Raw genomic sequence first — 144,179 nt, forward strand, 5'->3', positions numbered from 1 at the left:
CTGTTCCTGCTGCTGAAGGCAATTTAACAACCCAGTGGGCTGTCACAGTCATATAATCTTTAGTTTTCCCAGTTCCGCTTGTCCCCATATCTGTGGTTAAGTGTACAGTGGGTAGAATGACATTTTGTAGCCTAATAATTTTCTTTTTTGTAACCTCCTGGTACAGGTGAGGAATTGCTTGTCTAGTAAAATGGTGTTGAGATGGAATTTGGTAACAGGGACACAGGACCTCAATTAACTGTCTTATTCCTGCTGCATTAATGGTGGATATTGGAAACAGATCTAATACTAGTATAGTCGCCATGGCACCTGTGATCCGCTATGTGACTGGTTGACATTTGCCATACTTGCTTCCTCTTGCAAAGAATTGTTTAACAGTCAATTGTTGTAAACTACTAGTAGTATTCTTGTTCGTCTGCTTCTGGGTTGAAGATCCACCCCCAGCAGCAGGAGCAGCAGCAGTGGGCCAGATGCTCAAGGATTCTTCTGAGGAGTCCTGGATAGGTGAGGAGTCATCTTGCCTTTGCAGCTTGGATGCAGGACTAACTTCGACCACTTGTGAGGATATTGATGATAAAGGTGTTGAGGATGTAGATTGCAGGTGCTGGGATCTTGCTGAGAGAAGGGAGGACTGCTGGACTACTTGTTGTTAGTTTTTAGCATAAGTTTCTGATTTTCACAAAAGCTTTTCATGAACTCACTTTAAATGGCGTAACATGGATGAGGTTCCTAGATGGTTAAGGTCCCTACCACTACTGACTGTGACTTTACAATGCTACAAATAGCTAGACAACTGTTGTCAGGATTTGGGTAAAAATAATTCCACACATAAGAGGTGGATTTTTTGGTCTTATGCCCAGTCATGACATTGGCCTTCCTCTTATCACTGGCAAGAACTGCTTCTACTGGTGCATGACTTGCCACAGTAAAGTTCATTAACAGTACTTTTTGCTTGTTTTGGGGGCCCTAACAAACCAAGCACTACAGCCATAAAAGTTGCACTCCTTGTCGCACTTGCTTTGTTAAAATGTACATGTCCTTTTCAATATCTTACATAAGGGTGTGTGGGAGGGCCCAAGGACAATTCCATCTTGCTCCACTTTTCTTTTCTGGCACTGCAGTGTGGCAATGTTTCCTAGATGTGCTATGAACTGCCATGTGTTTGTGTCGTTGCTCTTTCGCTTAGCATCCAGCCAGCTCGCTGCAGTCTTTATCTGAAAGTTTATGAAAATAAAATTGTGACCTGTGAGGTGGTCAAAATTGACTGGAAATTAGTGTTATTGAGGTTAATAATAATGTAGGAACAACAAAAGAGCAATATTATGTGATTTTAGCATATTTTAGATATTTAATCTTAAAAATACAAATCCAAAACCAAAACAAGCAAGGGCGGTTTTGCCAAAACCAAAACAAAAAGTTAATCCAGATCCAAAACCAAAACACGGGGGTTCGGGAACACCTCTAATCTAAATGAAGACCCAACAGGAGCAAGAAACACAGTGTTAGAAGCAATAGCGGAACTCTCATTGTCTAGGAACCCTTTTCCCCACCTGCATAATATGTAATTATATGTAATTGTGCAGGTCTCCTGACTCGCACATGCTGCAGGGACTGTCCAGTACTATAATGTCATGTGTATTATATATAAATGAAATGCTTAGTGGAGTGCACCTATGTATAATGTATTAAACACATTTTAATCATGTTTTAAATTAAAAATCACTTATCAGTACCAGGGTGGAGAGAAGGCTAAGCCATTCCTCATCAGATAGTGTTAGCATTACTTGAATTATGTCTCCAACCTGGCAGCACCCAGCATAAAATGAGCTCTGCCCTCCCTGCAGGAATGTAGGGCCTGATTCATTAAGGATCTTAACTTGAGAAACTTCTTATTTCAGTCTCCTAGACAAAACCATGTTACAATGCAAGGGGTGCAAATTAGCATTCTGTTTTGCACATAATTATTAATATTATTATTATTATCATCATTTATTTGTTAGGCGCCACAAGATTTCCGCAGCGCCGTACACAGTACAAACAGTAGACTATACAGGGTGAAACAGTATACCAATACTTCAGAAACTCCAGGCAGGTTGCTGCAATAAGCACAGAGCAGAAGAACAGGTGAGGAGACAGGAGGGTAGAGGGCCCTGCTCATGTGAGCTTACATCCTAAAGGAGGGTAGACATAATAAGGCACAAGGGGAGCCAGAAGAGAGAGGGGAGAGCGAGTGGCGGAGGTGAGGGGTTAAGTAGATGGTTGGTAGGCTATGCGGAAGAAGTGAGTTTTTAGTGCATGTTTGAAGCATCACAAAGTAGGAGAGAGACGGATGGAACGAGGAAGGTCATTCCAGTGAAGGGGGGCTGCACGGGAAAAGTCTTGGATTCTGGAGTGGGAAGAAGTGATAAGAGAGGAGGAGAGGCGGCGGTCATTGGCTGAGCGCAGGGAGCGGGACGGAGTGTGTATGGAGAGGAGGTTAGAGATGTAGGAGGCAGTAGAGTGGGAGAGCGCCTTGTAAGTGGTGGTGAGGAGCTTGAAGAGGATTCTGTAGGGGAAGGGAAGCCAGTGTAGGGCGAGGCAGAGAGGGGAGGCAGAGGAGAAGCGGCGTGAGAGGAAGAGGAGTCTTGCAGCCGCGTTGAGTATAGAGCGGAGGGGAGAGAGGTGGGAGTGGGGGAGGCCAGTGAGGAGAAGGTTGCAATAATCCAGGCGGGAGATGATGAGTGCGTGGATGATAGTTTTGGTGGCATCCTGAGAGAGGAAGGGACGGATGCGGGTGATGTTGCGTAGTTGGAAGCGACAGGACTGGGCAAGGGAATGAATGTGGGGGGCAAAAGAGAGAGAGGAGTCAAGGGTGACACCTAGGCAGCGGAGTTGGGTGACAGAGGAGATGGCGGTGTTGTTGACGACAATAGAGAGGTCATGGTGGGATGGGAGTCTGGGTGGAGGAAAGACAATGAGTTCCGTCTTGGAGATATTGATTTTAAGAAAACGCTCGGACATCCAGGAGGTGATGGCGGAGAGGCAGTTAGATACCCGAGAGAGGAGGGTGGAGGAAATGTCAGGAGAAGAGATGTAGAGTTGAATGTCGTCAGCATAGAGGTGATACTGAAGACCAAAGGAGGAGATGAGAGCGCCAAGTGAGGAAGTATAGAGCGAGAAGAGTAAAGGACCGAGAACAGAGCCCTGCGGGACTCCAACAGGGAGAGGGTGGGGGGAGGAGGAGGAGCCAGACGTTGATACAGAGAAGGAGCGGTTAGCAAGGTATGAGGTGAACCAGGCAAAGACAGATCCAGAGAGGCCAAGAGAGAGAAGGGTTTGCAGCAGGAGGGGGTGGTCCACGGTGTCAAAGGCTGCGGAGAGGTCGAGGAGAATAAGTATAGAGAAGTGACCCTTGGACTTGGCCGTTAGGAGATCATTAGTAACCTTGGCCAGGGCAGTTTCGGTGGAGTGGAGGGGACGGTAGCCGGATTGGAGAGGGTCAAGGAGGGAATAGTCAGATAGATGTTTGGCAAGGCGGCTGCAGACAATCCGCTCGAGAAGTTTGGAGCCGTAGGGGAGTAGTGAGATAGGGCGATAGTTAGCAAGAGAGGTGGGGTCGAGATTAGGTTTTTTGAGGATAGGGGAGATAAGAGCGTGTTTAAAAGAGGAGGGGACTATACCAGAGGAGAGTGATAAGTTGAAGTGGTGAGCGAGGTAAGAACAGGCAGTGGGAGAGAGAGAGCGAAGGAGGTGAGAGGGGATGGGGTCGAGAGGACAGGTAGAGGGTGGGGAGGAGAGAATAAGGGAGCGGACATCTTCACCTGTAGTGGGGCAAAAGGAGCACCAGAGTTGGTTGTTGGGGGGAGGTGAAGCAATGAGGGTGGCGGGGGAAGAGGAAGAGGAGGTGTTCAGTCTGATGGCCTCTATTTTGGACGAGAAAAAGGTGGCGAAGTCAGAAGTGGAGAGGGAAGGCGGGACAGAGGGGGGGGGGGAGAGAGTAGGGAGTTGAAGGTGGCAAAGAGGCGGCGGGGATGGGAGGACTGAGAAGAAATGAGTGACTTGAAGAAGGTTTGTTTAGCGAGGGAGAGGGCAGAGCAGAAAGAGGAGAGGATGAATTTGAAGTGAAGGAAGTCAGCCAGTTAAGTTAAATAAGTTAAATACTGACTGTTTTTCCATGTAGCACACAAATACTTGATAGCTTATTTGTACACTGAAATTTAAAGTTGATATTTGTGTGCTACATGAAAAAACAGTCAGTATTTAACTTATGTGCAAAACAGAATGCTAATTTGCACCCCTTGCATTGTGACATGGTTTTGTCCAGGAGACTGAAATAAGAAGTTTCTCAAGTTAAGATCCTTAATGAATCAGGCCCGTAATGTTTACCAGGGAGGTGCATGGGCAACTCCACTGTTTGTCTGAAACAGGAAATTATTGTTTGGAGCTATTTAGAAAGAAGGCAGGATTAGACCCCAGTTGCTGAAAACCTCTACCTCTAGTACCAAGTAGCACAATATGACACAGGTTTAAAAATGATAAAAGTTCAGTCTTTTATTTGAATAGCAAATCATCTACAATATTCCTTTCCTAAGATGAAATAGACTGCAACCAGGCCTGAAGTATACTTGAATCACAAAGCATAGACAATACCTTGACCTTTCCCAAGAAGTAGAAAAATAGATAAATATATGCACATTTCACATTTTTGATAAGCAGCGCATAATTCAAAGAACTTAAGTATTGTGATTTCATGTAACTAGCATTACATAAGTAAAACAAGTTCATGCTGGTCTCTGCATAATTGCAGGTTAGTGCTGAATACATGGAATGTATTCAGTAACCCTGTATGGGAATTATAGATATCAATACATATGGAAAATGAAAGGCTGCAGGAAGATACAGCACCGTTACTTACAATAGAATATGTCCATCAATCTAATCAGCAATTACCGGCAATGAAATGGACAGGTTGGAAGAAGTTCAGCATTGAAACTCATAGGTAACCGAAATGGAAAAGACGAGGGAGAAGCTGATGAGCTGTAAAATAATACAGGGCCAATACTGTAGTAGGATGCAGAGCAACAACCACAAAGTGAAGACAAGTCAGGCATTCTCATCTCATTAATCCTCAAAGTTTAGAAGGTGTAACAACAATACAAGATGCAGGAATGAAGTACACAGAGTATTAGAGCACTAGATAGCAACCAGTGAAACTGGACACTGTAAATACACTAAAAGGGCACAGCAATAGTTCAATTTTTGATAGCAGTAGGTGATACTGGACGTGGCTAATGCATGAACAGAGCACAGCAATAGTTAATTGTTTGATAGCAGCAGGTAACAATGGAACAAAGCAAAGTTTAACAAATATATGCCCCAGTCTCAAATAGTATACAGGTACAGTACTATACCAGCACAGCAGCATGCAGTAGCAAGAAGTCCAAATGTACACAAACTTCTGGCAAATAAATAGTAGTCAAAAAATGCAGGGTTAAAATGACATCCTGTGAGCAGCAGTGGTCAATACAAACCACAAACTAAAGTTAACAGAAATGCTGGATACTGTTCTGAAAGACTGAATCATCTGGCAGGGAAACTTTGGAATGACTAAATCTTATAAATACTAGAGAGGTCCACTGATCACCGTGTTTTGATTTTGGTTTTACATCTGTATTTTTTTTTTTAAATTGCTAAAAAAATGCTAAAATCACATAATTTGGCTCACTTTTTTAATCCAAAAGATTCACTTTTTTCATCAGGTTATCATAACAAGATGAGTAATGGGACAAGACAAAATGATTTGAAATAATTATGAGGAAAATCGTAATTCAGTATTTGTCTTGCCCATTAATGGTTAATGCAGTGGTTCCCAAACTTTTGCAGTTCGCGGCACCCTTAGAGTCTCCAAATTTTTTCAAGGGACCCCTCCAAAATAATTATTGAGCAGTCCTGTTTTAGAAGTAGTTGGGTCAAAAAATTGTAATAAGTATTTAGGTCAGGACAGAAATACTTATTTAGTTGTATGCAAAAATGCCCCCTCTGCATCCAGACACTCTGCCCTCAGGCACTCTGCCCCCTCTGCATCCAGACACACTGCCCCCTCTGCATCCAGATACACTGCCCTCTCTCACACTGCCCCCTCTGTCCTCTCATGCTGTGTCCCCCTCCACTGCCCCTCTCACGCTGTGTCCCCCTCCTCTGCCCCGCTGTGCCCCTCCTCTGCCCCACTGTGCCCCTCCTCTGCTCTCTGTCCCCCTTCTCTGCCCCGCTGTCCCCATCCTCTGCTCTCTGTCCCCATCCTCTGCTCTCTGTCCCCATCCTCTGCCCCTCTGTCCCCCTCCTCTGCTCTCTGTCCCCCTCCTCTGCCCTGCTGTCACCATCCTCTGCTGTCTGTCCCCCTCCTCTGCCCCACTGTCACCATCCTCTGCTCTCCTCCTCTGTCCCACTGTCACCATCCTCTGTCCCCCTCCTCTGTCCCGCTGTCACCATCCTGTCCCCCTCCTCTGTCCCACTGTCACCATCCTCTGCTCTCCTCCTCTGTCCCGCTGTCACCATCCTCTGTCCCGCTGTCACCATCCTCTGTCCCGCTGTCACCATCCTCTGCTCTCCTCCTCTGCCACCATCCTCTGTCACCAACCTCTGTCCCACTGTCACCATCCTCTGCTCTCCTCCTCTGTCCCGCTGTCACCATCCTCTGTCACCAACCACTGTCCCACTGTCACCATCCTCTGCTCTCCTCCTCTGTCCCGCTGTCACCAACCTCTGTCCCACTGTCACCATCCTCTGCTCTCCTCCTCTGTCCCGCTGTCACCATCCTCTGCTCTATCCTCTGCTCTCCTCCTCTGTCCCGCTGTCACCATCCTCTGTACCCCTCTCACCATCCTCTGTGCCCCTCCTCTGTCCCGCTGTCACCATCCTCTGTCCCCCTCTCACCATCCTCTGTCACCATCCTCTGTCCCCCTCCTCTGCCACGATCCCTCTTACTCTGCCCCACGCCAGGTGCCAGCCATAAAAAAAAAAACACAGAAACTTACCAATCCGTCGGGCGCCGGGACCCAGCAGCCTCCTCTCTCCTGCAGCTTGTTACTGACGTCGATATTCAGTGACAGCTGTGGGAGAGAGGAGGCTGCTGGGTCCCGGCGCCCGACGGATTGGTAAGTTTCTGTGTTTTTTTTTTTTTTATGTCTGGCCCGCGGCACCCCAGTGACAGCGCCGCGGCTCCCAGGGGTTTGGGAACCGCCGGGTTAATGCATAGACAACCAATTGACAGTTTAGGATGTATATGAATGGTACTACGCTTCTAGTTGTCTAGGTTTCTCTGTAAGGTTTTCCTCTCATGCTTCCAGACTTTATGAAATAGAATTCACCTTTTTCTTACTCAACATGCTACCACTGGGCCGTCTTAAAAATCTACAATCGTAATAAGAATAAGAATAAAATTGCATCTTTTGTAACTCAGATTACTTAAATATCTTATCAGTAAATATCTTATGCTTTTTTAAGTACAACATTCAGCCTTGTGAAATGGACAATTAGAATTATTTTGTTTGCTAACCCTGTATTTGAACTAGACGTATGTAGCAACTTGTTAGCCAATGAAATAAACCTTCTGGATCAACTATAATATACACAATCCAAACAAATTTCACAGATGAGAATTTGGGATCCATGTATTAGTTTAAGACCTTGTCACACCCACTCATGATGATTGGAGTTCATCACACAGTGAACTCTGACTACCTGCGTAATTCTGGGACTGACCAGCCGATTAGCTATGTGCCACAACATCACATGCTGTTTGCTTTTAAATATATTTAAGTGATAATATAGGTCTGCAGGGACGAAGGATATTATTAGAGCATCACTGGTCCCAAACGACCAGGACATTTCCAAATTTCTAATGAGGGTGCATACCTGGAGACATAGGGTCTGAGTCATTAAGGAGAGCAAAGCATAAAAGAGGAGTAACTTTGCACCTGGGCAAATCCATGTTGCTTTGGAGGGGAGGTAAATTTAAAATGTGGGGATATATTTATAGTTGGTATAGGGCATGTCCTAGAGCAACTTTAAATTTTAGTGTACAAATAAAGCTATGAATTAATTGTGTGCTACATGAAAAAAGTCAGTATTTAACTTATGTGCAAAATAATAAACTAATTTGCACCCCTTGCATTGTGACATGGTTTGTCCCAGAGAACATTTACTTCTTTTTTTGCCTTACTTTCCTTATTAACTTATGCCCATAATGTTTAATATCCTACTTTACTATACTTAAAATGCATAGCGTGTATGTTTCCTAACAGTCCCTACATCAAACCAGATTAGGTTCTTCAACAACTTAGCATTAATCAATAAACAACACTGACAACATGAGGAGAACATAGGAAGAAGAACACAGTTTTATTTTATCCCACCCACCTCTAACATACTCATGGCCCGCCACTGACTGACCTAACAACATCCCTTAATTTCCACAATATCTGGTCAATGAAAAACCTTAAACCTTCCCTACTTAGATGAACACCGTCTGGTCTAAACAAGTGTGCTGCGTCTACTTTTAGCAAAGGACGACCTATGAGTATCCCTCCTAATGACCTCATAACTTTGCCCGCTGACTGGTTAATTTTTCGCACGAGGGAAACCATAGTGGACGTGGAAAATTTGGTCTTCCATACCAAACGGGGAACAACATTGGACCAACATAATTTCACTGACTCCCACCTTTGCAGAATACTGCTCAAGTCCGTACTTTTCCAAATAATCAAATACAGTGATTTGCCAACCCATACATCATTACCACCTAGGTGTATGACTAATATATCCGGGACGCCATGAGCCTTTATCTCCTGTGTCAGCATTGGTAAATGGGAGGGCCATTGAAAAACCCCGTCTTAATAGCCACTGAATGTGCACAGGATGTGAAAAGTAAGACAAGTTACAGGACAGTTTGTGTTTGCTCGGCCAAAAAATGTAGGAATGTTCCACTACCCATACTTGAGTCTCCTTGCTGTGTACACCTAAAAATAAAAACATATGAGAGGCCTTGTCACATGGCAAATAAAATTGAACAAAACAGGACTAGGCTCTATCAATCGTTGCGTCTCACTGTACTGTATGCATTAGCAATACCTAGGGCCCTAGCGCTAGAACAACTCACCTACGCTATGTACTGAGGCCGACACAGAATAAATCAAGTACTACCACATGCATGCATAATAAGACATACAAGTAGATAAGTGTAACAACATAAGAACCACAGGAAGGGAAAGAGAGAGACTGCAGCTGTAGGTAAAAAACCCATAGAACCCCGGAGGCACACCACTAATCAGACCTTGATCTGTGGAGAAAACAGGAAACAATCACTTTGCGCCCCCTCTAAAAGCGGCAAGCAGCAAAACCCTGTGTCCACCATCTCAAAATGAGATGAGAAGAAAAAGAGAACAGGGACAAAGGAGATGAAACAAAGAGTACTTAAGTATCAGGTCTAATATCAGGTCTTGTAAGTCCATGACTTCCACCTACCAAAGGCTTGAATTTCCAAACCAGAGGTACCTCAGGCCACTGCAGCAGTAGCTGCCCCAATTCGGAAAGAATGTGTACCATATAATGAAGGGTCTAAACCGACTTGAACTAGTGAACGTGTTAGCAGCGCTTGAAATTGGAATTTGGTTACCGGGGAACTATCCAGGTGTACTAGCCACATGTCAGCATTGCTGGGACATATGCTAGCTAATCTATGACACAGGCACACAGGGCAAATGGACTTATCAGCTTCATGGGGTAAGGGAACCCAATGACCTTTACCTGCCTGACCTGTTTTAGACTTGATAATTTTGCACTGTATGGACTCGGAATGTAGCACAATATGTTAAGCTAGGAGAGGGGAACCCATGCAAACTCTGGACTGGGCGACCAACTCACGAACCTTGAAAGCCCCATGGTATACCAGTGAAAAAGCGGTAATAAAGAGGGATGTCTCGTATTGATCCGTGGTCACCTCACACAATATTGTGATGATTCTAGTAAATATATTAAGGTCTATCAGTCTTCTACTATCTGCTACCGTGAGCCTCAACTGCGCCCAACCTCTAAGCGCTTTTGCTGTGATGAAGGACTTGATAGGATCTTGAACTCTCTGCAATTTTGCCATGACCGAGATGCCAGCGAGCATGGAGGCCATAGCTTTTTTGGAAACTCCGTCTACGTACCGCCTCCACAAGAACTCCATCATCACGGAAGATTGTTCGTCTGTGCTGTTGCCTTGATATGTTATGAAAAAGGGTCCATCGCTGCCATGCCAAGCGGTAAGTTTTCCTAGTGTATGGGGCCATGGATGTTTCCGCAAGGATCATTATGCCGGCTCAACCATCTGCCAAATGTAAAATGGACATGTTATATCGTTGGGCTGTGGGGACAGGGCTCTAAACTACTCCAGTTGAAACGAGATAACGCATCTGCAATACTGTTGTCCACTCCAGGAACGTGACAAGCATGATAGTTTATGTTGTATTCCAGGCAACGCAGGACTAATACATAGAGCAAGTTAACCGCCGGTGGTGATGAGGTGCTTTGTTTGTTTATTGCCTGTACTACACCAAGATTGTCGCACCAGAACACTACATTATGCCCATTGAGTCTGGGAGCCCATAATTCCAATGCCAAAATGATGGGGAATAACTCCAGCGTTAAGAGATTGCGCATCAAGCCGCTAACCCTCACTCACCCTGAATGAAAGCCCTGAAACCCTTCGCTATTGATGTATCTGTATGCAAGTCCATCTCTTTGGTAGATATTTGGGGGGAGGGCCAGATCCTACTACCATTAAAATCCCAAAGAAAACTTAGCCAAACCTTTAAGCCCCCTCTTATTTCTTTGTTTAGTCGTACGTGGGCGTGTGGGCAATTCAAATCAGCTGTGGCTAATTACACCTTCCTGCAGAATATCCTGCCCATGGGTCATAGCCGGATTAAGGGGGGGGGACAGGGGGCACATGCCCCGGGCCCCCCTCTCCCCGAGGGCCCCCCGCATGACCTCACCTGTCAGTTGCTGTCAGATGCGGCGGCGGCCCTACTGTTGAATGTGATCCCCCCTGCCACTCAGTGATAGGCCAAACATTCGACCTATCACTGAGAGCTCTTGTGAGAGCTCTTGTGTCACATGGGACGTGCACCACATGACAGGTGCCGTCCCATGTGTGAAGTCCTGCAGAGAGCGCACGGCGCAGATGGAAGAAGGTAAGTGTTATTAGTGTGTGTTATGTTATGTTTGTTTTATGTTATGTTATGTCATGTCTTGTCAATGCAGAGTGTGTGTGATCAGCATTTATGTGTGCGTGTGTTTGTCAGCATTTGAATGCAGTGTGTGTGGGAGCCAGTGATTTAATGCAGTGTGTGTGTGGGGGCCAGTGATTTGATGCAATGTGTGTGTGGGGGGGGCAGTGATTTAATGCATTGTGTGTGTGGGGGGGCAGTGATTTAATGCAGTGTGTGTGTGTGGGGGGGGGGCAGTGATTTAATGCAGTGTGTGTGTGTGGGCCAGTGATTTAATGCAGTGTGTGTGGGGGCCAGTGATTTAATGTAGTGTGTGGGGGGGCCAGTGATTTAATGCAGTGTGTGTGGGGGCAGTGATTTAATGCAGTGTGTGGGGGGGCAAGTGATTTAATGCAGTGTGTGTGGGGGGGCCAGTGATTTAATGCTGTGTGTGGGGGGGCCAGTGATTTAATGCTGTGTGTGGGGGGGCAGTGATTTAATGCAGTGTGTGTGTGTGGGGGGGCCAGTTATTTAATTCAGTGTGTGTGGGGGGGCCAGTGATTTAATGCAGTGTGTGTGTGGGGGGCAAGTGATTTAATGCAGTGTGTGTGTGGGGGGGGCAAGTGATTTAATGCAGTGTGTGTGTGGGGGCCAGTGATTTAATGCTGTGTGGGGGGGCAGTGATTTAATGCAGTGCGTGTGGGGGGGCAGTGATTTAATTCAGTGTGTGTGGGGGGGCAGTGATTTAATGCAGGGTGTGTGGGGGCCAGTGATTTAATGCAGTGTGTGTGTGGGGGGCAATGATTTAATGCAGTGTCTGTGTGGGGGCCAGTGAATTAATGCACTGTGTGTGTGTATGTGTGGGGGCTAATGAATGAATGTAGTGTGTGTGTGTGTGTGTGTGTGTGTGTGTGTGTGTGTGTGTGTAGGGGCCAGTAAATGACTGTAGTGTGGGAGGGAGGGGGGGTTGTCTTAATATAATATAGGTAGGCTATTTAATTTAATTGTGGAATGCACGTGGGGGCTAATTATTGGGTGCTATTTTATTTGTGGGGTGATGGTGGGGCTATTTAATTTAATAGTGGGTCCTATGAATTTAAGATGGAGTAATTGGACCTTTAATTTAATGCTGGAGTGGTGAGCTATTAATTGATTGTGGGCTGTTTGGGGAGAATGAGGTCTATTTATTAAATGTGATTATGAATTATTTAATGCCTGGAATTGTAGTGGGAAATGGTAATATTTGTTAAATGTAAATGCTATTTAAATTATTGTTGGGGCTGTTTGGAGGGAGGGAAATAGGTTTATATATTAAATGCTATCTAATGTCAGGGTTGGTTGGAGGAAAAGAGATCTATTTAGCAAATGTGAATATTATTATTTTAATGTTGGGGGCTGGAGGAAGGCCTAATTATAAAACGTGAGTGCTATTAATTTAACACTGGGACTGTTTGCAGTTTTCTAAATTTTATGCACCTATTTTTTTTTTCCCAAATAGGGCCTCCAATATTCCAGGATCCAGACAACCAGCAAATGAGCTAAAGCAACCAGCAGCCACAAGTGGTGACAGTGAGAACAGGTAGGAGAGAGCAGGACAGTCTACCAACTGCCTTAATCCAGCTCTGCCATGGGTATTTCCCTACAGGCATAGTTAAAAGAACCCAGTAGTGACTGAACCTGCTGCAACTTGCTGGATGGGGAGGACAGTACTTCTGTAATTAAGGATTCTAATTTCTTAATTTTAGCCCTTGGCAAGCGACAACAACACTCAGCCATATCAATCTCCATCCCGAGAAGAGATAGCTGCGTTACAGGACCTTCCGTTTTCTCCTGAGCTATCGGAACACCCATTGTGTAAAAAAGAGCTTTAGCAGCGAACAATGTATCTGAGCAGATGTCTGAATTCGGAGTGCCCACGAACAAAAAATCGTAAAGATAGTGTGCTACACTTCACTGACCAGTCCCTGCCTGTACACACCAGTGCAGGAATGAGCTGAAAGCCTCGAAAAAAGCGCAAGAGACTGAACTTCCGATGGGCAGACATCTATCAATATAGTATCCATTTTGTATTTTGAAACCCGTGAATCGGAACGATTCTGGGTGTAGCGGAAGGAGTTTAAAAGCCGATTCTATATCTAATTTTGCCATTAAAGCTCCTGTACCTAAATTTCTAATTAGTGATAGGGTGTCCTCAAACAATTGGTATACTATTGAACTAAAGGCTTAACTGATGGCAGCATTAACTGAGCTACACAAAGGGTGTGATAGGTGTGGTATAAGCCGAACTTTACCTGGCACTTTCTTCGGAACTACCCCTAAATTGTTAATAGGAGGAGAAGGGTAAGGCCCTATCATGTGTCCCAGGCTGACTTCCTTATGAATTTTCCATAGCAGTATATCAGGGTGAATAAGAACTGAACGAAGATTCTTCATAGCGCTAGCTATGACCTCAGACTGTATGAGGCGAAAGCCTGCCTGAAAACCTTCGTGGAGGAAGGCAGCTTGAGAAGTGTCAGGGTAAAATTTGAGCCATTTTTCCAGCACAGACAGGTTGATAGGGAAGTGAGCCTTAAGCATTGTTGCTGCGACCTCTGCTGACACCAGGTGCATTTTTGGGGCATTCTTTCACTGGGTGTGGTCCCCGACAACTGGAGCAGGCATGACGATACCAAGAGGATTTCCCCCTGCCGCAAGATGCATTGTTGAACACAAAACATCTGTTCTTTGTGTACTGAGGTACTCCTCGTCTCCCCGGTTGCTGAAACCTGGATGTGTAACTAACCTGTGAAGTGGACAAGGATGCCCTATTAAGTGCCATCCAAATTTCAACATCTCTGAACCCAAATGGTAAGGACTTATAACCGCTGACTTTTTCCCTGAATTTTGCATCATATGTGTGCCAGGTACCGGGGTGATCGTAAACGTGCATTTCGTTAATACGGTGAAGATATTTCCACACATCTAGAGATTCTTCCGACCTAGTTTCAATATAGCATGATGCAAAGACGCAAAAACTGTTAAGCCAGTTCGCAAAGGTTTTGTGCGCTTCCTCCCCGACCCCACATTTGGAGCATGTTGCTTCTAACTCTTTCTTCCCTGAGACCATGAGCTCAAACATGTCTACAGACAACCCCCTGTTGATTTTATCTCTTGCACTGGCTCTAATGCCGGACACAAGGGCCGGGTTCTCTTAACGAACCAAGGGAGCCGAGAAGGAGTCTGCATGACGTTTGCCCCCTAATCGCATGGATCTCTGACTCTTCCTGTGGCCAAAGTGTGAATTGAGAAGTTTTATGACCAGAGGAAGATGAGGAATCGTCGCTAGAGGAGTATACCGGGGAAGAAGGAATGGGTGTGTGTGTAATGTTAGCAACAACATACTCACCAGCACCATCTGCGGAGGTTTGAGCGTCCTGCATGGGCTCCGAAACTGCCACTGTTGGCCGAGACAACTCCTGTTTCAATCTATCTAACATCAGGATGGCACCCACATTTTGACCAACACAATCCCCGCATTTGGAAGCCAGCACCTGAGGTACTGAAGACAAGGACATGTTAGTCAAAAATGATGGATTGAGACGCGAGCGCGAAGTAGGGGAATTAAAATATGGTGCAGGACCCCCTATCAGAACTAATGTATGGGGTAAAAACCCTGAGGCGGGAGGTCTGCCCCTAATGAGGGGCGTCACTATGTGCTGGGGTTGGCTGGCAGGCTCCCTAACTACCCCTGGCCACTGATCCAGGTGATGGACCGGGGAGTAGGAATGTGGTAACTGGACCGGAGTGGTCTGGTATGTGGAACAAACAGACGAAAAGCCACTGCGATTGACAGGTGCCTCCAGGGGGTAGGGAAGTTTCCAGGACTGCACCGGTACCGACCCGCTTGCCATTGGGAACCTGACAGGAGGAAAAGGCAAAGATATGGGAGGGATGGCGGGGGAGCTGTACCAGAAGCCGACTCACCGGATGTATAAGTGCGGTCATACGGAGGTGCAGGCATAGAAATATGCTATTAGGCTCAGGGAAAGCCACACGGCTTGGTAGGGGGGGTGTATTGAGCCAAGAAAAGGAGCTGCAAGTGATTCCTGTGAAAACAGCAGAGGAGAAGACTCAGGAGTGGGGTGGACAGAAAGTGTGGGTACCCTGGGAGGTCGCACATCATCCAAGAGTGGACCACAAAGAAAGGAAAGCATGGGAGCGATGCCTAGACTGCCGGTGATAGAATGGACAGGAGGAGGGGGCTGTGAGAAGATCATCCACTGCTCAGGAATAGGGGTACTCTCATGCCCGCCCTGTGGAGCGGAGGCCAGCTTGGAGGGAGGTAAAATGGGATCCCGAATAATGGGGCCTTAACCTCTATAAGGTGAAGAGGAAGCTCCTTGGAGGGAGGAGGATGAGGCTGCTACGTTGTGGGATGTAGACTACCAGCTTCTGAAAATGGCAGGGCCGGGGGAATGGTTGGCAGGGTTCCTACCTGCGAGGTTGTGGGATGGGGCTCTAATGTTGCTGGTACCTGCCTGGAGGAGGACACTGCTCCTACCTGGAATAGTGGAGCACTACCCGTCTGAGGAGGAAGCTGGGGCAGGGTGACGTGACCGTCGCCCGGCACTGGAAGACGGAGCTGCAGCCGAACGCCGTGAAAAAGCCGGCTCCCCAGCTGCAGAAGAAGCTGATCACCGCGCTGAAGGTAAAGGTTAGCTGGGCCGGGGGGTTGCAGCAAAGAAGGGGTGTGAGACTCAGCAACAGCGGAAGATGAGGGGGTTTCTAAATATCGGGCAGGGATGGCCCTGACTCTCCTGGGGTGGGGCATGAGTACGTTGGGAGAGACGAAATTGTGGGGTGGAAGATGAATGGGAATGACAGAAAGTACAAAATGAGGGTGGTCAAACAGCTGGAAATGATAACTGGGTAGAGGAAAGGGGAAAGGGAGGTGAAGAGGGATAAGGAGAGGACGTAAACAAAGAAGAGAGCAAAGGCAAAAGGAAAAGTAGAGGAGGTAGGAAAGAAACAAATGAATGAGAGATGACAAAGAAAAAGAGGTAAAAGACTGGTTAGAAAAACCACATATACTGAGCCCGCACGAGGAGACCAGCTTCAAACCGGATCCAGGACATCAGAGAATCCACTTCTGGTGCAGAGGAGTTATAAAGCTGCAGCATAGTAACACCTCCCTTGCTCCCTATTGGCTGCTGTGATTGAAGACCTACCACTATTGGGTGAGTGCTTCCATCACTCACTAGCATGCTTTAAACTGCGTTCGTCCTATATAGCCTCACTTTAACTATTGTTGCACATGAGATATAGGGGTGATATTGGCTAAATAATGGCATGTGAAGCTGTGTGGAGGTATATGAGGTGATAGTAGGGTCTGATGTACACAGTATTTCAGTTACTACAATGTGCACATTAAGGAACTCATTTAGAGATGGACGTACCTCAGTTTTGTGTTGCATAAGATATGCATGCAACCAAACACATGCACACTTATGTCAATTTATAGATTTTAGCATTAACTTTCCCTTGCGCTTGTAGACGTAGAACGGAGGAAGACAGTAAGGATGTGTTCACAAAATCTGGACACAACTAGGCATGGATGCATCTCGAGACATGTCTTCTAGGAGGCGTAACTCTAGCAGGTATCTGACGGTTATTCCAATGATACACAATTCTGATAACTATCTCCAACTATCTGTCTATTCGCTCCTGATTGACTGATTTAGCCTATTGTCGAAGTCGTATAATTGGATGAACGAAAGTATATGGGTTAATATTGTTTTATCGTGCCATTGCGATCAGTATGCCACGTAACACGTCGCGTAGCGCGATCGCAGGGTAAAATACGCACGCACACAATCGCACTACAACATTTAGTTATTTATATAATTCATATTCATATTGGTTCCATTATACAGTGATTTATGAGCAGATAGTATTTAGTTTATTATTAGTTTAAATATTATGATTACATGTACACTTTAGTGTTATTTAAGGTTCAGGTTATAGGAAATGTGTCATGTCTGGTATCATTTTAATCCCCTATTCATCAGCAGTTGTCCGGTTCATTTGCCGAAGAGATCGCACATTGCATACTCTAGTTAGTGATGTTAGGGAATAAATACTTAAAGTGATACTGACAATAAAATGCTAATAGACTAGTTGTAACTTGATTCTTGGCGGGAAAGTCAGAACACAACCCCTGGAGAGATGACCCCCACCTTTGGATATTTTGGTTTGAACTGGCCTATGACCTGCAGCACTCTGGACCTTACTGATACCTGGACCAATAGAAGCAAGCCACGCCATCTGCATTGTTCTCACTGTAACACTGAGTGCATATAATAACAGCTCTCACTGGCACTGGCCTCAGTCTCTTCTGACCACAATATTCTGGAGTGAAATACTGTCCGCTGGTGCCAGTGGGAGCGCAGCGAGCGCGGTATGTATGTATCTTTTGGTATTGGCTGTATTGTATTATAATCATGTATTGAATTGTTAAATTTTGCATCTGCTAAAATAAATTACTTTGTGCCTTGGAAACACAACACAATCGCTTGGGCAATGCTTATTTGAAAACGATAGAATTACTTTAATACTATTCACATTACTTAATTGATATTTACGTTTGGAGTGCTGCAGGAATAACGCATTTGATTTTTTAAAGGGGAAAAAGTAAGTACACCTTTTTTAATGTGCATCTTTTCTGCCATACGTTCAGAGTGCAAATGCATCCACTTCTAAATGTTTACATTTTCACTGTACTGTAGAGTACATGCCATGCATATATATTTATACTGTAATAAGTACATTTTTTTTTCTACCAAACACTCATAATGAATAACATATTTAATTACTGCTGTACTGTTATAGCAATTTAATTTTTTAGATATATTTTTAAAACTGCATGCACAAAACATAAAGGGCCTAATTGAAATTGGAACGCAATTTGCACGCAACCCAAACATATTCAAATGCAAGCGGATCTCAAGATGTGTTTTGATTTGAATCGGGGCATAAGTACTCTCTGCCTAAATATACTTGCCGTACGTAAACAGACAGAAAAGAGTGCAATATACGCACAAGCATATGTGCAATATAATTACATCAGAACACATACAAAATAAACTTTTAATTATTAAACTAAATCTGAATCTAACTTCACTTATTACAAGAGAGACCCTATAGACGAACGCCATTAAATAATGACCGTGCTTACACTTACCTTGAAGGGGCTAACTGTGGTTTCAGGCCCGACCAATGAATGTCTCATGGAATGGTTTTGGGTTTCTTTATAGGTCCTCTCATTTCCTGGTTGCTTCCTTCTGCTTTGCAAGATCCCACCCACCCATGCCTGGTGCCGGTTTGATAGTTAGTGCCTGTTTTAATCTATTTTTTCCTCTCGCCACAAAGCAGGCACAGTTGGTAGGAAGGCACTGCGTACAGTGGTTGATACATACGGCACTATCGTGATTGGCTGCAGGTCTCTGTCCCCTTTAAGGCAACGGTAACTGGCCCTTCAGTGAGGGTATCAGTCTGCTGGCTGTCCTGCAGTGCTTTTTCTCCACCACCAAAATTAATTAATCAAACTGTGACCTTCTTTAGTCACTTTATATATATGTCCGTGTCTTTTTTCAGATAAGATAGTTAAATATGTAAAAAGTCTTGTGAAGGTGAAGAAGGGCATACACAGTCAGGGGCGGACCTAGACTTTATGTTTAGGGTGGGGCGATTTTTGCATAATCACGCCCCTCCTTTACTCTGATTGGCTGGCCCGCGTTAAACTCCGCCTTTCGCCCGCGATTAGCCCCGCCCCCTCCTGTTTTTATTGCCAACTGGGGCCACTCTGATTGGCCGACCCACATTTAGCCACGCCCCGCGATCGCGCTTAGCCCCGCCCCTCCCGTTTTGCTCGGCGGCTGGGACCTAGCTTTTTGCTGTTAGGGGGGGCGGATGCCCCGATCGCCCCACCCCTGGATCCGCCACTGTACACAGCGAACTATTTATATAGTTTCTAAGGATGCAGCTTGTGCCAGGCAGCAGAATAATCAGTAGCAACACAGCCTCAATGCCGCTGGAACAGGTTTTATCCCAAGATAAGTTTTTAGATGCCTCAGCTTCTCTAAGGACAGGTACCCATTGGCGTTTTTTTGTGTTTAAAACGATAGTAAAAACAATTTTGAAATTGTATCTTAAAACGCTTATGAGTTTGATATTTTTTTGTTACTGGTAATTGGAGAAACTAGTGGCCAGTGTAGGCCCCACATGTGCTTAACTGCAGTTAATGCATATGGATAGAACAAGATGCATTCAGAAAACCAAACATAAACACTAATGGTTATGTTGATATTATAAGCAATGGCTTCTATTCTTACACCTATTACCATGCATGTGACTAGAGTTAAAAACAGTATTAAAACACATTTAAAAACTGCCAGTGGGTATGGGCCTTAATTAAAATATTGTTTCTCCTGTATCTCTTCTTTACTAGGGCTATTTATTTCACTACTTTTCTTTTTTCAACTCTCAGAGCAGCCACTTGCCACTCACAAGGTGGTGGACCAGGCAAACACAGCTCTCATTGGAGCCTCTGGCAAAACAGGAAAGGTCAGGATGACAGACCTCAAAAGGCCTGAAGGTGGCCTCCCCTGCTTGTTCCAACTCAGGCAGCTTGCCTAAGTAGTACATTTTAGGGATTACAAATTACAAATTGGATTTACTCATACTTGCCAACTCTCCCAGAATGTACGGGAGACTCACGAAATTCGGGTCAGTCTCCCGGACTTCTAGGAGAGTAGGCAAGTCTCCCGCATCCCGCAATTCCTGGGCCAAAATAACGCGATTCGCAGTGAATCGCGTCATTTTGGCACCGCGACAAAAAGACGTATTCGTCACGGGAGCGGGGCCAAAATGACGCGATTCTCCCGCTCCCTCCCGCCCTCCGGTCATGCCCCTCTCCCGGACTGCACTGTGTGAACGTACACAAGTATGGATTTACTAATACATATTTATATTTGGACTTATTATTTTTTTTAAAGCAGAGAGAATATGTCAGAAAATACCGTAGTCAATTGTCATGAACATGTGTGTTCATAAATTAATAGCTGCCACTATGTCAGTTTATTAGATCAATATGCTATTATGGTCAAATAAATGTGAGAAGTCTGCTTGATATAAAGGTATCATTAAAATAATAAACCAGTAATTTGAAAAGTCAATAAATATAAACCTTATGACCACAAACCTGTCAGCATTAATATCAAAAGCATGACAAAATGAATAATCCACAGTTTAATACATATTTACAAGTGTACCTCACTGTACAGTAATTACATTTTTATACATATGTTTTTACAGCCCATTATCACAACTATAATTACATTATGAGATTTTGTATGTTTTCAGATCTAAATTACAACAATTTACAAAATAGGTGTTTGTGTTTGTTAAAGACATCAATATTGCAGATAATCCACCATGGCAATAGTTGAGATGTTATCTCAAATACAGGCCATAGATTGAATCAGAGGTAGAAGTTTAAATAACATGCTACAGATATGCTGAAAACAACTTCCACTTACTTATTACAACATTGAAACAATGCTAAAAATTATTTCTCATCACAATCAATTGTTCCAGGTTATAATGACTAAACCATGTAAGAAACAGACTCATGTTGACAGATCAGCGTCAATTCTTTCTCCCCAGCACTGCTGCTAATAAATATACTTACAGTTTAAATGCAAGTTGGTGCTTTATATTTACCACTTAACAAGAAATGTAATGTAATGTCTGTGTCCTTTTTGCAACAGCGGCAATAGTGTTTAGTCTATTGTAGATTACATTATAAGAATATTCAAGTAGTAGTGATATAGGTTACAATAGATAATCAATGTTGTTATCAGTATTTGAAACACTGTTACAACTCAATGAACATACAGCATGTATTATAAATGACAATACACCACTTTTTTTTACAGAAAACTATATAAAAAAATATGGCAACTTCAGCAGTAAATTATATGGTTATATATATGGTTATTGGAAAATGTTTTGTAATAGAAAGTATATTTTAATATTCTTATTATCTGTGTTGTTTGCTACAATATGCAAGTTCAGTATAATGGCATCACTAAGCACCTTTTATAAGAATAAATCTAGAACAAAGTGAGTATTACGGGGGTATAAGAAATCATGCAGTAATCCTGTACACCCTCTGTACATCCTTTGTCTGTGCTGACACATTTACTACTGAATTACATAAACATTTATCATGATTTTAAGGGTTCATACCCAGTTTTAAAACATACAAGTAGTTATTACTTGTGGTGCATGAAGCTTTCTTCCACGTAAACTCATTCTCAGTTTATTTTGAAGGTCTCAACTCACTACTAGGCAAAAGAAAACTATGAAGCAGGGAGCGGTAACCCAGCAAACTGGTGATAAACGGGACAAGCTTATTGGACAAATATTTACATGTTTAGCATTTGCTTTTACCATGATGTCACTAATGACATACTAGATTATATTATACTTATACTGGTTGGGCACGTATTGGAAGTTTAATACAGCGTGAAAAAATAATATTGTGCTACTGTAGATTTCCCCACATATAAACATATCTCTCTCATCTCCATTTGTTTATTAATCACAGACCTGGATTGTATACATTAAACACATAGGGCCTGAGACATTATGGAAACTAAGGCAAAAAAAGGAGTAAATATTCTCCTGAAAAAAACCATGTTACAATGCAAGGGCTGCAAATCTGTTTATTATTTTGCACATAAGTTAAATACTGGCTGTTTTTTCATCTAGCACACAAATACTTGATAGCTTTATTTTTATTCTGAAATTTGAAGTTGATCTAGGACTTGTCCTACCCCAACTATAAATCTGTCCCCACATTATAAATTTACCTCCCCCTCCAATACAACATGGTTTTGCCCAGGTGCAAAGTGATTCCTTTTTTATGCTTTACTCTCTTTAATGACTCAGGCCCATAAGCTCTAGAAAGACATACCATTCTGATAGATGCCATATTCTGTTACATATTCTATAATACATTATATTAATAGTATCCTTCTTGAAATAGTCCACTCATATCAATAAACATTTAGTTCTGTGTAGCTAAAAATAATTTAACAAAATGCTTATTGCAGAAGGTCACAAGTCTTATTTACACCTTAGTACAATTCTCAATTTAAAGTTTCAATTATTTAAACCATCATCCTTCATGTTGATCCAAAATGAGCAGCTAATGAATTTGACACATAGAATGCCACAATTGTATTAATCAGCTTTCTTCGCAATCCTCAACACTGTTTGGACATGGCTCCATGGTCACTGCTACACCCATGCCACTGCAACCTGCTGGCATCTCCGTCACTTCTATCCACTCATTACTTTCTGGACAGTAACATTCCACAGAGGAGAGAAAGCCGTCTGCATTAAAACCACCTGTGAGGACAAGCACATGCACATGAATTTACGTGGCAACCTTCAATAGCTGTTTATTAAATACAACATTAACTGGCAATGACAACATACTTTTATAGGGCTACTTATAAAGGACAGTTGTTTTTCTTATATGTCCTCATTAATGTAATTATCCGGAAATATGAAATGATAGCAACAGTGCATGCCACTATTATAAATGCATTACAGTTAACAGAGAATTCAAGAAAACAAAAAGAACCCCCTCCCCACATACACACACATATACATACACAAAAACACCTTACTGGTAGTGGTAAAACAGTAGGGTTACTTGTGAGTTCCCGAGTACAATAGTTACTAACACCTGTACCTAATGCTTCTCCGAGGAGAATTATAGCAGAAGATTGTTGCTGCAGTTTACTGGGCAAGCTGTCCATTTAGCTGCATAGACAACCTTCCACTGCACTAAGCTTTACATTCCAATTTGCCCTGACTGGTTAGATAGCTGTTGGAAAGTCTGCAACAGAAATTCATCACTGAAATTTTCTACTTCCAGAATGGAGATGAATGAAATATGCACCCCAAGAATATGTATGGACATTTCATATATATCCATCTACTGTAGAAAGTATTTCATCAGACAGTTTCCTTCTGTCGATTATGTTATCTATTTTTTAACTGGGCATAGAGGAAGTCAAATGTCAAAGTCTAGGATCTGAAAACTTACCAAGTGCATAAATTTTTCCTTGGTGGTGAGCTAGCCCATGTGCACTCCTTTTGTGTTTCATTGGTGCAAGAGGCTCCCAGTAATCTCCATCTGTATTGTATCGTTCTACAGAGCTTAGCTGATTTGTGCCATCATACCCTCCTACAGCATATATATAATTGTCAAGAGATACAACTCCTGTGATGGGAAATAACATTATTATTTTTGTATTTTTATAAAGTGTTCACATAAACATAATTATAGTACATAATTATAGTACAAAAACATTTATTTCCATAAGTCCAGGCATAATTTTACACAGACAAACCATGATATTGACATTATTATTATATTAGATATACCAGTTTATTATTTCATATCATTATTTCGATGACAAATCTATGTTACACTGGTAAGCCACAAGTATGTCATACTCAATAACCAATTGCATGTTAATTCTAGATTTACAATGTCAAGGAAACTATCAATTCAAGACACAAAACATTGAAACAAATAACAATGTGACACAAAATATTGTAAGTGGAAAAAACATGAACCGAATATACTAAATGTAAGTGTACACTTAAAAGCTCAGATATTAACAACTGTACACAGATGGCAGAGACAATATGTTTTTCTAAATTTTACTATAAATTGAATTTAGATGGACATACTTAAAATTATTTTGAAGCAGCTAAATAAAACAAGTGTATAATGTCATCTGTGTTTTAGTGAAAATATTTACAGTTTGTCAAAGAAATATATCGTCTTGTAAGTTAAAAAAAAAACTTAAGATGAGCATGTCAGGTATGTACTTAGTGTGGGGGTTCCAATTAGCCAGTAATGAGTGGTTCTCAGGCAGTGCGGAACTACCAATGGTGCAGAAGGTGCGGTGCCCTGGTGCCCCTGGACATAATGGGACCACTCTACAGGGAACTAGTTCCGCCTCTGCTCTCTCAGGGCACTGCATGGTTCCTAGTCCCTGTTCCCTCCCCGGGACTAGCTACCTTACTGCATACAGCCTCTGATTCCTGATCCACTCATCACCTACCTTCCCCTATGTGTGTGCCCATCTTTCTCCTATCTACCCCACGTTGTTTGCGGCATCTGATTGGTCCTCCCGCTCACAGACCCTCTCCACAGACATTTAATAATGGTTTCCAAAATGAATGCAGCAATCCCATGAAAAAATGCATGTGGCAGGCTACAAGAAGAAACTTGATAGTCAGTGTGAATGCATACCTTGAGATGGCTGTGTAGATAGTTTATTTTATTAAGCATGTATAATATAGATAGATTAGTTTTTTAGCATTACATAGGTTAGTATTACTATAACGTTGGTTATGTTAGTTGGTTTTAACATAGGACATTATTGTTAAATTAGGTAAGGCATAAGTTAGTTATATTAGAGCATAGTTTTTATAAGAGGGGCACCAGAAAAGACTGGCAATCAGCTGGTTAATGTTCCACTATGCCAGTATTCCAAACTATTGGGGACATATAGTTAAGCTGATGTGTGTCCATTATTTCAGATAGTGAAAAAAAGATCTGGGGTCTCATGTTGTATAGTTCTCATCCATTGACCTCATAAAAATTTCATATTGTACCATAATCCTGGTGTCAGTAGAGTTATAAAAGCACTTGTATACTCACAGCTATCATTTACCATTTTTAACAATAACCAGAGTCCGTCTGTGGGGGGTGACTGGAAGCCATACTTGTCTGGTCTCCAGAGAGATTTTGAAAAGGAGATAATGATTTGCAGTTGGACAGCTCAGAAAAATTACTGTCAAATGCATGTTTATAAGATTCTTAATTTGCTATTTAAAGAAAAACACCTGTGTTGGATTACGGCTCATATTTGCTGCTTTTGTATTACAGAACAGCAGAGAGACTGAAAGGGGTCACTTTAGGAAAATTGTTTCTTAGATGGTAGTGCAGCTTTAATAGAGATGGGCGAAAAGACAGAATTGCTATTGGCAAATTTGCAAATCATTTCTGATTCTATCAAACTTCTGCGAGTAATTAACACACCCACTGGAGAATCAGGCAAATGTCATATGTTTACAGTAATATTAAAAGCACTTACAGACACTTATTCTTCCTGGATTATATTAGGTGAAAACATCTATGGATGTTCATTGTGACTATTGGTAGCCAAAATATAATTATACCCTCGAATGCTCACTGCATTTGCTAAAAAGTTGTGTAACCAGTGCTACAGCATTGCCTGCTACATTTATCTATTTCCTTTATCTCATACACATTGTACACGCTAACTATACACAGTGTCCTCCCCAAAACGCAGCTATTTTCTGCACTTGTCAGTATTGCCATTATTTATCTAGGTGTAGAAATACAAAGGAAAATGGGTGGTGAAAAGGAGTCAATGCTTGTGCACTGCCAAGAAACATTTACATAAACTCATTAGTCATTCATACAAGGAAATATGACATAGAAAAAATGCATCAGTGTGTTCACAACATAGCAGCGTTATGTGCAGTGCTTCTGGACATATGTAATCAAAGGGTACGCTCCCTTTATCTCCCACAGAACACCTGACCCATCCCCCCCAGTTAGGAGTCATGAGTCAAGAGTTTTGGTATGCTAAACTGCACAAGTATGTTTACAATGTAAAACTGTATATCTGTCATATTTCAAAAATAAATAAATATATATATATATATATATATATATATATATATATATATATATATATATATAATGTTTACAATGTACAATTGTACATCTGTCATATTTCAAAATGAATAAAAGAGAAGAGAAATTAGATATACTTATTTATACACAAAAAGAAGACAAATATATATATATATATATATATATATATATATATATATATATATATACCTATATACTGCATATATGATGGATATAATAACCAAAAAGTGTTGAAGTCAATGTTTGTCATAGCATAGGTGTGGTGATGGGGGCTTACTTATTGTCCCTGGAAAAGGGTGGGATGTTATGAATATGTAATGGGGGTAACCTAGCCTTCTTCACAAAATATTCAAAGCCCTTGGAATGGGGCTGGCTGATATATCTATTCCATATTGGGGGAATTTGGTGCCCGATACACCCCTCACTGAAGATGGTTAAGAAGAGGGGGATTTTTGAGTGTCTTGCAAAAAGGTGGGTTGGTAAGGACAGATTTGCAGGGTAACCCAAGGAAATGACATTGACTGGCTATCCTGGAAGGCTTCCTGGCCTACAGAATGGGCTATTATATTATATGTGCCCCAATGTAGAGAGCACCTCTTACCAGATTATAAAGTGGGAATGAGTAGCGCTGGCTCCGTTTATCCACAAAGAACGGAGTGTCAACCTTAAAAGTAATCACTGGTAAACTCTATTCAAGATTATAAATAGAAAGTATTTATGTATATAAAAAATGATATCTAATTACGGGTAACCATGTCCCATTTATTGAACTACAAGGGTCACATTGTAAGTCTGTCCCTTATGTGCTCCATTATTTGGTATACCATAAGGATGGTACAACTCATGTTGATACTTCATATAGATAGTCAGTAATATCCACTATCACATAAACTTAGTCTCTGCATAATAGCCTACAAACATTCCTATCCTAGTGTCAAAATTACTTTCAGACTCTTTTTACAAGAATGGAGTATGGAAAACACTATTTCCTTTGAACATGAGGACTAGGGCACAAATGTTGTTGTAAATATGGTTATAAATGTAACAAATTGTTATAACTATAACACCATTGCACATGTATTATTGCCGAATTGGAAATGTCCTAGATTCACAACCAATCAGACGCAACCTATAACCAGGAGTGAATTTGCATGAGGAGGAGAGTTGAAAAAACTCCCCTTCCCATATACATGCACTAATAATTCTTTTCCCTAAGGAAGTCCCCCTCTGGAGGGATGAAACCCATTAGAATATATACGCATACCAGTCACTGATCTTATAAAGATTATTAAGGAAGTTTGAAAAAGTAGCACTTTACAACACAAATTCTGGAGGTACATCTAAATGTTATTGAACCAGCAATCAGCATTTTCCAGAATTTCAACAAAGGCTGCAGCCCCCACATCGGACATGTGAGTGTATCATATTGTACCATTATCTTCGTTGACTTGTGTTGCTATTTTTGTAAAGAACTATCTTATATCAAAAGGATTTTTTCAACTGTACTGTTTCTTAGGGGGGGAATTAAATTGGCCGCGTTACTGTAAAAAGTAACGTGGTCTGTGCACTATTACCGATATTACGGTAATAGTGCGCATAATCACCGTTAATACGGTAATTTCAGCACTGGCTTTTTGCTTGTGGCTCCCTGAACCATGGGCAAAAATCTGAGTGAAAATTACCGTATTAACGGTAAAAGATTTAGCACTGCAGTATTATCGGGGGAAATTGAATTTCCATTTAGTGTAAGGATAAAACAAAAGATATAAAAAACACCCAACGCCAAGGCTATAGACTTTTCATACAAAATGATTGTAATAATTGTATACACAGGTTATGATTTATTACTGAGATTTAGCGCTTAAAGGAGTGCAGCTAAAGGGCTCCTAAGTGCCAGTACACAGTAATCTAAATATTTTTTATGTTTTTAACAATAAATATCAAAATGTTATGCACTAGTTTCTTCTTCTTTTATTCTCTTTTTTTTCTCCATGGGGGGTTTATTGGAGTGGTGATTCCCTTCAGCTGTAGACAGGTGGAAGAAAATATCCCATCTGATCATCAGCCTTTGGAAATGAAGATTTAATTTGGAGAAAACATGCAGAGAAAATAAAGAGTTTTACTACCTGCTGAATATCTACCATCTAACCGTAAGTGCAATTACAAATGGGACAAGTGATGCTGTAGAAGAAAAATCATCCTTATTTTCTTGATGTCTGCACAATATATGGAGATATTTTAAGAAGATTTTTAATGACTTTTATATCTAATAGATTGCATGTTATTTTGCCACATATGATATGTTATATTTAATGTCATTTAGACACACTTATGTTTAACTGGGAGAGTGCTGCATAATATTCCTCATTTTTGCAATATTGCATATATTGGGCAAAATTCGTCATGCCGGTCTTCAACAAGCGGATCTCAAGAAACAATTACATTTGTATGCGGGTATAAGTATGCTCTGGCTATGCGGTATTTGTCATATGCACACAGACAGAACTGCAGATTATGCACAATGAATATGTGCAATATCAAGTCTCATCATAGCGCACAGAAAACAGAAAAAAAAAATTAAATACAATGGGCCTGATTCATTAGGAAAAGTAAGGCAAAAAAATTAGTAAGTTTTCTTCTGGACAAAACCATGTTACAATGCAAGGGATGCAAATTAGTTTATTATTTTGCACATTTACTAATACATTAAGGGTCAATACAGAGAACTTTCATGGTAACTTTTTACCCCAAGGACTATACACAGGACATGCAGTCACCCCCTAAGGTTATAGGAAAGGAAGTTTCACAAACAGCAAAGGAAGGGGTTCTTTAAAGTAAGAGCAGTCAGGATATGAAATTCACTGCCAGGGAAGGTTGTGATGGCAGATTTAATAGATATGTTTAAGAAAGGGTTAGACAATTTTTTTGTGGAAAAGTGTATCAAGGGATACAACCGTTAATTAAAATGAAGGATAGTAATGGGTATATGGGAAAAAATTAGGGATGTGCACCGGCCACTTTTGGTGTCTCGTGTTTTGTGTTTTGGGTTCGGATTTGCTTGATGTTTTGGGTTCAGATTTGTTTCGCAAAACACCTGTCGAAAGGTTTTGGTTCGGATTTAAGGTTTTGGATTCGGATTTATTTTGAAAAAAGCATAAAAAGTTCCAAAATCAAGTTTTTGGGCTTATTTTCACTCCAACGCTATTATTAACCTCAATAACATTCAATAACAATCATTTCCACTAATTTCCAGTCTATTCTGAACACCTGAACACCTCCCAATATTGTTTCACCGAGGTAGCTTTCTGGACTGCATAGTGGAGTGGTCCCGGTACCCAATTTAGTACCGGGGCCACAATATATCACCCTCAACTGGTCTGAATTCCACCAAAAAAGTATCTGGACTGCGTAGTGGAGTGGTCCCCACAATATAAAAAAACACTCAACTGGTCTGAATTCCACCAAAAAAGTATCTGGACTGCGTAGTGGAGTGGTCCCCACAATATAAAAAAACACTCAACTGGTCTGAATTCCACCAAAAAAGTATCTGGACTGCGTAGTGGAGTGGTCTCCACAATATAATAAAAAATCCCTCAGCTGGTCTGAATTCCACCAAAAAAGTATCTGGACTGCGTAGTGGAGTGGTCCCCACAATATAATAAAAAACCCTCAACTGGTCTGAATTCCACCAAAAAAGTATGTGGACTGCGTAGTGGAGTGGTCCCCACAATATAATAAAAAAAAACAATTGTTCTGAATTCCACCAAACAAGTATCTGGACTGCGTAGTGGAGTGGTCCCCACAATATAAAAAAACACTCAACTGGTCTGAATTCCACCAAAAAAGTATCTGGACTGCGTAGTGGAGTGGTCCCCACAATATAAAAAAACACTCAACTGGTCTGAATTCCACCAAAAAAGTATCTGGACGGCGTAGTGGAGTGGTCTCCACAATATAATAAAAAATCCCTCAGCTGGTCTGAATTCCACCAAAAAAGTATCTGGACTGCGTAGTGGAGTGGTCCCCACAATATAATAAAAAACCCTCAACTGGTCTGAATTCCACCAAAAAAGTATGTGGACTGCGTAGTGGAGTGGTCCCCACAATATAATAAAAAAAAACAATTGTTCTGAATTCCACCAAACAAGTATCTGGACTGCGTAGTGGAGTGGTCCCCACAATATAATAAAAAATCCCTCAACTGGTCTGAATTCCACCAAACAAGTATCTGGACTGCGTAGTGGAGTGGGCCCGAAACCCAATTTGGTACCGGGGCCACAATATAATAATAAAACCCTCAACTGGTCTGAATTCCAGTGCACAGATGGCGGACACCGGATGGACGTCTAAAACCAACATAGCAGTTAAGGGCACAGTTCCTCTTTTTTGTGACTGCACAAACAATTAATGTAGTAATAGAAATGACAGTTATTCAAATCCCCAGGAGAGTCTAAGTGGGGTGAGCCACAGAGAGATTATTTCCCTCAGTTTCTCTAACAGGTTGTCAGTGTTGTGCCTCTTCTTAAAACCTGTGATACATAACTACACACACTCGGCAAAGCTTTTACAAATTATCTGCGGCACAGGAGAGTACCACTGGACTGGAGTTATACAGCAGTACCACTGGACTTATACTGCAGAATCAGTGAACTTTGTAATATTGCAGTACCACTGGACTTATACTGCAGAATGAGTGAACTTTGTAATATTGCAGTACCAATGGACTTATACTGCAGAATGAGGGAACTTTGTAATATAGCAGTACCAATGGACTTATACTGCAAAATCAGTGAACTTTGTAATATAGCAGTACCACTAGACTTATACTGCTGAATCAGTGAACTTTGTAATATAGCAGTACCAAAGGACTTATACTGCAGGATTGTTTTGGGATATTTTTTTTTTTTTTTTATAATTACTTTTTTTGAAATTTTTTATAACTTGGGAATAATGGGGAAATAACAATGCCCTTAGAAGGACAGAGCACAGGACACAGCACCACTGGACTGAACAGGACACAGCACAGGACCCAGCAGCACCACTGAACTCAGAAGGACAGAGCACAGGACACAGCACCACTGGACTGAACAGGACACAGCACAGGACCCAGCAGCACCACTGAACTCAGAAGAACAGAGCACAGGACACAGCACCACTGGACTGAGCAGAACACAGAGCACAGCACAGAACTGAACAGCACGAGATATAGCAGGACAGAGGACCACCTAACACACCGTCCCTCTACCCTGATCAATGCTCGAGTGAAAATGGCGGCGACTAGCGGGGAATTTATAGGATCCGGGTATCGCGAGATCTGACATCGGGATTATGACTCAGAGCCTCGCTTTCAGTTTTGCAATTGGCGGGAATACCCGGATCTGTCTCGGATCCGGCTCGGATCGGCAACGTTCGGGTGGGCTCGGATTTCAGAAATCCGAGTGCGCTCATCTCTAGAAAAAATAGGACTGCAATATTGGGTCTTGAGGGATTTTTACAGATTAGTGGTTGCTTCATCTGGATCAATTTCAAATATAAGTGAGGGATCACAGGAGATCCAAAATAAGTTGAACTTTATGTACTGATGTATTTTTTCAACTTCATCAACTACGTATGTTACTATGTTACATTAGTTAAATATTGGCTGTTTTTTCATGTAGCACACAAAGGGGGCATATTCAATTGTTGTGTTACATGTCATTATGGTAATAGTGCACGTTAATACCGTTATTACGGTACCTTTCATGCTGGATTTCAGCTTGCAGCTTCTGGAGCTGCGAGCTGAAATCCGGCTTAGTATTACCATAATAACGGAGCCTGCTGCCATCACTGGACTCCTTTATGCCGCACAGAACCACGTTCCTTCTGCGTCTAATCTGTAGGTCACAGGATTACAGCAATATTGAAGAAGTTGTCAAGCAGGATCTTGAAGCAGAGAGTGATGTTGCTCAAGGACAGTTCCACTGATTAAAGGTATCAATGATTAGGTCAGATGGAACATCAGAATGATACATTTCAGTTTACAAGGGCTCCCTTTTTATACGGTTTTCGACACAGCCTTACAGGCTATTATTAGAATCAGGATGTAACCTGTTTACCAAAACATAGATTTATATGCATTGCAAAGTTAACAATGTTTACGCTTATCTGTGATATCTTAAAACCTTGCTGTGATATCCTGCATCTTAATTTGGACACAGTGGACACCTGACAGCAAGTCTAATACATCTTCCTATGACCTTCACACAAAAAAAGTCTAAGTAGCATGAGATTCGCATCAGTGCTTTCTTCCAACACTTGCAGAATACACATTTTCTCCAAGAAGAGAATTCCCTAAGAAAAGTTGCAAACACCAAACAAGAAATTTCCTTACACCAAGATATACAAAAGGCTTTCTAAACAAAGGCTTATTGTATCAGATATATACATCAGAAATAAGGCATTTCCTCTTGAAAGGTTAAAACAGAAAAAAATGAATTTTCTCCCCCTGGTCTCAGAAATGAAAGATTTCCCTTACAAAAATATGCACAATATCAAAAATACGTGCATGTGCAATTATATAAATAAACGCCCTGCGCTATTTCCTTTAAATAAATTTATAGCAGAAGTTATTTATAAGTGATCCAGTTACAATGACTATACTAATATATTAAATTATATTAATGCCTACTGTACATAAAATGCACTTTTACAGTTGCTTTTAATTGTAAACTCAAGTTCTAGCATATATATGCAACCGTCACCACTATCAATCAGCATTTACACCTTTCCTGTAGCTAGCGCAAGTGATATAGCTAAAAATAATGTACCTCAGAGAACCCCAGTGCTTGAATTGGATGAATGTGCGCATTCTCGACTTTGGTACACCCATACTGTACATTGCCTACGTGTATAAGCCCCTTCCCAAACCTGTTCCATCCCTCAAACTTTAGGCTGGCAAAAGTTTAATTTGTGTTCACAGCTGAATTACATGCACTTCCATCTGTTCACTGGCATTTCTGAGCATGTGCAGAGCAATTTCATGCAAAATAGGGCACACAATGGGATTTATATTCCTTAATGAATCAGGCCCACTGTGTTTATTTTAACCTGCATGTAGTAAAGTTATTAATTAAAATACTGTTTACACCTTTTATTTTTACTAGCATAGACACAGAGACATGCCATCCTTGAATTACCCACTATAGAAAACTTATTCCATAGCACCAAGAAGGTATATTAGTTATACTCATGGAATATAGTTATCAGACACAGTAACTGTGGTCCTTAGGGGAAGTTGGTTGTCCATATGCCACTCCTTGGCAGTTTTTAGTGATTTATAATTCTGCAGAGTTTCCAGAGAGTCATATGACTACCATATTAACCACATTCACAATATATATGATGTAGTGAGCACAGAGGCTTTGGAATGCCCTTCTGAACTGTATCTGCAATTCAAAAAAGTGTAATACATTGCCCAAATATCAATAACCAATTAACTATGCTTATACGTCTCAAACAAAAACCAAGCAAGGCTATATCTGAGAACAAATTAAGGCTAAAACAATGTCAATAGAATTTCTGGATGCTCATACATTTCTAGTCTTTAATGCTTAGAGTGTGGCAGGCACATCTATTAAGTAAACAGGAAGCATAGATATTAAAATGTATCTGTATACCTTGTAAGCCCCAGTTTCAAGTAGTAATGTACATATAGCAGAACAATGAATCTGCACTGCACCTAATATTTGTTGTATACAAGCATGAAAACGATTTTGTCGCACAAAGCGCCCTCATCGGGGCAAAATTTATTAAACAATATTAATTTCCTTCATAAGTGCACAAATTTTACATCTGATAGCCTATATTGGCATGTGCCTACCTGCCCCACTTCGTATGGTTTGCATCGGTGCCCTGGGATGCCAGTGGTTCTCATCAGGATGATAGCATTCCACAGTGTTCAATCGGTTATCTCCATCGAATCCACCAACTGCATACAAAAGCCCACAACATGATGTTATTCCAGCCCCAATACGCGCAACATTCATGGAAGCTACAGCTGTCCACTGGTTGACTTCAGGATCGTACCTAGAGTATTGAGCAGTGTGCATCACTAAAGAGCCAGGGCAGAAATAAACCAACCAAGTCTACACACATATTGCTAATTTATGTGCCCAGGAACGGAAATATTGGATAGGAAATATTTACTTGTATCATTCTGATGGCACCTAACACTCAGTTCTTGGAGAAGAACTTCACCTCTCAAAGAAAAAAAGCCCTTCCTGAATAGCACTGGGGATAACCTCAACCCCAAGTTCAGGCCTGCCATGGCAGCCAAGGTCCACTTGTACTTGTAGTTCCACACATAAATGCTAATAGCAAATAAAGACACTGGCACTATTGAAAAGCTTGCTTATCAGAAATGAACACAACCAAATTTCTTGTTTCCATTTTTATTTTACTACTAAATCCATTGCCTTCTTCTTGTCTTTTGTATCAATGAAGTTTATTGTAGCAATGTATCAATGAATTTCACACAGTATAGTTCATAAATAACCCACACTGGTTTTATAAGTAAGTTTTCAAACAGTGCATTTTTCTCAAGCTCCTGCCAATCAAAGGCAAACTGCTCTTATTTAAGCATGTCCTCATTCAATGGTATTGAGTCCTTCATTGATTCAAGGTCTTTTTTCCCCATTTTGGATTACTCCAGGGCAGAAGACAAGAAGAAGCCAATGGATATATGATTGACATACAAATGCGATTTAGGGAGTGTTTATTTCTAATAAAGTATTTTTCAATGGTGTCTGGGATATTTATTTACTTAAAGTGTTTTTTAAAAATGACAGATTATTATAAAATCTGTGTCTATTATATTGACAAAGTAGGAATTTCTTTTCAGCTCCACTGAATTTGATCGCAATGTTTTGGTGGATGTCAATAAGTTTGTCTTTGTTTTGTGACAAACCCTTATGAGTGTCATCCTTTTAACTTCTGTACTATTTGGTATATTTATATATCAAAGAATTTTAGAGCTGAAAAGACAGTAAAATAAGTGTTCTCTATATGCATGACACACATTTTCTTCTGTTGAGTAAAAGCAGAGTGTTGACTTATTTTCTCTGAACCAAATCAACTCTGCACTGAATATTTTAAGATATAATTTTTCAAAGGCAAGAAATACCTAATGCATTCATCTGATATATGTGTCTTAATAAATGAGCCCCTCCCATGCAACTAAATATCATGTTTTAAAAGTAAATGTACAACAGAATTAGCATAGGTAAAATAATTCTAGATAACCATATGACTTGTTTGTCACAACAGTATGGGAGTCAACATGTATCATGGAATTTACCTTTCAACATTTTTGTGGTGTTCCGATCCACAGGAGCCTCCCACAGCATAAATGGCACCATCTATTACAGCTACTCCAACCCGGTTTCTAGCTACATTCATGGGTGCTCTTGAAGTCCATTGATTAGTAATTGGATTGAAGCAAGCTAAAGAGTTTGAATCTGTATTTTCCGTAGAGGAATGGTTCCTTCCACCCACAGTGTAAAACAAACCAAACACAATACAGGCTCCAAGACCACTTCTTGGTTCCAACATGTTGGCAAGTTTAATCCATTCCCCAGTCTGTGGGTTATAGGCATCCATAGAGCTCAGCGAGTTATTAAGGTAGCCACCTGCCACATAAATAAGTTGGTTGCCTCGTACCTTGGTTGGTGGGAGAGGTTTGTGTAATGACATTTCTTGGAAAATCTTAGACAGAAATATCCTACATGAGTTCTTCTTATTGAGAATGGGACACTGCTTTAGCTGAACTGCAAGAAACTTTGGTGGCAAGGCATAGAGATGAACAGCATTTAGCAAGATGGTCAAATATTGTTCTCTGTTGTTCAAGTCCCACTGCACCCACCTTAAACAGGCATTGTATACCTCTGTTTCACACAGGACATTCAGACTCTCCTGTCTGACCAAGTCCAAGATGCCACAATGAGTAAGGTTTAAAAACTCCTCCTCCTTTGTAACCTGTAATTAAAAAGGCATTGCAGAAAAAATAATATTATAAAATTGTATGCAATGCATTGTATTGTAATCCTAAAAAGCAAGATATTTTTTCCTGTGGAATAAACTGATTCTCACAATAAAGGGCATTTATAAATAAAACAGTTACTGGTGATCTGAAAGTTGAAATTCTTAGTTCCCCACAGTTACGGGAAAATATTTGCAGAAATTTGCTAGAGATTTATAGAGCGGGTCTTAATGTAAATATTACAGAATATGCAACAAAAAATGCACATTGCAGTATAACATTCAGCATCGCAAAATAAGGGAAAAAAATGTCAATGCTGCTATAAATATAGCACAGAGTGAAAAAAAGAAGATTCACTGTGGGCCTGATGCTGAGTTAGACACATGTTGGACATAGTACGAGAAGAAGAGGGGTGGGGGTCCGTGCTCCCTTAATATGTGGTTTGTAACAATTACTGCATGGGGGGACAGATAAAATTAAAGGGAAGTTCAAACCCTTAGATAAATTGGAGTGAATAAAGGAAATAGTGTGAGTGAATAAATAGTCCAAGGGGACTATTTCCTTTATTCACTCACATGTTGGGCCTAATTTCTGCTCAAAAAGCCACCCGTAAAAATTTACGCCAAAATGTTGAGCCACACAAATTGCAAGATGTGTTCAGCACTGCACCTGTAGCATATACACCAAGCGGCATATTCAACTGTCGGCGGAAACGCCGAAAATCTCGCGCTCCGCGCACTATTAATGTTGTTACGGTAGTTTTCTCGCTGGATGTCAGCTCGCAGCTCCCTGAGCCGCGAGCTGAAATCCAGCTAACTATTACCGTAATAACGGTAGTAGTTTTAACGCGGCGGGGAATCCGGACAATTGAATATGCCCCTAAGTGTCTATTATGCACATCTACACCCAGATACACACAACCATCTAGTTTCTTGTAGCACAAGAAAAAATTGTTAACATTTGTCTTGATAGCGAAAAAAAACACATCCTCTATTAGGCTTGCTATAAAATAATAGATAAACTATTCCTTCTTGCAAATGAATGAAAGTGGTAAAAAAATGTTTTTAAATACACCCACAAAATCTTATAACATATATATTCAATGAAAAAACACCTATCAGGTAAATTTGTAATCAGCCCATCAGAAGCGACAATCATCACTGTATATTTGCACCAGCTCTCAGGCACCCACACCCACCCAACAGCTTTGTTAGATGTATCTGTGTCTTTGTAGATCTGCATCTGTTTGCAATTATGCACTCTCACTGTACTTAGCCTATGTTAGACTGCCCCTTCCCTCTTCTTCCCGACTCTCAAGCCAGAAGCAAGTGTAGATGCATGCAGGGTCAGACTGGCCCGCCGGGTAGGCCCCGAACTGATCACACCCCTCTTCGCTGGTGGGGGAAGCGGGAAACTTAAAAAAAAAAAAAAGAATACTCGCGTGACCGCAGCGCTCACCGACTCCTCTGTGCTCCGTTTGCACTAAATCTCATCACGCCCGACATTCAGTGAGGAGCGCCGCAAAGAGGAGTCGGGAAGAAGACAGACGACAGAAGAGAAGAAGAGAATAAGAGACGAATAGAAGAAAGAAGCCGATAGAAAAGATAAGTAAAGGAACGGAAGCAAGTGGGGAGCACGGCAGAATGAAGGGGGAGCATGGCAGAGTGAAAGGGGAGCACGGCAGAGTGAAGGGGGTGCACAGACAGCATGGCAGAGAGTGAAAAAGGGGAGCACAGACAGCATGGTAGAGAGTGAAAAGTGGGAAGAAAAGGTAAATGAAGGAACGGAAGCAAGGGAGAAGCACAGCAGAGTGAAGGTGGAGCACGGCAGAGTGAAGGGGGAGCACAGGCAGCATGACAGAGAGTGAAAAGGGAGAGCACAAACAACATGGCAGACAGTGAAAAAGGGGAGCACAGACAGCATGGCAGAGTGTGAAAGAGGGGCCAAAGCAGCATGGCAGAGTGTGAAGGGGAGCCAAAGCAGCATGGCACAGGTGATGAAGGGGGGCCAAAACAGCATGGCACAGGGTTATGAAGGGGGGCCAGGAGAAGGGGGTTCAAAAGCAGCATGGAGGATGCAGTGTGGTCATAAGGAGGCACAGCATGGTGATGATGGGGCACAGTTATGAGTGTGTGATGGCACAGCGGGCTTGTGGCAATGTAATGTGTGTGTGGTAGGTGGTGGCTAAATAATGGGTGCTATTTTGTTTGTAGGATGAAGGTGGGGCAATTTTATAGTGGGGACTATTATTTTAAGATGGGGTGGTTTGGGGGCTATTAATTGAATGTGGGGCTGAGTTTCAGGAGCATGAGGTCTATTTATTAAATGTGAATATGAATTATTTAATGGCAGTGACGATTGCGGGAAATACGTATTTTTTTTATACGTAAATGCTATTAATTTATTGCAGGGGCTGTCTGGAGGGAGGGAAATAGGTTTATTAAATGGGAATACTATTACTTCAATGTTGGGGCTGGAGGAAGGCCAGTGTATTAATTGTGGGTCATATTGATTTAACGCCAGGGCTGGTTGGAATTTTCTAAATGCACCCATTTATTTCTAAATAGGGCCCCCAACATTCCAGGATCCAGACAAGCCGCAACTAAAGAAACCAGCAGCCACAGGTAGGACAGTCTGTCAAATGTTCTGAGTCTAGTGCAGGCTTGGCTAACCTTTAGCATTCCAGTCTAACCTCTCTCCTTCTTCCAAGATTAGAACACATGTATATGGTTCTGGTCATGTAGGTGTGTTAGACTCATATTTACTGTCCATACTCAGTAGTTACCTCACTGAAGTGCATATTGATGTATTCTCTTCCTTTTTTATGTAACTCTGTGCATCCAATCTGTTCTGCGAAGTTAGAGATTCCAATCACATTGCTGGGGTCCAGTTGTTTTGCAAGAAAGTCACTGCAAGCCTGTGCCACATCTTCCATCTGATATCTCATTGCACCCATGAGTACATGCAAGACACACTTCTCTCCAACCGTTATCCTTGATGTATAGGCAAATTCAATCAGCCTCTGCATCACTAAGGGGCACATGTCTTTGATAGTGACTTCTTTGGCATAGCATTCACGAAAGTTACTGGTAAACATAGCTCTGAAAAAGGAGCTGCAAGAAGCAAGTACAATCTTATGTGCAGGAAAGTCTTTTTCTTGGCCATTGTAAATAACTTTTATAAGGACATCGCACAGCTGATTATTCCTTCTCAGCTCATCCATTCTTTCAAAGGCTTTGGAAGAATGATTTTCAATGGTATAATCAAGGTAACCATGACCTTTCATAGACGGGACAGCAATAGTTATAGTGTGATTAAAATCGACTTTCTTCTTCCTTGAACATAACATTCTTATGCTTACAGCTTTCTTAGGAAACACTTAAAATATGGCAAGTTTCATGCAGACTGCATCTTGCAGATATCGTGCAGATGTCAAATCAGAAAGTTGGTCTACTCATTTTGCATTGTATAATAGCACGCAAAAGATATATTCTAACTATATTACTTTAAGTGTGAAAAGTGTACTGAACTTTCTGGCTTAGGAACAAAAGATTGAAATGGCACATTAAACCATGGCAGGAACTATTATGGTACTTGGCAAATCCTACAATGGAAAAAGAAAGAAAAACCTTTACTAATTCTTAAAGGAAGTCAATCAATTCGAAATAATATAATTACCACTCATTAGTTTACATTTCATTTTTATATGTGCGTAAGGCACGAGGACCACACACTTTTCAATTATCCAACAGTAGAAAAAAAGTAATTATCATAACAATAGGTTCCATTGTCATATTCTGCACAAGTAGCACCATTAACATACTCTCTAACATGACTCCTTCTATCCCCTACTAAATTTTCTCCTCTTGAATTCCCACTTATTTCGCTATTGCGATTACTTGTTTTGAATTACATAACTGATAAAAAGGGTATTTAAAAAACAAAATAACAATCAATAACAATTAAAAGAAAAATAAGAATAGGAAAATAAATTTGAGAACACAGAATTTTATATTGGGTTGAAGGTATCATGTTGAGTCTGCACTCATCGTTTACTTATTTTCATAGAAATTTTAAGCAGGATCAGTTCTGCCTATACAGGCACTAAATGATGACATGATGTATTTTATATTTTACAAATTGCAGCATTACTTTTATATGCATTATGTGGGCAGACACTGTGGACCAGATGCTGAGTTAGGAGCAAAACAAAAAAGAGCAAAACCATGTTGCATTGGAGGGGAGGTAAATTTAAAAATGTTCAGACAGATTTATCGTTGGGGTAGGGCATGTCCTAGATTAACTTTACATTTCAGTGTAAAAATAAATCTATCAAGTATTTGAGTGCTACATGAAAAATCCGTTGGTATTTACCTTGCTTACAAAAAAAATAAATTAATTTGCACCCCTTGTATTGGAACATGGCTTGCCCAGCAGCAAACTTACTCATTTTTTTTGCTTTGCTCCTAACTCAGCATCAGGCCCTCTATCCTTTTATTACAACCTCAGTACAATGGACAGGTGACAATATTTTCCAGGAATCCATCCAGGTGAAATTTTATCCTATTTTAATGTATACTGTAGACACTGCATAAAAGAAGTATAGTGAAACTCTGGACATTAGTAGCAAATCATACAAGCCTTTGTTTATTTAGTTATAAAAACTATTTAAAAAAAATTACAATGCAGTACACAAGTAACAAATGCATTCAAACAAGTATATTAAATAAATGCTAGCTGCTATTTTACCATTACCCTTTACTAATCAGCAGTAAATTGCTTGCTATATGCTTTACAAATAAACCTGTTTATCACAGAATAAAAAAATATGTAAATACTTACTGCGTGCTTTTAGCTTTTATACACATCTAGCATATTTTATATATATATATATATATATATATATATATATATATATATATATATATATATATATACATATATATATATATATATATATATATATATCTTTTTTTTTTTTTTTTTTTCCTTAGAATGGAAGATTAAATAGAGAAAAAAAGGTAGCACTAATACCTGGTGGTAAAGTTCATCACTATAGAGGCTCTCAGATTTTCTTTGGTGAGTTTTAACTCCATTTTCCACAACATGTTCTGCTTTCTCCAAGTTCAAGCCATGGCTGGATCCCATTCAAACCATGATAATACTGTAGATCTTCCCAGGTCAATATCCAGTTACTGCCTGTGGTAATATAAAAGCAAAGTTTGCTTTGTGACTGAAACTCAGGTTAAAAAACAAAACAAAAGAAAGAACCTAACGGGAGAATGTGTTTGTTGTTGAATGTCACTCATAAGGTGGCATTTTGATCGGTCTCCACCACATAAATTAATTTTTCTTCTCCTGATTTTACAAAGGCCTCACTTGTCTAACCTTCTCATACCATAGTTATCCCCTGAAAGGATTTGTGGTTATGTGGGGTCAAAATCCAACAGGTTTAATAGCTTTGGGAAAGTCCGATTGTAGCTGTCTCAATATACTCATGTAGCTTTCAAGTTCACAAGGTGCGTGTATTACTGCAGTGTCATCCATACCAGACTAAGTAACCAGTGAATCATTGCGATACTATGTTCCCATGCAAAAGAGGAGTTCCCTTGAGTTTAACCCTTCTCTTGCACGTAAGAGGCATAAGTGATACCTTTCACAACAAGCAATATGAATCTGCATTTAAAAGGCATAGGACCTTTGCATTTTTATATAATGTTCAAGTGCTGTTTAAATTGCTTTTTAGCATAACGAAAAAAGATAATGAATATAACATTAATACAGCCTATGTTTAACAATTTGTTTATACAAAAGATACATTTCCTTCTGTTTTATCAGCTCCAAAATGGTGCACGCAGTGTTTCTGTGCATCGTTGGGTTCTACCCATCCCACTTCTATTCAAAATAGTAAAAATAGCTTAAATTGTCAGGTACCTTAATAACAAGTGTCCTAAACAAAAGCTTTTTACACTTTCTTTTTCTCTCCCACTCACTTTGTGAGGTGATCTAGTTTCAAAACTTTTTACAGCACAGTTAACTACTTTCAGCCCGCTGATGACAATTTCAGCAATGACTCGACAGTTTTCAGGACGGGTGCAAATGTTTCTCAAAATAGTTAATCACCAGGCAACTGGTGAGAGGCTAGAAAATTATTTTACAGCAGATAAGAACTGACTACAGCAGTGGACCTGCTAAAGCCTAAAAGTTATACAAAATAAATTGTTTTTGATTTGTTTAGCATTGATTACAATAATATAAAAAAATAATACGTGTCAATTGATCAATTACATGATAAGTGTTTTAATGTATATTTTCATTACACAATTGTTAAAATATTGGAAAAATATATAAAAAAATATTTTTTAACCTTTTAATTACAATGTATGTTGCATATCATTAACAAATTTACTCTTTTAAGATTTTCTACCTATCACATCACAATTCTTGACACAACATACCTAGCACTGTGACACACAAACATGTCTAACATACAATATTGGTTGAGAATCACTGATATAAATAGTAGACACTTTTGTACCGTTTACTGTTGTGCAACCGGGGAAACTTAAGCGCTAGAAATTTCTAAGCGAAAATTACCCATCCGTTTTGCTGTGGTTCTCCTACCCATGGTCAACCAGGCAGTGGCGAGGAGGCCTGCATTTACATAGAACAAACTGTGCAGTGCTAAGCATAGTCTCACTATATGAGACTTTGATCATGTCTTGCTCGTGAAAGCTCGTCAGTACTGTAGGTAGGTGACAGTTGACTGTGCCTGACCAGTGTCTCCAATCCTGCAGTGAGAGACCTGGCCTGGGCATGTGTGGCTGGATCACTTATAAATAACATATTGTAATATTATATTTAAATTATTAGCACAGTGTGTCAATTTATATCACTAGAAATGTACTGACTCTTAATACTGTCTATTAGAAATGTACTTATTTTTATATTGTGTGTACCTTGGTATATATTCATTTCTGATGCCTATGCCAGGGGAGGAAATGTGTATTCTGCAACTGTCTGAAGAAAGGACCCCATGTTAATCTCACGTTAATTAGACCTTTTCATGTGTGAGTGTCCAACACATCCTAAAACCTGAAGGCACAGGAAGGTTTAATTAGACTTGCTGTTAGGTTTCCTCTGTCTCTAAAACAGGATGCAGGAAATCACAGCAAGTTTTAGGAACTCTCAGATTGACTTTTGTAAGATAAATTGTGTTAGATGCAAGATTAGATTACATCCTGAGATCTGATGGAATATTTCAGATGTGGCAGAGCAACATAGGATCAGGGGGTGGCGTTACCCCCTACTGACATGTGTGTCAGAATGTGTATAAAAAGAGCACTGGTTTGTACTGAAATGTATCACTATTGTTCCATCTGACCATCTGATCACTGGCACGTTAAGCCAGTGTGATATGTCCTTCTTAAGACTATATGAGCCAATAAACATCATTTTGCTTCAGGATCCTTGGACTACTTTCCTGTTGTAATTCCTGTGACCTGCAGATTAGACCCAAATCTAATCTGTTCACTGGCTGTTCTGACGTTTGGACCCAGCTTTCCAGTACCAACGCTTTGCCCGCTACTTGCAGCTTTGGCCAGTGTGATAGACACCCCAGGCGCGCACCCAGGGGGGGGGGGGGGGGTTCCTGGTCTCTAGAAACCCCTCTCCTGTCTGGGACACGAACCGGGATACTGGAGAAATCCACCTGAGGAGGCTGCGTGACCACGTTCTGTATTGGGCCAATCAAAGAATGAGAGTGAGAAGCCAGAGCCTGTATCCAATCAGCAGGCGAGCAGCGTGAGGCTTACAACCAATTGACGTGCGGGAGGGTTCTCTATGTAAAACCCATGTCTACTGTTATCAAGACAGAATTTTAAAGTACCGGAGAGTGGAACGTAGCTGCATAGTAGTTGTGGCTAACAGGAGGATGCTGTTGCGGGACGCGTGTGGTGGATTACAATGTGATGTTCTGCGCTGGTGGTGAAGAGAGCCGGAGGGAGTTTAGCTATTTAATGTTATGTGATTTATTGCAAAAATAAATACTTTTGCGGGTTTCTTCATTAATCTTGGATTAGGCATGGGCAAACTAGCTGTCACATTTCTACTTGCATACTGTGCCTCATGATTTTTCATTCATACTGCCTGTCACCCTTACATTTACTTGTCTTATATTTATGGAAGCATAGACTGTCTCTTACATTTCTGGATATGATTCCTCTCACATTTCCAAAATATACTGTGACTATTTTGCACTTGGCAATCATACTGTTTCTCACATTTATGGTGGAAAACTGGGCTTCTAGTGCTAAAACAAACATAGGTGTCAAGTGTAATTGTAAATGTATTTGGTGTACAATAATTTTATTAAACTAGTGTACTACATAAAAGTGCATATAACATTTAAGAAAATAAGGAGCCTATATGTTTGAGTAAGTAATTTTGAAGCCTGACCAAAAACTCTGACGGAGGTCAATTGTTCAACAGGTCAGCTGTAAAGCCCATAGAGTGACCAATGGATTGTGCTTGACATAGATAATTATAATTTTATGCGTTGCAAAGAACTTTAATAAAGCTATTTTAAAAATGTAATTTGCTGTAAAATCAGAAATGTGCCCAAAAAATAAAGCTGTATTGTGGCTGTACTAAAAAAGGTGCTGCTATAAAAAATGTACAGGTGGGGCAATTTATTTGATGGTGCAAGCTATTTAATTTAATATGGGGATCGTTGTAGTCCCTATTAATTTTAGGTGGGGTTGTGTGGTGGCTTTTATATGAATGTTGGGCTGTGAGTTTGGGAAGAAGGATTGCTATTTCTTAAAAGTCGATGCTAAATATTTAATGTTTGGGAGGAAATAGGTTTATTTATTAAATGTGAATAAAATTAATTTACAGATGGGCTGGTTGCAAGTAGGGAAGACTTATAATGAAATATGGGAGATTTTGATTTAATGTCAGACTGCATAGAGGGAGGGAGTCTTAGTGTTTACTCATTGATAGGCTTTCAATATCTCATGTACCTATCCTTTTTCCAAAAAGGGACCCAAATTACAGGATCCAGACAAGCACAACTGAGCTTAAGACACGAGCAGCAGCAACAAGTATTAAAAACAGGAAGAACAGGTAGGAGAGAGCAGGACAGTCTGCCAACTGTTCTGATTCTGGTCGGGCAGTCCTGAGTTTGGAAACGGACCCACTCAGTCAGGACTTTGACCTGACTACAGGGAGAGTTGGGAGGTATGTCGCACTTCACACTGCTCTGCTCATGAAGAGGGAGCTGATGCACCTAACAGTAGTGCAAACACCATTGCTCGTGTATTTAAAGAGGATTGAAAGAGTTGGAGAGCTACATAGCACTGTCTAAAATTATAGCCACGCCCCCATGCATGCTGGTCCCACCCACTGGTGGCGTGGAGTGGAAACCCCCCTCCTCAATTCCTGAGTTTGCCCCTGCACCCTGGTCTGAAGGCAAGAAGTCAGGGGTACCAGCCCAGTTGTACCAGCAAGGGGGTACACTAGCAGATACAGTTACCCAGAAGGCCACGGTTCTGGATGCCGTTAAGGAGTCCAGTGGTGTCAGTAGCTTAGGCCCCTCTTACTGTGGTTAGAGGGTGCCATTGGGATAAAGAAAAGGGGACGGTGGCAAGACAAGCCAAACCGGTCCCCATCAATACAACAGACAGGGTGTCATAGGCGGTCCATTCTGTCACAGCATGCAATGTCTTCAGACGGAACAGAAGATATACAGGGGGACCTGGGCAGCAGAGCGCCCCAAGGTCACTAGAGTGTATTTTCAAGTTGCCTTTTGTAGAGCCCTGACTTATTATTGGGCATATCACAAGGATTATTTAAAAGCTGCAACTGCAGGGATGCCGGAACGCCAGAATGAGTCAGCTTCCTGCAACACTCTCTGCTGCTTGGTGTCATAAGTGAAACTTGCTCTGTTTTCTCTCCCTGTATAGTGCATTTTGCTCTACCACACTGATATGTTCTCTGAACTGTGTGTAGTGCGTATAAGTTTATATATATATATATATATATATATATATATATATATATATATATATATATATATATGTCTCCTAAGTCTGGCACTAATATTCCATATTTTATATTGCTTTTGTATATACTGTACATATACACTATATGGATAAAAGTATTTGGACGCTTGACCATTACACCAACAGAGACTGTATAACATTGTATTTAATTACATATGCCCATAGATTGTAAGCTTGTGAGCAGGGCCTTCTCACCTCTTTGTCTGTTTTACCCAGTTTGTTTATAAGTTTATTATGTTTGTCCCCAATTGTAAAGCGCTACGGAATATGTTGGAGCTATATAAATAAATGATGATGATGATGATGATATACTTTAATATGCAGTTGTTCCCCCTTTTGCAGCGATAACAGCTTCCACTCTTCTTGGCAGGCTTTCCACAAGATGTTGGAGTGTTTCTGTGGGAATTTGTGCCCATTCTTTTTGTAGAGCATTTATGAGGTCAGGCACTAATGTTGGACGAGAAGGCCTGGTCGCAATCTCCATTCTAGTTCATCCCAAAGGTGTTTGATGGGGTAGAGGTGAGGGCTCTGTGCGGGCCAGTCAAATTCTTCCACACCAAAATCATCAAACGATGACTTTGCAGTCATTGCTTTGTGTACTAGGGCACAGTCATGGTGGAATAGAAAAGGGCCTTCCCCAAACTATTGCTATAAAGTAGGAAGCTGTCACGAATCTGAATAATATTTAGTGGATGCCTTGTCTCAGCCAAAAGGTAGAACTCACTCAGGGGTGCGGAGTCTAACGAGAAGGAGGTTTTCGCCAGTGAACCCCGCAAGAGGGTATGGATTTTGCTGCTCCTATCCTGCAGGTCGCGGTCTCCTGAATGAATGCTGGCAGAGTAAATAGTGGAGCTTTAAAACAATGGGTTGGTACAGGTGGTCAGAGAGACCCTGGATACACAAGCTTGATAGTCCCTGGCTCAGTGGTAATACAAGTGGCAGCAATACTGGAATATGATAACTGAGATGTAGATGACACGTCAGGACAACTGCAGATGGATACCGATACAGTACAGTTGAATGAAAGAAATAACGGTTTAGGACTGGCTGATCCATAGTAGGTAACTCAGTGCAACAGCAGATAATTACTAATAGTTCAGATAGAAGTGATGATGAGGTACAATTAGCTGATCCGCAATTGGTAACTCAAGGTGACTGCAAGGAATTACTAATACAGCAACAGTTCAACAATAGCAGTAACGGAGATAGAACTTAGCTAGTCTGAAAATGGTAACTCAAAGCATAGTAGGTGAATCACTGATACAGCGGCAGTTCAGACAAAGGTAGTGGTAAAGTAGAACTTAGCTGATCCGTAGATAATAACTCAGAGCATAGCAGGAGAATCATTGACACAGAAGCAGTTCAAACAGAGGCAGTAATGGAATAGAACTTAGCTGATCCGCAGATGATGATTCAAAGCAACAGGTGAGTTACTGGTACAGCGGCAGTTCAATATATAGAGGTAACAGAGGAATAGAACTTAGCTGATCTGCAGATGATGATTCAGAGCAACGGGTGACTTACTGGTACAGCGGCAGTCCTAATGGAGAGGCAGCGGTGGTATTGCGCTAGCATTCATGCCAGCATTCATTCAGGAGACCGCCACCTGCGGGATAGGAGCAGCGAAATCCATACCCTCTTGCGGGGGTCACTGGCAAAAACCTCCTTCTCATTAGACTCCCCACTCCTGAGTGAGCTGATCAGAAGATGATGATTCCGAGCAGCAGCGATGAGTACAGGTGCAACAGGCAGTTCATTAACAGCAGCAGCAGAGAAGAGTACAGCTGATCCAGGACGTACAAACAAACAACAGGTGAGTCAGACCAAAGGAAGCCAAATCCTACTGAGAGTGAGTAACTCAAAGAACAGGCAACTGGCAAAGGAACAATGGGAGGTTTAATAGTGCTCCAAAATGCTTAGAACCAATGGGAACAGGTAGAAGGTCATAAGCGAGGGTAATAGGTAGCACATGCGCAGAACCAAATACAGAAGATGCCTCGATAATGAAGTTAGTAACCTTGATCACCGCTTACAGGAGGAAGGTAACAACGCCGGTACCTGTTTATGGTACTGGCGTGTGACAGAAGCATAGCATTGTCCAAAATGACTTGGTATGCTGAAGCCTTAAGATTGCTCTTCAATGGACATAAGGGGCCTTGCTCAAACCCTGAAAAACAGCCCCTTACCCTTATCCCTCTCCACCAAACTTCACAGTTAACATAATGCAGTCAGGCAAGTAACGTTTTCCCGGCATTCGCCAAACTCTCCTATCTGACTGCCAAACAGAGAAGCGTGATTCGTCACTCCACAGAACACCTTTCCACTGCTCCACAGGCCAGTGTCAGTGTGCTTTAACACCACTCCATCCAACGCTTCGCATTGGTCTTGGTGATGTGAGGCTTGCATACAGCTGCTCGACCATGGAAACTCATTCATTAAGCTCCCATTGCACAGTTTTTGTGCTTACGTTTATGCCAGTGGAAGTTCGGAATTCTTCAGCTATGGAATCAGCAGAGTGTTGGCGACTTTTACGCACGATGCGACTTAGCAGTCGTTGACACTGCTCTGTGATTTTACGTGATCTTCCGCATCATGGCTGAATTGTTGTTGTTCCTAAATGCTTCCACTTTCTAATAATATCACAGTTGACCGTAGAATATTCAGCAGGGATGAAATTTCACAAATAGTCTTATTGCAAAAATGGCATCCGATCACAGTACCATGTCAGAGAGAGAGACGCTGAAGGAGGGGGACACAGAGTGAGCTGGCAAAAAGGGGGACACAGAGTGAGCTGGCAAAGAGGGGGGACACAGAGTGAGCTGCCAAAGAGGGGGGGACACAGAGTGAGCTGGCAAAGAGGGAGACACAGTGTGTGAGATGGCGAAGGGGATACAAAGTGATATGGTGAAGAGGTGCAGTAATATGATGAAGGGGCACAATATGATGGTGAAGGGGTCTAAATACATCTTATGTAATTTTGACCCAACTACTTAAAAAACGGGACTACCCGGGAATTATTTTAGCTTAGGGGTACCTTGGAAAAATTATGGTGACCCTAAGGGTGCCTCGAACTGAGAAAGTTTGGGAACCACTGCCTTAGCCAATTATTCTGGCTGCCAGGATGGGGCTCTGAGTACCTTAGCCATCCATTTTGGGTGCCGGAATGGGGATCTGAGCTAAACACAAAACATTATTCTTGCAAAGGTCCCTATTATTGGGCATTGAACTGTATATTGTGATCGCAGAGCCGTTAGTTAGGGTATTAAACTGTATATGGTGTGCATGGTGGCCATTGGGATTGCATGCGTAATATTCACAGTACTTACCTTTTCATACTATGTTCTTATAGATTTTACAAATTAATGGAGAGTATACAGAAAGTAGAAATAGTGAATCAATAAAACAAACCTTACATATAAGTCAATATATAGGTGACTCTGGTTACCAATTCTAAATATTGGACCAAAGTTATTTCCATAATACATAGGAAAACCAAGGGGGTGGACCCTGGAGAAGTAAAATGGAAGAAGGAAGGGGAAAAATAAGGTGATCCTGTTCATTAATTAAAAAGGTTAGCAGTTTACTTGACATTAAATTTACCCTATGTTCTTTTTGTTCTGGTATCTCTTAGACATGGGTGGGGCTTGCTCTCTGTGCAAGCACCATGTCCCCAAATGTTACCTATTTTGATGATTTTTCCCCTAGATGGCAAATACGCTAACCCAATATTTGGGTTATTCCAGCCCCCCTTCCCTTCCATCCGCCACTGTACTTTCTACTCTTTGCTCCTTCCCCCGCCCCTTTTCCCAGCAGACAACCTCTCTTTGCTCTGTCAGCTGCTTATCTGACCACCTTACTTAGGCCTACCATTCCCTTTATTGTTCCAACTCTCAGCCTTCCTTACCGTCCATCCTGGCTCTCATGGTTAAAATTCCCTCTTTAAATGTACAGGGTCTTAATTCCTCGAATAAAAGGTGGTTGGCCCTTAATTTTTTTTTTAAACATAGAGTGAATGTGGTGGCGCTCAAGGAGACAAATTTCTCTTCTGGGGCCCCCACTAACCTTCGAGATCATCATTACCCCATTTGGTATTCAGTCAATGGCTCCCTTAAACGTAATGTGTAGCCATCCTCTTTAGCTCCAAGACCTCATTTGTTCTTTCCCATAAATATGAAGATTAGAAGGGCAGATTTTTGCAGACCTACTTCCAGACCTACTGGACCTACTTCCAGACCTACTGGATTCTTCCAGACCTACTGGAAGATAAGATGAGGACGCTTGTTTCCCTTTATGCACCTAACTCCACACAGATCCCCTTTCTTAATGTTGTTCTGCAGGAAGTCTTGAAGGTTAGAAAAGGTAGCCTGATATTTGTGGGTGATTTTAATTTAGTTCAAGATCTCTGATTGGACAAGACCTATCCCACTGATACACCACCTTCAGACATCACTGGGACGTCTTTGACCTTCCGTAAGTTGATCGCTGAGCAGTGTTAGACTGGGGTATGAAGTGCCCACCCGGGGACTGCAACGGTAGGGGCCCACCAGAGGGGGTGTGGTCAATTACCATAGAGGCAAGACCAGACACTAGAGGGGGAGTGGTCAGCCCATGACAAAAATACCGCCATTGTATTTTATTCAACCAATTTTGAGACATTTAGAAGAATTATAGGTACAATGTTGTGGGTGTGCACACAAATCTGCTGTTACTTAAATAGTGATCCAGTGATGTGGATTGCACATGGTGAGTTCTCATAAGGAAGAGAATGTATGTCCACTTATAACAAAAGGACACAACATTTTGATACTGGTTTCAGATAGCGTTCACCATAAAAATGAACTTTAGTGCAGTAACCAACCACCACCACAAATGTACAAATGTTCCTTATTGGCTAGACTCTGATGGATGGAAAGTGTAGGCTGTACAAGGATGCTAGGTAACCCATACTCTATAAAATGTTGGACATACAGAGAATTTGATTAGTTTTGCATGTACAGTTCTTCTGCAATGCCATGCCATTATACTTTTTTCAGTAATCCATGTTGTTTTTTTCCCGTACTCAGGCTGCACTCTCCTGTCTCTGACATAAATTCGACACCACAGGCAATAAGGCGGGACCGATGCTGGCTAGGAAGCTTAGGGGCTACCAGCCTAGAAACAGGATCCGCCATCTCTCTAATCCCGAGGGTTTAATGATCTCAAATACCTGTGAAATAGCCAATCTCTTTTGCTAAGTACTATGAAGGCATCTACAACCTCAAAGACGAACCAGCCACCCAGCAACCCTCACTTACCCACATTTAGGACTTCCCACACCAATTTAATCTCCCCTCCCTAGATGCCAATGTTTTGCAATCCCTAAATAACCCCTGGACTCCTCAAGAGGTTTTTGATGTGATAAAATGTCTTCCGAAATGTAAGGCCCCTGTCCCTGATAGGTACATTAAAGACTTCTATAGTACTTTTAGGAAAGTCCCCATATTGGTTGAGATATGCAATGTGGGCACTGACTGTGGTGGGTTCCCGGAAGAGATGCTGGAGGCTCAAGTGGTGACGATCCCAAAACCAGGCAAAGATACAGCTGACTGCCGTAACTATAGGCTGATCTCACTTCTCAATACTGACCTAAATATTTATGCCAAACTGATTGCAAACAGACTTAGCCCTCTCATTCCCGATCTTGTTCACCCTGATCAGGTGGGCTTTGTCATGGGGCGACAAGCCTCCAATAATACGAGGGGGGTCTTAAATATTGTTGAGTAGGTCTCAAGATGCCAGGGTGAGTTGTTGGTGCTTTCTCTAGACTCGGAGAAGGCATTCGACGGACTTCACTGGGAATATATGCGGCAAGTCTTACTGAAATGTGGTTTTACTAGCAGTATCCTGATGGCAATCCTAGCACTTTATGGCGGTCCCAATGCCAAAGTTTTAAGCAATGGTTTTCTCTCTGACAAATTTGCTATTTCTAATGGCACCAGACAGGGATGCCCCTTGTCCGCTCTCATTTATACATTGGCCATTGAGCCATTGGCGGAATACATACACCGCTCCATTGCTTGCAAGGCCTTCAGCTTTCAGGGGACTAACCACAGTTTTTGTCTGTTTGCGGACAATTTGTTTCTCTTTGTGTCAGCCCGGAGACCTCATTACTGGAACTACATAAAATTCTGTCCGAATATAGCCAGGCATCGTACTGTAAGTTAAACACTACTAAAACTGAAGCCCTCCCCTTTAGCCTCCCACTAGACTCCTTAACCCACTTGAAGTGCTGCTTTAAATATGCCTGGGAAGAGCACTTACTTTCCTACCTGGGGAAACACATCTCTGACATGTACAATATTAATTATCCGCTGTTGATAGCCCAGCTCACTAAATTATCTTCCTCTTGGATGAACTATGAGGTGTCCTGGTTGGGTAGGGTGGCTGCTTTCAAAATAATGTTGCCTTCTAAACTTATGTATGTCTTTAGAACAATCCAATACCTGTTCCCAAAGAGGTTTATGAACACGCTCCATTCCCTTATGCTTAAATACATCTTACATCTGGAAAGGCAAACCCTCCCAATTGTGCTTTGCCTGAATGGCCCTGCCCAGGAGACAAGGTAGGCTTGCACCACCTAATCTGGTGGAATATCAAGAGGCGTGTATTATATTATATCCCAGATTCGGGACTGGGCTCTTCTGGCTCACCACAAGCCCTTGGTTGACCTAGGCAAGCCCTTCACCCTTCCTTTCCCATAGCAGTTCTGATTTGGCTCCCTGGTTCCTTGAGACCTCATTCCCCCAATCCCCTTCTCCATCTGGGATGCACTTAGGGTTTGGGATAGGATAGTGGGAACCTCCACAGATTTTGTATCATCGACCAGAAATCTCTCCCTTTCCAGTGTGTCTACGTTTGTCCCTAACCTTGAACTATTCAACTGGCTCTCCGAGAGCTTTCACTCCCTAGCATATTTATTTGGCACTGAGGTCCTTCACGCAGTTGCAGGACAGCTTTAGCCTTCCCTCTAAAGACTTTTACAAGTACTTGCGGCTGTGTCATTGGATCACTGACCTCCTTCGTCCTGCCCGCCTGTTGAACTTACCACTGCCCTTCCCCTATACCAAATTGACTAGAGGCAAAAACAAAGGAGGCATCACCTTTTGGTACCTGCAACTTACCACTTACACCTTTCAAACAAAGTCGGAATCTGATCAAGATGTATCTCAATCAGCTCAATGGGATCATTTGTCTAAAATGTCTAAATATACTAACCAATTAGAAATGTTTTGAAAGTCAAAACATAAAAAGAGTCATCTCTTTTTGTGAATCTCTTGTATAATAATTTCTGTTGAGCTCTCATTGTTAGAACAACACTGCATATTGATATTCATGCACCATCTCCAGTACGTTCATCTTGCTGGAGATGAAGTAGCGGCACAATCCTCAGGTCCATAGCTATCAATGGCAACCAGCAGTTCTAGCAATGGGGCCCGGAACTGTTTTGTTTGGTTCCTGATATGTACAAATCACAGTCAAATATGACTGTTGTTAGTCCAATTGAAGCCCCAGTGATGTCACTTTGCAACTTTCTCCTGACAGGCACACAAAAGTATTTGCATTAAATAGATGCGTTTGTCATGGATCTACTAGTAATTGCTATTTTAGTTACTACTAAATCAATTTTAAGTTGCATCTATTAGTGTTTTAAAGGAGAACAATTACTGACAAAAATGGACAAATAGAAGATCCATTTTGAGGGATCATTCATGAGAATGAAAGAATATAGCTTACTAGGAAACTGTATTTTATACATATAACTCATGATTCATGTATGTTAGTTAGGCAGTGCCTAAGTGATGTCAGTGATGGTAAATTAATAAGCTTCATATTGGTTAGCCCACAAAATGAATATCTCCACTGTGTGCGGTGTCAGGTCAACTTTAATGGCACAATAAAACATCATGGTTATGAATTATAGTAATTGTTATTTCTTCTTTAATATTTTGAAGGAGATAACAGTGTCTGAAGAGACTAGAACAGTGAAGGGCAACACTTGTGGCCCTCTGAGCCTTCACCTGTGGCTTCTTATTAGAGATGGGTGGGTTCGGTTCCCCGAGATCCGAATCCATCCGAATTTTGCCTATCCTAGTACCGAGCCGAGCTGAGCAGGCTCGGTACTCTCCCGCCCATTCGGAATCGAAATCGAGGCAAAACGTCATTGTGACGTATTCGCATTTCTGAGCTCGGTTCTCACGAGATTTGAAAAGCATAAATACGCCTCCACAGCAACCCATCGCCATTTGACAGAGGGAGAGAGCAGGGTTAGGTCACAGGCTATATCAGCGCAGGGACAGAGCAATAATTGGACACATTATTGTTTCTATTCTATACAATTCTAATATTAATACCAATTGTTAGAGCAGTAAGAGAGGAAAATAGAGGAGAGATTTTTTTTTTCAATTTCTGGCTCTAAAAGTGCTTTTGGGGTGTCCCTTATTCCCCATTGTTTTGCAGTAATTTTTCTGGGTGTCAAAATTCATATTTGTTAGCAATATCTAAAACAATATTTTGCACTACAAGTGCTTTTGGGGTCTCCCATATTCCCCAGTGTTTTACAGTAATTTTTCTGGCTGTCAAAAGTCATATTTGTCAGCAGTATCTAAAACAATATTTTGCACTACAAGTGCTTTTGGGTTCTCCCATATTCCTCAGTGTTTTAAAGTAATTTTTCTGGCTGTCAAAAGTCATATTTGTCAGCAGTATCTAAAACAATATTTGCACTATAACTGCTTTTGGGGTCTCCCATATTCCCCAGTGTGAAACACTAATTTTTCTGGCTTTCAACAGTCATATTTGTCAGCAGTTTCTAAAACAATATTTTGCACTACAAGTGCTTTTGGGATCTCCCATATTCCTCAGTGTTTTACAGTAATTTTTCTGGCTGTCAAAAGTCATATTTGTCAGCAGTATCGAAAACAATATTTGCACTATAAGTGCTTTTGGGGTCTCCCATATTCCCCAGTGTGAAACACTAATTTTTCTGGCTTTCAAAAGTCATATTTGTCAGCAGTATTTCTACAATTTTTTTCACTACAAGTGCTTTGGGCTCATTAAAATGGATTCAAAGCAGTCCACATATGAGCAGAATCAGCAAGTAGGTGCTGGCACCAGTCCTGATGGTAGTGTTCCTAGTACGTCATCTGGTAAAGCCAATGTAAAAGTACATAGTCTTTTTAAATCAGGGAAAAAACACACACCCAAAAAAATTTACCTTGTTGAAGCGAAAAAGAAGTGTAACGTTGGAAAAGTTAAGTGCCGATAAAAAAAATGGCAACATGCCATTCTACGCACGCAGTGGCAAAGAAAGAATGAGGCCTTTGCCTTCCTCTATTAGTGGCAGACCCAAAAATGTTACCGACCCTTCTTCTTGTACAGTCAGTCGTGACCAAGCAAGACCAAGTAATTTAGAGTCTAAAAGTGGTGCACAACTACTGTTACGCGTCAAAGCCAAGCTGCAAGAAAACAGTAAGGTATTAGAGGATAATGTATGCTCTGATTCAGAAATGACAACAATCCCTGTGGAGAGTCCATCCAACAGTGGTATGTCTAATCGTGAGCATTCTGTTAGTGTACCCATAAAGAAGGGCCCTTTCAGCAGTTCTGCTGATGTGTGCCTGAACAGCCCGAGTGTAGCCGGTGATACACAAATTGAGGATGCCACTTTCGAATTAGAAGAGGATGAGGGGGAGATTTGTGTAGACGATGAGGGCGCTAATGAGGATGTTGATGAGGATGAGGTTGTTTGTGTTAGTCCTGCACCAGTGGCAGCAGTTCTGGCATGTGACAAGAAAAAGGCCATTGTCATGCTTGGCCATAAAACAAAAAAATCCACTTCTTATGTGTGGAATTATTTCTACCTTAATCCAGACAACAATTGTATAGCCATTTGTAGTGTATGTCAAGCCACAGTCAGTTGAGGGAGGGACCTTAACCATCTTGGAACCTCGTCTATGTTATGCCATATGATGAGAGTTCATGGCAAAGTGTTGGGAAAAGCTGAAAGTTCTTCTGAAAAAATTACAAACACTCCATCATCAGCTAGGACCTTTCGATCACCGACATCCCGACGGCTACAAAATACACCCACCACACCATCCTCATCAATATCCTCAATAGCGCTCGGATTTAGCCCTGCATCCCACTTATTAAGGCTGGATGACTCCTGCACTATTATTGATTCTTCTGAAGAAAGCGTTAGTCCCACTGCTGCTGCTGTTGCTGCTGCTGGGGGTGAATCGTCAGCCCAGAGGTAGGCCAAGAAAAAGAACAGTCCTACATTTCAACAATTAACTGTGAAACAATCATTTTCTAGGGGAAGCAAATATGACAGCAGTCACCCAGTCGCCAAGCGAATCACAGACGCCATGGCTGCCATATTAGTGTCAGATCTGTGTCCAATATCCACAATAAACACAGCTGGTTTTTCACAGTTAATTGAGGTTTTGTGTCCGCGTTACAGAATTCCATCACGACACCATTTTTCCCGTTAAGCTATTCCACAACTATACCAAAAAGTGTGTACAAATGTAGAAATTGCGCTGAAAAATGCCATTCTGCCCACTGTCCACTTAACCACAGATATGTGGACAAGTGGAAGTGGCCAAACCAAAGACTATATGACTGTGACAGCCCACTGGGTTGGTCATTCACCTTCACCAGCAGGAACAGCAGCAGCATGTACACCACTACGTCACATTTGTCACAGGCAGGCCACTCTTTATATCACCGGCTTCACTAACAGGCCTACAGCTGACAATTTGTTACGCAAACTAAGAGATGTGATTGATACATGGCTTATACCACTTGGACTCTCCCCAGGATATGTCATTTCTGATAACGCCAACAATAGAGTGCGAGCATTACAGCTGGGTGAATTCCATCACATTCCCTGTTTTGCTCACACCATCAACTTGGTGGTGCAGAGCTTCCTACGAAATAACCGTGAGGTGCAGGAGATGCTTTCAGTGACCCGTAAGATTTTAGGCCATTTCAGGCATTCTGCCACAGCATGTAGGAGATTGCAGCAGCTCCAAGAGCAGTTTAACTTGCCCTGCCACCAACTTAAGCAAGAGGTGGTGCCCTGTACATGCTTCAGAGGATGGAGGAACAGCGCAAAGCCATCCAAGCGAATTGCACAAGCCATGACATTGGAAAAAGGAGGGGGAAAGTATTTCACTCTTGCACAGTGGGGAATCCTTTCAGTGCTGTGCAAGATGCTGAAACCATTTGAAGTTGTGACATGTGAAGTGAGTGTAGTATCTGCTAGTTTGAGCCAAGTCATTCCTTTAATTAGACTATTGGAAAAGCAGCTTGAAAAACTGAAGAAAGAGATGAAAGTAAGCAATTCTGCAAAGTATGTTGGCCTTGTCGATCAAGTACTTAATTCGCTTCACAATGATCCTCGAGTTATTAAGATCTTGAACTCGGATAGTACGTTTGCCACTGTGCTTGATCCAAGGTTTAAGACCTACATTGAGTCTTTGTTTCAAAATGAACGAGATGTAAACTTTTGCAAGGAGCTATTGCTCAGCAAGTTGGCCGCTGAACTGGGCCTTGGCTTGACGACGAGTCCTCCTTCAGTTTCTCAAGCAGCTGCTGCTCGTAAAAAATTAAATTTTCAAAAAAGAAGCAGGGAAGTCGCAAAGGGCAGACCAGAACAGTTTAACATCTGGGGGTAAATGTATGAACCTCCGGATTCTTCAACTCCGGCGAGTTCAGCATCTTCAGCGCTTAAATTTAAAGCAGCGCTGCCTTGTAAAGGGAAACTTCCCTTTACAAGGCAGCGCCGTTTTAAATTTAAGCGCTGAAGATGCTGAACTCGCCGGAGTTGAAGAATCCGGAGGTTCATACATTTACCCCCTGGGCTGGTTTGAAGGATTTTTCAAAAAAATGTGTGACCTTGCCCATAACTCCATCCAATATGAGTATTAATATGCAAAGGATGGTGGAGGATTATTTTCAAGAGGTAATTGATATGGAAATGTCAGACAGTCCCTTTCCTTACTGGGAAGAAAAGCAGGCAATTTGGAAACCCATGTACAACTTGCTTTGCAATACTTAAGCTGCCCACCCTCCAGTGTATACTCTGAACGAGTGTTCAGCACAGCAGGGAACTTAGTCAGTTATCGCCGTAGAAGGTTACTTCCCAAAAATGTTGAGAAAATGATGTTAATAAAAATGAACTACATCTTCCACGAGGAAGGCCTTCACCATCCAAGACATCCAAGCACTGACTGTTCTCTAATGACGGATTCAAGTGGCGATGAATTGATAGTCTGTGATGATGATGTACACACTGATGAGGGTGAGGATGAAGCTGAAGATGATGACGATAACATCTTTTTAAAACTTTCGATTTAAGTGTAGGGTGCAATATACCCCCAAAGAGGAAAGGGACTTGGGGCATTTCCATATCACGTACTGTCTTGAAAGCCTGCTGTTTGGGCAATTTCTCTTTAAGAGTAGGGTGTCATACACAAACTGATCCCAAACTGCCTTTATCCTTTTCTATTAATATTGTACAGTCTATAACGGCTGAATTTTTGAGTATTTTCTACAAGTGGAGGGATAGCCTATAGAGACAGAAACCAAACTGCCTTTGTCCATTTCAAATAATATTGTACAGTCTATAACGGCTGAATTTTTTGGTATTTTATAAAAGTGGAGGGGGGGCCTATAGAGACAGAAACCAAACTGCCTTTGTCCATTTCTTTACATATTTAACTATAAGTGTAGGGTGTAATATACATCCAAAGACGATGGTTGCATTGCCAATACGCATAGATGGAAAGGAAGACAATCTGGTTTGTGTGTAGAATTAATGAAGTCCTACCAGGAATTCAACTGTGTTTTTGATAATTTATTAGCTTTACAACTACATTACTTATCCAAGAAACAGGTGGAGCACTAAATTTGGTTCTTGTATGCCCAAAAACATTGATTTTTGAACAAAATAGCAAAACAAAAGCAAACAAAACCAAAACCAAAACCAAAACACGACGGTATTCCAGATCCAAAACCAAAACCAAAACCAAAACACGGGGGTCAGTGAGCATCTCTACTTCTTATTGCTTTATTGCAAGAATTCTACTAAACAGATGAATATAGGACTGGCGCTAGTAACTGATATGAATAGCCAAAGTTCTTGAAGAGAATGTCAATAAAAAAGTTCATACATATAATCCTCTCCTTCAATTGGAAGCGTCTCTCATGTATGCTTAAACAATCCCAGCAACTGGACTCATTCAGACCAATGAACTCAGATGTCACAAAGTTCTTTGTAAATCCTCAAAGTATTAAATGAAAAATTAAAAAGATAAAGAAATAATCATAGTGCAATCTTGTTGGATAAATTGCTATATTACACTTTCTTTAGCATGCCTCACCACGGTGTCTCAAGTGAAAATGCCACGGAATTTCCCCCCTTAGGCTATGCACTTACACAAGCTCAAACGTTGTTCAGTATGTAGTATTATCTTTTATTCCTCTTCTGCTTCACTCGTATCGATCATCTCCACTCATAAAAAAATGTCAGTACAACCCACTATGAGTGGCCTCTTACCCCGAACCAGATGGTATTAACACAGTAGGAGTCGGCACTCCACTGGCCCAGATCACGAAGGAAGACGCAGAGGGCAGACCAGAACAGATTCTCCGAAGCAGGTGTGATACCCCAGCCAACACGTTTCAATCCTAAGATCTTTGTCATCTTTTTTTTTCTTATTGCCATAATTGTTTGTCATAATTAAGAAACACTTGTTTAAGATGCCTGCTGATATGTTATTACAGAAAGTTGTCTCTTACTTTGATTAAATGTAATGTTTTTAACTTATTACTGAGGTTAAGGGTAATATGTGACCTTAATATGAGATTAGAGGTTAGAGGGCTTCTGATGTGGCCCCTGTAGTGCATCAGGTATTGTCTATCACTGGATTATAGAATGGCAATAGAAACATATATTTTCTTAAGAAAGAATGGCAAAAAAAAACACATTTAAGGCATTAAAAGAACAAGCTGATCTCATTGAATGCTGTAAAAACGCTGAAGCTCTGCCAGCACTTCACAAGGATTAAAATCTGAGGAAAATAAGGTAGGAAAGTTCCAATACTACTGCAACCAGAAATGCAAAATGTAATGAAACTTATTGCAGAGAATTGTGAAGAATGTGAAATGACCACTGAAAATGTCTGCTTTGATATATGAGAGACTCCGATTGCATGAGCCTGTCTTCCATGAGGCTGCAAAAGCATGTTGCTACTCTTTTAAATTAGGGATGTGCACCGGCCACTTTTGGTGTCTCGTGTTTTGTGTTTTGGATTCGGATTTGCTTGAGGTTTTGGATTCGGATTTGTTTTGCAAAACACCTGACGAAAGGTTTTGGTTCCGATTTAAGGTTTTGGATTTGGATTTATTTTGAAAAAAGCATAAAAAGTGTTAAAATCAAGTTTTTTGGTTTATTTTCACTCCTACGCTATTATTAACCTCAATAACATTCAATAACAATCATTTCCACTAATTCCCAGTCTATTCTGAACACCTCACACATCACAATATTGTTTTTAGTCCAAAACGTTTCTCCGAGGTAGCTTTCTGGACTGCATAGTGCAGTGGTCCCGGTACACAATTTGGTACCGGGGCCACAATATATCACCCTCAACTGGTCTAAATTCCACCAAAAAAGTATCTGGACTGCGTAATGAAGTGGTCCCCACAATATAATAAAAAAAACCTCAACTGGTCTGAATTCCACCAAAAAAGTATCTGGACTGCGTAGTGGAGTGGTCCCCACAATATAATAAAAAAAACCTCAACTGGTCTGAATTCCACCAAAAAAGTATCTGGACTGCGTAGTGGAGTGGTCCCCACAATATAATGAAAAAACCCTCAACTGGTCTCAATTCCACCAAAAAAGTATCTGGACTGCGTTGTGGAGTGGTCCCCACAATATAATAAAAAAAAAACTCAACTGGTCTGAATTCCAGGGAAGAGATGGCGGACACCGGATGGACGTCTAAAACCAACATAGCAGTTAAGGGCGCAGTTCCTCTTTTTTGTGACTGCACAAACAATTAACGTAGTAATAGAAATGACAGGTTTTTTTTTGTTTTAAATATGGAAAGAAAGAAGGTACTAGAAATGGCAGTTTTTTTTTTTTTTTTAAATAGAGAAAGAAAGAAGGTAGTACTAGAAATGGCAGTTATTTAGTTTCTTTTAAATAGAGAAAGAAAGAAGGTAGTACTAGAAATGGCAGTTATTTAGTTTCTTTTAAATAGAGATAGAAAGAAGGTAGTACTAGAAATGGCAGTTATTCGAATCCCCAGGAGAGTCTAAGTGGGGTGAGCCACAGAGAGATTATTTCCCTCAGTTTCTCTAACAGGTTGTCAGTGTTGTGCCTCTTCTTAAAACCTGAGATACATAACTACACACACTCGGCAAAGCTTTTACAAATTATCTGCAGCACAGGAGAGTACCACTGGACTGTACTTTAATAGCAGTACCTATTATTTTTGGGTACAGCAACAGTGAATGATCGTAGTTAGACTTTTAAATAGCAGTACAAGCTATATTTTTTAAAAAATTGTAATATTTTTTTTTTTTTTAAATGAATTTTTTATAATTTTTTTTATAAAAATAAATTTATTTATTTTTAACTTTTGGATAACTTGGAAATAACAATGCCCTTAGCAGAACAGACCACAGGACACAGGAAATACAGAAAGAAAGAAGGTAGCAATAGAAATGTCAGTTCCTCTTTTTTGGAACTGCACAAACAGTGATGAAAATGAAGGTGGAGCTGGTGGCATGTCACGGTCCTCTTCAGAGGACAATCTCCTGACCAGCAGGTCTTTGCACCGCTGTAGACTTGTGTCCGCCGGAAACAGAGACACAACATACGCTTTAAACCGAGGATCGAGAACGGTGGGCAGAATGTATTCCTCTGACTTTAAAAGACTGACCACCCTCGGATCCTGGCAAAGCGTGCGAAGGGCTTCATCCACAAGAGCTACATGCTTGGTGGAATCGCAATGGTGTACCAACTCCTCCCTCACTTTCTCCAGCTGCTTCTGCAAAAGCCTGATCAGGGGAATCACCTGACTCAAGCTGGCAGTGTCGGAACTGACTTCTCGTGTGGCAAGTTCAAATGGCTGCAGAACCTTACACAACACGGAAATTCTTCTCCAGTGCGCTTGACTCAGGCGCATCCCCACTCCTTTTCCTATGTCATAGGTGGCTGTGTAGGCTTGAATGGCCTTTTGAAAGCTCCTCCATCCTCTGCAGCATATAGAGGGTGGAGTTCTAGCACGTCACTACCTCTAGTTAATTTAGATTGCAAGGCTTGTAAATACTTTGAAGATAAAAAAAGCAGGCTGCACAGACTGTGGAGCTAGAAAGTGAAATTAAATGGACCACGTTACTTTGGTGGCTATCTATGCCCCCCCCGCCCTACACTTGTAGTTGAATAAAAAAAAAAGCAGCCTGCATAGACTGTAGAACTAGAAATTCAAATATACAAAGAAATGGACAAAGGCAGTTTGGTATCTGTCTGCATCAGATCCCCTCTCCACTAGGAGTAAAATAGAAAACTATTCAGCCGTTATATAATCTAGAATATAAATAGAAATTGAGAAAGGCAATTTGGTATCTGTCTGCATAATAATCATCAACATCCTTCTCAGCGCCAGCTACATCAATATCCTCCTCCCGGTGTACAACATTCACACCTTCATTAGCCAAATCTGTAACTGGACTGTGGGTGATCCTTCCAGCATATGCAGAGGGAGTGCTGCAAATGCTGGATGGAGTCACCTCTTCCCGTACAGTGATGGGAAGGTCAGGCTTCACAACCACCAACACCCTTGGACTCGCCTTGGGGATTTGTGATGTCATCTGTTTAGAAGACAGAGTTCTTTGCTGTTTTGTTGTTGTTGCTGACAGCATAACTCTCTTAAATTTTTTGTAGGGGGGGGAGGAGGAGGGCTTAGATCCTTGGATGAAGCTGGACCACTAGTCATGAACACGGGCCAGGGCCTAAGCCGTTCCGTGCCACTACGTGTCGAAAATGGCATATTGCCAACTTTACGTTTCCCCTCAGATGATTTTAAGTTTCTCTTTTTGCTACTTTTTGAGAACTTGGGCTTTTTGGATTTTACATGCCCTGTACTAGGAGATTGGGCATCGGGCTTGCCAGACGACGTTGATGGCATTTCATCGTCTATGTCATGACTATTGGCAGCAGCTTCAGCATTAGGAGGAAGTGGGTCTTGATCTTTCCCTACTTTATCCTCCAAATTTTGGTTTTCCATTATATGTAGCACAAGAGAGCGTACCCCTAAGCCACACACACTCGGCAAAGCCTTTAAAAATTATATGCGGCACAGGAGAGTACTACTGGACTTATACTGCTGAATCAGTGAACTTTGTAATAGCAGTACCACTGGACTTATACTGCTGAATCAGTGAACTTTGTAATATAGCAGTACCACTGGACTTATACTGCTGAATCAGTGAACTTTGTAATATATCAGTACCACTGGACTTATACTGCTGAATCAGTGAACTTTGTAATATATCAGTACCACTGGACTTATACTGCTGAATCAGCGAACTTTGTAATATATCAGTACCACTGGACTTATACTGATGAATCAGCGAACTTTGTAATATATAAGTACCACTGGACTTATACTGCTGAATCAGCGAACTTTGTAATATATCAGTACCACTGGACTTATACTGCTGAATCAGTGAACTTTGTAATATATCAGTACCACTGGACTTATACTGATGAATCAGTGAACTTTGTAATATATCAGTACCACTGGACTTATACTGCTGAGTCAGTGAACTTTGTAATAGCAGTACCACTGGACTTATACTGCTGAATCAGTGAACTTTGTAATATATCAGTACCACTAGACTTATACTGCTGAATCAGTGAACTTTGTAATATATCAGTACCACTGGACTTATACTGCTGAATCAGTGAACTTTGTAATATAGCAGTACCACTGGACTTATACTGCTGAATCAGTGAACTTTGTAATATATCAGTACCACTGGACTTACACTGCTGAATCAGTGAACTTTGTAATATAGCAGTACCACTGGACTTATACTGCTGAATCAGTGAACTTTGTAATATATCAGTACCACTGGACTTATACTGCTGAGTCAGTGAACTTTGTAATAGCAGTACCACTGGACTTATACTGCTGAATCAGTGAACTTTGTAATATATCAGTACCACTAGACTTATACTGCTGAATCAGTGAACTTTGTAATATAGCAGTACCACTGGACTTATACTGTTGAATCAGTGAACTTTGTAATATATCAGTATCACTGGACTTATACTGCTGAATCAGTGAACTTTGTAATATATCAGTACCACTGGACTTATACTGCTGAGTCAGTGAACTTTGTAATAGCAGTACCACTGGACTTATACTGCTGAATCAGTCAACTTTGTAATATATCAGTACCACTAGACTTATACTGCTGAATCAGTGAACTTTGTAATATAGCAGTACCACTGGACTTATACTGCTGAATCAGTGAACTTTGTAATATATCAGTACTACTGGACTTATACTGCTTTGTAATATAGCAGTACCACTGGACTTATACTGCTGAATCAGTGAACTTTGTAATATATCAGTACCACTGGACTTATACTGCTGAATCAGTGAACTTTGTAATATAGCAGTACCACTGGACTTATACTGCTGAATCAGTGAACTTTGTAATATATCAGTACCACTGGACTTATACTGCTGAGTCAGTGAACTTTGTAATAGCAGTACCACTGGACTTATACTGCTGAGTCAGTGAACTTTGTAATATATCAGTACCACTAGACTTATACTGCTGAATCAGTGAACTTTGTAATATAGCAGTACCACTGGACTTATACTGTTGAATCAGTGAACTTTGTAATATATCAGTATCACTGGACTTATACTGCTGAATCAGTGAACTTTGTAATATATCAGTACCACTGGACTTATACTGCTGAATCAGTGAACTTTGTAATAGCAGTACCACTGGACTTATACAGCTGAATCAGTGAACTTTGTAATATTGCAGTACCACTGGACTTATACTGCTGAATCAGTGAACTTTGTAATTTATCAGTACCACTGGACTTATACTGCTGAATCAGTGAACTTTGTAATATAGCAGTACCACTGGACTTATACTGCTGAATCAGTGAACTTTGTAATATATCAGTACCACTGGACTTATACTGCTGAATCAGTGAACTTTGTAATATTGCAGTACCACTGGACTTATACTGCTGAATCAGTGAACTTTGTAATATATCAGTACCACTGGACTTATACTGCTGAATCAGTGAACTTTGTAATATAGCAGTACCACTGGACTTATACTGCTGAATCAGTGAACTTTGTAATATAGCAGTACCACTGGACTTATACTGCTGAATCAGTGAACTTTGTAATATTGCAGTACCACTGGACTTATACTGCTGAATCAGTGAACTTTGTAATATAGCAGTACCAATGGACTTATACTGCAGAATCAGTGAACTTTGTAATATAGCAGTACCACTGGACTTATACTGTAGAATCAGTGAACTTTGTAATATAGCAGTACCACTGGACTTATACTGCTTAATCAGTGGACTTTGTAATATAGCAGTACCACTGGACTTATACTGCTGAATCAGTGAACTTTGTAATATATCAGTACCACTAGACTTATACTGCAGGATTGTTTTGGGATATTTTTTTATTTTTTTTATATAATTACTTTTTTTGTATTTTTTTTTTTAACTTTTTTTGAAATTTTTTATAATTTGGGAATAATGGGGAAATAACAATGCCCTTAGAAGGACAGAGCACAGGACACAGCACCACTGGACTGAACAGGACACAGCACAGGACCCAGCAGCACCACTGAATTCAAAAGGACAGAGCACAGGACACAGCACCACTGGCCTGAACAGGACACAGCACAGGACCCAGCAGCACCACTGAACTCAGAAGGACAGAGCACAGGACACAGCACCACTGGACTGAGCAGAACACAGAGCACAGCACAGCACAGCACAGAACTGAACAGCACGAGATATAGTAGGTACAGAGGACCACCTAACACACCCTCCCTCTACCCTGATCAATGCCCGAGTGAAGATGGCGGCGACTAGCGGGGAATTTATAGGATCTGAGTATCGCGAGATCCGACAGCGGTATTATGACTCAGAGCCTCGGTTTCAGTTTTGCAATTGGCGGGAATACCCAGATCTGTCTCGGATCCGGCTCGGATCGGCAACGTTCGGGTGGGTTCGGATTTCAGAAATCCGAGTGCGCTCATCTCTATTTTAAATGTTCTCAACCTAAACAGCACAGAATTGGATCAATTAGCAGACTTCTGGGTGCACTAATAGTATTATTGCATCCCAGATGGATCCTCCAACTCACTAAGATCAGCAAACAATTCATAAGGGGCAAACTGGCTGACTTCAAAGGTAAGAATTAGAGATAAGCATTGATCCAGACCATAAGTTTTAAATCTCATACCCAATATATGGATTAGATTTTTACCTTCTAAATCGGTCGTTTATATATCCATTTTGTTTAAAACTGCTACCAGCTACCGAGTGACGAGTCAGATGATGAGCAATCCCCTGAACCCAAGAGACAATTGGGCACAAGGTCAGTCAACACTGTCCTTTCAGAAGGGAGATGATGTAAAACAGACCAAAGCACAGCCAAAGCTTTCAAAGGTTGGTGTAGTACACTGTTTTCAAAGCATGTTGTTTTCTCTGTGTTTCACAGAATTCATCTATAATGGACAATTCTTCTTCATTTCAGTTTGTAAAGAAGTGCTGAAAAAACCATGGAACAGAGATGAGGTCAACACAGTATAGAAGCACATGGTGAAGTTTATCGAGACATGCAGAATACCCGGAAAGCATGATTGCGACACATGCATCATGACTGAGCCATCCGCAATGAGAGATCAAAACTAGTAGCTGTGAAATTCTACATAAAGAACCAGATAACAACTATAAATAGAAATTAAAATAGTTGAAAAGATACGCAGTTGTTGACCATGACTTAAACCTGTTTGACTAGCTGTGGCTAGGTGTCGGTGTATTCCTGTGTATGGATGTCCCCTGATGGCCGTAATACATGAACTGTCCCCACAAGGCAGTGGAATGTCAATATATTGGTCTAGGTCAAATTGAAAATCTAAAGTGATAACCATGATGACAAACAGATCCTAAACATACACATTTGATTGGTCTGGTGATAGGGCAATAGGAAAGGTATGAAGAATGTTCCTTACATAAATCTTAATGATGTAATAGAAATAAGTGTGTGTGTGTGTGTGTGTGTGTGTGTGTGTGTGTGTGTGTGTGTGTGTGTGTATACTTGTATTTCCATACTTGTGGGGAGAATGACCTGTTTACACATTGTGGGGACCTCATCCATAGTGGGGACACAAAATTATGTCCATATAAAACTGGCTGTTGCTAGTCAAAGCAGGAGACCTTGCTAATATACTCAGCTTCAAAATCTGGCATGTCCCAATGAGTCACTTTTGTCTGACAAAATGTGTGTGTGTGTGTGTGTGTGTGTGTGTGTGTGTGTGTGTGTGTGTTTTGTCTATTGCAGTGTAAGCGTACCTTATGATGTCAGCCTGGGTGTGATCACATGAACTCCACTCATCTGCAGTTTAATCTGACACCTGCCCTGATTGCTTACTACTGCTTTAAATACTTTTCAGGTTCACTGAACCATCTCCGGTTATAGCGTTTACACGCTTGCTTCTTAGTGCTCCTGTTCCTGTGCATATTCTGCTGTTGTCTGATACTTGGTTTTGAACTGTGCCTGTGACCTGACTAGTCCTGATTGCTGCCTGTATTGACCTTATTGCTTGTGACCCTGACTACATATGTATATTGCTGCCTGGACCGACCCTTTTTTTCTGGTGTGGCCATACTTGCCAACTCTCCCTGAATGTCAGGGGGACTCCCTGAAATAGGGGTGATCTCCCTCACTCCCTGAAGAGTCTGGCATTCTCCCTGATACTGAGCCAGTACAAGACGTGGTTGGCTTTGCCATCTGTGGCATGATGACACAGTTCAGAAATTGTGTCCTATGCCCATGTATTGATGCCTATGGAGGTGGCCATTTTCATGGAAACCAAGATTTAATCAAAGACTGACAGGTAAGACAACATGACTTCAGTAATGAAGACAGAAATGTAAAAGACACTTCAGTCTCTAGACATTCATTAGCTGCTTTCTTTAAGGCATAGTTGCCTACTCTCCCGGAATGTCTGGGAGACTCCCACATTTCTGGGAGACCTCCCGGTTCTCATTTGCGCAATAGACAAGTGGCAAGGGCAGGGCTTAATGATGCAATTATTGCATCATATTAGCCCCACCCTCTGCTGTAATTGACCAAAATTGTGACAATAGTTTAGGGGACGGGGCCAAAATGATGCTATTTGTCAAGCCCCGCCCTCGCACACCCACTTCCCCGAGGATCTCCCTGAAGCCAATTAGGAGGAAAAGTTGGCAAGTATGTGTTTGGCGCTGCCTTTTGTCTGTAATACCACTTCCCAGCCACAGGATTGTGGTGCCCGGTATCTGCTTCATTGGACTTTCCTGTGTCAGCTGTTATACTAATTCCTGATTTATAGTGCAACCTTTGCTCTGCACTTTTCCTTTCACTGTGTGTGTGGCACTCCAGCGCCATCTCCACATAGGTCACAACTGTCATCATCGTCTACACTGCTAAGCTGTTGTTATACTAGTGGAAGCTGCTATTACACTCTATTGCAACTCAGTATATCTGCTTAATCTGGTTCAGGTATATCATGCATCCTGTTGCCATTGAGATCTCTGCTCTGCATCCCACTACCAAGTCCTCTGTGGTCTCCACTTAGCTAAGTTATTACTACTTGAGACTAAGTCCTGGGGACAACCAAGTTGCTAAAGGTGAAGCACTTGTCTACAACAGTTTTTGATAACTTAACTAGAAGGGTGATTTGTGACATTATGACAAATGAGGCTGAATAGGACGAATGCACTTAAAGGGCGACAGGGTTTGTAGTAAGCTGAACACTGACCTAAAGTTGTTAAAATGGGTTGGCCCGACCAATGTGTAATCCAGTGGGAGGGAACTTGATTGTTATAGGAGGCTGCACTTCCTGTCTGGTTCATTCCACAGCACGAGATTGCAGCAGCAGGACCTGAGCCAGGAACCGGATAAGTACCCTGTTTTTTCTGTTTTCTTTGGCCTGTCCTTGTTTCCTATATATCTCTTGTTTTCTCCCACTTGGTTTTCCCTTAGTGTCCTGTCCCTAACTTTATTATTTTCTTTTCCAGCCGTTTATCCCCCTTTTGTCTTTCCCCCTTTATCTCCTTTTTCCCCTTGTTTTCACCTACTCCTTTTAGCTTCCCCCGTGCCACCCCAGCTCCACACCTTCCAGCACCCGCTGCCATGCCCCGTCCTAGACGCTCCTCCGCCCGCCCGGCACGCTACAGGTCCCCATCCCCCCCCGCATCCAGGCGCCATATTGCAGCCTCCGCCCAGCCCCCTCCTCCCGTGGGTCGGGCTCACGCTTCCCATAGTGGCTCCCCCATTACCCCTAGCCAACTCAGCGGGCGGCGGGGTCGCTCTGTCCAGGCGGCGGTATCATCTGGGTCGCGCATGCGCAGACCCAGGCCGCCATCCCGCACAATGATTTCCTCCGTTGTGGGCAGCAGCGGGGAGGGGGAGGGGGGGATGGTTCTAGCCAGCACTCCTGTGCTTCCTCCAGCTGCGGTCATGCCCTCCATTCCACAAGCCACTCAGGTGTCTCCCTCTGGGGTTAACCCCACGGGGGAGAGAGGGGTCATGAGCAGCGACCCTCAAGGGGGAGATAGGGGGACCAGCTCCGAAGTTTTTATACTATACCCCGTCACCCCGCCCATCTTGTCTCGCAGAGGGGACAGACAGACTGATAACCCCCCTGCCCCTCACCAGTTACATTTCCCGCCCAGCCCATTTTTGCCCCAAAGCGGCAGAGGTTCTTCTTGGGGTGCACACCATGGGGGAGCCCCTTTGTCTGACAGAGGCCCATTTATACCTTACACCCCCGGGGCGGACAGGGTTCAGAGCCTTAGGCAGGGGCAGAGGCACGTGGGGCCAGATAGGACCAGTAGGGGGAACATGGAAGTTTTTGGTAACAGTCCCCGGGCGCCTGTGAGGCCCTCCCTTCCTCGCCACGTTCTGCCAGCTACAGACGAGTGGACGTACAGGTCCCGGCGTGCCCCATCGCCGTCTGGAGGGTATGGCGGCACCAGTCACTTTAGGCCGGAGCCCACGCGGGATAATCTGGTATATGATTACCATCATTCCAGCGGCGGTAATACGTCCCAATGGTCTCCCCCGCGGCACACCCAGTACAGGCCAAGCGGTTTTTACGAAGAATCCTACCGGGCCCATTACGACGATGTCCCCCCTCAGCGTCGGGTCATATCTAGAGGTTCCTATAACCCGTCACCCCTTTTGCCTTCTAGATCAGATCCTTGCGGCCCAGCCTTGGGATCGGTGTGGCGACGACTGGACTACGTTCCTAGATCTCAGCTTACTGCTCCACTTTGTGTTTCAGAACCTGCGGTCGCGAACCAGGAGATGAGGGCTGTCGGGGAAGGTCGTTCCGGGTCCGAGTCTCGAGACCAGAGGTCGGCGGGGAGTCGTGTGGGACCAATCCCGGGATCAACAGATGCCCAGCCGGGGGCTGCCAGTGTCGGGGAGGCATCAGTCGCGTCCGGGAATCCTGCTCCTCATGGTGAGTCCGTTTCTGTTCCTACACACGATGTACAGTTGTTGGGGTCACCGGTTCTCTCCACGAGCAGTGGTTCTTCAGATTCGGGCGATAGGCCCAGAAAACTAATCAAGCTATTGGAAACGAAATTGCTAGGTAAACGTAGCAAGCAGGCTCCGCAGTCGGGGGGCGATGAACGGGCGGTAGCTAGGAGTGATTTAGGGCAGGTTGAAACCCTGGAAATAACACACGGTATTAGGCCGAGCGTACGGGATAGGATTAGACGCGGAAAGTACGTGGATATGTTCGCCCTGACAGGTGAGGGAAAGAAGGCACTTGCCGCGGCTTGTGAGAGGTCCGGCATGGGTGAGGATAAGTTCAGATCGTTTAATAGATGGTCTAATTCCTTCGCTATTTTTGCCACTATTTATCTGGAAACTAGGCCCGGGGAGCAGGATGAGGTGTGGAGATATATGCACCTTATTAGCGGGATGGCGCTAAAAGATGGCCCCTCAATATGGAGAGCGTATGACGAGCTCTTCCGCAAGCGGATGAGTGGTCGCGAGAAGCTCCCGCTGGGGTCGAAAGACATCGACACCTGGCTGGAACTCATGAGACCAAGCAGTCAAGGGGCCGAGGGTTACACGGGCAGGAGGTTTCAAGGGCCGGGGAGGGTACAAGCAACCCTCCCCACAAAAGGTCGATGTTTTGATTTCAACGCCGGCTCTTGCCAGCGAGGCACATCCTGCCGCTTCAAACACAATTGCACGGCATGCGGAGGTCAGCATCCAGCCACTGAATGTGCAAGGGCCCGACGGAGTGGGGGTAGCGGAAGAGGTGCAAATCCAGCTGTGCCGAGTCAAGGGTCCATCGCCAATTAATTTGGCTGAACTGGACAAATGGCTCGCTTGGTTCCCAAATAGAGACACCGCGGCCCTCATACGTGACGGCTTTCATATGGGTTTTAAGTTACCAGTACAGGGCAACGTTTCTACGGCGACGCCGATCAATTTGAAATCGGCGCTCGCTCTCCCGGAAGTATTAGACGCTAAAATCGCGAAGGAGGTGGGCCTGGGTCGCATGGTTGGCCCTTTCTCGCTTCCTCCTATTCCAAATCTTATTTTGTCCCCGGTAGGGGTAGTACCCAAAAAGGCAGCGGGTAAATTCAGGTTGATACAACACTTGTCGTACCCGGCTGGTCTGTCCGTGAACGACGCAATAGACACTACCCTTAGTTCCGTAAATTACCAATCGTTTGAATCCGCACTGGCACTGGTGCAGGAATGTGGGAAGGGTGCCCTGTTGGCTAAGATCGACATCGAGTCGGCTTTTCGGTTACTGCCCCTTCACCCGGAATCGTATCAGTTCATGGGTTTTCGGCATCGTGGTGGATACTACATCGATCGCTGTCTGCCTATGGGGTGTTCGATATCCTGTGCGCTATTTGAGAAGTTCAGTGGCTTCTTGCATTGGTGCATTCAGGCGGGAACGGGGTGTCGGTGGATCGCACACTATCTAGATGACTTCTTGGTTATCGGGCCTCCTGATTCCACTTGTTGTCGGGATACTCTGTTTTCCACTGAAGCCCTTTTTAGGGTGCTAGGCGTTCCCATTGCCGCGGACAAGACGGAGGGTCCAGCCACGTGTCTCTCGTTCCTTGGAATTGAGATCGACACGGCGGCCGGGATTTGCAGGCTCCCAACAGATAAAGTGTCCAAGATGTGCGAGGCTATTGCAGAAGCGTTGGAGTCCAGCTCCAGCCCGCTCAGGCAGGTTCAGTCCCTGTTAGGGAGGTTCAACTTTGCATGCCGCGTGATTCCCATGGGTAGAGTTTTCTGTAGAAAGCTACAGAGAGCCACTGCGGGGAGGAGTAGGCCACACGCGGCGGTGCGTCTCTCCAGGGTTATCAAGGAGGATTTGCAGATTTGGCTCACCTTCCTCAGTGATTTTAACGGGACGCGAATATGGCCTTCACCACCCGTAACAAACGTTAATATCGACCTGTTTACGGACGCTTCCGGAGCATGCGGCTTCGGTGCTTATCTGCACGGGCATTGGTGCGCGGAAAGCTGGCCGGAGGAGTGGCATAGGTTAGGGATTACCAAAAACTTGCTGGTCCTGGAACTGTTTCCTATTGTCGTGGCAATCGAATTGTGGGCGTCCACATTGCGTGGGAAGCACATAGTTTTCTGGTGCGACAATTTGGGAGTGGTCCAGTCGATCAATAAACAAAGCGCGTCCTCCCATCATGCAATATCTTTGCTGCGCCACCTAGTGTTGCGCTGCCTGCAGTACGATATTTCTTTCAGGGCTAGACATGTACCAGGGGTGCAAAATAGTTTGGCCGATGCTTTGTCCCGCGGTCAGTGGAGCAAGTTTCGGAGTATGGCTCCCCAGGCGGACAATGTTGGTATTCCGTGTCCCTCTTGTGTTTGGCAGATCATCAAGCCGGCATAAGGGGGCTCGTAGAACAGGCAGTAGCCCCTTCCACCCTGAGGACGTATCAGGCATCATGGAGACGGTGGTCACTATTCAGCGGGCAAAAAGATCAATCTGAGGCAGGTCAGCGTGATGCTATGTTAGCATTTATGTGGGAGAGCTATTCAAAGGGGGAATCCAGAGCCTCTATGGCGGCTACTTTGGCGGGGATATCTTTCATGGCCAGGCTTCAGGGTTACACGGATGTCACAAAGGGGTTCATGATCAGTAAGGCCCTGAAGGGGTGGGCTAGGGCGAGACCCTCACAGGCAGATGCGCGCTTGCCTATCACCGACATTATTCTGGACCAGTTGATAGGGACCCTGGGTGGGATAGCGGTTGATGAATATGAGAAGACCTTGTTTAGCGCCGCTTTCTCTATGGCCTTTTTCGGTGCTTTTCGGGTTTCTGAATTAGTGGCTAAATCCAGGGGGCATCAAGAGTCAGGTTTGCGAGCGGAGCATGTCAGCTTGGGCGGAGGTATTGTGTCATGTAAAATAATTAGATCTAAAACTGATCAGAGTGGCAGGGGAGCTTGGGTGCAGTTGAATAGGCAGCCTAATAGTAACATCTGCCCAGTCAATTTAGTGTCCCGATTTATGAATGTTAGACCTCAGGCTCGTTTGTTTCTATGTCACCATAACGGCATGCCCATGACGAAATATCAATTTTCGGCCATTATGAAGAAGTCCCTACGGTCATTAGATCTGGACAGTTCTATGTACGGAACGCATTCGTTCAGGATCGGGGCGGCCACATCTGCTGCTTTGGCGGGATCCTCCTCTGAGACGATAAAAGCTCTGGGCCGCTGGAAATCCACGGCTTATAAATCTTATGTCAGGATTGACAATGTTGATGTTTGAATGTTTTTGTTCCACTAATCAAAAGGTTGCCTTGCAGTTTTTCTTTTTCTTCAAATTCACTCTCTTATTGTTACCCTACCCACCCCCACTGCCCTCCCCTACCCCACCTTCTCCCTCCATTCGGTGGGCTACCCTGGGCTTTTCCGCTCGTCGCTTTGAAGCGGGGGCGCGAAGGGATTTTCACCCGGGTTTCCCTGGGCGTAAGTCCTGATTAGTGGTGTGCTGCCGGGGTTTTTCCGGGTGTTGTTTACCTTCGCCTGGGTGGCCTGCTCCCTATTTGTTTCCTCTTCCCCCTCCCCCCCCCTGTTGTCTGGTTTTCCTCTAGACTATCCTTCTCATGCTTTTATGCTATGCCTGGCCTGTCTTCCAAATTATGGTGGCATGGTTTTAACAATGTTTTTCTGCTTCCAGGTGATGGTGTTCCAACTAAGATGGTGTGGATCATTGGTCATTCCTTTGTTTTCTGGGCCGCAGGCCACCCCAGATCTAATGTTATACCGAATCACGAAGGCACCGTAATAAGATGGTTGGGTAGAAGGGGATTAGGTTGGCCTGATTTGGTTCCATGGTTGGCGAGGCTAATAAAACAGCATGGCCCGCCGAATATACTAGTAGTGCACGCAGGAGGCAATGACCTGGGAAAAGGCAAGTCTCTGGAGCTCATTATTTCGATTCGGGAAGACCTTAGGCGAATTCACGAGGCATGGCCACATATCATTATTGGTTGGTCGGCATTAATCCCCCGGCTGGCTTGGAGAACAACTATCCCCTTAAAAAAGATGACAGTTATGGTCAGGAAGTTGAATAGCACCATTAGGAAAATAGTGCGGTCCATGGGGGGTTTAGTTATCAATCACCCGGGATTAGGGGTAGAGTCACCTCATTTGTTTAGAAGTGATGGCGTACATCTAACGGAGGAAGGTATGGGGTTGTTTATTGATAGCATTTGCGGTGGAGTTTCGGCGTGTTTAGATTAGTGGTGGCGGGCTGCGGCGTCTGTGGGGCGCAGCGGGGTAGGAAGGCACTGCGTTCAGCGGCTGATTTGTGGGCGCATTGGTAGTTGTCGTAGGTCACTGCCCCCCGTTGAGGCACCAGTAACTCCCTTTTTGGCCCTTCGGTGAGGAGGGTCCCTGTTCGACTCGGTGAGGGAGGGCAGAGTGAGTTTTCAAAGGGGCAGTCACTCTGACGCCAACTCAGCGCAAAAGTGATGTTGGGATTTTGTTCCCTGTGGTGGTGGACGTACGGCGGTTTGCGCCAGTCCACTCGTGATAGTGTTTGTCAGCTTGAGAGTTGTTTCGCAGTGCCCTTTCTCAGCCACCATAGGTCTAGTTTAAATTAAAATCATAATAAATATTCTGGCAATTTTTATAACTTATTCAAGTCTCCGTGTCTTTATTTGCATGCAAAGGGTTTTTAGAATTATAAGGTTGATGTAAGGTTTACGAAACATACACGGTGAGCCCTTTATGACAAATGAGGCTGAATAGGACGAATGCACTTAAAGGGCGACAGGGTTTGTAGTAAGCTGAACACTGACCTGAAGGTGTTAAAATGGGTTGGCCCGACCAATGTGTAATCCAGTGGGAGGGAACTTGATTGTTATAGGAGGCTGCACTTCCTGTCTGGTTCATTCCACAGCACGAGATCCCACCCACCCACTCCTTTGGTAGCATATGTCCGGTGAGGTTGCGGTAGGAAGGCACTGCGTTCAGCGGCTGATTTGTGGGCGCATTGGTAGTTGACGTAGGTCACTGCCCCCCGTTGAGGCACCAGTAACTCCCTTTTTGGCCCTTCGGTGAGGAGGGTCCCTGTTCGACTCGGTGAGGGAGGGCAGAGTGAGTTTTCAAAGGGGCAGTCACTCTGACGCCAACTCAGCGCAAAAGTGATGTTGGGATTTTGTTCCCTGTGGTGGTGGACGTACGGCGGGTTGCGCCAGTCCACTCGTGATAGTGTTTGTCAGCTTGAGAGTTGTTTCGCAGTGCCCTTTCTCCGCCACCATAGGTCTAGTTTAAATTAAAATCATAATAAATATTCTGGCAATTTTTATAACTTATTCAAGTCTCCGTGTCTTTATTTGCATGCAAAGGGTTTTTAGAATTATAAGGTTGATGTAAGGTTTACGAAACATACACGGTGAGCCCTTTATAACCGTCCCACATACTTGGGATACTACACTTCAATCCCCAACACAAGTGCTGGCGAATCAACTGCAAATTCAATATCATCTTCCAGACAGATTTTCTGGCAACCGAGGAGATTTCCCCAACTTTAGAGAAAGTTGTAAATTATATTTCAAGGTACATCCACAGTCTTCTGGATCTGAACAGCAGCAAGTGAGTATTTTTATTTCCCTGTTGCAAGGAGATCCACAAACCTGTGCATTTGGCTTGTACCCCAACAATCCAATGTTGTTAACTATAGATTCCTTTTTCAGGCCTTGGGCCTCCTGTATGACGATCCTGACAAAGTCACTTCTGCAGTGTCTAAACTGAGATCTTTGAAACAGGGACATTGTTCTGCTGAGGATTACTGTACAGAATTTGGCAGATGGGCCGCAGATTGTGATTGGAATGACTGAGATCTCCACAGTCAGTTTGCTTGGACATATTGGTCCAATATCCTGCTTCTTATTCTCTGGGGTCCTTTATATGCTTTACTGTTCGCATAGACCAGCGAAAAGAAAGGAGACTGGAAAAAGAATCTCATGTGCAGAACTTTTTCTCTCTCTCAAACCCAGATAAGACAGGAGATTCTGAAAACATGCAGATAGCTATTTTTCATATTACCTTTGAGGAGAGAACTAGGTGCATTCAACAATGATTGTGTCTATACTGTGGTGGAAAAGGCTATTTTTCACACAAATGCCCAAAAAAACTTGGGAAATTCCTTCTATAGTATTCAAGGTTAGTTCATATTTTTTACAGAACAAAAATTTCCTCCAACAACCTGTCCAGATTTTCCTGCACTCTGTGAATCTTGATCTCCTAGATTTTGTGGACAGTGGAGCAGCTGCAAATTTTCTGAATATATGTGTGGCACGAAAGTTTGCTTTCTCTACTCAACCATTGGACGTTCCAGTACCTGTTTGTAGTTTTGATGGGCATCTACTTATGGGCAGAAATCTGCTAGAGAGTACCAGCTCTCTTACCCTGACAGTTGGATTACTCCATAAAGATACCCGTTCATTCTATCTTATTCATTCATCCACGTACCCTATGGTTCTAGAGTACATATGGCTTATCAAGCATAATCCTGCCCTTGATTCTTCCACAGGAGGACTTTCAGCATGAGGTAAAAACTGCCAGGGGACATGTTTAGCATTACATGTTAAGATTGCTACCACTTTGGTCAACCCAGGTCCTACACTACCACTGCAATATTAAGATTTTGCCGATGTTTTCTCCAAAAAAGCTGCAGATACACTACCACCACATCGCCTGTATGACCCTGCTATTGATCTTCAGCCCGGTTGTAAATTTCCTAAGACTCATTTATATTTTCTTTCCATTGAAGAGACATGGAGGAAAGTCACGGAGGACTATATGCTAAAAAAAACTGAAGAAGGGGTTCATTAGACCTTCCCGGTCACGACTTGGTGCCGGATTTTTCTTTGGCAAAAAAAAAGATGGAGATTTGCAACCTTGCATTTGATTACAGAGGTCTGAATTAGATCATCATAAAAACAAATAGCCTGTTCCATTGATTTCCAATTAGAGAACCAGTTAGACTCTTTCAGCCTCTATTCAACCAGTCTATGGCACCATTTGGGTGCCAGAGTATTAGGCTCACACCTTACTCCAGTGTTCCTTGTTCCTAGGATTCTCTCCTTCTCTTGTTGGTATATCCTGGTTCTGATTCGACTTACTTACTGACTACTCTCTGGATCCTGATTTGGCTATCTCACTCCCCCCTGGTATTGATCTTGGTTTCCCTAACCATGCTTCTGTTTCACGATTTGGTATTCAGCCATTTCCTGGCCGGATTGACTTTGGATTGTCTGGCTACTTGCTGTTCACCACTACTTTGCCGGTGACTGTCTTGGAGAAACGCAACCTGCACGCTCCTTGCAGCCAAGTCCATACAAACTTGTTAGACTCCACGCCTCCTAGTATAGTTGCATTAATACCGGTAATTAGCCTCTATCCCACATCTGATCGTAACAGTATACTCTGACACCATGGATGGACAAGGTGATCCCTCACCCAGTGATATACTGCTCCTTTTAGTTCAGCATGTTGATCGACAAGAGACCAATTAGGCATAGCTTTTACAATGCATCCAGGATGTTTGTCTGGCGCTGCCCCTTTTTGTCCTGCCCAGAACAGTTGCCTGCTTCCAGTTGTCCTGTCTACTTCTGGTTGCCAAGCAACCAGATGAACTGTTTCCAGCCGGGTGGCCAGCTCTAATGCATATGCGTGTCCTGTTGCCTGGCAATGGGACACTACTCTGAGCCTGGCAGTGGCTGCTCACGTTACCACCGCTGGTAATTGATTCCTCTGTTCCCTACTATATAAGAATGCTCTGGCACCATTAGTGTGCCAGAGTATTAGGTCCCCCTGTGCGCCTGTGCTCTCTCCTTGTGTCCTAACATTTGTAATGAACTCCGACTTACTCTCTTCGGATATCCCCTGGCTCTGAACCTCCCTCATGGTATTTGACCTATGGCTTGTCTCAGCCTTCCCTTTGGATTCTGATTTGGTACAAGATTTCCTGCCTGACCACTCTTTCACTTTGTACTTCGCTGGTAGTTGTTCATGACTTGCTTCTTCATTTGGCTTGATGTGTCAAACAACAAGAATCGGACCAGGCCCAGCTTCTACAGTGTGTTTAAAGTGTGGTACTCTGCCTGGATTCCTTGCAAAGTTCTCTAGCTGACTCACCACCAGCCTCCGCTTCCTCCTCTCCCTCTTCTGCCTCCTCCACTGTCTTGGCATCCGCAGGGTCTAAGAATCTTCATATCCCACTGCCTGGAGATCCTAACAAGTGTAGAGGGTTCCTAATCCAATGCGCTGTTCAGTTTGAGTGAAACCCTGAGAGTTTTTCTCTCAGGGTTTCAAGGTATCTGTCATTATTTCCTTGCTCACAGGGCAAGCATTGACTTGGGCCTCTCCACTGTGGGAGTGATCCCATTCTGCAAAACTTTGTTACTTTTATCAAAACTTTCTACAAAATCTTTATCGAGCCTGGCTGCATCCCATCTGCAGCTTCTAATCTGCTGAATCTGCGCCAAGTAATAGTATTGGTGGGGCAGTACGAAATTCAGTTTCGCACTCTGGCATCTGAATTGAAGTGTAATAATGAGGTACTGGTAGCAATGTTTTGGCAAGGTCTCTCTGATAGTATTAAGGATGAGCTATCCTCAAGGAAACTTCCTACCGATCTGTACTCTCTTATCTACCTTTGTATCAGAGAGGATTTACACTTTAGAGAACATATTCTGGAGAGAGATCAGGTACCAAAAATGTGGAAAAAAATAAACTTCTCATTGAAGCAAGCTGCTTCTCGAGCCAAGTAATTTAAGGATCATTTCAGACATCCTTGTAAGTTGAAAGAAGGGGACAGGGTATGGCTCTCCACTAAGAACACCAAACTCTGTCAGCTTTCTTTTAAGTTTGGACCTAAGTTTACCCTGTACATTCCATGCATCCTTATTGAAGCTGGCTCATGCTTACTGGAGATTTCCAAGGAAACAGCTCCAGTGATAGTAGATGGTCACACAGAAACATGAGGGAGGTTCAGAGCCAGGGGATATCCAAAGAGAGTAAGTTGGAGTTCATTACAAATGTTAGGACACAAGGAAAGAGCACAGGAGCACAGCGGGGACCTAATACTCTGGCACACTAATGGTGCCAGATTAAGAGAATTCTTCATTCCAAATGGGTACAATGCCAGTTTCACTACTTAATCCACTGAAAGGGGTTTAGCCCTGAGGAGTGATCTTGGATACCTACCAGTGTCTTGCATGCCAATGACTTAAGGAAAGCAATTCACCAGACATTTACAGATATGCCTAGATTAAAGGATCTTTAACCTCTCATCAAGGGGAAGGGGGTAATATTTGGAACAGCAGGCAATTGATGTTTTGGCTGCTTCAGTTTTGCATACCTTAGGATGTCAGCCTGGGTGTGATCACATGAATTCCATTCATTGGCAGTTTAATCTGACAACCGCCCTATTGTTACTACTGCTTTAAATACTTGTCAGGTTCACTTAACCATTGCCGGTTATATTGTGCTCCTGTTCCTGTGCATATTCTGCTTTTGATTGAAACTCGGTTTTTAACTGTGCCTGTGACCTGACTACTTCTGATTGCTGCCTGGATTGCCCTTATTGTTTGTAACACTGACTACTAATATTGCTGTCTGACTTACCATTTTGCCTGGTGTTTGACTCTGCCTATTGTTTGTGATCAGGGCCGGATTGGGAACTTAAAGTGGCCCTGGGAAAAAAGTCTGAAAGTGGCCTTATGTAGGCGGGGCCAAATAAATGGTAGGCGAGAGGCTTCCGAATTTTGGGGTCTCCTCCCGGACTCCCGGAAGAGTAGGCAAACCTCCCGGACCCTGTAAAATGCCAAAATTCATGGCATTGAACAAAGGAGGGCGGGGACCCCTCCTACCCTCTGTACTTCGGGATCTCCTGGAATATAGATTTAAATAGTAGGCAAGTATGCAGTATGTGTGTGTACCCACTGTGTCTGTTCCTGTACGTGTGTCCACTGTGTCTGTTCCTGTATGTTTGTGTGTGCCCACTTTGTCTGTTCCTGTGTGTATGTAACCACCGTGTTTGCCTCTGTGTGTGTGCCCACTGTGCCTGCCTCTGTATGTGTGTGTATGCCTACTTTATCTGCCCCTGTATGTGTGTCTACTGGGTCTGCCCCTGTATGTGTGTGCCCACTCCGTCTGCCCAGTGTGTCTATTTCTGCATGCCCAGTGTGCCTGTTTCTGCATGTGTCTGTTCCTGCATGTTGGTGTTCAGTGGGTCTGTTCCTACGTGTGTGTGTGCCCATTGTGTCTGCCCCTGCATGCGTGTGTGCTCAATGTGTCTGTCCCTGTATGTGTGTGTGCGCACTGTGTCTGTTCCTGTGTATGTGTGCCCACTGTGTCTGTAACTGTATGTGTGTTCCTAATGTCTGTACCAGTGTATCTGTGCCCATTATATGTGTGCCCAGAGTCAGTGCCAGTGTCTGCGTGCCCAATGTATGCGTGCCCAGAAAACTCCAACCAGCCCTGTCTTAAATCAATAGCACCCACATTTAATAATTAGACCTTCCTCCAGCCCCAACATTAAACTAATAATATTCATATGTGATAAATAGATCTATTTCCCTCCAGCCAGCCCTGACATTAAATCAATAGCATATACATTTAATAAATAGCCCTCCTCCCCAAACTCAGGACCACATTCAATAGCCCCCAAACCACCGCAGCATATCATGTGTGGTCCCGCCACCCCATCTTAAATTAATAGACCCCACCAAAAAATTAAATTGCCCCACCATCGCTCCACAATTAAAATAGCATTCATTTAATAATTATGCCCCCACCTAAACATCACCATTAATTTAATAGAATACCTCCCACCCACATTATACCCCAAACACTCACACACTATATTAAGACCCCCCTCTCCCCTCCATCTCTTACACATTATATTAAGAACCCCCCTAGGACACTATATTTAGTAAAATTCCCCCCAATCACACTCAAGCACTATATTTAAATAACCACCCTTCCCTCACACACTATATTAAGAACCTCCCCTCAAACATTGTATATATTAGAAGCACTCCTTCCCTCACACACTATATTGAGACCCCTGCCTCACACACTATATATATTAGAAGCCCTCCCAATCACACTCACACACTATATTAACATATCCACCACCCTTCCTGCACACACCATAGTAAGAAACCCCCTCCCTTCCATCCCAAACACTTTACAAAAACAAAATTATATTAAACAATATTATACAAAAAAATTATATTAAGAACCCACCTCACACACTATATATACAGTGGTTGGGAATTAGGAATTGTTAAACTTTTGTGTACTTTTAGGTTTGATAGGAGGAGGCAGACACAGGGATCCGCGACCAGTATATTGAAGGTTTTTTGGTCCCAGAGGAGAGGCCAGCCACCAACTATCACCTGGCTTGCTATCAACTGGTCCCGAGGGCCCACTGTGTATGTGTCACGCCCCAACCTTTATTCGGACCCAAAATAATCCAGGAGGCCCGTGACCATCCCATAGCCTCCTTATGTAAATAAATAATTTTTGTTTTCTTTAAATCCCCCCCCTCTTAAAAATGACAAAAGTCTGTCTGTGATACCACTTTCCAGCCACAGGATTGTGGTTCCCACTATCTGCTGCTTTGGAAATATAGTAGAGTAGTTTGTGTGTCATTCTCCTAATACCTTATTATTCTGGTCTCTGGTACTTAGTTGATGTTAACATAGCATTCAAAATGAACAGTATTTAATTTAATTGCCATTTTTTTCAGGACATCATCCAGGCTGGGGGCAGTCATCTCAAGGCATGTGAGAGGTGATCCAATAATAAAAAAACTTGACTAAGCCAACACTTGGAGAGCTATGAGTTAATGTGCCTACCTTTTAGGGCTTTAAAGCCCAAGGACTTAAAAAAAACTGTTTGTACATTAGCGAAAAATAAATGTATATAAGAATTAACCATAGGGTAGACGTGTTTTTTATTCTTTTTACAATGTGTAATGAAATTAGAGATGGGCGGGTCCGGTTCTCCGAGAACCGAACCCACCCGAACTTTGGGTATCCGAGTACCGAGCTGAGCAGCTCGGTACTCTCCCGCCAATTCCGAATCCAAATCGAGGCCGAACGTCATTGTGACGTCGTCGGATCTCGGGACTCGGTTCTCGCGATACTTCAACTTTATAAATACACGCCTCCACAGCAATCCATCGCCATTTGACAGAGGGAGAGAGCAGGGTGTAGTCATAGGCTAATTAGAGCAGGGACAGAGAAAGAATACAATATTGTTCTTGCAATTGCTCTAACCAAAATCGCTAGTGCAGAGAGGAGGATAGAGGTTTATTATTTTTTCTTCATATTTGGCACTCCCCAGCGCTTTTGGGTTGTCCCCCATAATTGTGCATTAATATTTCTGGCTGTCAAAAGTCATATCTGTCAGCAGTATCTACTCAATAAATGTTAGCACTCCTCAGTGTTTTTGGGGTGTCCTCTCTAATTGTGCATTAATATTTCTGGCTGTCAAAAGTCATATCTGTCAGCAGTATCTACTCAATAATTTTAAGCACTCCTCAGTGTTTTTGGGGTGTCCTCTCTAATTGTGCATTAATATTTCTGGCTGTCAAAAGTCATATCTGTCAGCAGTATCTACTCAATAATTTTAAGCACTCCTCAGTGTTTTTGGGGTGTCCTCTCTAATTGTGCATTAATATTTCTGGCTGTCAAAAGTCATATCTGTCAGCAGTATCTACTCAATAAATTTTAGCACTCCTCTGTGTTTTTGGGGTGTCCTCCCTAATTGTGCATTAATATTTCTGGCTGTCAAAAGTCATATCTGTCAGCAGTATCTACTCAATAATTTGTAGCACTCCTCAGTGTTTTTGGGGTGTCCTCCCTAATTGTGCATTAATATTTCTGGCTGTCAAAAGTCATATCTGTCAGCAGTATCTACTCAATAATTTGTAGCACTCCTCAGTGTTTTTGGGGTGTCCTCCCTAATTGTGCATTAATATTTCTGGCTGTCAAAAGTCATATCTGTCAGCAGTATCTACTCAATAATTTGTAGCACTCCTCAGTGTTTTTGGGGTGTCCTCTCTAATTGTGCATTAATATTTCTGGCTGTCAAAAGTCATATCTGTCAGCAGTATCTACTCAATAATTTTAAGCACTCCTCAGTGTTTTTGGGGTGTCCTCTCTAATTGTGCATTAATATTTCTGGCTGTCAAAAGTCATATCTGTCAGCAGTATCTACTCAATAAATTTTAGCACTCCTCTGTGTTTTTGGGGTGTCCTCCCTAATTGTGCATTAATATTTCTGGCTGTCAAAAGTCATATCTGTCAGCAGTATCTACTCAATAATTTGTAGCACTCCTCAGTGTTTTTGGGGTGTCCTCCCTAATTGTGCATTAATATTTCTGGCTGTCAAAAGTCATATCTGTCAGCAGTATCTACTCAATAATTTGTAGCACTCCTCAGTGTTTTTGGGGTGTCCTCCCTAATTGTGCATTAATATTTCTGGCTGTCAAAAGTCATATCTGTCAGCAGTATCTACTCAATAATTTTTAGCACTCCTCAGTGGTTTGCGCTCAGAATGGATTCAAAGCAGTCCACATATGATCTAAATGAGCAACCAGGTTCTGTCACCAGTCCTGATGTTAGTGTTCCCAGTACGTCATCTGGCCAAGGCGATGTCAAACAACAGAGTGTTTTCAAATTAGTGCAAAAAACAAAAACCAAAAAAAAATTTACTGTATTGAAGCGAAAAAGAAGTGTAACTGAGCAAAAGTTAAGTGACGATAAAAAAAAAATTGCAAGCATGCCATTCTACACACGCAGTGGCAAAGAGAGAATGAGGCCTTCACCTTTGGCTATTAGTGGCAGATCCCAAAAAGTTACCCAGGCTACAATTGGTGCACAACTACTGTTACGCGTCAAAGCTGAGCTGCAAGATACCAGTGAGGCATTACAGGAGAATATTTGCTCTGATTCACAAATGACAACAATCCCTGTGGAGAGTCCATCCAACAGTGGGATGTCTAATCGTGAGCATTCTGCTGATGTGTGCCTTAATAGCCCGAGTGTAGCCGGTGATACCCAAATTGAGGATGCCACTTTGGAATTAGAAGAGGATGAGGGGGAGATTTGTGTAGGCGACGAGGGCGCTAATGATGATGTTGATGATTATGATGCAGACAGATACCAAATTGCCTTTCTCAATTTCTATTTATATTCTAGATTATATAACGGCTGAATAGTTTTCTATTTTACTCCTAGTGGAGAGAGGATCTGATGCAGACAGATACCAAACTGCCTTTGTCCATTTCAATTTATATTGTACAGTCTATAATGGCTGAATTTTTTAGTATTTTATACAAGTGGAGGGGGGGCTAGAGAGACAGAAACCAAACTGGCTTTCTCCATGTCAATTAATATTGTACAGTCTATAATGGCTGAATTTTTTGGTATTTTATACAAGTGGAGGGGGGCCTAGAGAGACAGAGTGACCCCAAACTGTCTTTCTCCATGTCAATTAATATTGTACAGTCTATAATGGCTGAATTTTTTAGTATTTTATACAAGTGGAGGGGGGCCTAGAGAGACAGAAACCAAACTGGCTTTCTCCATGTCAATTAATATTGTACAGTCTATAATGGCTGAATTTTTTGCTATTTTATACAAGTGGAGGGGGGCCTTGAGAGCATACTTACCTACTTTCTTCAGCTCCCTTCCGGGAGCCAGCCAGTGGAGGGGGGCGTGAAGGGGCGGGGTGGCCGAAATCGCGTCATTTCGGCCCCGCCCCATGTGACGTCATGACGCAAATTGCGTCATTTGACAGCGGGGGCGGGGCCAAACGCCGCGATTCACCGGGAATCGCGGCGTTTGGGATCTAATTCTGCCCACTTCACTAGGAAGTGGGGCACTTCCTAGTGAAGTGGGCAGAATTCGGGAGATTGCCACACTCGCCCGGGAGTCCGGGAGACTCTCACAAAATGCGGGAGTCTCCCGGACATTCCGGGAGAGTTGGCAAGTATGCTTGAGAGACAGAAAGCAAACTGGCTTTTTCCATTTCTTTACATATTTAACTATAAGTGTAGGGTGTAATATACATTCAAAGACGATGGCTGCATTGCCAATATGCATAGATGGAGAGGAAGACAATCTGTTTTGTGTGTAGAATAGGCCTACCAACGAAGAATTAAACTGTTTTTTTGGATGATTTATTACCTCAACAATTAGATTACTTGTCTCTAAAACAGTTGGAGCACTAAATTGGGTTAATTTAGGCCCAAAAACATGGATTTTCCCAAAAAATAGCAAAACAAAACCAAACAAAACCAAAACCAAAACCAAAACACGCAATGGCGGTTTTGCAAAACCAAAACCAAAACCAAAACACGACGGTAATCCAGATCCAAAACCGAATCCAAAACCAAAACACGGGGGTCAGTGACCATCTCTAAATGAAATGCACAGTTAAACGACACAACTGCTAACCATCTTTCTTCTTTTTTATCAGGAATTTAAATGGATTTTTTTATCTATTGTTATAACATGTGTTAGTCTATTGATCAGTTAAGCACATTTTAGGACACCAATCTGGCCTGACACTCACCAAGCCTGACCGAGACCAATACGTTTTTTTTTTTCATCAGCTAACCAATTAACATAGATGTAGCTAGTTTGTATTCAACCCAAATACATCTTAGCATTCACTCTAAGGCAGTGTTTCTCAACTCCAGTCCTCAGGACCCCTAACAGTGCATGTTTTCCATATCTCCTTGCTTAAACACAGGTGTATTCATTACTGACTGACACATTCTAACAGATCCACAGGTGGTATAATTATTTCCCTTGTCACCTGGAAAGCATGCACTGTTAGGGGTGCTGAGGACTGGAGTTGAGAAACACTGCTTTAAGGGAAGATTTTTTTGGGTTTTCTGAAGACATGAGCGGGCTCGGATTATCGAAAATACCCGAACAGTGCTCGGATTGCCCTCGGATCCGCACTGTTCGGGTATTTCCGGCGGGGAGAAACACTGAAAGCGAGGCTCTGACTCCAAATCCCGCCGTCGGATCTCGCGAGACTCGGATTGTATAAATTCCCCACTTGCCGCCGCCATCTTCTGTCGGGCATTGATCAGAGAAGCGGGAGGTTGGGTTTTTTAGTGGTGCTGTGTCCTGTCACTCTGTCCTGCTGAGTCCAGTGGTGCTTTGTCCCGTGCTCTGTCCTGCTGAGTCCAGTGGTGCTTTGTCCTGTGCTCTGTCCTGCTGAGTCCAGTGGTGCTTTGTCCTGTGCTCTGTCCTGCTGAGTCCAGTGGTGCTGTGTCCTGTGCTCTGTCCTGCTGAGTCCAGTGGTGCTGTGTCCTGTGCTCTGTCCTGCTAAGTCCATTGTTATAAAAAAATTATAAAACAATTATAATTTTTTTTTTTATAAAAGAATTATAAAAAAAGTAAAAAAAAAATTCAACTGCAATATCTGACTACGTTCACTGTTCCTGCAGTAAAAAGGAATTTCTACTGCAATATTAAATTAGGTTCACTGTTCCTGCAGTCCAGAAATATTAGTACTGCAATATTAAACTACGTTCACTTTTCCTGCAGTCCAGAAATATTAGTACTGCAATATTAAACTACGTTCACTGTTCCTGCAGTCCAGAAATATTAGTACTGCAATATTAAACTACGTTCACTGTTCCTGCAGTCCAGAAATATTAGTACTGCAATATATAAATACGTTCACTGTTCCTGCAGTCCAGAAGTATTAGTACTGCAATATTAAACTACGTTCACTGTTCCTGCAGTCCAGAAATATTAGTACTGCAATATTAAATTACGTTCACTGTTCCTGCAGTACAGAAATATTATTACTTGGATATTAAACTACGTTCACTGTTCCTGCAGTCCAGAAATATTATTACTTCGATATTAAACTACGTTCACTGTTCCTGCAGTACAGAAATATTATTACTTGGATATTAAACTACGTTCACTGTTCCTGCAGTCCAGAAATATTATTACTTCGATATTAAACTACGTTCACTGTTCCTGCAGTCCAGAAAGATTATTACTGCAATATTAAACTACGTTCACTGTTCCTGCAGTACATAAATATTAGTACTGCAATATTTAACTACGTTCACTGTTCCTGCAGTACAGAAATATTATTACTTGGATATTAAACTACGTTTACTGTTCCTGCAGTCCAGAAATATTATTACTTGGATAGTAAACTACTTTCACTGTTCCTGTAGTCCAGAAATATTATTACTTCGATATTAAACTACGTTCACTGTTCCTGCAGTCCAGAGATATTATTACTTCAATATTAAACTACGTTCACTGATCCTGCAGTACAGAAATATTATTACTTCGATATTAAACTACGTTCACTGTTCCTGCAGTACAGAAATATTATTACTTGGATATTAAACTACGTTCACTGTTCCTGCAGTCCAGAAATATTATTACTTCGATATTAAACTACGTTCACTGTTCCTGCAGTCCAGAAAGATTATTACTGCAATATTAAACTACGTTCACTGTTCCTGCAGTACATAAATATTAGTACTGCAATATTTAACTACGTTCACTGTTCCTGCAGTACAGAAATATTATTACTTGGATATTAAACTACGTTTACTGTTCCTGCAGTCCAGAAATATTATTACTTGGATAGTAAACTACTTTCACTGTTCCTGTAGTCCAGAAATATTATTACTTCGATATTAAACTACGTTCACTGTTCCTGCAGTCCAGAGATATTATTACTTCAATATTAAACTACGTTCACTGATCCTGCAGTACAGAAATATTATTACTTCGATATTAAACTACGTTCACTGTTCCTGCAGTACAGAAATATTATTACTTCGATATTAAACTACGTTCACTGTTCCTGCAGTCCAGAAATATTATTACTTGGATATTAAACTACGTTCACTGTTCCTGCAGTCCAGAAATATTATTACTTCGATATTAAACTACATTCACTGTTCCTGCTGTACCAAAAAATAGGCTCTGCTGTATAACTCCAGTCCAGTGGTACTCTCCTGTGCCGCATATCATTTTTAAAGGCTTTGCCGAGTGTGTGTGGTTTAGGGGTACGCTCTCTTGTGCTGCATATAATGGAGTACCAAAATTTAGAGGATAAAGTAGGGAAAGATTAAGAACCACTTCCTCCTAATGCTGAAGCTGCTGCCACTAGTCATGACATAGACGATGAAATGACATCAACGTCGTCTGCCAAGGCCGATGCCCAATCTCATAGTAGAGGGCATGTAAAATCCAAAAACCCAAAGTTCACAAAAATTTGCGAAAAAAGAAAATTAAAATCATCTGAGGAAAAACGTGAACTTGCCAATATGCCATTTACGACACGGAGTGGCATGGAACGGCTTAGGCCCTGGCCCGTGTTCATGACTAGTGGTTCAGCTTCACCCAAGGATCTAAGCCCTCCTCCCCCCCTCTAAAAAATTTAAGAGAGTTAAGCTGTCATCAACAACACATCAAACAACTCTGCCTTCTAAAGAGATGTCATCACAAATCCCTAAGGCGAGTCCAAGGGTGTTGGTGGTTGCGAAGCCTGACCTTCCCATCACTGTATGGGAAGAGGTGGCTCCTTCCACCATTTGCAGCACGCCCTCTGCATATGCTGGAAGGATCACCCACAGTCCAGTTACAGATTTGGCTAATGAAGGTGTCAATGTTGTACACCGGGAGGAAGATATTGATGTAGCTGGCGCTGAGGAGGAACTTGACGAGGAGGATGCTGATGTGGTTATCTTAAATGGGGCACCAGGGGGGGAAACAGTTGTTGTCCATGGGAAGAAAAAGCCCATCGTCATGCCTGGCCAGAAGACCAAGAAATCCACCTCTTCGGTCTGGAATTATTTCTATCCCAATCCGGACAACAATAGTATGGCCATATGTACCTTATGTAAAGCTCAAATAAGCAGGGGTAAGGATCTTGGCCACCTAGGGACATCCTCCCTGATACGTCATCTGAATAACCTTCATAATTCAGTGTTTAGTTCAGGAACTGTGGCTAGGACCGTCAGCAGTCCAGGGACACCTAAATACCTTGGTCTGAGGACTGAGTCCTCTTCAATCCGGGTTTCTTCCGGAGGATCCTGCAGTGCTACGCCTACTACTGCCGCTGCTGCTGTTGCTGCTGGTAGTCGGTCATCTTCCCAGAGGGGAAGTCGTAAGAACGCTACGTCTTTCACTAAACAGTTGACCGTACAACAGTAGTTTGCCATGAGCACGAAGTACGACAGTAGTCATCCTATGGCACAGTGGATAACTGCGGCCGTAACAGCTATGTTGGTGTTAGACGTGCGTCCGGTGTCCGCCATCAGTGGAGTGGGATTTAGACGGTTGATGGAGGTATTGTGTCCCCGGTACCAAATCCTGTCGAAATTCTACTTCACTAGGCAGGCGATACTCGGGATGTACAGAGAAGTACGAAAAAGTGTCCTCAATGCTCTGAAAAATGCAGTTGTACCCACTGTCCACTTAACCACGGACATGTGGACAAGTGGTTCAGGGTAAACTAAGGACTATATGACTGTGACAGCCCACTGGGTAGATGCATCGCCTTCCGCAGCAACAGCAGCAGCAGCATCAATAGCATTTCCAAAACGCCTGCTCGTTCCAAGGCAGGCAACGTTGTGTATCACAGGTTTTAATAATTGGCACAACACTGACAGCCTCTTAGAGAAACTGAGGGAAATAATCTCGCAGTGACTTACCCCACTTAAACTCTCCTGGGGATTTGTGGTGTCGGACAACGCCAGTAACATTGTGCGGGCATTACATATGGGCAATTTCCAGCACGTGTCATGTTTTGCCCACACAATAAATTTGGTGGTGCAGCATTACCTGAAGAGTGACAGGGGTGTGCAGGATATGCTTGCGGTGGCCCGCAAAATTGCTGGACACTTTTGGCATTCTGCCACTGCCTACCGCAGACTCGAGCAACATCAAAAAAGCCTGAACCTGCCCTGCCATCACCTCAAACAAGAGGTTGTGACGCGCTGGAACTCCATCCTCTATATGCTGCAGAGGATGGAGGAGCAGCAAAAGGACATTCAAGCCTACACAGCCACCTACGACATAGGCAAAGGAGTGGGGATGCGCCTGAGTCAAGCGCAGTGGAGACTGATTTCCGTGTTGTGCAAGGTTCTCCAACCGTTTGAACTTGCCACACGAGAAGTCAGTTCTGACACTGCCAGCTTGAGTCAGGTGATTCCCCTGATCAGGCTGTTGCAGAAGCAGCTGGAGAAAGTGAGGGAGAAGCTGTTAAAGCATTGCGATTCCACAAAGCATGTAGCTCTTGTGGATGAAGCCCTTCGTATGCTTTGCCAGGATTGGCTGCATTGGATGCTGTCACCTTTGAAAAAATGGTGGAGGATTACTTTGCTGACACCATCCAAGTAGACATGTCAGACAGTCCTTATTCTTACTGGCAGGAAAAAAAGGCAGTTTGGAAGCCCCTGTACAAACTAGCTCTATTTTACCTGAGTTGTCCCCCCTCCAGCAGAGCCGAATTTAGACCTCATGGGGCCCTAGGCAAGATACTGGTTTGGGGCCCCCTCCCTGAAAAAATCCATAGCACTATAATTTTTTAGCATAACATATACCCCTATTCAGGGGCTGGCTGGCAGACTTTAGCCCGGGGGGGAAGCATATAGAACCAGCCCATAAGTAGCGGCCCATTTTTAAAGGGTGGTCTCACTGCCGGCCCTGGCAGGGCCCTGTGGGGACCGCTGGGCCCTAGGCAATTGCCTTGGTTGCATAGTGGTAAATCCTGCCCTGCCCTCCAGTGTGTACTCCGAAAGAGTTTTTAGTGCAGCGGGGAACCTGGTCAGTGAGCGGCGAAGGAGGTTGCTTCCGCAAAACGTTGAGAAGATGATGTTCATAAAAATGAATTATCAATTCTTCAATCAAGACCAGCACTGGTACACACTGAAGGGGGCGAGGAATCTGAGGATGAGGATGAGGACGACATCTTGCCTCAGTAGAGCCAGTTTAGTTTGTAAAGGGAGAGATGAATAGCTTTTTTTGTGTGAGGGCCCAAACAAACCAATCATTTCAGCCACAGTTTTGTAGGCCCTGTCGCTGAAATGATTGGTTTGTTAAAGTGCGCATGTCCTATTTCAACAACATAAGGGTGGGTGGGAGTGCGGAGTGCCCAAGGACAATTCCATCTTGTACCTCTTTTTTTGGCATTATGTGCTCTTTGGGGCCTAGTTTTTCAAACTGCCATCCTGTCTGCCACTGCAGTGCCACTACTAGATGGGCCACGTGTTTGTGCCGCCCACTTGTGTCGCTTAGCTTAGACATCCAGCTATCTCGGTGCAACCTTTTGGCCTAAAAACAATATTGTGAGGTGTGAGGTGTTCAGAATAGACTGGAAATTAGTGGAAATGATTGTTATTGAATGTTATTGAGGTTAATAATAGCGTAGGAGTGGGAAAAACAAAACAAAACTGTTTTTTAGACCTTTTTATGCTTTTTTTAAAGAAAAATCAGAACCCAAAACCCTAAATCAGAACCAAAACCTTGAGTGGGGTGTTTTGGCAAAACAAATCAGAACCAAAAACCTCAAGCTAATCAGCATCCAAAACCCAAAACACTAAAAGTGGCCTGTGCACACCCCTAGTTTTCTGTACACCAAGGTCCTGATAGGAGCAAAGCAAAAAAAGGAATATATTTCCTCCTAACTTTTTTAATTCACAAAGTGTAAGGAGATGCACAGTTAAATGACACAGACAAACAAACAGGGGACAACCTCTGATACCTGCCAGTAACAAGCTTCACCTACTGGAGCCGGCCATACCACTTCTTATTTCACAATCCTGGACATTGCAACTTTGTAATTATATCTTTGTTTTCTCTCTTTATGTCCCTGATTCGCTCTAACCATCCAGCTACTCAACTTCTGCTTTCCACATACTTTCTCTCCACTTCTCAACACTTCACTCTTGCCCCATCTCTTCACTGCTCTCCTGCCAATAACTCCCCTCCCACTAACATCCCATTACCTTTGAATTTATTGCTCTTAGCGGAACTTACCCGAACTTAGCAGATCCGAGTACTTTTGCGCTTTGTTGGAATTGAAAACGAGGCAAAACGTCATCGTTACGTCGTCGGATCTTGCGCCATTTCACAGAGGGACACAGAAGGGTTAGCACAGTCTGTAGAGCAGTTGGGCAGCAACATAGGTAAAATAGAAAGAGGAGGGGGTAGCAGTGTTCTTCAAATTCTACAGTGACATTCAGGAGAGCTCCATTGCTAATTGTCATTGCTGAAATAGAATTAATAGGGCAGACTTGGTCTTCTAAATCTGCAGTCCCATAATGTACAGTGTTATATAGGTAACACACAAAGAGAAGAGCTACATTGCTCCATTGCTAATTGTCATTGCTGAACTACAAATACTAGTGCTGGCAGGCTTGGTGTAAATCTGAAGTCAAATTGTATGGTGTTATACATGGCAGCCAAGAGGGGAGGGGGCGATTACTAATTACCCGGGCCCGGGCATGCTAGGGGGCCCGGCCCAGGCCCTCACTCTTGAGTGAGTTTTTGTTTGTTTTTTTAACTTTTATTTTTTGGGGGTTTTTTGCGCAGAAAATGTGAGTAGATCGTGGCGCTGGCATCCCTCTTTCCTCCTCCATTTGCACTGAATGTCGGGCGTGACGTCATCACGTCACACCCGACATTCAGTGAGGAGCGGCTCAGCAGAAAAGGCAGAAGGAAAAAGACAGAAGAGAGAAAAGAGGAGAAAAGAAAAGAAAGATGAAAGAAGGCAAAACAGAGGTAGGTAAAAGAGTGAAGGAACGCAGAGAGGCACAGGTGGATGAAGAAGGGGGGGATAAAAGGCCCAGGGGGATGAAGAAGTGGCAGGGGGGGAAGGGGGGAAGCCCAGGGGGATGAAGAAAGGGGGAGAGATAAAAGGCACAGGGGGATGAAGACGGGGGGAGCTAAAAGGCACAGGGGGATGAATAAGTGGGGGGGAGATAAAAGGCACAGGGGGATGAAGAAGTTGGGGGGTGATAAAAGGCACAGTGGGGGTGAAGAAAGAGGGGGAGATAAAAGGCACAGAATGATGAAGAAGGGGGATAAAAGGCACAGGCTGATGAAGAAAGGGGGGATAAAAGACACAGGGTGATGAAGAAAGGGGGGTTAAAAGGCAAAGGGGGATGAAAAAGGGGATGGAGCTAAAACGCACAGGGGAATGAAGAAAGGGGAGGGATAAAAGGCAAAGGGGAATGAAGAAGGGGGGGGAGCAGCATGGCCCAGCTTGATGAAGCGGGGTGGGGGGGTGCAGCATGGCAGAGTGTGAAGAGTGGCAAAAGCAGCATGGCACAGTGTGATGAAGGGGGAAAAGCAGAATGGAGGTCGCAGTCCGATCATAAGGGGGCATAGCGTGGTTGTGATGAAGGGGCACAGTGTGATCATAAGGAGGCAAAGCGTGGTGATGACAAAGGGGCACAGTAATGTGTGTGTGATGGCACAGGGAGATTTTGGCAATGTAGTGTTTGTGAGGTAGATGGTGGCTACTTAATGGGTGCTATTTTGATTGTGGGGTAATGGTGGGCAATATAATAGTGGGGACTATTAATTTAAGATGGGGTGGTATGGGGGCTATTGAATGTGGGGGTGAGTTTGAGGAGAATGAGGTCTCTTTATTGAATGTGACTATGAATTACTTAATGAGCAAAAATTATCCTGTGCGCTCACTGACTAAATAATTAAAATACTAATATGTATTGTATGGTGTACCAGATGTATGGTAGTGGGTAACCTCTACTGATTGGACAATACTCTATGGCATATAAGGTCTCATTTATTGATCCCTATACATTTATTAGCTGAGATAAGATAAAAGACAATTGAATAAACAATTCTAGAACATATGGATACATGTACTTATACTGCGCTGAAAAGTCCAAAGTCAGGATAAAGCAGATCAAAAAAATAGTTCTAAAACTTATAAAAACATATAGCTAGAATAACGAACCAAAAAATGTTTTCTGTGCACTCACTGGCTAAGTAATCTCGTATTAATATATAATATGTATATGGTGCCTGGTGCTGGTCACAAATTGGTTCCACTATTGGACAAGCTGGTATGATAAATATCACCTTTTTAATTTTCTATACATTCCAACTAAAACAGAATAAAAACGGGTATCTTGAATATACAATGCTAAACAAATGCAGTTCAAATGCAATTAAGACATATATAATAGTGTTTGGCTGAAATCCCAAGGCTGGGATAGATGTACTATTACCAATATAGTGAATACAGATATCTCTATACAATCATGCAGTTGGTAATTAAAATCCAGTGAATAAAAGTTCAAATATAAAATAATGTTCGCGTATTGATGGATGGAACGACACTATCAATTGTTGCAAATGTGTAATGTTTCGGAAACAGAAAATCACTGCAATACTTGTCGTGGATGGTCACATGTGATGATTTGTATCTGGGCTGAAACGATGTAATGATATTGCTAGACGCTAAGCAATTATGAATAGTATGCAGATCGTCCTGTGTCCAATAATGAGGCTCCCCATACAACTGGAGCTAATACTTGCGGTTGGAGATGTATTTGTCCAGGCTTAGATATCCCGCTCTGGGGTGGGCGCGAGCGAGCGGATGTCAGTGTCCAGATAGAATCCACGTTAGCGGGTGATCAGTCCCGCTACTGTGGAGATGGAGTAGCGGTCCACGAGCAGCGTGCGGCACGCTTCCAGTGCTAACTTCCGCGTCTGAGGTCACTTCCAGTCGGGTTGCTATTGGCCAATAGACGGATGAGGGCAGAGTCCCAACGCGTTTCGTCTTAGCAGACTTTCTCAAGGGAGATATTTCCAATATTAGTGGGTGATCATTTATAGAGCTGTATATAGAGTTGTATAATAATCTCTGATTGGGTGATCGCGCTGTTAGTCTATCTATGGTCCATGGTGTGCCTAATCGTTCAAGTGTTTATACACTCAAACTTTATGAACCCTGGGAGCCATGATGCAGAATTAAACCTGTAATATAATGGGATCAATGGGAATACATATCAAAACCTTCTGGTTGCATGCATATAGCATATATATCGGGATAACTCATGTGATAGCCCAATCATATGCATAAAAACAGATATGTGCATGTCTGACAAATAAATATATGGTATAAATATGAAGGTTACTAAATGCATGTATCTGCACAATATACAATTACGCAAGATGTATATAATTTAATGTACTCGTCTTGAATTGACAACTTTGACATGCCTAAGCAGTTTTGTTTGTAAGGATATTTATAAGGATGGTCTTCGTGTGTACATATAAATTTGTACATATACTGACTAATCCATATGCTGGATTAAGTACACAAAAGTGTGTACAATAAATACAAATCTGTGCGTAGTTAAGAGCATAATAGTGATCTAATATATTCCCTGCATAAGTGTGTACAATAAATACAAATCTGTGCGTAGTTAAGAGCATAATAGTGATCTAATATATTCCCTGCATATAACGACACCTGATGAACTGAATGTTCATACTGTACCTCCGTTCAGTCATATATGTATATTGTCATGATATATTTGATGTATAACGTTATGATGACAATGTAGACAATATCACTGTTAGTGCCGGTAGGCTTCCTTGTACGGCCACCTGCCCATATATACCAGTATGAACACAGTCCAAATGGAGAGGCGAGTTCCTACTGCACTAGGTGTTCTCGGGTAGTCTCCTATCCCGTTACTTACCTAGCTCCGCCTTGCTTGGCTTCCAAGTTCGGGTGGGTTTGGGCATGGCCAAGGTGTTGTACAGATGGCACTACCGTAAAAGGACAACTCTATACATCAATGCAAGGTGAGGTCTAATTCTATGTTTAGTCCATTTGGAGTAAGGGTTCTGACAAAATAAATAGCTTTGGATTCCTCCCTATTCAATTTGGGTATTATGTTACCCCCTCTCCAATTCTGGGTCACATGTTTAATACCAATAAAGGTTGTGCCATGATGGCTGCAGTTATGGGTGTCCTTATAGTGTCTGGATAGGTGATGATTTTCGAATCCTATCCTAATATTTCTTAGATGTTCCCTGATCCTAGTTTTGAGGGTGTAAGGAACAGAGGGCCAGGTATTGTTTCATCTATCCATGGGAAAAGGCTCGAGTCCTACGGCCATACCACCTTGGCCATGCCCAAACTCACCCGAACTTGGAAGCCAAGCAAGGCTGAGCTAGGTAAGTAACGGGATAGGAGACTACCCGAGAACACCTAGTGCAGTAGGAACTCGCCTCTCCATTTGGACTGTGTTCATACTGGTATATATGGGCAGGTGGCCGAACAAGGAAGCCTACCGGCACTAACAGTAATATTGTCTACATTGTCATCATAACGTTATACATCAAATATATCATGACAATATACATATATGACTGAACGGAGGTACAGTATGAACATTCAGTTCATCAGGTGTAGTTATATGCAGGGAATATATTAGATCACTATTATGCTCTTAACTACGCACAGATTTGTATTTATTGTACACACTTATGCAGGGAATATATTAGATCACTATTATGCTCTTAACTACGCACAGATTTGTATTTATTGTACACACTTTTGTGTACTTAATCCAGCATATGGATTAGTCAGTATATGTACAAATTTATATGTACACACGAAGACCATCCTTATAAATATATAAATATATAAATATCCTTACAAACAAAACTGCTTAGGCATGTCAAAGTTGTCAATTCAAGACGAGTACATTAAATTATATACATCTTGCGTAATTGTATATTTTGCAGATACATGCATTTAGTAACCTTCATATTTATACCATATATTTATTTGTCAGACATGGACATATCTGTTTTATGCATATGATTGGGCTATCACATGAGTTATCCCGATATATATGCTATATGCATGCAACCAGAAGGTTTTGATATGTATTCCCATTGATCCCATTATATTACAGGTTTAATTCTGCATCATGGCTCCCAGGGTTCATAAAGTTTGAGTGTATAAACACTTGAACGATTAGGCACACCATGGACCATAGATAGACTAACAGCGCGATCACCCAATCAGAGATTATTATACAACTCTATATACAGCTCTATAAATGAACACCCACTAATATTGGAAATATCTCCCTTGAGAAAGTCTGCTAAGACGAAACGCGTTGGGCCTCCGCCCTCATCCGTCTATTGGCCAATAGCAACCCGACTGGAAGATTTTAACACACACAGCAATAGCCTGCCAGCACTAGGGTTAAGACTAAATAGAGTGGGGAGCAATTGATTTTTGTTTTAAAAAATAAATAAATAACATGCTACTTTTCACAATTTTGATGAGAGCTGACTGAGGTCAGGCACAACCACCCCCCCCCCCTTAAAAAAAAATAATAACGTTTAAATACATGCACCACTAATGGATTTTTTTAAAGGGGGAACTTTCAAAAAATTATTAATTATTACACTTTTATTTTTTAAAAAAATAGTACTTTTCAGTTTTTAGGTTATTTTTATGAACTTTTACACCTATTTTTTCAGTTTAATGTATATTTTTCTTAACTTAATAAAAAAATGTTTTCTTTGAGCAGACCAAGGAGGTGCGAGATGAAACAGCAGATTTGCCTGTTTCACCCACAGCGTTAAAAAACAATTGAATAGCTTTTTCCGCTGAGAGTTCGCATCCAGCCTATACTTTAACATTGACAAACGTTTGGAGCTCGATAAGACCGTTTCGGGAAAAAATAAATAAAAAAATTTGAATTGCGGGAGAAGTTTCCGCGCTCGAAAATAAGAAAAAAAAAAAAAGACGTAACGCGCTCCAAATAACAAACTAGTTAACAATTGAATACCCCCCTTAGAATGTAAATACTATTAATTTATTGCTGGGGCTGTATGTTGGGAGAGAAATAGGTTTATTTATTAAATGGGAATACTATTATTTTAATGTTGGGGCTGGAGGACGCCTAATTATTAATCATGGGTGCTATTGATTTAACGTCTGGGCTGGTTGCAATTTTCTAAATGTACCCATTTTTTTTCCAAATAGGGCCCCCCAACATTCCAGGACCCAGACAAGCCGCAACTAAAGAAACCTGCAGCCACATGTGGTGAAAGTGAGAAGAACAGGTAGTAGAGAGCAGGAGAGTCTGTGAAATGTTGTGATTCTGGTGGGACAATCCTAATTTTGGGTGAGTGTTCTGCCCAATGTAAGGTGCAGGCCAAGACTGTAAACTCTTTCTGTACACACTGCATTCTTTCTATACTACACTGAGGTGCTAGACGTCCTGAATGTCAGGAGTACTTGGACATATGTCACGCTCCAGTGAATTCAGGGCTTGATGCATAGCCATGCCCCCAATTGTATGACCACACGAACGGCGGCGCAAATTATTTTCAGATGTTCACCAGTAAGGGGTGCCCGATGAAAAAGTTGTACCAGGACCCTGAATTCCTCTTGGCAGCCCTGATGTTATATGCGTTACACACAAAGAGGAGAGCTCCATTGCTCCATTGCTAATTGTCATTGCTAAAATACAAATACTAGTGCTGGCAGGCTTAGTGTATATCTGCAGTCAAATTGTACGGTGTTATATACGTTACACACAAAGAGGAGAGCTCCATTGTTAATTGTCAATGCTGAAATACAAATACTAGGGCTGGCAGGATTGTCTTCTAAATTTGAAGTCAAATTGTACGGTGTTATATACGTTAAACAACAAAGAGTAAATCTCCATTGCTCTATTGCTAATCGTCATTGCTGAAATAGAAATAATAGGGCTGGCATGCTTGGTCTAAATCTGCGGTTACATTTTACTGTACCATAGCTCACTCAGAAACAGGAGAGGCGAGGTTCTGTGCTGAAACAGAAATTGTAATAATAGGACTGTCAGTGTTCTTAAAAGTCTCCAGTGACATTCTACTGTGCCGTAGCTCATAAAGAAACAGGAGGCGTGGCATTGTTCTTGTCACTCTCCAGTCTCAGTCATGATGATACTAATCAATCTACCTGATGTGCTAAAGCCTATATTCAAGTGCACAGTGGTTTTAAGTCAGGGAAACAAAAATAAAAAGCTTGTACCTTTTTAAAGAAAAAAAACCCTCTATAATAAAGATGAAAGTTTACTGTAGAAAAACATAAAAATGCCAAGATGCCATTCTACCCAAATATTACCAAGCATACCAGCATCAGGTAGCTCCCTTCTCTCAGCTAGATTTCAGCACCCGCAATCTACACTGTCATCATATTCATCCTCATCAATGTGTACATCATCCTCAAACAATACTAATTCATCCCCGCTGGAATCCACCATCACAGAAGTCTGTGTACTTAGATGTAATTGCCTGTAATGGCCTTCCTCATGGAATTTGTAGTTAATTTTATGGCAGAGCTGTCACGATTTTTGGGCAATTCTTTTAGACCAGACCAAATGTCAATATGTTGTGCTGACTCATATGCGCACCACTGGGTGTCTTGGGAAAGCTTAGATTTTTCCTAGAAGCAGTTGGCCAAGAAACCAAAGGAGGAGACGTCGTTGTGCCATGTACCACTTGAGCTGTCAGCCTGCTGACCAGGAGCTCAATGCATCTTTTGAGATCTGGGTCAGTTGGAAAGAAAGAAAACACATAGCTCTTAAACCAAGGATCAAGCACAGTTGCCAAAATGTAGTGATCCGATTCAGTGGCACACGCAGGGGGGGGTCTCTGAGTCTCCAGAAACCCCCCCTGCGCTAACTAAGTGGGCGCTATAGCTGCACTGTCCTATACAGCAGCCGCGGCGCTGTCAAAGAAGCGTCCGCGGCGGTGCTGTAGTGTATACAGCACCGCCGTGGACGCTTCTTAGACAGCGCCGCGGCTGCTGTATAGGACAGCGCTGAAGAAACGGAGCTGCTGCGCATGCGGGGGGTGGTTTTTTTTTTTGGGTCGGGGGGAAACCCCCCCAGACAATCCTCCATTCGCCCCTGCGATTTCAAGATGTTGATATCTCTTGGATTCTTTGGAAGCGAATTAATTACTTAATCTACAATTCCAATAGAGTTAGCAGATTTGCTTTGTTTAATTTCCAACTTCAATTTCTCTAGCTGCTTCTCAAAAAGTCTAATTAGGGTAATCACTTGACTCAAGCTAACCATGCCTGCACTCTCTTCACAGGTGACTACTTCGCTAGACTAAAGTGCATTGCCCCTCAAATTCTGTTCTTCTTGCAGCTGCTGCATTCTCCTACATGCTGTTGCAGAATGTCGAAAATGAACCGAAATTATTCGGCACAAGACAGCATCTCCTGCATGTCACTGTCATTTTTTAAAAAAAATTCTGTACCACCAAGTTGATTGTGTGAGCAAAACAGTGAATGTGATGGAATGCCCCCAGCTGTAACGCTCTAACAATATTGGTGGCGTTATCAGAAATCACATTAATCTCAGGAGAGGCCAAGCAGGATTAGCCATGTTGCAATGACATCCCTTAGTTTTTCATCATGTGCTGCCCACAAACAGGTTGTCAGCGGTATACCTCTTAGTGAAGCAGATGCTACCCAGAATAGCCTCCCTCTGAAAGATCTGGCGTTGTTTGTTAGATACTGCTGCTGTTCCTGTTGCTGAAGGCGTTTTACCAACCCAGTGTGCTATCACAGTCATATAATCTTTAGTTTTCTCAGTTCCGCTTGTTCCCATATCTGTGGTTAAGTGTACAGTGGGTAGAATGGCATTTTGTATCACAATTATTTTCTCTTTTGTAACCTTCTGGTACAGGTGAGGAATTGTTTTTCTAGTAAAATGGTGCCGTGATGAAATTTGGTAACATGGACACAAGACCTCAATTAACTGTCTAAAACCAGCTCCATTAATAGTGGATATTGGACGCAGACCTAATACTAGCATAGTCGCCATGGTGTCTGTGATCCGCTTTGCGACTAGGTGATAGCTTTCATACTTGCTTCCTCTTGCAAAGTATTGTTTAACAGTCAATTGTTGTAAATTACTACTAGTCTTCTTCTTGGTCTGCTTCTGTGTTGGAGATCCACCCCCAGCAGCAGAAGCAGCAGCAATGGGACTAACGCTCAAGGTTTCTTCAGAGGAGTCCTGGATAGGGGAGGAGTCATCTCGCATTAGCAAGTTGCATGCAGGACTAACTCCGATCACTTGTGAGGATATTGATGATGAAGGTGTTGGGGGTGTAGATTGCAGGTGCTGGGATCTAGATGAGAGAAGGGAGGTAGCTGATGCTGAACTGCTTGTTGTTATTTTTTTAGCATAAGTTTCTGATTTTCCCAAGAGCTTGCCATGAACTCGCTTCAAATGGCATACTGACTGTGGCTTTGCAATGCTACAAATGGCTAGACAACTGTTGTCAGAATTTGGGTAAAAATAATTCCTCATATAAGAGGTGGATTTTTTGGTCTTATGCCCAGGCATGACAATGGCTTTTTTTTATCACTGGCAAGAACTGCTGTAGTCTTTGTTTGAAAGTGTATGAAAATAATATTGTGACCTGTGAGGTGGTCAAAATTGACTGCAAATTAATTGAAATTAGTGTTATTGAGGTTAACAATAATGTAGGAATAAAAAAGCGCAAAATTATGTGATCTTATCATATTTTAGCAATTTTTCTAAAAGGTACAGAACCAAACCCAAAACACATGAGGGCGGTTTTTCCAAAACCAGAACACAAAGTTAATCCAGATCCAAAACCAAAATCAGAACACGGGGGTCAGTGAACATCTCTACTTTATACATTATTGATTATATTGCCACTGTCATACCACCCTGGTCACCATTCTGGTTTCTGCTCTACCTAGACCCAGACATTATGGCCCCTGCATTTTCTGAGCCCCTGCATCATTCTGGATGTTGCCCAAATAGGCCTCTGCGCCATCAAGACCCTCCAGGACACTGTAGCACCTAGGCCTTTGCATGATCATGGCACCATCTAGGCCTCTCTACATCATGGCCTCTGTAAATTGCAGAATATGCAACATAGTGAACCCCACTATGACTCTTGTTCTCACTTGCTCCTTTTGTCTCTCATTACACTCTCCCTTTAAAAATGTAAGCTCTCCTGAACAGGGTCCTTTCATGTTTCATGTCTGTACCCTGTGTCTGTTCACTCTCCATCCTCCTCTCTGACCTGTTTCGTATTCTTCTGAATTGTTTTTGTATGCCCTGCAATTTGTTTTGTTTATTCTATCCATGCATTTATTATTCTGCTTATCTGTACATATTGTTCTTATCTATTTGTACTAATGTAATTTTGTTGTATGTTCTAACCCCCTATGTACAGCACTGTAGAACCCTTGTGGTTTCTTAGAAATAAAAGATAGTAAGAATAAAAGATATAATAAGCATATGGGCAATACCTTTATGAATTACATGGTGTAAAGAAAAAGCAAATACTACTAATTATAAGTATAAAATTCAACTAATATACATGTTCTTACTTTCATATGACGTTAGATCTGACTCATGCAGCATTCTGTGTATTTGTCTGTCAAGGAAAATGGGTGGTGCTTGAGTAAGGTAGCAACGGTTTAGATACAGAAGGTGAAGTGCAGGACTGTCACGTAACTCTTCACTATTCATAATGTCAGAGGCAATCGATCAGACAAGTGTGCTGATGCTTACGTTTTCATTTAAAGTAATCTTATATACACGTGTGCATGTCTAAAGCTATGTCAATTTAAGTTTCAAAATACATCAGCTCAGATTGCAAATGAGAGCTTGGCATATGCTGTCTAACTGGAATAGTAATTGTTAAAATGTAACACTTACCTTCAATATCATATAAATGATGCAGATACTGAATGTAATAGGAGCAAGTAGGACTTTGTACTGGACATTGTATGTAAGCTCAGGGGAAAAGTGCAGCAAAGCGGTTAAAACTGCAGACCTGTAATCACTTCTCAAGTAAAAAGACGGCACATTCCTCAAATAGTTTGCAGGCTCTTCAGTGACCTTTCTTCAGTAAATATGATAAAAGTACTGTACAAATGCATGTGTGTACCGGAGCTGGGAAAGCAGTCTGGCTCCTATCTAGTCACAATGACTCATCTAAAATTCATTGTAGTGGAGAAAGCAAAAACACTGCAATCCTACAAGCGACAGCAAAGGGCCTGCTGATGCCCTCCTAATCTGCATCTCATGACTTATTTTACACTAATTTAAAAAGCAATGTGGTTTGTTCTGCAAGTCTGTATGCTGCATTTCTTATTGGCCAGAGTACATTCATACTATATATTTTTCCTACACATAAATATTTAATTCAGATATATATTATCTGCCTAAGTATAGTATAATAAGAGGAGGTGGGGTCTTAAATTTATTACTGCCATAGCAACTAAAATTGTGCTTGTTATAACGTGACAGTGTAAGAGTTAACTAAATTGACACTCCCAGTTATGATGAGATACATTCTAGTACTGTTTAATGTTCCAATACTGTTGTAAAAGTACTTTATGATATTCATTACTAGTATTGTCCCAGGGGTAAGAGACATTCTATAAATGTGAACTTATTTATGCACATTCGGATGTCCACTTACCAAAAACACAATCCTATTTGTAGAAGAACGAGACAACCCTTCTTTTAGTTTTATTTCCAAACCCATCTTTTAGTATTGGGTTTTGGCTTTAGAATTCACCAAAAAAATTAACATTTGTTGAAAAAAATGCTAAAAACTTCATAAAAATCAAATGATTTTTAGCAGTTATGTGTTGCTATGTTAAAATTGATATAATTTACATGCATTTGTGCTTGTTTACAGTCTATTTATTGAGATTTTTCTATTATTTTGTAACGCCCCCTGCGGGGAAAGACAGGGACAGACGCAACACAAAAGAACTTACCTTGTAAACGATGGTCACCTCCAGTCCGCCTTCGATATCCCAGCTGCGATCCAATCCCAGCAGATCCGCAGCCGCAACCCGTCACCTCCAATCACGTCCCTCTACGGAAGAGACAGAGATTACGGCCGTGCCTACCAGGTAAGGGCTGTCCGAGACTACGGCAAAGAACAAGGACACGGTCAGTCCAAGCTCACTTGCCGCCTCCTCACTTTGTTCTTGCCAAGACGCGGGGGACTACAGGCACTTAAGACCAAGACTAGTCCGAGGACTAATCCCGCCTCAAGTACCTCACACACCTGCCGGTGATGGCCTAACCGAAAGGGGGAATCGAGCTTAATACTCACCGGGACACTCCCACTTCCGATCCGGTTCTCCTGCACCTCCCCGATACCTGCGGATGACAAGGACACACAGCCTCCCTCTGCACTGTCAGTGAGACTAAGATGGCACCCACAAATGCTAAACTGACTACAACAGCGACCCGACCCTAACAACTCAGTCAAACCACTATGACTAACTAGGTGTGGTGCACTAACGGAACTGCTCACTTACACACTATGGGGAACACCAGCCGGTGTTCACGGACTAAACCGGAGGGCGGTTCCTAACCCCCTTACCCAGGTCGTACCAAGAAGCTGCCTTCTTGCTATGGGGTCACCCACAGACCCTAAGGACCGGTTTTTTAAGCCCGGCTGAGGCTCAGTAGAACAGCACAATAACCCGCGGGCCGACTGCCGCACGGAACAGCCGATCGAACTGAACCGCCCGACTGCCTGTACTCGGGTATCTCACACGTGTCCCTACGTCCGGAACCACAGGTCCACCTGCACGGAACCGGCCTTGAGGACCCTTGATCAGAACCACGGCCGCCCCTGGAACTGCCTCAAGGAGTGCTGCACTGCCACCAACTCACTCAGCCACCCCCTCTGGGTACCAGTGTGACCCCGGGGACCTAAGGGACAGGAAAACTACGTGTGTTCTCCCCTGACTATGTGTGTGCTGGTAACTACACTTGTCCCCACAACACAGGTTAGCACAGGAAACCACAGGAACAAGAGCCTACCTTTAATGGGGGCCTGACGTCTTGCCCCTGGACACAACTACGTAGCACACCCAAAATACTGTAATTCAACAATACCCGCCGCACAGACAGAATACAATATACAGTACTTTGTAAGCTACTTACCAGGCACACTGCTGTTAGCCAACCAGCAGGTTGCTACAGCACCACAGGAGCCTCCGCTCTACTGTACCTCCTAACTACGTGTGCTCACCTCACACAGGACCGCGCCTACACTCACGAGGCTCCCACGCCTCTACCTCATCACCACCTTCTGCCCTTCACACCATGGGCCTCTGCCCAGCTACAAACAAAGCCTTGTGCTCTGATTAATGTGCCTCAGCCCCCTCTCTACCTCAGGGCTCTGAGCCCACTAACTAGGGCCTTGTGCACTGCTACCTAGGGGTCCTAGCCCCTGCCTGAGGCCTGTGGCCTCCCTGACTGACTGAGGGCCTTGTGCCCTTAATAGCCTACGGTCTACCAGCCCCTAACCAGGCCCTCTGGCCTTCCTATGGCCTCTAGGCCACTAACTACCTAAGGGCCTTGTGCCCTTATACACCTGGGGCTCTCACGCCCCCTGTCTCACTAATAGGGGCTTGTCCCCTTTATCATCAATACTATGGCCTACTGGCCCACTAACTTTATCGGGGCCTAGTGCCCAGGTCCCTGGGCCTTGTGCCCCTAATTTACCGTGCCAACGGGCCTTGTGCCCGACTGTGCCCACGGGCCTAGTGCCCAAATTAACGCTGAGTATACTTACCTGCTCTGCGCAGGATACTCAACTTGCCACGCCGTCTTCCGCTTCTTTCTCCGGATCTTCCAGACCCTCCAGCCGGCGGCGCCTCTTCTCCTCTTCGGCGCTGGATCTGCTGTTGCTGCTGGGGCGGGGGCGCTCTCAGCCCTGACAAGGGCTCCCCGCCGGCGATCACTGCTTGATTGTGGTCTTCGGGCGGCAGGGTAGCTCACGGCCCTTACAAGGGCCCCCTGCCGCCGCTGCCGCTGATCCTGTTACTGGACGTCTTGAAGAGACGTCCTCCCTCTTCTCCGCCGACGGACTTATATAGTTGCCGGCGTGATGTCATCAGCCGGCGCGAGCGCTGATTGGCTCGCGTCGGCGCCAATCTTTTGAATGGCCGGGCGCGAGCCGAGATTGGCTCGCGCATCCGGCCGCTGATTGGCCAACGGGGAAAGATGAGCCCTGATTGGCTCATCCTTCCCCCGCGCACGGGACCTGCAGAAAAGAAGCCACGATACTCACCGCTGGATCGCTGGACAGGTGAGTACTTCTTCTCTTCTTTCTTCCTGCTGGACACCATCGGGGACCTCTTCAGCCCCTCCAGGGGCACAGCGCTGGCGGCCATCTTCGCCCTCTTCACGGGCACCGGCTCCAGCATCTTCTGTCCCTCCAGGGACACAGCGCTGGCGGGGGTCTTCACTGGAGACACCCCCACAATTTGATTTGTACCAACACATTACACTTGATTAATTGACGAAAGCAATCACCCAGTGTGGGATACACTCAGTGAGCACTTTATTAAGTACACCTTTCTAGTGGGTACTGAGTAGGTTCCCCTTTGCCCCAGAACAGTCTAAATCAGGGGTGCCCAACCTTTTAGCTTCCCTGGGCCACATTGGAAGACGACGAGTTGGTATGGGCCGCACATAAGATACACTAACAATAACAATAGCTGATCATCCAATAAACCATTGAAAACATAGTTAACATATATATATATATATATATATATATATATATATATATATATATGAAAAAAAAAGTGATTTTATATATATATATATATATATATCTCACTTTTTTTTCAAATCCCCCTATACTTACCTTTCAATCGCCCTGTTCAAAAAATCCTCTCTAGTTATTATACTATAATCACCTTTTGTATTGTTTCGATGCAATATCAATAAAGTGCATTTAAGCCAGGCATTGTATATCAGGGTGCCCTGACCAGGCCTGCGGTACCTGACATATACACCAATGTGACCCCAGATTGTCACCTGTTTTGATAATTACACCACTATGTTAGTTAAGGGATAACAACTTATAATGGGCCAAAGAGAATAATACATAATGCCCCATTAGTATTACAAGTAGAAGTATGTAGCAGGGAGATAAGGTCCACGATGCTCCAGGACCAGGTGACTTTTATTCACTTGTCAGCGTCTCTTGAAATAATAAAAAAAATCCCCCTTAACTTACCTTTTAATCGGCTTGTTCTCCTGTCCTCTTCTCTTCTTTTCTCCAATTCTGTGCTGCTGATTGTTCTTCTCGCGCGGGTGACTTCTCCGTGCTGTGCTCTGCAATGGATGTTGGGCGTGATGACATCACGCCCGACATTCACTGCGAGCACTGCACGGAAGAGGAGACAAGGGAGGGAGCCGGAGTACCAGCTGACGTTATCGCGTAACCACAAGGTAAGTATTTTCTTTTCTTTGTTTTTGCAGGATTTTTTTTTCCATTAACAGCGCTGCCCCCTTGCCACAACCAAAACTCCTTCTGGGCCACATTTACAGGCGTTGTGGACAACCCTGGTCTAAATTATTTGTGACATTCATTCAACAAGGTGCTGGAAACAGAGCTTAGAGTTGCTACAGAAAATCTCATACCCCACCACATCCCAAAGGAGCTCTATTGGATTTAGATCTGATGACTGTGGAGGCCATTCTAGCACATTGAACACTGTCATGTTCATGTATACAGTTTGAGAGGAAATGTGCTCTGTGACATGGTGTGTTTTCCTGCTGGAAGTAGCCAATAGACGATAGGTAGACTCTGGTCATAAAGGAATGCTTGTGATCACCAAAAATACACAGAGAGACTGTGGTATTTATGACCTAATGTGTTCCAGTGTTCCAAAAAAGATTCCCCACACCATTACACCACCACCAACACCAGCCTGCACCATTGTCACATGGAATTATGGATCCATGGATTCATCTTTTTTACGCCAAATTATGACCATACCAACTACATGTCATAGCAGAAATCAAAGTATGTCAGATCAGGAACCGTTTTTTCAAACTTCGACTGTCCAGTTTTGGTGTGCCCATTGTAGCCTCAGTTTCCTGTTCTTAGCTGACAGGAGGGGAACCTGGTGTAGTCATCTGCTACTGTGGCATTCATTTCAAGGTTCAGTGTGGTTGGCATTCAGGCATGCTCTTCTGCATACCACAGCTGTAGCACATTTTTATTTGAATTACTGTCAGCTTCCTGTCAGCTTGAACCACTCGTGCCATTCTCCTCTAACCTTTCTTATTGAAAAGGTATTTTTTCCCACAGAACTTCTGCTTGCTGGATGTTTTTTCTTTGCACACCATTCTATGTAAACTCTCAAGACAGTTGTTTGTGAAATCCCAGGAGATCAGCAGTTTTTGAGATACTCAAATCACCCCATCTGGCATGAACAATCATTCCACGATCAAAATCACTTAGATCAATTTTTATTGGTCTGAACAACAACTGAACTTATTGACCATGTCTGCATGCTTTTATGTTTTGAGTTGCTGCCACATAGCATGTATACAGATGTACCTAATAAAGTGGCCACTGAGTGTATAAGTCACACAGTATATACATTCTGTGTATCTACACTCTATTCCTATCTTTTCAAACCATCCACTCTCATCATCAGAAATATTCCAATAATCAGCATTGCATAAGTACATGTACAATAGCTGGTGTTTAGCTGCATTAACTCATTGGAGATCATTTACAAAGAGCCAAAGAGCAAAATGGCCACTCTCCGGCGCAAATACAGCTTTCGAATCCAGCAATGGAAGTTGGCTGCATTTGTGGGGGAAGTTCGGAAGACTGAAGGTTTATCTTTTGAAGCTTGGATTAGGCACACTGGTGTGCCTCATTTTTCAGAGCAATGCAGCAATGAGATTTCATTTTGTGGAGCAAGATTAGTATAATGGGATAAAAAGGTGGAGAAGGTGCATTTTCAGGGGCTTTACCTACCATGTAGTGTTGCACCGGCATTTCCACTACACAAAAAAACTTGAAAATTGCACTAGTTCTGAGTTGGTAGTAATAGGGTGTCATCATATTGTTTTAATGGGACCAGTTTTACTTTTCCTTGTTGCATTTCAGCAGAGAGACCAGAAGTACTCTAAGCAATGTAATAAAAAGCTTAAAATGCACTAAAAGCTGTCATCATAATAAAGACAGTCCCCACACGCTAATGAGTAATGTAACACCCCTACTGTCACCTGTCTCAAGTGGGCATTTGGATTGTGTATATTGTGTGTGTCCTTCTGTAGCGATCTCCTTCACCTTATCTCACGTAGCGCAGTGCCTCCACCTTGGTTTGAGTGCAGTAGGTTCTTCGATGGGTATTGTTCTGGACTAACAACACCAGAGGGAGACCAAGGAACCCTCTGCCCCTACTAATAAACCCACAGGCACGCACACAGGAGAGAGAAAACAGTAACATGCAGTTTGGTATTTGAAAGCCATGCCGGCACTTTTATTGATTTTTTATGACTTTAGAGACTCTTTTTATATCAAAAATAAGATTCTCATTTGGAAGTTAGACTTTGAAGAAGTAACTTTGAAATATCAGTTGCTATAAAAAGTTACAATAGATTTACCATAATACAGTGCAATACCTCAACTATCTACACTTACTAAGAGATACCTCTGTTTTTAAGTGCTAACCTGCCGTACTCTACAAACATTAGTAAGCTTAACCGATACTACACTTTAAACTTCAGTAACATATATTTCAATTAGCATAACAGATCCTAAATCAACATATTATTAGGATTGCAGCTACTGATAAACCTTTAGAGCCGAGCCAGTAGAGGTCTTCACCTTTAGCAATCACCTTTCCCATTAAACTATGCACGTTCACTGGTACTCGGATGCCTCCAGTACTTATCTCTATGTCAGTAAAGGCTTATCAGGGTAACCATGGCTAGGAACAAGGTAGCTGGAAGACTGGAGGAGGAGTCCAGGACCGGACTTGTGTTGCGGGGCCGAGAGCAGAGGAAGGGTCAGACAACAAGTCGAAGATCAGGGCTAGCAGCAAACAAACTGGTCCAAAGTTCAGGCAGAGGTCAGGGCCATGGTGACGAGTGGGCCGAAAATAGGAAGTGATGCCCCGGTCATCATGAAGACGGCTGCGACGCGTCTAAGGGGCCTGGAGCTGCCATGGCTCGTAACAGTACCCCCCCTCTTGAGGAGGGGTCAAGGAAACATCCTGGTTTCCCAGGGAATTGTTTACAGAATTCCTTGAGCAGTTTATCAAAGTGCAGGTGTCTCCGAGGAACCCAAGAACGTTCTTCTGGGCCATAGCCTTTCCAGTGAACTAGGAAATGGGTTTGTCCTTGCACCTTCTTAAAATCAACAATCTTTTCCACAACATATTTATACAATTCATGTACCTGAACTGATCGAGTTGTTTGTGGCTCATGGGACCTGAACTTACTAGATAGAGCAGCGAGTTTCAAAAGAGAGCAATGTAATGTATTCAGAATTTTCAATGAAGATGGAAGTTGCAGCCTAAAAGCAACAGAATTAACCATTTTAACCAATTAACATTCCATTGTAAATACAATCAATATACATGTACATGAATATTATTACATTTTTTCTGGGTTCCACTTGAGGAGGTTTGACGACACCATAATACAGACATTCTAAAATATCTGTGCCCGATATTAATATATTATAGCTTTGTAATACGAAACAAGGCAAAATTGCAATAATGAAAACATTAGTGGTGAAAATAAATATGCCATCATCTCCCAATGAAAGGAGCAGACATGACATTGCAGTTTTCCCTCCCCCAACCCACCATCAGGGTGCGGAGGGACCAGAGGAAGAGGACAGGCCCGCCCCATCATCTCCTACAAAAATTGGAGGGTCTCGAAGAAATACCTTCGTTTCATACCACAGTGTCTGGTGAAAGCATTCATATAGTTGGTTGCGTAGTTGGGAAGGTAGGATATTAATATAGCTTTCCCAAGTCTCAAAAAATTTGCAAGTTAGGGTACTTTTCTGGAGAGAAGCTTCCAGCCAGTCCATTCTCAGGAGAAAGTACATTTTTTCTTTAAATAGCTTGAGTGTTGGAGGAGAGTTCTGGATCCACATATGGAGAATCGATTTCCTAGCAGCTGCAGATATTGCCAGAAGCAACCTCTTCCTCCTGCAGAGGATCGCATATCAGAAGGTAAAATACCCAGTATTGCCCAATCAGGAGTGAATGGTAAATAATTAATTAAATCTGCAGTTGCAAACCTCCATACCCGGGTCCAGAAGGCCTTGATCATAGGACATGCCTATAAACAATGATATAGGTCTGCTTGGATTTCACCACATTTAGGACACCTAGAATCAGCTGAAAGACCAATAATATTTCGACGATGCTGTGAGAGGTAGCCCCTGTGGAATATGTTGAGAAACATCTCTGCATATGTAGAAGCTGGGAAAAGCTTTATTGAGGTGGCCAGCCCTTTCAATAACACCTGCTCTGTTAATTGGGGGAAATGACGCAACCAACCACTTAGGCCCGAATTTATTTTAGTGGGATCTATTATAGTTCTCAGAAAAGCATAGTTGGATGAGATTGCTCCTCTCTTGGAGGATACAGCTAATAAAAAAGTATCAAGAGGGTTATCCCAATCCACTGCTGTGAAGAGTGATATCACCTCTCGGACCTGAATGAAAGAAAGACCACACGGACCCAAAAATGGAAACAGCTCCAGTGCCTCCGTGTGGCGGAGTGGCCTTCTCCCAGTCCTGTTCAACAACTGCCCAACTGACCTCAGTCCTTCCCTCTCCCACACAGTGAAGGGGCGAGCCGCCATGCCGTTCTGAAATGCGGGATTTTTGATAAACGGTTAATATATGGACTTATAGGGATTTGTGTCTTATTATATGCCAAATTTTTTCAATCGAAAGGACAAGAGGGTTTTCAAGAATATTAGAGGGCAATTCCTGGTCATGTAAGTGAAGAAAAGCCTTTAGATTAGTATCCGAAAGAAATTATTTTTCTACTGCTAAGTTAGTATAAGTGCTCTGATCCATTATCCAATCCTTCAGGTATCGCAGATGAGCTGCATGGCTATACTGAACTATGTCTGGGAAATTAATGCCTCCGTTTGTCTTGGGTTGTTGAAGTTTGATAAGGCTAATCCTGGGGCGCTTCTTTTTCCAATAAATTTACAGAAAAGATAATTAATTTGTTGTGCGTCTTTTTGCGTTAGAAGGAGTGGTAATGTTTGTAACGGGTATAGTAATCGTGGAAACTATATCATCTTCAGGAGGTTTGCCCTGCCCAAGTAGGATACATTGAGTCGTTCCCAACCCTCTAACTCCCTTTGCATGTCTGTTATGACTTTGCTAATGTTAAGATTATAGAGAGTGCCATGTTCTTCGGGAGTTGGACCCCCAAATATGCTATTGACCTATTAGCCCACTGCAGTCCAAAGGATCAAGCACAATGAGGCTCTGCCGGGCCTCTCCCCAAATAAATAGCCGTTGATTTTTCAAGATTTACTTAGAACCCTGAAACTGACCCTATTTCCATAATTTTCTCCATCAGCAGACCCAGACAAAACTCTGGATTTGAGATATGAAGCAGAATATCGTCAGCAAATGCTGTAATTTTTGTGCACTCTTTGCCAACCGAAATGCCCTTCATCCGGGGCCACTGCTGGATAATTCTCAGCATAGGGTCTATCGATAAGTTAAACAACAGTGGGGACATCGGGCATCCCTGTCGAGTGCCTCTTGTCATTACTATTGGATCTCTCCAGTAATGTATTAATGATTAGAGACGTTAATGGGGTTTCATAGAAATAATCTATCATTGCTATAAAATCTTGACCAAATTCCCTCTCAATCAATACGGCTGATAAAAAAGACCAGGACACTGTATCAAATGCCTTATGAGCATCTAAGCTGAGAAGCATGTTGGATGAGCGGGGATCTTGGTAAGAGGCAATTATTGATGCTATTGCAGTACGAATACCACGCACCGAGTGGCGTCCGTGTACAAAGCCTAACTGGTGTGATGTCAACAGGGAGGGCAGTATAGTTTGGAGGCGTTTGGCCATTATACGGGAAAGAATTTTAAAATCCAGGTTTAGAAAAGTTATGGGGCAATATGAAGACATTAACATAGGGTCTTTATTTGGCTTTGGGATTAGAGTAGTGTATGCCTTGTTGAAGGATGGGTAATGGGGACGGTGCCGGTGAATTGTCCGATACAGTTCTAGTAGGGTAGGAACTATTTCTACTTTTAAGAGTTTAAAATATTCACCTGTGAATCCATCAGGGCCAGGGGATTTATGAAGCTTCAGATCTGAGATAGTGTCCAAGATCTCTTGAGATGAAATCTCTGTATTTAATAATTCCTGTTGTTCAGGAGACAGTTTTGGCAAATTGGCTTCTTGCAATATTTCATTCAGGAGTGCATCATTAGATGGAGTAGCCGTATATAATGTCTGGTAATATTTTAAGAAGGCCCCCGCTATTTCTTTAGATTTAGCGAGAGGCAGTGAGGATTCTGGTGTTTTGATAGCCACTTTATGGCTTCTACGTCTAAAAGGCTTTGAGAGGTTTGCCAGAAGTCTACCAGTTCTATTGCCCCACCTATAGTATCTATTTTTTGTGTAGTCTATTTTAGATTGAGCTTGGGCTAGTAAGAAATTTTCTAATGTTTGTTTTGCCTGTTTATAGCTAGCATATGTTATATCTTTAGGATCAGACAGATAGGCATTGTACTGAGTTTGCATTGTTTGTGAAAGGGATTGGTTAACTTTATTTGATTCTTTTTTCCGATTGGCCATGTGTACTATTATATTCTCTCGCAGGACTGCCTTAGTTGCCTCCCAGAATAATATAGGATTGTCAAAGTATTCAATGTTATTGTTTTGGTAATCCAGCCAATGGTATTTAAGATGCTGTTTAAAATTCTCTGAGGTATATAAATAGGATGGGAATCGCCAAGTAGAATTCCGTTGTCCTTCCAAGGGCAAACGGAGCGTTATTGTTACAGGGGCATCATCAGATATAAGTATTGAGCCAGTATCAGTCTTGATGACTTCAGTTACTAAAGAATCAGCTATTAGTATATAGTCAAGCCTAGAAAAAGAATTATGCACCCCCGAATGAAATGTAAAAGATTTGTCGGAAGGATTTAGCAGTCTCCATGGGTCCGTGAGATTATGTGCCATCTTTAGGGTAGAAATTTGAGTCCATAATTCCGATCTGAGATTTTGGGTAACAGGATTTTTGTCTACAGTTGGGTCATCTACCACATTAAAATCACCCCCTATTATTAGATTTGGCGTTTCTCTTGAGGTAACCAATTGAGATATGAAGTGGAAGAATTCTTTTTGATTTGTGTTAGGGGCATATATGTTTAGGAGTGTATATTTGTAATCATGGATTTGGACGTCAAGTAATATATATCTGCCATTTGTATCAATTACTCTGTCTAAAATGGTATAGGACACATTCCTCCCGAACAACACAGCCACTCCCCTGGACTTGTTTTTGTATGGAGCTGATATGCACTCAGCAATCCAAGTATCTTTAAGGCTAGAGTCATCCCCCATTTTCCAATGTGTTTCCTGCAAGAAGATGATATCGGGCTTATGGCGCTCAAGGTGTGTTATAACTCTTTTACGCTTTATAGGGGTATTTAGACCATCTACATTCCACAAAATTGCCTTCAACGGTGGAGGGGACGAGGAGGGGAAACTATGTCAGAATGTGTAAACGACATGGTCAGCTTGCCCCCCCCCCACCCGGGGAGTGGTTACTTACGAACTGCAGCCTTTCTTGATGTAGTCTTAAGATGACGGGAAGCAGGCGTGTCCCCAACATTTCGAATAGATTCTGGTCTCCTCCGCACCCCCATGCATTTTCAAATTTTGGATCTCTGTACATGTTAAAAAAAATAAAAGCATTATTGTCTGAACAATCTTCATCCACCATTTTCTATTTTTCCTATTTTCCAATAACAAGCTAGGGTGAATCCCAGACATGTGGTCGGGATTCATCCTCAAAGATATGAACATTTCAATAACTTTATTATTCATAACCATAATGAGAAGAAATGCAACTATTATATTAGTGTAAAACATAACATAACCTATTATCATACAAGAGGCACAATACTCATTAAAAGTGGCCAAAAATCTAGTGCACTATCTATGTATGTAATGTCTCAACGGTGAGGGGACACTCTGTCTCCAGATGGTGTCCCTTGTGATGGTGACTTACGTAAGAAGTATCTAGTGGCCTCTGCTGGATCTTCAAAAAACAGGGTCTTTCCATTTTCTACTACCCTAAGTTTGGCTGGATAGAGTAGAACAAAGCGTTTATTGCTGTCTATTAGGTGTTTGCATACAGCTGAAAATTCTTTGCGTTTCTGTGATACTATGTCTGAGAAATCTTGAGATATCAGAATTTTTGTGCCTTCAATAATCAGTGACCCCTGTTTTCTATACGCCCCAAGTATCGATTCTTTTGCTCTATAGTCCAGAAATCGGGCTATAACTGGGCGGGGTCTAGGCCTGTCTCCTTCTCTTTCTTGACCAATTCTATGCGCCCTTTCAATTTGGGGTTTCTCCATTGTTTCCTCAAGTTCTAACGCCAGGGGAATCAAGATACTTAAGTAATGAGTAAGTTGTTGACCCTTAATTGTCTCTGAGATACCTATGAACCGGAGATTGTTTCTTCGGTTCCTATTCTCCTGGTCATCAATCTTGTCCATTAGTTGTTGTAAAGTTTGGGAGTGACTATCCACCTTGACCTCTAGCGATTGGTTTTTATCTTCTACATCACTAGTGCGTTGTTCCAATTCGGCAATGCGGGTTGTATTAGCCGCAATAGTAGACAGGACATTCTAAACTGTATTATGCAATGCCTAAAATTGTTTATCAATCTAAAGGCATGAATATGGCCGAGAATTCCATTGCCGAAATGGAAGGAGAGATACTCTGCGATAAAGTCACTGTGGGATCAGGATCGTTTGATTGGGTAGTATCTGATACTGGGGGGGGGGGGGAAGGGAACAGGTTTGTTAGTTTGGGATTTTGGCTTTCCCATTGTGGAGAGGGAAGCTTTGGGTGCACTTGTGCCTGTTTTTTGTTTATGTAAGTATCTTTCCATGAGATGGACAAGATAACTGGAAAATGGAAACCCCCGTTAAGGTGGTGTGCCTAGGTTGTCAGTTTTTAGGTAAAAGTTTACATTTACTTCTCTCCCAGAGAGATTACATTTGCATTTATTTGAATGAGTAAGTCACTTAATATGGTTGAATTATCTTTTAGATATGAAAATTTACGTTGTCTTCTTTTTTCAAGAAGTTAGGTGAAACATTACATTTATATTATTTAACTAAACATTAGGTATACAAGAATTGTGTTAAACTTTTTGGCTTTCAGGTTGAACAGTTGCAAATGTAGTTAAAATATCATACACTGATTTGAAGATATTTAGCAACTATAGCCACAAGGTGGCAGTAGAGTCTCAGCTTGTATAGATTGTAACCGGTTCGAGACTGTTTTGAAAAATAAATTGCTCACGTTCTTAATATCAGTATAAGACTTAGCAATTATGCAAAATATTACAACTTTTTAAGCAAATATTTTCAAGATTTTAACCAGATGGCTATAGATTTTCACCTGTAATATTTAAGGACACTATCCGTCTGTCACCACTAGATGTCAGTAGAACAGTGCCAGCTCAATATGGCAACTTAGTCAGAATTAACCATCACATTTGAGAACTAATACAGAAATAGGTGTTTTCAACCAACATACATAAGATTCATTCTCTCAAATAAGGCATTTAGTGTTACATGAGCTACGTCAAGAGAGAGGCACATCTGCAATAAGATCTTATAATTCTCTGAAGAGTATACACAACTGGTTATAATGATCTTTCCCTGAGCTAACCAGCCATTGTTTAAGTATACAATACAAAAATGTGTAATGCCTCTAGCTGTTATTATCTCCCTGGGTATACTCAGCGGGAGTTATGGGCGCTAGACTCCTCCACCAGAAGATAGTTCTGCAACCGCTGACACAGACTCTTCTTTCTTCTCCTCTCGGGGAGCAAACTGCGCCTCCAGTACAGCCGCCTCGTTAACACCAGTGGACCAAACACCGCCTCACGATCTCCCTGAGACTGTGCTCCTGCACCTTTGTTCTCCAGGCACAGCTACCTCTCGAGGTCCCTCACCCGCACCAGACCCTCCAGCTCGATTTCCCGGCTCTCTCCAGCTCCTCCCGCCACACACCTTCTCTTAAGCTGGTCTCCGTTTTCCTCCGCTGGGGTACTTCTGTGCATTCCTCACGCTACCCGTCTCCACTGCTGCCGTGGGACTCACCCGATCTCAGTCCCAGTTTATCAGCCTCCACAGGGAGTCGGGTCTCCAATACTCTTATCGGGGAGGGGAGGGTTGTCAGCACTCCCCACTTTGCTGGTCACCGCCCGGATCATGCCAAACTCCTCTCTCACGATCTCCGCTTGCGACACTCCAGGGACCAAGCCGCGTGGTAAGTTTAGTTGTTTTATTATCATATAGCCTTTTTCTCCGCCGGATTCCTTTGTTGTCTACACGATGTGATAGGGTTTGCTTCAGCCTGTGAAGATTTTTTCCGAATGGCGGGAAACTAGCGTGGCTCTCACTTGAAGCCGGACTCCGGGGAAAAAGATGCGCTCTCAGCTGTCATACAGACCTCAGACAGATCCTCACACTCTTGGGCTTAATCTAAGCTTGTTTCTGATATTTTTGGTGTGATCTGATCCTCTGATGGTAGAAGATATCAAGCGACTGTGTAGAGCCAGACTAAAAAGCGGCCATTCCAGATGCCCCGCCCACCAGAAGTCCAGAATTAACCATTTTTAATAATAAGAAAAGGTGCAATGAACTAAGGTCCAAGCTTTTTGCAGGGTTGTTTGAACCTAATATTCCAGGTGGAAAGCCAGACCTTGTCACCTACTTTGAAAAGACAGTTCCTGCAATGGCGGTAGGCAAAACATTTTGATAGAAGAGAGGCCTGGAGCAATGCGGAGTGGACCTTTTTCCAGGTAGTTTTTAGGCAGAAGGCTGTAGGACGTATACCAGGCAAACCTGAGGGAGAAATGGAAGACAGAGAGTGGGCCCTGGGATGATGGCCATAATTACAAAAGAATGGAGACATGCGGGTGGAGGAATGGCAAGAATTATTAAATCAAATTCGGCCCAAGGGAGTAAAGAAGCCCAGTTCTCATGAAACTTAGAGATGTATAACCGTAGAAATTGCTCCAAATGGTGGTTGACTCTTTCCGTCTTCCCATTAGACTGTGGATGGTATGCAGATGATAGGCTGATGTTGATATCTAGGAGTGTGCAGAAAAACTGGGCGACAAATTGTGAGCCACGGTCGGAACAATGTCTTCATGGAGACCATGGAGGCAGAAGATATGCTGAACAAATAATAGAGCAAAGGTTTGAGCACTGGGCAGCTTGGCAAAAGCAACAAAATGTGCCATTTTGCTGAACCTATCTACCACCAGCCAGATGGCGGTGTGTCCGGATGACAAAGGTAAGTCTACGATGAAGTCCATCGAGAGATGTGACAAATGTTTAGTTGGTAGCGGTTAGCAGGTAGCGGCATCAGTGGACCTGAGGAAAAACTTCTGACAGATTTATTTCTGGCACAATCTTCCCAAGAAAGAACAAAATCTTCAACATTGAAGGATAAGGAAGGCCACCAGACAGTGCGAGAAAGAGTTTCAGTAGTCTTGGAAATTCCTGGATGTCCAGCAGTCTTACTTTCATGAGCTTCAGATAGTACCACCTTCCGAAGATGGACAAGTACAAAGAAACTGTCTGTAGAGGTCTCTGAAGGTGCTATCTTCTGAAAATGTCTAAGATTTTCCCCAAGGCTTTGGGTCAATCCGGCAAGAATTAAAGTTGAAGGAATAATAGATGTTTTGCTGTTGGAGAATGGCAAGAGATGAATCTCCGGGGAAAGTTCATCGGCCTTGACGCTTTTAGTAACTGGTCAATAGGAGATGAAAAATCTGAAGCGAGTAAAGAACAAGGTCCAGCGAGCCTGTCTGGGATTCAGACATTTAGCAAATTCAATAAACAATAGGTACTTGTAATCTATAATGCAAGAGACAGTATGTTTTGCTCCTGCCAGCCAATGTCGCCATTCTTCAAATGCATATTTAATGGCTAAGAGTTCACGGTTGCCCCGTCATAATTAGCCTCGGCATTAGAGAATTTCCGGGAAAAAGACACACATGGATGTAGTTTATGGTCACAAAAGCCTTTCTGAGACAATATGGCTCCCGCACATTGATCGGAGGCATCAACCTCCACCATAAAAGGTAGATCTAAATTAGGGTGTCTCAGGATAGGGACAGAAAAGAACGCATCTTTCAGGGCCTCGAAGGCGTTAATTGCATTGGAAATCCAATTAATGGTATCAGCTCCTTTGCGAGTCAGGGCAGTTATGGGTGCTACCAAATCTGAACATCATGGGGGGTATTCAATTGTTGCTTTTAACGCGCTAAAACAAAAAAAAAACGAGCGCTCGAAAAATATTACAGTTTATACGGTAATTTGCGCGTAAATACCGTTAATACGGTAGTTTACTCGCTGAATTTCAGCTGCGAGATGAAATTTAGCGAGTAATTACCGTATTAACGCTAATATTTTTAGAGCGCTCGTTTGAGAGCGTTAACGGCAACAAATGAATACCCCCCCATGAATAAATTTTCGCTAATAATTTGTGAAGCCTAAAAACCTTTGTATGGCCCTAAGATTGATTGGACGCACCCACTCCACTATTGCCTGACCCTTACTAGGCTCCATGGAAAACCCAGAGGAGGAAATAATGTATCCAAGAAACGACACCTTTTCGACTTTAAATTCACATTTCTCCATTTTAGCGAAAAGTTGGTTTTCCCTAAGTTTTAAAGAGAACTTGCTTAACATGGAGACATTGCGGCCTGAGAGATGGAGTAGAAATGAGGATGTCGTCCAAGTACACTACTACAAAATGACCCAAAAATTCACGGAGAACATCATTGATCAGATCTTGGAATACCACGGGAGCATTACATAGGCCGAATGGCATTATCAGATACTCGTAATGACCTGAGTAGGTGTTGAAGACTTCCATTTGTCACCTTTCCGGATGCATACAAGATTATATTCCCCTCGCAGATACATTTTAGTAAACACAGTAGCACCCCGGAGTTGATCGAATAGAACAGATATGGGTGGAAGTGGATAGGTGTTTTTACGGTGATTTTATTTAGGTTGCGAAAGTCAATGCACAGCCGAAGTGTACCATCTTTTTTGGAAACAAAGAAAAATCTGTCTCCCATAGTGGACTTAATGGGCCTGATGAAACCCTTCTGGAGGTTCTCCTTCACATAATCTTCCAAAGCCTGGGTTTCAGGTATAGAAAGTGAGTATAATCTTCCCGTTGGAAATTTGGAATCAGGTACCAAATCTATCGCACAATCGTAATTGCGATGAGAAGGTAAAGTATCAGCAGCTTTATTGGAAAATAAATCATGGAAGTCATGATATGGCAGAGATAGTAGGTCTGGCAAGGGTTGGATCACCTGAAAGGGCAAAGACAAACAGGATAATGAGCAATTAGTAGTCCACTGAACATTCTCTCCTTTGCTCCAATTAATGACTGGGTTATGAAACTGGAGCCAGGGATGTCCCATAATTAAAGGAACAGAAGGACACTTGATTAAATAGAAAGCAAACACTCAGAATGCAGGACCCCAACAGTGAGTAGCAAAAGGAGCATTTGAAAGCAAATCTTGTCTCTAGGTAATGGACCACCATCCAGTCCGCATACAGTAATGACTGGATCGATCTTCACAGTAATAATTCCCATAGGGCTGGCAAATTCAATATCCAGAAAGTTCCCTGCGACACCACTGTCCAAGAAGGAAGAGCTGGAAAAAGAATGCGCACCCAAAGAAATGGAGGCTGGCACCAAAAGAGCATTTTTGGAAGATATGATCTGCAGACCTAGACGAACCTCTTTCTCGTTCTCTAGGTTTGCCCTTTACCGACTTATTAGGACAGGAGTGGAGAAGATGACCTTTGTTTCCACAATATAGACAAAGGCCATCTCAGACAGAGTCTGGATCTGACGAGCCAACAGTTGCGCTGAAGTCGGATAAGTCCGGGTCTCGTCCATAAGGCCAGGTCTTCCAAGGTTTTGGCTGGTTATAATGCTAGGATCGCAGCTGCTGATAAGCCTTTAGAACCAAGCTAGTAGAGGTCTTCACGTTTAGCAGTCGCCTTTCCCATAGAACTATGCACGTTTACCGGTACTCGGATGCCCCCAGGACTTATCTCTATGGCAGTAGAGGCTTATCAGGGTAACCCGGCCAGGGACAAGGCAGCTGGAAGACTGGAGGAGGAGTCCGGGACTGGACTTGGGTTGCGGGGCTGTGGCCAGAGGAAGGGTCAGACAACAGGCCGAAGGTCAGAGTTGGCAGCAAACAAACTGGTCCAAAGTTCAGGCAGAGGTCAGGGTCACAGGCAAAGAAGCGCTATCTAAAAATCCAGGCAGAGGTCAGGGTCACAGGCACATAAGCGGTATCCAAAATCCAGGCAGAGGTCACAATGAGGAATCGATCAGAATGTCAGGCAGGGCAGGATTGGCCATCTGGCATTTCTGGCAAATGCCAGAAGGGCCAATGGCTAGTTGGGCCGACCCCATTACTCGGCCCACAAGCGTCATCCTAGAACCCGGCATGACAGTTTGAGCGCCGAGTAATGGGGCGGGACCTATACTGACTTCCTGATAGCCGAGCGCCCCCCCTCCCTCCCCTATAAATGGGTCTCCAGCGATCAGAGTCACATGGGACGTGCACCATGTGATAGGTACTGTCCCATGAGTGAAAAGAGTCTGCAGAGCGTGCCTTGGATCGAACAAGGTAAGGGGGGAGAGGAGGGGAGTAGTTTGTGTGACAGTGTAACTATAGTATGTGTGTGTGTGACAGGGTATGAATATAGTGTGTGTGTGACAGTGTAAATATAGTATGTGTATGGGCCAGTGTATGACTATAGTGTGTGTATGTGTGGGACAGTGTATGACTATAGTATGTGTGTGGGTGCCAGTGTATGACTATAGTACATGTGTAGGGGCCAGTGTATGACTATAGTATGTGTATGGGGGCCAGTGTATGTTTAATTTCTTTCTAGGGTTGTTTGGAGGCAGGGAAATAGATGTATTTATCAAATGTGAATACTATTAATTTAATGTCAGGGCTAGTTGGAGGGAAATAGATGTATTTATCAAATGTGAATACTATTATTTTAATGTTGGGGCTGGAGGGAGACCTAATTTTAAAACTTGGGTGCTATATTGATTTAACACCAGGGCTGCTTGGAGTTTTCTAAACTTCATGTACTCATTTTTTTCCCAAATAGGGCCCCCAACATTCCAGGACAAGCAGCAACTGATCTAAAGACACCAGCAGCCACAAGTGGTGAAAGTGACAAGACAGATAGGAGAGACCAGGACAGTCTGCCATCTGTCCTGAATTTGGTGGGTGACTGTACCACTTAGTCAGGATTTGGTCTGACTTCAAGGACGTTTGGGAGATATGTCCTGCTTCACACTGTACTGCTTGTGAAGGCAAAACTGCGTCCACCTAACAGTAGTGCTCACAATATTGCCAGTGTATATGTAAGGAATTACCTTGACATTTGCACCTCTGATCCCTAGAGGTCTCTGTATTTGCAAACATTTCCTTAGATTTGCACTAATCCAAGATGGCCAGTTTGGAATCAAAGAGAAACCATCTTGGATCCTTTTTCCTGTTTGGGCCTATAAATGGCACTTCCTGGTTCAGACATATGATTGAGTATTCTGCTTGCTCAGCTCCTGCTACCTGCTACTCTACCATGCATCTGTGACTACCTGCTTGTATACCGGCCTGGCAAACGTCTGACTACCCTCTTGTGTACCGACCCGGTAAACATCTGACTACTTTCTTGTGTACCGACCCGGCAAACGTCTGACTACCCACTTGTGTACCGACCCGGCAAACGTCTGACTACTCTCTGGATATCTACTCGGCTATTGGGCTTCAGATAATACCACCAGTATCGTTACAGTATTTGTCAAAAATGTGTCTAATAACCATACTACATCATAGGAGCCCCCCTGTCTTACGTGCCCTGGCCCCGCCGAGCCTTAATCCAGTTCTGGTCAGCAGGAGGAATCTGATAGTTGCTCCCAGTCCCAGACAGGAATCAGCCTGCAGAGCTCTAAGTCTCATGAGATTTGTTAGTCTTGTTAGACTAAGAGCTTTTCTGCTCACTCTACAGGAAGTTCCCACCCTTATGGATGTCAGCAGCAACAGATGCATAGATAAGTATAGTGGACTGAGGGTGTCATAACCTGCTTGTGGGGAGGGCGTGATAAATGTAATGTTTTATTATAAAGTATGTATCAATGCCCCATGTTGGCCACATCCACAACACAATGTGGTCACTCCCTTTTCGGCGCTGCCGCTACACAGCGACACATCATTTCTTTTGTGCTGGAACTGAGGTGGGCCTGTGTACTTTAAATGCCAGTGCTGATTTTTAGTCCCAGTCCGGCCCTGATGTCAGGAAACAAGTAGAACAGGGAACCAGCGGATCAGCAACACACAGGCAGTAGACATTATATCCTGCAGGGAGGCTAAGCCCTCGCTGCCTTCAATACATGGAAGGGCCAATGAAAAACTAGGAGGCACAGGATGGAGAATTGGCCCCAGCAGGAGACTAATTAATAGCTAGTATAGCGCACACTCCCGATTGCCAGCTGTCCGGGTTGCGGCGGTGATAAGAAGAGCGCCCTGGCCGTTTCCATGGTGACAGCCGGGACGAAAACAGGTAGTGATGCCTCGTTGTCATGGCGACGGCCGGGACGCGTCTAAGGGGACAGGAGTGTGTCGCAGCGTTGCCGAGCTGCCGCGGCTCGTAACACATATACACATGTGCCTAAAGAATGCAATTGAGTGGTCTTTTACGGTTAATAATTAAACAGATCGCCTCTGCTCCGTAACTCCACTAACAGCAACAGAAGTACAAATTGACAATGATGATGTCACGACTGTCAGTTCTCCTTCAACTATCGCAAGACATATATTATTTCAAACTGTGACACTTTGTTAAACTTTCACTATGCAGCAAACTCACATTTTGAAGTGTCTTGGCTCCAACTTTAGTGATAACATGACGTAACATATGTACATGTTTCCCTCTTTCTTTGATTATCAGAAAAGCACTGTCCCGAAGTAGACTATAGCTCCACAATACTCCGATATGATAAACTTCACATTCCTGAGGTAAATTCTATAGTCCATGGCAAATTCTCACAATTTATCTAAGTCTTTACTCCTTGTCTTTCCCTAACACTAATCCTTGAAAGAGAAATTTCACAGTCCAACAAAAGTATTCTCAATTAGACTTCGGATTTCCCCACCTGTTCACTATCTACCTTATAGCAGAAAAATACAATACTTAGTCCCAGTACATGGTATGAAACCAAAAATTGGATACTTATCAGACCTTTTCACGGGAATGTTCAACTGAATCTCTAACAGGACTCTGCAGTTGTCTAGCTAATTTCAGGCCGGATGAATCTAACCGACTCTCTCTTCCGTTAGTGCTGACAGGGCTGACCTGGTCCTCATTCCTGTCAGCACTTCTTGTTCACTTAGTTCTCAGCAGCTGCCCAGCTCCTCAGATGCCTCTCCCAGGTGTCTCTCCTCAGGCCTTTTTCTCATTAGAGGCTAACAGGACGCACCTGTCAGTCTCTCTTTCTCGTATTTTACCGCCGCAGTCAGGATTGGGGCACTGATTCTCTCCTGACCAACATCTCCAATCCCTCCTTGCGCTGTCTCTCTAACTTCCTTTTTTTCAGTTGTTTTTTCACTTTCTTTGTTAGCTCCTCCCCCTTTCACAAGCTCTTACTGAATCCTCCGGGAGCAGCTCAGTGCAAACCAGGGAATGTAGTTGTTGGTTAACTACAGTTCCCTAATTCGCATTGTCACGCATAGCCCCCTATAGCTACTGCCACATTTAATATCTTATCATATATTCACCCAATCAAATAATAAATAACCTCTATTTTGTCAGGAAACCTCTCCTAACTGCGTCTACCAGTCACAACCTGCACTCTGCAAACTTCTGACTTGGAAGTGTTTACTGTATGGGGTTACACACGGCTCCAGCACCAAATCATCTTCTTACTTATCGTACAGGTTACAGATTTGCTGAATTGCGCCTGAACAGCGCTCACACAACCACACCCACTTTGGTGTACCACCACCTATTGAATAATGGCAATAGGTCCCCAATATACTGCCTCACACTGGCACACAGTGAGCACTCCTTGTTTACACAGTTAGCAAGGCACACACCAGAAATCAAAGGGTTAACACTTAGACTCTCCAGGCTCTATGACACAAATGCACATGCATGCACACACTTGGCTTGGTATACAGATGTATTCATAATTCACGCCATTATTTAAAGGTTTAGCATGGTCAAGCAATCTATCTCTTCTAGACAGGCAGTGAATTTGTTTAGAGCAATAAGGACATCCCTTATTAAGTTTTTTATTTAACATACAAAAATTACAATGCTTACAGGTTATAAAAACAATTAATAAACAATTGACATACATGCACAATCAAAACAGTTTCAAATACAGGGATTAAATTCAGAATATAACTTACAGATAAGTTTTATATTCTGCGCCAAGGGAAATTGACTTGAAGATGGATAGCTTATCAATGCTGATTTATTTCCCAAAAGACTGACAGTTTGTCCCTTCACAAAACAGATTTTTACGCAAAATCTAATGGGACAGCATTAAGTTGGGCAGTGTGGATGCTAATGTGGGGGTGGAAATGTCCCTTGAGTGTCACCTAAGACTTGTTCAAAACTATTCCTAAGTTTTGATCTGTCTTAACTTTTCTCAGAGATATTGCAGAAACATACCTCCCCTGTCATCAAACCGGTCATAATCTCCGGTACAATTAAATACCAAACATGATGAATTATAACAATATGACATACCTTTCCCAAAGATATGTGACTATAGCTGTTCCTTGTACCTGTATTTTGCAACCCTGGTGTGCCTTCTGTCCCTCGGTATGAAGTGGCACACAGATTTCGCAAAATATGAAATATGAAGACATTTTCTTTGAAGTTCATAATTCTATACCTGCATAGAGAGCCGTCATGGGTTGCCATTGTCTACAAGGATCTCAAGCTGTGAACGGTTCCTTAAAGTCTCTGTCAGTGTCAAAAAACTCTCCTATGTCAGGATGTCACTAACCCCAGGGGCCTTTGAAGCTGCTCAGCTTTCCCTGAAAGTGTTGCTGTTATACATAGAGGTGGGCAGAAGCATCAGGTAAACATACACCAGACCCTCTGACTTCACATATTACACTTTAGTAACTCAATGTGTCAATTAATTTATTTGATATAACATATTTACACTGCAGTTATGATTAGGCCTTATTCCCCACAATTAAGTTATTAGTTAATCCTTATAATTGTAATGCCTCTCTGTTGACTACATGAATGTGCAGACATCCTAGTCTGCCAGTGCTACAGTAATATAAGCCATAAATGAGGCCAAACTACAACTGAAACATTTGATTGAAAGAGGTGGTATTAAGGAGGTAGGAGATTCAACTTCTGTGTTATGTTAACATTCTTGCATAGTGTACCTCAAAATATTTCTGCCCATAGAGACATTCTTCTAGTTTGCAGAGGCAGGTCTCAAAAGCAGAGAATAGGTGTACATGATGATAAGTTGCGAAGAATGGTCCAATAAGATGTGCCAGTGAAAAGCCAAGTTCTATGATGCACATGAGAGGAATTTCATAAATTACTTACAGTGTTGGACTGAGGCATAAAGGGCCTAGTGGGAAATTCAGTGGTGAAACCAATGAAATATTGTGTGTTTGCCAACCACAATGCAAGGGAGCACCACTGAAGCTGCATAGACAGCCACCAGAGAGTCAAGGCCAGCCTCCAGAGAGTCAAGACCAGCCACTAGACGGGGCAAGCTCAGCCCACAAAATAAATTTATTATTATTTTTTGATACTTGCTAATTATACAGATGCCATTGTAGCTCCTCAGTGTTGCACAGCCAAGTCTACTTGAATAAGTCATCCTGTAAGCCAGGCAGTGGAAGGCTTGAAAACAGCAGCACTTGAGTTAGAGTGATGTCCTTGTAATTAAGTACCAAAAGAAATAAATAAATGGTACTTAATTAAAGTTTTTTTTTTTCTTGGTTTTTTTTTTAAAAAAAAACCCAAAACTTTTTATAGAAGTTATATATTATCTATATTTCAAATTTCCTACCTCAAAGGCTATTTTCAATTCTAAGAAATACAATAGTTATATTAGAGAACAATTGTGGCAGGTAAGGTACAGCAGCAAGGAAGAACAATGTGTTGATGGGGACCATGGCATCATGTGTTGACTGGTAGTGAATAGGAGGTAGTTGGAGAGTGCTAGATGGGGTATCTGGCAGCAGGGAGGGAGTGTGTGGTAGATGGGATGTCTAGCATAACAGCAGCGGGGGGTGGTGGTATTTGAGTTGTCTGGCAGGAATGGAAAGAGTGGAAGATGGGTTGTCTGTCAGATGTAGGGAAAAGAGGGGCACATGGCGTTTCTGGCAGCAGTGAGGGTGAAGAGTGGTGATAAGGGTGTCTAGAAGCAGGGAGTGTGGCAGTGGGGGTGTCTGAAAACAGGGTGGGAGAGTGTGGCAGATGGTGGGCCTGAAAGCAGGGAGAAGGGATTGTGGTAGATAGGGTGGCTGGCAGCAGGGCGGGGGGAGTGCGGTAGACAGGGTACCTGGCACCAGGGTGGGGGAAGTGCAGTAGAGAGGGTATATGGCAGCAAGAAGGTGAGGGGGATAGGAAGTAGGGAGAGGCTTATTATGCACAGCTTGGCGCACATACACATACTCCCTCTCTCATACACACAAACACTTCTCATACACACTCCCTCTCTCAAATCCCACATATTTCTCATACACACTGACTCACACTCTCTCATTCGCAAACACTAACACATAAGCTCCATTACACTTACCTGTTTCTGCTGTTCTGCCTTTAGCTTTCTCTGTGGCTTGGGCAGTGTGGGTAGGGAGTGGGTTTATGCTGAGATTGGCTGAGCGACTGTGAGATGCCACTCAGCTAATCTGAGCATAGCAAAGACTTATGTGGAGTTCCTACCTGAGTAAGAAGTTTTTCAGTACTACAAAGCTGTTGGGCCAGTCTGACACTAATTACTTCCTATGACTGCTGGATGACTGTTTATTACCACTTTTTGATAAATCACAGTGTTCTACTTGTTAAGACAGTTAGTTGCATAGACTAAATACCCACATGCCTGCTGTGCCTCCCATACTACAACAAAATGGCTACAGCTCTCACAAACGAGGACAGGTGTTGTTATACGTTCATTATTGTAAAGTATTTTCCATTATTGTTTCCTCTAGATTACTGACTTATTTACCAATTTGAATATCAGTACTACAAGAAACTACTCTCTAGCACACAGGTATTGTCATTACTTAATCTTCCCCCTGGCACTTCCTCAGGTTATCTGGCCAGTGAGATTATCCTGCATACATAATAGAAGTGTACTTGTTTGTGTCTGTGAATGTCCATCTGTGTGTGTGTGTGTGTGTGTGTGTGTCTGTGTCTGTGTGTGTGTCATAGTTGCCTAATCTCCAGGAATATAAGGTAGACTAACCTCCAGGATTTGCCTCCCTTCAACCCTGCTACACTGTACCACCCACACACAAACCTCCTCTGGTGGAATGCTGTACAAAGTACAATAGGGGGGTATTTGATATGACCATGGGTGGAGCTAGTCATGCCCCCTGTCAGAGCAATATATTTCAGAATTTCGCCACATGTATCGTGATGGCAACATGTTACTTAATCTTCCTGAAACGATATTTCAAAAGTAGGCAAGCATGGTATTATTCCCATTAGCCTTGGTATCAGATGGAAAAAGTGATTAATGCCCTGTTTTCCCGCAGTGTTGTTAAGTACATGTATATATAACTGTCATTCACATCCCTTACACATATCAACATGTAAACTTAATTTAGTACACTATAAACTATGTAATAGATTTATATTGTCATACTACAAAGCGATACTAGGACTCAATTTTAATTTAACATGCATTTCCACATATATATTTGCAATAAACATGCAGTGTTCAGTTTGCTACATTTCACTGTGAGGAGATTTATATGGATGCTTTTGCAAGTATCTATCTCCTGAGCCAGTAAGGACACATCTCCGATGTCACGTGATAGCAGAGAAGGGGGGAAAGGCCCCCCTACCCTCCAGCCCAGCCTGCCCCTGCCTATTATGCAGTTTTCCTCCCATTTTCTATAGTGGAAATTGGGCCTGAAATAGTGAACATACCAACCAACAACCCAGGGAGTAGATTTTCCTGGCGCTTTAGCAACCACTGCACATGTACGTTGATTTTGAACACCAAGCTGCAGGATTTATTTTCCACATCTGTGATTTTGGAAATTACTACAAGGACTTAAATAGGATTTCAGCACTCAACCTATCACTCAACTATCACACAGGTGTGGAAGTCAAATAGTTGGATGAAGTAAACTAAATTGTTTAATATTGTTTTACTGTGCGATTGGGATTAGTACACCACATGTAGTGACGCAATTGCATGGATTAGCAACACACACATTTATATTCGCACTTAGACTTCTAAATAATACACATTTATTAAGGTTCCAATCCACATTTATTTATTATTAAGATATACTAGAGATTAATTATACATGGATAATATTAAAGTTAAGGTATTTATGGTTCAGATCCTCTAAAAGATAAAAAGTTTGGTCTCATATTAAAGCTTATTTCACCAGCATTAACCCAGTTTCGACAGAGTAGCGATCGCATCTAGCGGTTGCAAGTTATAAGCAATATGAGATTAATACTCAAAAGTACTTTGTTTATGGGTCAGTTTAAACTGGTTATTCAGCAGAAATACATGTAGGCAACAGTTGGAGTAAGTTGCCCCCCACCCTTGGAAAAGATCAAATGAACTGAACTATGACCAGCAGTCTATTGGAACATCATTAACCCTGGACCAATGAAGACCTCTCTTAGTGTTATCTATGTATATTCATGACATCATCACTGTTTATGCTAATTCAAGCTGCATATAAGCTCCCTGGGCTCGTATTTTATTTCTCTCTTCCTGGCAACAGACTACATGACTGTATCTGAACCTGGGCCCAGGACGCGCGTACAAAGATTATATTGTATTTGGTTTTATACTTTCGTGTTTATTGTTTAATACCTTTCATGATTCATCATGGCTTGTTGTAAATTTTGCTATCTTTTGCTATTAAATCTCTTTGTGCGTAGGAACCACAATAATCGCATTGAACAATGTTTATTGGTAGCAATAAAATGAACATTACACAAGTTACAGATATATCTGAAAAACACCCCAAAAGCAGGTCTCTCACATTCTTACATACACATACACACTATACCGCTGCAACAAATGGCTTGGAAGCCATTTGTGCCGGACGTGATTTCATTTAGCTCCATCGCTCACCATATTATTCCCTATAAAAAAGGAGATTCACGTTCTCCCACACATACTGGGGAGACAGGGGACGGTACTGCAACTCCAGGGGACCTGTGTGGAGTGGCCCACTCACTGTCTAGGTGAGGCTGACTCCCGCCTCTCGCTCACAGTGTTTCCATATGCCCGGCTGTGATTCAGACCATCCACAGTCCGGTGCATCCCACCCAGATCTGTTCACCTCAGCCGAGCAGCCTGCTCAGCCACTAATATATTAAGCTGAGCAGACATATTACCCTCAGACCCCCACTGCACGTTGGTTACCAGGCAGAGACCCAGTCAAAACACACCACAAAGTAAACCAGAACCCCCCAAAGTGCAGTTCCACTGCTCAAGCACTTAGCCCCCAACTATCATTTGCCACCTTGCTAAAGGGATCCCTGGAGTCCTCGAGGTGCGCAATACCCCTGGAGTCAGCTCCCCAGCTCCTAGCACAGATACACTAGTGACCGTATCTCACAAGAGGCAGAGCTCTCTTCTTCATCATCAGCCGGTGATCTTCAGTGGCTAATGTGAGTACCATCATATCAATAACTTGACCTCTAACCTGTCTACAAAATCATTGCAAGTTATATTTCCCTCCTGCTGCTCGGAGGCAAAAGTCTGAACTTTGCTGCCCCCAAGTCCCTATATCTGGAACTACACTACATTCTACAGACTTAATTGATACTATTAATATCTGTTAATGCTGAAGTGCTGATATCCCTCAGGGTACCTATGATTTCTCGCTCTGGACATTATTATTATTTGACAGTCATATTCATTACTTTAAAGTTTAACTGGTTAAAGACAATTGACAGTTGACAATGTGTGGCAGTTTCGAAAATCCCAAAACTGTTGATGGCTTACATGCAAAAGCACAAGTTTTCAAAAGATGCCTTTATCTATCTCAGAAAACATGCATGATTTTTGCCTCACAAGCACTATAAAAAAACGTTCTTGAGAGGTCATGACTCATCAACCTATGAATGTGGAACTTAATATTGTAACTGTGTATCTTGTGATGTCACTGCTTTTTACAACTGTACAGTGAATAAAATGTTCACCTCTGGCTTTGGAAACCAGTGCTTTCGTAGAGAAGCTTGTGGAAGTGCTAACCGCAATCGTATGCATGTGATTCTTTGCCCTGTATTATATTTTACGAATAAAACCTTTGTGCTTTGGAACCATAGCGATCGAATCGTAAGCATATGATACATACGGACGTAACTATAGCTATTTGAAATAATACAGTAAAGGAAACACATACAATTAAATATAGTTAAATGTAACACAGGTGGGGTAATAGAAGTGGTTGCATATAACTGTAAATCCAAACATTTAACTAAAACTAAAGGAAGAGGTCTGAAAAACCTTGAGAAGGATCTCTTCGGCTAGATATAAATGTTATACATTAACCAGTAGCACCAAACATTAGTATATTTGTAGGACTAGCTATTTAAGTATGCAGATATTTTCTCCATGGAAGTTATAAACTGTATTGTATTGATGAACTGTTGTCAGGAAGGGGGATCTGGACATTTCCCTTGCTTTGCAACCAAACATCAGTCCACATTGAGAATTTGCACAGAAAGTTTGTCAGAGTATTTATTCAGTCCCTCTAGTGTAGAGCCAAGATGGAACAGCCTTGGACATTAAGAGATTGAGACTTTAGTAATGTGGCTGATACAGCGGGCTACACTATCCCAAAAATGAGCAATTTTGGGGCAGGACAACCAGGTCCTATGCTGCTACGGTATCAGCGGCATTGCTTAAAAGCAGTACCGTGAATACTTTTTAAACATGTTGAAACCAGGCACCACCTATAATATACTTTATAGGTGTTCTCCTTGACAATGGAAGAGATTGAGGACTTAGAAGCTCTCTCCCTCACTTTAGTTCAGGTGTCCTCCTCCAGTAGACTGCCCAAGTAATTTTCCCAATTGATTTTATGACAGCAGCTTAGTTGTCAGTAATGAGAAGATTGAACAGATTTGAGATAATACCTTTTGGGAGAACAAGATTTACAAAGAGAGACTCAAGTGAAACCAGAAACCTTGTAATGTCATGTTTAGTTAGGGAGAGGGCCTAAAATGTGTTTCATATGTAGATATGCAAATGGATTGACTGATGGGAAATACATTTTTTTCTTGCAGGGTAGCCAGCGGGATGCAATAGCTGTAGTTAAATACATTCCAAACCGGATAAACATTGCCCTGTAAAAAAATCAGGATTTTACCACAGGGGGGAGACAGGGGAGGTAAGTGAAGTAGTCCCAAAGTGGAATTTGCAGTGATCCCAAGTTTGATAGCTGAAGGCAGTGACTGTGTGTGCCCTCACCACAGAGGGTCTATCTCTGGCTCGATGCCAAAGAGTTTAATTTACAGAAGGAGTATTCCAGGCCTACTCATCGCAGACCATATCTGTCTGCAGATTAGAGATGTGTGCAGAACACCATGTTTTGATTTTGTTTTTGGCTCTCAAACAATTTTCGTGTATTGGTTTTGGTTCTGGTTTTGGCCAAAAATCCTTGTTTGTTTTGATTTTGGATCTGGATTTAATTAAAAATTTTGAAAAATAGGTACAATTATTGATTTTGAGCTGTTTTTGTTCCTACATTACTATTTATAGCATTAGAATTCATTTATAGCCTATTTTCTATTGATCTCTTTACAACTGTTCAGAATTTCACCAATTTTGGCCAAAGGCTGTAATGAGCTGGTTGGCTAAAATTACTGACAAAGCAGATGAACACAGCAGTGTGCATAAATTATCTACATGGGGTCAGCAAATACTGAAAATTATATTCCTGAGTTTTTCCAACAGGTTGACACCAGTATGTTTCTTAGTGAAAGCAACAATATAAGTAGTAGTAGCTTGCCTGTGAATGACCTGGCATTGTGTGCTAGTACTACTATGCTGAAAGGATGGTGAAGCTGCTCCACATTTGAGGCAAGAATGAATTGAACTGCAGAAGTGTTACAGACTGCTCTTTCTATTTCATCGTGGGCTGCAGTTAGTCCACTCCACATTTTAGAATAGCTGTTTGGACATTCAATGCTAACAGCTATTATGGCTTTAGTGATCCACTGTGCAACAGGATACTGACTGTCATACTTGGTTCCACTTTCAAACACTTACTTCACAGACAATTGTAAAACTATGCTGTTTACTCTTCTTGGTCGCCTTCTGTATAAATGTATCACCTCCAGTAGCAGCAGCTATATGGCACTAGGATATTTTTTGGGAATCATGGATTGGATTAGGGTATTCATTTGGAATTGGAAAATTGGTTGCTGGACTACATACTAATAAAGAGGAGGAGGATGATCAAGGTGTTGACGGTGAGGATTGCATGAGATGTCTATCCATTTGGCTGCTATCTGATGCTGGGCTGCTTGCTACTAGATACAATATTCCACCTTTTGAAAAAACTACTTGAAAGAGCTTGCTGCAAATTATGTAACAGAGAGGAGGTGCCTAGATGATCAACCTCCCTACCTCTATCTATTTTGGTGTCACAAAGTCTACAGATTCCTTGACAAATGTTTTCTGGGTTGGAAAAAAAATGTTTCCAAACAGAAGAGGTGTTTTTTTGGTCTTTTGACCTGGCATAACCATGGCATACCATGGGCATGAGGTAGTACCACTGCTGGCTGACTTAGTTCAATACAATCATCATCATCCTCCTTCTCATTATCTTCTTTAAATACAACACCCATATAACCATATAACATCCATATAAGCCCAGATAGCTACCCTTTTACAGACAGTCAGGAACAACATGCTTAGTTAGTGCCAGAAAAGCAAGGTCTTTATTTTTAAGTTTTCTTTATTTTTCCTGCTTAATAAAACTGTCTGTAACCAGCTGTACCAAAATCTTGGACTTGTGTGACCTCTTTGCTTCTGTACTATACCATCTACCCCAGAATATGGGACCTGTTCCTCTAACCCAGTTACACTAGAAACACTTTGGATTTTAAAAGAATTAAATATATTTGTATTTGGGGTTGCTGCTCACACTCAAACAACAGTGCATATTTTGCCTACTTAATAAAGATGTCACTAACACTGCCCCTCACAAAATTGATTTGACTAGAAGCACTTTGAATTTTAAAAGAAATAAATATATTTGTTTTTCGGGGGTGCTGCTTACACACAAAGAACACCCTGCTTTTTGCCCGCTTAATAGCGATGTCACTGAGAATGCCCCTCACAATATTGTTTTTGGACTGTGCTGGTCAGAGACATACAGCAACAGCACCCTGTTTTTTGCCACTAAACACTAGTGATGTCTATAGTACTATATAGATATACATACAGGGTGATCTCTACCTTAATAATCTGCAGTAAAATAATCACAGCTATTGCTTTCTATGTAAATTACCTCTTTCCTTCTACACGCGATTTCCTCAGCACAGCCTTGCAGCTACCTTTCTCCCCACAAGCGCTCTCTTTTAAAATGGTAGATGAGAACAGTAAGGAGCGATATAGATCCAAAACTTGTGAGATCCGTCATTTTCCTGGAAATAACATATTGCCTCGTTTTCAGATCTGATTTTTGCATGACTTGGTTTAACTCAGAATCCCAAAACTCAGACTTGTCGGATTTAATTTAATCCGAACCACTCATCTCTAGTAATAACCTTAGTTTACCATTAGGAATATTGTACTATAATATGACAAGCAAGGCCATAAGCCGAACGATTTTAAATGAATTTGTTTGTGCCGAGTCATTCACTTATTTACAAGGGGTGATGTCCCACTACATACTCCGGATAATATGATCACAGGGGAAGGGCCCCTTAGTGGCTGCTGTGCCTCTTTTGCTGCACAAATTTTCTCCCAGCCTCCCATATTCAACCATGAGCCTGCTGTGGTCATGGCATTCAGAATGTTCTGTTGCTTACCTTTTTGAAGTGCAGTTCCGTCGTGGAGCTACTAACCATTTGTTAGTCCCTATCCAGAGGAGGCACAGTTGGCAGGAAAGCTTTTGCATTCAGTGACTATACATGCGATGCTATAGCTAATTGCCCGCAGTTCACTGCCCCTTTCGAAGAAACGTGTTTCTTTATGTGGGGATCCCATGACCTGCTTAGGTCTGTCACACTAAGCAAATAGGATGTTTCCTACTTGCTGGAATTGACACTGCTAAATCAGAAGGCAAGGAGTCTAATGAGCCCCTGGTCTTTACGAGGCTCCACCGCAAGGAGATTTGGCATTTGCTGCAAGGGGCGTGCAGGTTGCAGTTGTCCAGAACAGCTTACACTGATGTAGTGGTGAAAGAGAGGTCAGACAAGCTGGGTGAGAGCTGTGCAAGTTGTGAGGTGCCAGAACGAGATCCAGGAAAAGGGTCAGCAAGCCAGAGGTCAATACCACAGGAAGCTGCAAACCAAAGGGAAAATCCAAAGAGTAGTCAGTGGAAATGCCAAAGTCTGGAGCCCAAATATCAAGCAGAAACAGATCATTGAGAGTCTGGAATGCTGGAGATCAGGAAGACCTAATACTCTGGCACCCTAATGGTGCTAGAGGCCTCCTTATATATGAGAGAGAAGGATGGTAATTACTGGCAGCTGTGATGTAAGAAACCACTGTCAGGCTTCAGGATCATGTCTTCTTGACTAGCAACAGGACACGCATGTGCTAAGGGTCTTCGAAGCAGCCATCCCAAGTAGAAGAGAGAGGGAAGACACCTGACAACGTCATTATAAGTACAGAAGGGGCATATATCCTGATATCAGTGTTCAGTGCCAGACGGCCGACACTGTTTTGGTTCAGGTCTAAGTTGATAGCTAACCTGCAAGGGCTTTCACTGCCACTGCAATGTATACAACCAATAAACTGTGACCTTTTGCCCAAATCAGTTTGTGTCACCATCTTTATTTATTGATGGGAGTATAAGGTTAATTAGGTAGAATAGTTTGTGCAGTGTAAAGAGGCATTAATAGTATGCAGTTTATCAAAACTAATGTTCAGCTAGCACAGATTACCCTTTGAGGAAACAAGAGTAGCCAGTTCCCCAACTGAATACTATGGAAATAACTAGATAAATGCTATAATTACATAACCAATACATATTCAGGCTCATTAATCCATCAGCAAATACTCTATTAGTTTAGCAATTAACAATTATTGCAGCTAGGACTTAGAAAAAAAGTAAATGATCAACTAGTTTCACACATAGGGCAGCACGGTGGCCTAGTGGTTAGCACTTCTGCCTCACAGCACCGAGGACATGAGTTCAATTCCCGACCATGGCCTTATCTGTGTAAAGTTTGTATGTTCTCCCTGTGTTTGCGTGGGTTTCCTCCGGGTGCTCCGGTTTCCTCCCACACTCCAAAAACATACTAGTAGGTTAATTGGCTGCTATCAAAATTAACGCTAGTCTATCCCTGTCTGTCTCCCTTCTCTTTCTGTTTGTCTCCCTCTCTGTCTGTCAGTGTGTGAGTGTGTGTCTACATTAGGGAATTTAGACTGTTAGTTCCAATGGGACAGGGACTGATGGAATTAGTGGCGCTATATAAATAAATGATGATGATGATATAAGGGCTCGTTTAGAACTTGATGCAAATGTTGTCTGGGTGTAAAATTTGAGCTGAACAAACCATGTTGCACTGCCAGGGGTGCAGATGCAAAAAATTTTTGGCATGCAGGGCAAATACTGCATGCTCTTGCAGGCTGTGTATAGCTGGTTAGATCTATTTTTACACTGCATTTTTGCAGGTGGGCTAGGCTGCTCTCCATCACAACTCTTAATCAGGCTTTGCATTTTATATTCCACCTGCAACACAAGAAAGGTTTTTCTGGTGTAAATTTTACATTTGTGAAGTAGAGAAGTAACTTAGTCTGAATGAATGTTTCCGTCATAATTTAAATATATCTAAAACTGTACACTTATCTCCATCTTATATTGCAGTGTTTACAAATCTACAATGTCATAGTTTCTAATTATCCATGATGAATAATTTGTAGGGTCATGCATAACTGAATTCCTCATGAAGCATTGTGCATTGTTTTTTCACAAATGCGGACTGAAATCTTAAAGTGTGTTATGCAAATGCTTCTTGCTAAACAACATATTTTTATCTAGAAAATGTGTAGTATACATTACTATGGGCACTGATAAACAAAACAGTAGTCATTGTGACATGGTAATGTCCAAAAATAGCTCCATGCAGTATATTTTAGGGATGTGCACGGGCGACTTTTGAGGTCTCGTGTTTTGTGTTTTGGATCCGGCTTTTCTCGATGTTTTGGGTTCGGATTTGTTTCGCAAAACACCTGCCGAAAGGTTTTGGTTCGGATTTAAGGTTTTGGATTCGGATTTTTTTTTAAAAAAAGCATAAAAAGTTAAAAAATCAATTTTTTGGGCTTATTTTCACTCCTACGCAATTATTGACCTCAATAACATTCAATAACAAGCATTTCCACTAATTTACCGTGTATTCTGAACACCTCACAATATAGTTCTTAGTCCAAAACGTTGCAACGAGCTATCTTTCTGGACTGCGTAGTGGAGTGGTCCCCACAATATAATAAGAAAACCATCAACTGGTCTTAAATGCACCAAAACATGTACCTGGACTGCGTAGAGGAGTGGGTCACCACAATATAAATTAAAAACCCTGAACTTGTATGATTCGCACCAATAATGTACCTGGACTGCGTAGAGGAGTGGGTCACCACAATATAAATTAAAAACCCTGAACTTGTATGATTCGCACCAATAATGTACCTGGACTGCGTAGAGGAGTGGGTCACCACAATATATATAATAAGAAAACCATCAACTTGTATGATTCGCACCAATAATGTACCTGGACTGCGTAGAGGAGTGGGTCACCACAATATAAATTAAAAACCGTGAACTTGTATGATTCGCACCAATAATGTACCTGGACTGCGTAGAGGAGTGGGTCACCACAATATAAATTAAAAACCCTGAACTTGTATGATTCGCTCCAATAATGTACCTGGACTGCGTAGAGGAGTGGGTCACCACAATATATATAATAAGAAAACCATCAACTTGTATGATTCGCACCAATAATGTACCTGGACTGCGTAGAGGAGTGGGTCACCACAATATAAATTAAAAACCCTGAACTTGTATGATTCGCTCCAATAATGTACCTGGACTGCGTAGAGGAGTGGGTCACCACATTATATATAATAAGAAAACCATCAACTTGTATGATTGGACTGCGTAGTGTAGTGTTCCCCACAATATTATTTAAAATTTTCGCAGCAACAGTCAACGTTGTTTAATATCTGATACACCTCTATCTGGACTGCATAGTGGAGTGGGTTACCACAATATAAATTAAAAACCCTGAACTTGTATGATTCGCTCCAATAATGTACCTGGACTGCGTAGAGGAGTGGGTCACCACAATTTATATAATAAGAAAACCATCAACTTGTATGACTTGCACCAATAATGTACCTGGACTGCGTAGAGGAGTGGGTCACCACAATATAAATTAAAAACCCTGAACTTGTATGATTCGCTCCAATAATGTACCTGGACTGCGTAGAAGAGTGGGTCACCACATTATATATAATAAGAAAACCATCAACTTGTATGATTGGACTGCGTAGTGTAGTGTTCCCCACAATATTATTTAAAATTTTCGCAGCAACAGTCAACGTTGTTTAATATCTGATACACCTCTATCTGGACTGCATAGTGGAGTGGCCCCGGTACCCAATTTGGTACCGGGGCCACAATACCTCCTCCAAACATGGTACAGACCATTCGTCATTGAGATCCCATCAAGTATGTTAAAGACAGACATGGTCGAAGTGTTATTGGTTGACTTTGTAAACCAAAAAACTGTCCCTGTTGCACATAGTCGTGCAATGAAGACTGACTTTTTCATTTAAAGGCACCATCTTTCAAGTGTAGTGTTTGTAAGTCATATTATACTTTTGGTAAAATTGGTTTATTTTGTTCCTCTTTATGGTAACTACTAATAGAATTAAAGTATTAAATAGACGCGGCAGTTCCTCTTTATGGTAACTACTAATAGAATTAAAGTATTAAATAGAAGCGGCAGTTCCTCTTTATGGGAATTAGTAATAGAATTAAAGTATTAAATAAAGTGGTATAGAGTGGTAGTGTGGTATAGAGTGGTCCCCACAATATAATAATAAAACCCTCAACTGGTCTGAATTCCACCAAACAAGTATCTGGACTGTGTAGTGGGGTGGCCCCGGTACCCAATTTGATACCGGGGCCACAATAAAATAAATACACACTCAACTGGTCTGAATTCCACCAAACAAGTATCTGGACTGCATAGAGGACTGGCCACTGGCCACCACAATATAATATATAGAAAAACCTTCAACAGGTCAGAATTACACCCAAAAATAGTATCTGGACTGCGTAGAGTAGTGGGCACTGGGCACCACAATAAAAAATATATAGAAAACCTTCAACAGGTCAGAATTACACCCAAAAATAGTATCTGGACTGCGTAGAGTAGTGGGCACTGGGTACCACAATAAAATATATAAAAAAAACCTTCAACAGGTCTGCATTACACTGCACATACGGCTGCTCCTCCATCCTCTCCATCATATACATGTTGGAGTTTCAGCGTGTGAAAACCTCTTGTTTTTGATAATGTCAGTGCATTTTGAATATTTTTCAATTTGGCCCACACCACTGAATGTACTTTATCTATGATACGCATCTATCTATCTTGACTGCGTAGTGTGGTGGCCCCGGTACACAATTTGGTACCGAGGCCACAATATAATTAAAAAACCCTCCACGGGTCAGAATATCACCAAAAAAGGGTATGGACTGCGTAGTGTGGTGTGCCCGGTACACAATTTTTTACAGCGCCAACAATATAATTAAAAAGTTGGGCATCAACTTTAACCGTTGTTTAATATCTGATACACCTAAATATGGACTGCACAGTGGAGTGGCCCCGGTAGTAAATTTGGTGCCGGGGCCACAATACCTCCTCCAACTTCCAAGTGTAGTGTTTATAAAGACAGACAGCGTCGAAGTGTTATTAGTTGACTTTCTTAACCCTAAAATTGTCCCTGTTGCAAATATTCGTGTAATGGACAGTTACTTTTTCATTGAAAGACTCAAGCTTTCAAGTGTAGTGTTTATAAAATATAAACAACAATACAGTAGTTTTAGAGCACGTCAATACCTCTTGTTTTAAATTATGACAGGGCATTTTACTTTTGGTTTATTTCTTGAATTTGTTTAAATTTGGTTTTACTTTTTGAACATGGCAAACGACTGTTGATTGGTCATATAATGCAAAAAAAAAAGTTCCAAGATTGAATTGTCCTTGGGCCCTCACACCCACCCTTATGTTGTTGAAATAGGACATGCACACTTTAACAAACCAATCATTTCAGCGACAGGGCCTACCAAACAACTTTGGCTGAAATGATTGGTTTGTTTGGGCCCCCACACCAAAAAAGCTATTCATCTCTCCCTGTACAGATTAAACAGGCTCTACTGAGGCAAGATGTCGTCCTCATCCTCAACCTCTGATTCCTCTCCCCCTTCAGTGTGTACTTCCTCCTCATCACACATTATCAATTCGTCCCCGCTGGACTCCACAACCACAGGTCCCTCTGTACTGTCTGGAGGGCAATGCTGTACTTCATTGAGGAATTGATTATTCATTTTTATAAACATAATTTTTTCAACGTTATGAGGAAGCAACCTCCTTCGCCGCTCACTGACCAGGTTCCCTGCTGCACTAAAAACTATTTCCGAGTACACACTGGAGGGGGGACAACTCAGGTAAAATAGAGCCAGTTTGTACAGGGGCTTCCAAACTGCCTTTTTTTCCTGCCAGTAACAATATGGACTGTCTGACATGTCTACTTGGATGGTGTCAGCAAAGTAATCATCCACAATTTTTTCTATTGTGACAGCATCCAATGCAGCGAGAGTAGACATGTCTGCAATGGTTGGCAGGTCCTTCAGTCCGGACCAGATGTTATCAGCATCCCCGCCAGCGCCTCTTTTGGGAAAAATGAGCTTTTTCCTCGCAGCCATAGATGTGGAAGAAAATGAGGGTGGAGCTGTTGGCATGTCACGGTCCTCTTCAGAGGACAATCTCCTGACCAGCAGGTCTTTGCACCGCTGTAGACTTGTGTCCGCCGGAAACAGAGACACAACATACGCTTTAAACCGAGGATCGAGCACGGTGGCCAGAATGTATTCCTCTGACTTTAAAAGAGTGACCACCCTCTGATCCTGGCAAAGCGTACGAAGGGCTACATCCACAAGAGCTACATGCTTGGTGTAATCGCAATGGCTTACCAGCTCCTCCCTCACTTTCTCCAGCTGCTTCTGTAACAGCCTGATCAGGGGAATGACCTGACTCAAGCTGGCAGTGTCGGAACTGACTTCTCGTGTGGCAAGTTCAAATGGCTGCAGAACCTTGCACAACACGGAAATCAGTCTCCACTGCGCTTGACTGAGGCGCATCCCCACTCCTTTGCCTATGTCGTAGGTGGCTGTGTAGGCCTGAATGGCCTTTTGCTGCTCCTCCATCCTCTGCAGCATATAGAGGGTGGAGTTCCAGCGCGTCACAACCTCTTGTTTGAGGTGATGGCAGGGCAGGTTCATGCTTTTTTGATGTGCCTCTAGTCTGCGGTAGGCACTGGCTGAATGCCGAAAGTGTCCAGCAATTTTGCGCGCCACCGCAAGCATCTCCTGCACACCCCTATCACTCGAGGTAATGCTGCACCACCAAATTAATGGTGTGGGCAAAACATGGGACGTGCTGGAAATTGCCCATATTTAATGCCCGCACAATGTTACTGGCATTGTCTGACACCACAAATCCCCATGAGAGTCTAAGTGGGGTAAGCCACTGGGAGATAATTTCCCTCAGTTTCTCTAATATGTTGTCAGCGTTGTGCCTCTTATTAAAGCCTGTAATACACAATGTTGCCTGCCTTTGCACGAGCAGCCATTTTGTAGATGCTGCTACTGATGCAGCTGTTGCTGTTGCTGCGGAAGGGGATGCATCTACCCAGTGGGCTGTCACAGTCATATAGTCCTTCGTTTGCCCAGAACCACCTGTCCACATGTCCGTGGTTAAGTGGACAGTGGGTACAACCGCATTTTTTAGAGCACTGAGGACACTTGATCGTACTTCTCTGTACATTTTTGGTATCGCCTGCCTAGTGAAGTGGAATCTCGACAGGATTTGGTACCGGGGACACAATACCTCCATCAACCCTCTAAATCCCACTCCACTGATGGCGGACACCGGGCGCACGTCTAATACCAACATAGCAGTTACAGCCGCAGTTATACGCTTTGCAATAGGGTGACTACTATTGTATTTTGTGGTCATGGCAAACGACTGTTGGACGGTCAATTGTTTTGTGAAAGACTTAGCGGTCTTACGACTTCCCCTCTGGGAAGATGACCGACTAACAGCAGCAACAGCAGCAGTGGCAGTAGTAGCCGTACCGCTGCAGGATTCCTCGGATGAATCCCGTATTGAGGAGGACTCAGTCTGGCTGCTGACTTGGGCTGCAGGA

The 144,179-nt window shown here is 42.5% G+C and overlaps 2 protein-coding genes and 1 pseudogene across 5 annotated transcripts; 2 read left to right on the forward strand and 1 right to left on the reverse strand.

The window, feature by feature from the left end:
* Nucleotides 1–20,498: 20,498 nt before the first annotated feature.
* LOC142150063 (kelch-like ECH-associated protein 1A) lies at nucleotides 20,499–104,037 on the reverse strand. 4 transcript variants are annotated; one of them, XM_075205325.1, is made up of 7 exons: nucleotides 103,833–104,037; nucleotides 41,096–41,260; nucleotides 38,847–39,665; nucleotides 35,381–36,057; nucleotides 33,905–34,110; nucleotides 23,389–23,565; nucleotides 20,499–22,682 (listed from the first exon to the last, which is right to left on the reverse strand). In XM_075205325.1, the coding sequence occupies exons 3-7, from the start codon at nucleotides 39,408–39,410 to the stop codon at nucleotides 22,519–22,521; spliced, it is 1,788 nt and encodes a 595-aa protein (XP_075061426.1). In that variant the 5' UTR covers nucleotides 39,411–39,665; nucleotides 41,096–41,260; nucleotides 103,833–104,037; the 3' UTR covers nucleotides 20,499–22,518. The 4 variants fall into 4 exon arrangements, with proteins under 4 accessions (XP_075061426.1, XP_075061418.1, XP_075061432.1 ...); XM_075205317.1 differs by lacking the exon at nucleotides 103,833–104,037 and adding an exon at nucleotides 41,460–41,685; XM_075205331.1 differs by lacking the exon at nucleotides 103,833–104,037 and having other exon boundaries at nucleotides 23,389–23,529; nucleotides 41,096–41,688.
* Nucleotides 70,322–75,534, forward strand: LOC142150052 (uncharacterized). The gene is made up of 2 exons (XM_075205304.1): nucleotides 70,322–70,980; nucleotides 73,396–75,534. The coding sequence occupies exons 1-2, from the start codon at nucleotides 70,359–70,361 to the stop codon at nucleotides 74,295–74,297; spliced, it is 1,524 nt and encodes a 507-aa protein (XP_075061405.1). The 5' UTR covers nucleotides 70,322–70,358; the 3' UTR covers nucleotides 74,298–75,534.
* LOC142136294 (5S ribosomal RNA) lies at nucleotides 97,215–97,333 on the forward strand (annotated as a pseudogene).
* Nucleotides 104,038–144,179: the final 40,142 nt, after the last annotated feature.

This window comes from Mixophyes fleayi, chromosome 1, assembly GCF_038048845.1.
Source record: "Mixophyes fleayi isolate aMixFle1 chromosome 1, aMixFle1.hap1, whole genome shotgun sequence".
Taxonomy (NCBI): domain Eukaryota; kingdom Metazoa; phylum Chordata; class Amphibia; order Anura; family Limnodynastidae; genus Mixophyes; species Mixophyes fleayi.

What these genes read in the sequence shown, in the direction of transcription:
- LOC142150063 (XM_075205325.1), bottom strand. Translation starts at nt 39,410, where the DNA reads ATGTTATGTTCAAGGAAGAAGAAAGTCGATTTTAATCACACTATAACT. An exon ending in TCAATATGCACTTCAGTGAG is followed by an intron (nt 36,058 to 38,846) that starts GTAACTACTGAG and finishes TTTTAATTACAG; the next exon opens with GTTACAAAGGAGGAGGAGTT. An exon ending in AGGAAAAATTTATGCACTTG is followed by an intron (nt 22,683 to 23,388) that starts GTAAGTTTTCAG and finishes TTGTCCTCACAG; the next exon opens with GTGGTTTTAATGCAGACGGC.
- LOC142150052 (XM_075205304.1), top strand. Translation starts at nt 70,359, where the DNA reads ATGGAAGTTTTTGGTAACAGTCCCCGGGCGCCTGTGAGGCCCTCCCTT. An exon ending in CGGGAATCCTGCTCCTCATG is followed by an intron (nt 70,981 to 73,395) that starts GTGAGTCCGTTT and finishes TGTGTTTGGCAG; the next exon opens with ATCATCAAGCCGGCATAAGG.